The 115495-nt window shown below is 37.0% G+C and overlaps 2 protein-coding genes across 4 annotated transcripts; both read right to left on the bottom strand.

The window, feature by feature from the left end:
* Positions 1 to 10716: 10716 nt before the first annotated feature.
* Positions 10717 to 44877, bottom strand: CUNH16orf87 (chromosome unknown C16orf87 homolog). 3 transcript variants are annotated; one of them, XM_019456045.2, is made up of 4 exons: positions 44712 to 44877; positions 35556 to 35652; positions 18399 to 18581; positions 10717 to 11746 (listed from the first exon to the last, which is right to left on the bottom strand). In XM_019456045.2, the coding sequence occupies exons 1-4, from the start codon at positions 44775 to 44777 to the stop codon at positions 11628 to 11630; spliced, it is 465 nt and encodes a 154-aa protein (XP_019311590.1). In that variant the 5' UTR covers positions 44778 to 44877; the 3' UTR covers positions 10717 to 11627. The 3 variants fall into 3 exon arrangements, with proteins under 3 accessions (XP_019311590.1, XP_053762043.1, XP_053762041.1); XM_053906066.1 differs by lacking the exon at positions 10717 to 11746 and adding an exon at positions 12318 to 13014; XM_053906068.1 differs by lacking the exon at positions 18399 to 18581.
* Positions 44781 to 106721, bottom strand: LOC109270631 (uncharacterized). The gene is made up of 6 exons (XM_019455285.2): positions 106604 to 106721; positions 101461 to 101572; positions 100353 to 100359; positions 99461 to 100046; positions 52879 to 53234; positions 44781 to 45240 (listed from the first exon to the last, which is right to left on the bottom strand). The coding sequence occupies exons 1-6, from the start codon at positions 106719 to 106721 to the stop codon at positions 44875 to 44877; spliced, it is 1545 nt and encodes a 514-aa protein (XP_019310830.2). The 3' UTR covers positions 44781 to 44874.
* Positions 106722 to 115495: the final 8774 nt, after the last annotated feature.

A 115495-nucleotide genomic window follows, 5' to 3' on the forward strand; every position in this document is an offset into this window, starting at 1 on the left:
AAAATAAAACAATGGAATTAAAATAGAATTTGAAAAAATTTACACAAAAGTAAAAAGTATCGTAAAAAAAATTAAAGAAAAATATGTGTAATAAAAATTGAAAATGAAAAGAATTTTTTCTCTTTCTGTATTCATGAAAAAGAAAAGAAATGAAAAAGAGATAAAAAGAAAAAAGTAAAAAGAGGAAAGAAAATTGAATAGATGGACCTGCTAACAGACTGAAGTACAACTGAAATTACTTCATTTTCCCCTAGAAGTCAGACTATGAAGCGCTTTATAGTCCATAAACTGAGCAGGCGGAGAGACTTGTGTTCCTGAAGATCGAGGTTGGCCCAGTTGGGCAGGGCTTAGTGTAGCAGCTCCCTTCTCTACTAGATGGCGCTGCTAGCCTACTGGGATGGATTGTTGTGGCGCTTGTAGGCACATATGTGCATGCATAGAAGCAGTGAAAATGGTGTCACCCAGCTACCCAGTCTCTAGTATTGAACTCTGTTCTCCCTGATCAGCAATTGCACACCCGTCCTTTGTCTTCAGCTTTCGTCCAGTCCCCGATTTTACACTGTCCATGACCAAGCCCCAAGTAGTACCTCTTTCCTGCATTTTGTCTCAGATGCAGCTGTTTTCCCCAGCCCCTTGCTTCTGAGGGACTGCAGCTTTGACCCATTCTGCCCCTCTGTGGAGGGTCTCACTGAGCAATGGACAAATGCCGGTTGCACCCAGGAAAGTTCACAGTACCATGCTGCTGCCAATGCCCAGAGACTGCAGCTGGGTCCCAGCCCACCCCAGAAAAAGCTGCAAGATAGTGTAGCAGCAGCATTTCAGGGATTATGGAAAATCACAACACATATCTGGCACCAGGATTCACCGTTAACGACCTTGTTCCAGCACCAGCGAATGTGGCCCTTCTCGGGTCTGCTGGGCCTAGGGTGCCTCACAGCCTGTACCAAATGTCCTTCCAACAGTGGAACCACTTCACCCTGTGTGGCCCAAGAACCTCCCGGACTGCACTCTGCTCCTGGGGATTCGCCCTTCCCACCAGAGCACCACCAGGTATCAAGCTTCAGAGTTGCAGACTGTGCTCCCTGTTTACAGTCTTGATGCATTTTAAACCTTCTCCTTTCTCCTTTCTCCCTTCTCCTTTTTTAGTTCAGTCCCTGCGACTGTTTCCAATTTTCCACTTTCTCTCCAGCTGTTTTTGGGGAGGGGTGCTTTTCTGTCTCCATCCTCTCTCCACACACAAAAGCACCTCCCTGCTGTCCGTGGCTTCTCTCTCCCCAAGTTCACCTCTCCACGTCGCATACCTGCTGAATTCTGTGGTTCAGGTTATGCAGATTGTTGTGTTAATCCTCAGATCAGTTTTCTAGGTGTGCAGGATGGTTTAGTGTTGGTCTGGCTGTATTTCATGGACACGAGACACACAAAGAACTTCCATGCTGTTCCGCCATCTTGGCTCCCTCCCTCAGACAAAATAAACTTTAAGCCAAAAACAGTAACAAGAGACAAAGATAGTCATTATATAATAAGGGAGTAAATTCATCAAGAATACATAACATCCATAAATATATATGCACCAAACATCAAAGAACCTAAATATATTAAGCAAATACTATCAGATCTGAAGGAGCAACAGACAAAAAGTACAATAATAGTAGGGGACTTCCATACCTCACTTTCAACAATGGATAGATCATCCAACAGAAAACCAACAAGGAAACATTAAACTTGAACCATCCTATAGACCAAAGGGACCTAACAAACAGATGCAGAACATCCAACAGCAGAATACACATTATTCTCAAAATCACACTGAACACTCTCTAAGATAGATCACATAATAGGCACAAATAGGTCTTATCAAATTTAAGAAGATTAAAATCAGTCCAAGTATCTTTTCCAACCACAACAGTATAAAAGTAGAAATTAGTTAACAGGAAGAAAGCTGGAAATTCACAAATATGTAGAGATTAAACATGCTCCTGAACAACCAATGAGTCAAAGGAGAAGTCAAAAGATCAAACAAAACTAAGCTGGTTTTTGAAAACAAACAAAATACAGAAACCTTTAGCTAGACTTACGAAGAGAGAGAAAGGACTCAAATAAAATTAGAAATTAAAGAGGAGACATTACAATTGATTTCACAGAAGTACAAAAGACCAGAATAGACTACAATGAACAATTACACACTTACAAATTGGGCAACCTGGAAGAAATGGATAAATGTCTAGAAATATTCAATTTACCAAGGCTAAATATGAAGAAATAGAAAATCTGAGCAGTCCAGTTACTAGAAAGATTACTGAGTCAGTAAAAAACTCCAAAGAAAATTCCAGAACCATATGGCTTTACTGCTGAATTCTACCAAACATCTAAAGAATACCAACCCTTCCCAAACTCTTCCAAAAAGATGAAGAGGGAACATTTCCAAAGTCATTTTACAAGGCCAGCATTACCAAAACCATAGAACACTACAAGAAAATTATAGGCCAATCTCGTGGCCATGAGATCAAGCTCTACATTGGGCTCCGCATTAAGCATGGAGCCTGCTTGGGATTCTTTCTCTCCCTTTCTTTCTGCCCCTTCCCCACTTGCACTCTCTCTCAAAATAAATAAATATTGGGGTGCCTGGGTGGCTCAGTCGGTTAGGCGTCTGACTTCGGCTCAGGTCGTGATCTCGCGGTCCGTGGGTTCGAGCCCTGCGTCGGGCTCTGGGCTGACAGCTCAGGGCCTGGAGCCTGTTTCGGATTCTGTGTCTCCCTCTTTCTCTGACCCTCCCCTGTTCATGCTCTATGTCTCAAAAATAAATAAACGTTAAAAAAAATTTTTTTTTAAAAAGAAAAAATAAGGGGCGACTGGGTGGCTCAGTCGGTTGAGCGTCCGACTTCGGCTCAGGTCACGATCTCGCGGTCCGTGAGTTCGAGCCCCGTGTCAGGCTCTGTGCTGACCGCTCAGAGCCTGGAGCCTGTTTCACATTCTGTGTCTCCCTCTCTCTCTGACCCTCCCCCGTTCATGGACTGTCTCTCTCTGTCTCAAATATAAATAAACGTTAAAAAAAAAAAAAAATTTTTTTAAAGAAAAAATAAATAAATATTAAAAAACATTAACTGAAAATGGATCAACAAACTAAATAGAAGAGCTAAAACCAAAAAGCACCTGGAAGAAAACATAGGGGTAAATCTTTATGACCTTGGATTTGGCAATGGATTTATAAATAAAACATTATAGCATAAGCAACAACAAAAAGTAGGTAACCTAAGCATCAAGATTAAAAACTTTTGGACAAAGACCACACGATTACACTTACATGTGGACTCTAAAACCAAACAAATGAACAAATAAAACACTCTTTAATACAGAGAACTGGTTGTTGCCAGAGGAGAGGTGAGTGAATGGAAGGGCGGAACAGATAAAGGGGAGAGATTAAGAGGTAAAAACCTACAGTTATAAAATAAATAAGTCATGGAGATAAAAAGCACAGCATAGGGAATTTAGTTAACAAATAATACCATTATAACATTATGGTAAGAGATGGTGACTACACTTACTGTGGTGAGCACTGAGTAATGTATAGAACTGTCAAATCAATGTTGTATATCTGAAAGATGACATTGTATCTTAATTATATTTCAATAAAAATTAAACAGGCGTTTCATGAAAAAAAATTAAAACATGTCCATCAAGGACACTATTAAGAAAGTAAAAATACAAAAAAAAGTAAAAAGATAATCTATACGATGAGAGGAAATATTTACCAATCACCTATCTGATACAGGTTTAATATGCAGAAGATATAAAGAACTCCTACAACAAAAAGACAACCCAGTTTGAAATGTGCAAAGGAGTTGAATGGACATTTTCCCAAAGATATGAAAATGGTTAATATGCACATGAAGATCTTCAGCATCATCAGTGGTTAGGCAGATGCAAATAAAAACTACAATGAGATACCACTACTAGGATAGCTATACCATAATAATAAAAAAACAAAAAAACAAGTGTTGGCAAGGATGTAGAGAAATTGCTGAATTATGTACATTGCTGGTGAGAATGTAAACTGGTGCAGACAGTTACCACTATGGAAAATAGTTCCTCAAAAAGCTAAATATAAAATTACCATATGATCCAACAATTCCACCCCTAGGTTTATAACCAAAGGAACTGAAAGAGGGACTCCAACATAAACTTGTATGTCAGTGGAACCAAAGGATCTATCAACAAATGAATGGATAAATGAAAATGTAGTATACACATAAAATGGAGTATTATTCATCCATAAAAAGTAATGAAGTTTTGATATAGGATACAACATGGATGTCTTGAAAAAATCGTGCCAAGTGAAATAAGCTGGAGAAAAGAAGGACAAATATTATATGATTCCACTCATATGAAATATCTAGAATAAGCAAATTTGGAGAAAGTAGATTAAAGCTTACCATGGGCTAGGGAAAGGGGGAATGGTAAGCTATTGCCTAATAGTTACAGAGCTTTTATTTGGGGTGACGAAAGTTTTACAATGATTGCCACTGTGGATGTAGTGCCCCTAAATTGTACACTTAAAAATGGTTAAAATAGGGGTGCCTGTGTGGCTCAGTTGGTTAAGCATCTGACTCTTGACTTCAGTTCGTGTCATGATCTCACGGTTGTGAGATCGAGCTCCATGTTGGGCTCTGCAGTTAACATGCAGAACCTGCTTGATATTCTCTTTCTCTCTCTCCCTCTCTGCCCCTCCCCTGCTCTCACTCCCTCTCAAAAATAAACTTAAAAAAGTAGTTAAAATGGAAATTTTGTTATGCCTGTTTTACCACAATTTCTTATCATAACATACCAAAGGTGTACTTTGGGTGAATTGTATGGTATGCGAATTTTATCTCAAAATATATTTTAAAATTATCAGGACCTTTGCATCCCTGTGGAAAGTGTTTTTATTTCCCAGCTTGAAGACCACTGCCATAGCACATACTGTCATCAAAGAGAACACTCGGATTAGAGATGCAGCATCATATAGCTACTATTTTGCAAAGCATATTGGAGGGCAACAATTCTGGCCATTACTCAAAGATTACAACTTATGAGTATGCTAAGATATAAAATAACACTCTAGAATGTAAATCATGAGTTGTTATATAATAGAGACTGTAGACTGGACCAGAATAAGTCTTTTTACCACAGTCAAAAATTACTATTTTCTTAAAGAAAAATTGGAAAGTGGTTCCTGAATCTATTATACTTTAGCTACATTTATCCACACATATGTAGTATTTCTTATTTATGGAAGGAGTCCAGTTAACTCAACATTATCTTCATAAAGTTCCAAAGTAAAGAACTCTATGAGACATAGGAAGAACTCTAAGACATATTGTAGGTAGTGACATATGATCTTGTTTGTTGTTGTTAAGAGAGAGAGCATGTACACAAGCAGGGGAGGAGAGAGAAAATCCCATGCTGGGCGTGGAGCCTGACATGGGACTTGATCTCATGACTAAGATCATAACCTGAGCTAAAACCAAGAGTCAAACACTTAATCGACTGAGCCACCCAGGTGCACCTGATCTTATTTGAACTGAAACAAAACAAAACAAAAAACAACAACTGTGAGGCTCCAATTCTAAGGCAAATAAGAGTAAGGATACACCTGCCTCTCCCACTGAATATAACTTTAAATCCTGGAAAGAATGCATGGAGCATATCCTGAAGACTCTGAAATATAAATACTAGTAGCAGACAAATTAGGAAAGCAGACCCAAATTCTAAATTCCACAGAACTGGCAAAGACTTTATAATCCTCTAGTTACTGCCTAGCTTGGAGCCAAAGGCAGTCTGAATGTGAACTTCCATGGAAGTATGCACCAAATGCACACAAAAGAAGCCAACAGAAGCCCTCTCCTTCTAATCTCAAGAGTGGGAAACTCCTAAAGGTCAGAGAGGGTGGGTCATGTCTTTTTTTTTTCCTCCCCCTTGTTTTCTCCCTTTTTCATCACTCCAGGTCCCAGATGATATACCACAGCAACCACACCTGGTAAGGCACTTAAATCTCAGAGCATTCAGAGTAAATGGATCCCTTCTCTTGCACCATGAGTTATGATCCCAAGTGTGGGTAAATCCCCATTGCTTTTCTTCCCTGCCTTGTTACCTTTTCACCACAGATGCAGTCCCCGGAAGTGTACAGCAGAAGGAAGAAACTAAAGCCTCAGCTTTTTAGATGAAAGACTGAGAAGGGAGGTTCTAATGAGCCAGAAAGTGTCAAGACTGTAAAAAATAGGAAAATGAAGAGTGTGATCCCAGAGTTGTGATTTATTGGGCTTACCTCTGAGCTGTGTATGCAATGGATCTGACCCTAAATAACACAGCACAAGTTTTGAGAAGGGAGTTACACAGTAGAACTAGGTCTGACTTGCCAGAGTAGTACACATGCAGAACTGATCTAAATAGTACTGCAATCACTTAGAAACTGAACGGATACTGGAACCAGAGGTTCCATCAAAATGTGCAGCCTGAACCACTTGGCTGACTACTGTTCTTAGTTACCCAGAGATTCATATACAATATTTGAAATATCAAAGATAAAGTCCAATATCACTTACAACACAAAGAACTAAGAAAACTTCAACTCAAAAATCAACAGAAACCAATTATGACAGGACACAAATTTTAGCATAACCAGAGAAAAGATGTTAAGGCAGCTATTATAATCATACACTAAAGGCAATCATTTTTTTTTCTTTTGGGAAGAGAGTGCACGCACCAGTGCGTAGAGGGAATCCTAAGCAGGCTCCACAACGCGGGGCTCAATCTCATTACCCTGAAATCACAAACTGAGCCAAAATCAAGAGTCAGTCACTCAACTGACTGAGCCACCCAGGCGCCCCAAAGTGAACATTTTTGAAACAAATGAAAAGATAGAAAGTTTCAGAAAGGGAATATAAAATCTAAAGAAAAGTCAAATGGCAATTATAGAAATAAAAAATTACAAAAATAAAAATAAATTCACTGGATGAACTAAGCAGACTGGAGATAAAAGGGGAGTCAGTAAACTTGACTATCCAAAACTATCCAATTGGAAACTATCCGATCCAAACAGAGCAGTAAAAAATGAAAAAAATAAATGAAGGGAGCCCTTGGGATCTGTGAGACAATACCAAAAAGTCTAAAATCTTTGGAGTCTCAGTCAGAGTTTGAGAAAGGAGGTAGAACAGCAAAAATATCTGAATAGCTAAGAATTTTATGTATTTGATGAAAGATATGTACTTACACATTCAAGAAGCTCACAAAACCTCACACAGAAAATAAAAAGCCAGAAAAAGCCATACCCAGACATATCATAATCAAACTGATAAAAAGGACAAAAAGTGCTGAAAGCAGCCAAAAAATAATAATGCTTTAAAAGGATGAAAAATTATTTGAATGGCTGCATATTTCTTGTAAGTCATGGAGGCCAGAAGGAAGTGAGGGAGTTTTTAATGTGCTCTAAGAACTGTCAGCCTAGGGCACCTGGGTGGCTCAGTTGGTTAAACGTCCAACTATGATTCAGGTCATGATCTCACGGTTCATGAGTTTAAGCCCCGTGTTGGGCTCTGTGTTGACAGCTCAGAGCCTGGAGCCTGCTTTGGATTCTGTGTCTCCCTCTCTCTCTGCTCCTCCTGCACTCATGCCCTCTCTCCCTCTCTCTCTCAAAAATAAAAATAAACTTAATGGGGCGCCTGGGTGGCTCAGTCGGTTGAGCGTCCGACTTCAGCTCAGGTCATGATCTCACAGCTGGTGAGTTTGAGCCCCGCGTCAGGCTCCGTGCTGACAGCTCAGAGCGTGGAGCCTGCTTCAGATTCTGTGCCTCCCTCTCTTTCTCTGCCCCAACCCACTTGCATTTTGTCTCTCTCTCTCTCTCTCAAAAATAAGTAAACATTAAAAAAAAATAAAAATAAAAAAATAAAAGTAAACTAAAAAAAAGGAGTGATAATAAAGAAATAATGAAAATCAATGTGACCCACTATATTAACATTCTGAAGGGAAAAATAAGTTTTCTAAAGGAAAAATCATCAGTTTACATGGAAAAAACCATCTGACAAAATTCAACAAATGTTCAAAATAAGAACTCTCAGCCAATAAGAAAGGAATTTCCTCAATTTAATAAGGGGCATTCTACAGCACAAAACCTATGGCAAACACCATACTTAATGGTGTAAGACTGAGTATGTTTTCCCCAGGACTGGAATCAAGGCAAGTATCTTCCTCTCTCACCATTCTTTTTCAATATTGTACTGAGGTCCTTGCCAGTGTAATAAGGCAAAGAAATAAAAAGCACACTGAAAAAACATTAAGGGGGAGGGGAATGACACTCTTAATGGTAAGAGGATAAAAGATTCCTTAATAATACAAAGGAAAATGTCTGTGATAAAAAGAATTATTCCAGTCTAGCACAGAGTCTATTATGTACCTCATACTTTTCGTTCCAGAGAGTTTGCTTTGTAGGTTATGATACTCATTATTATTATAGTTGTGACCCTTGAGCAATGAACACTAATAAACTAAGTGGATTAAAACAGCACAAAAGAGGGGCGCCTGGGTGGCTCAGTACGTTAACTGTCTGACTCTTGATTTCAGTTCAGGTTGTGATCTACACTGACAGAGTGGAGTCTGCTTGGAATTCACTCTCCCTCTTTAATTTAAACATTAATGTTTAAATAAAACATTAAAAAAACCCAGCACATAAGAACGACTAGAAAAAGTAAAATATATATGTGTACATGCATATATAGATACATATACCCAAATATAAAAACAAGGCTTAGAAAAACAGGAATCAAAGATGAAAAAAAAGGAAACCCAACTACATTTGCACAAAAAATTTAAAAATTCTATCCACAGCTTATTTTTGTATGCAGAATCAAACAAATTTGATTAATATTTTCATGTGAAGTACATGAGAGCTTAATTTCTCCAAATTTAAAGGATAAACATATGCATGTTGAATGTAAAAATTATCAAAAAAAGGTAAAAAGTTTTGCAGTTAGAATTAGAGAATCAAATGCAATTACCATAGTTTAGAAAGTCGAACACTTTTCAATTTGAATTCTTATCTCAGAAAAAACACGTACATATTACTTTTAGCAAACACCACAAATGTCATGACATACTGAGCATTATTTTCTAAAGTACTTTTGAAGTTTCAAAAAGTATGTATTTATTCTGGCTAAACTTTTAAGTCATTTATAATTTTATATTTTATGTCATCATGATGTAAATTGTCTCAAGCTGTTTGATCATTTCCAGTGATTGCTACAGAAGAAATAATTTGCAGGATTTCCTTAAATAACTTACATTAAGTACAACCGAAGGCTTCTCTGCCCATAAAAATGTAAGAAGTGTTGTTAAAAAAAAAAATTAAATCTCAAAAATTTAAGTGTCCCCCCCCCCCACCCCGCAATGAAAACACTCTGGAATACAATGGGATTGGGTGGGGGAGGTAAACATACAAATTTGTATAGTTTAACCTAACAACTCCCAAATACCTTGTATTTAATTTTGTTCACATTTAAGAATGAACATATCTTCAATGGACCTAATCTAATTATGGAATCATTTTAGGGCATTCTGAATAATCATATCACTTACAGATATTAGAGCAGAATAAATTTTGGATTATATAATTAAATTACTACAATTATGTTCTTAGGATATCTGCTGATAATAAAGGCTTCTTAAACACCAATAACAAGTAATACATTCTGAGGCCATTACAACATTTTTAGACAAATTCAGCTTTATAATGAGATTATAAACATATCAGAGAATACAATTTTTAGAGAAATTTTTTAAATAGGTTACATCACAAATAGGAGAAGCTTAATTTGTCCCTCTGCCAAAGAACTTTTTAAATAAGACAATGATTTAACCTTATGAGCATCTGAAATAAATTATCTCTTTACATGGCAAGTTCCAGCCTAGTCACCAGTCTCCACCCTTATTGTATACATGACTATTTTAACATGACTTTCCTCTAAGGTCTCCAGCTTTAAATGGATAGATTCTGACATCAATAATTCTTTAAAGAGATGCCTACTCCTAAGCTTTTCTCCCTTTTTCTGAGGACATATATATACTCACAAGCATTTTAGATATTATTTTTTTTGTCAAATTAAAAATAGTTTTCTTATATTTCAAAGATAAAATCACATTAGCATGCTTGGGAATAAACTTTATTACTAGAGCTTTAAAATGCATACAAGATAATTGTAGTAGTACCTGCAGGTAAATAGGGGGATTGAGGGTAAAGGAATTCTTAGAAAATTCTTAGAATAATTCTGCATCCTACCTAGAGTACCTCTTAAGCTCCCTCTGCTGGCTACCATTTAAATGAAATAGGAAAAAATGTGAATCTTTTTTTCTTTTGGGAGGTGATGGGAGATGCAGGATGAAGCTGCCAATGCTACTATTGAAACTGAAAGGGAAATTCTCTTAAAGTTAAATCTGGCTGATGACTACCTTCACTAATAGGGCTTCTGGACTTCCAAACAGATTTGGCCACTGGGGTGGGAGAGGGAGGTACCTGAAATAAGGGAAGTTACGGTCAAATTTGAATGTTAAATTGATATGCAAAAAATGCAAAAGCATCTAGTATAAAATAAATCAGCTATAAACAGTTATCATTTATGACTAGAAAAACTAAGAATTTAAATATAGTTCACAACTTCATAGAGCACAAACTTATACCACACTATTAATCTATTAGTTTCAATATTAAGGTTTATTTTTTTTCCAGAGTGAGGTTAAGTAACAATTTAAATAATTATCAGGATGTATAAATGAACATCCATTCAGATAAAACATTACTGCTTAAAAGTGGCTAAGAAATATTTTGTATGTAATAAATATATCTTATGTTTAGGTTAACAGGCACCATCTTGAGAGCAGAAAAGGTTTTTTTTAAACCAATAAATAAATTACATTCAAGAAAACAAGTTGTTTATATCTGAAGTATGATATATCCTTAAATGTTTTTCTTCATATAGCACCCAAACTTCCCAAATGTCTAGAAAGTATCTCCCAAAATATAACTCATACCTTAAGTCATAAAAATAAAGGCCAAGAAAAAAATCAAGACAAAATTTACAGTTTATATTCTTAATTCCCCATTCAATAAAATATCAATTGCCAATTTATTAAAAGTAAATGAACTGTATATATGCAATCTGTTACTGCTGAAAATCTGAAATATATATTTTTAAAAGTCACTCTTTTTCCAAGTACTTAAAATATTGCATCTCTGGTGGCAAACCTGAAAACTAACAAGCATTTTATTTCCCTAGTTTTCATTCTTCCACTCCCACCCCCTACCCCTTTACCCTTTAACAGCCATCCATTGTTTTTGTTTTTGTTTGTTTTTGTTTTTGGTAAATATACTTACTTATATCCCAAACACAAAACACTGACAATACTCCTTGGTAAACAAGGAAATCCCAGAACAGTCCAAGCCTACAGCTTTGCTCCCAAAGTGTGGCACAGGCTAAATGACAGGGGAAAAAAAACAATCAATGGCCCTTATTGATGCAGTCAGAATGCTCCTGAGAGTCCACAACTGTTTGAGAATTTGCTGATGTAATCCTGAAGAAAGTTTCAACACATTGTGCAGACAAATATCAGAGAATAAGTCTTTGATTGATAATTTTTCTATTTATTTCTGCCAAGGCGACTGAAAACACGAAAGCCTTTTCATCAGAGAGGTTAGCATAGATGTCAATTTCCTTTTCCTGTTTCTCTGTTAAAAGAAAAAGAGAAAGCTTAATATAAAGGCAGTAAATTCAGTCATTAAAAAAATACTTAAAGCTTTCAAGTATTTCTTTAGATGATAATAAACACTGTATATTAAGTGTTATATAGTATCATGCTACTAAACTGAAAATTTTTAGAAATTACACAAAGGAGTTACTGAAATGCCATGAACTAAATGGAAACTGTATATATTTCTATACACACTGTTCATGTATCTACATCATTTCTGTAAAAATCCCAAGTATTTCTTTCTCTTCACTAGGATGAGTGCTCACTGTCCCAATCAAAATAAATTTCCTCATCCTAAAGATGTTCCCTTCTGAACACCAACAGTACCTTGATGAATATATTAACTTCTTCAACAAATAAGAATAACCTACATTTAATTCTAATTTCACCCTCCTGATTACAAATGTAACCCAAGTTCATGGTAGAAAGTTGAAATAAAAACAACCTATATATTATCTCCTGAGCCAGCTAAAATCACAATAAATATCTTTGTACACATTCTGCCAAATTCTTTTTTTGGGGTCTTCTAAGATTCTATTTTTGTCTGGTTTTTTTTTGTTTACTTGTTTTATTTTGGCTTTTTTAAGCAAAGTTAAACACATACATAAGTTTAGATTCAAATCACTTTTATAAAACTTATCACAAAAAACAGAAGTCCTCCTCCCCACATGTACATTTTTCACTCTCCAAATGCAACTATTTTTTTTCTCAGTTGTTTCTTTTTGTTTTTGCCTCTCTAAGCAACATTTTTATATGATGCTACTTCGTGGTTTTAGGCATTATTAATTGACCTTCCACCAGAGAAAGTTAGAATTCAGTTGTATCACAATTTTGATGAGACCAATATTCAATGTTTATATTATTCTAACTATGTAAATGATTTCACTTTTACTGCACATTGTTTTTTTTTTTTCCCCTGAAGAGATTCTCTTTTTCCATCTGGTTAATTTTCATTACTAATTGAACCCAAACTCTCTCCAAGTTGTATAGATCTTTCAGGATGTTTACACATATTAGGCATTATATCAATTTTATCTTCTTGAAGAAGTCTCTCCAAGTCTTCTGCTCCAATCTGAAATGGTTGCTTTCTGGACCTGCTACACAATTAATTATCATTGAGATCTCTCTTCAACATCATGCTGGATATAACCATCTTTCTCTCGAGTTGGACTCTGTGTCCTGGATGCCAGGACATTTTCTTGGTTTACTTCTTCCTTTGGATGTCATGTATCTTGCAGTAGCTTCCTGAGAAAGGGGAGTACAGGTAGCAAAAATTTTGAGACTCTGAATGTTAGAAATTGGCTTTAGACTACCTTCATGCTAATCCATAGTGTGGGCAACTAAAAAGTCATAGATTCCCTCTTAGTATGTCTTCTAATGGTGTCACTATTTTTTTTAAAAAAGCCAGTACCTTTTTGTACAGTTATTTAAAAAATTATTGCTAAATATGCATACAATGAAATACACAGATCTTAAGTGTACAATTGGATGAGTTCTAACAAAATATACACCTACATAACCCACACCCTCAATCATTAATATACAGGAAATTCCTCATGTTCCTTTCCAGTCACTGCTTCCCCCACCTCATCAGCAACTACTGTTCCATCGCCAGAGATTCATTTGCCTGTTCTTGAACTTATATATGGCATTATACAGCATGAACTGTTTTGTGTCTAGCTTCTCTCATTCAACACATTTTTAAAATTCACTGATGCTGTTCATATGTAAGTAGTTTGTTCCTTGCTGGGTAGTATTGCATTATATTAATTCCAAATGCTATCTTGATTTCCTCTTTTTCCCTTGAGCACTTGAAGGGGTTTTCCTTTAACAAAAGAGATAGGATTTATGATAGTACGTTTCAGCATGATCTCTACTTTTAACCATTCACTGGTCTGGGAATTTGGTGGGCCATTTCAATGTGGAAACTCAATGTCCTTCAGGTGGAAAAATTTCTTGAATTATTTCATCGATGACTTCCTTCTCCCCCATCTTCTATGTTCTTTTTTGGAACATCAGTTATTTATTGATGCTGACCTCAAACTGGTCCTCTAAATTTATCATTCCCATTCTATATTTTCATCTCTTTTTCTACTGCTCTAGGTTCTAGTACAATTCTTTAATTCTGCCAATAAACCTGTTAAAGTTTTTCATCTGCAAATCTTTATATGCATATTGTTTGAGATTTAAAGTTCATTTTCTAGGTACTTTTTGACACGTGCTTTTTCTATTTAAATATCATCTTGTTCTTGTTTCATGACTACAATATCTCCTCTTGCCACGAACATTAATGATAGTTTTAATTTTTTCTCATTCATGCAAAAACTTGTTTTACTCAAGCTATTGTTTTTTCCTGTTGATATGGTCTTAGCCTTCCATATAGATGCTTTCAGAGAACACATGCGCACACAAGCTGGGGAGAAGCAGAGAGAGGGGGAGAGAAAGAATTCCAAGCAGGCTCCCTGTTGTCAGCACAGAGCCCATCGCAGGACTCAATCTCACAAACCATGAAATCATGACCTGAGCCAACATCAAGAGTCAGACGTTTAACCAACTGAGCTATCCAGGTGCCCCAACCTGGGTAATTCTTGATAATTTGCTCATATTTATGAGTGGGATCCAAAAAGCTGATTAGCTCATATACATTGTGGAGCCTGACTCTGATCACTAATTTAGGGTGATCTGAATAGGCCATTTCTTTGTGAAATCCCTAATGAAACTATCTTTATTTTAGGCTTTTTCTCTTGGGTTTTTCACATTTCCTAGAGAAGATACTACTAATTTCTTTCTTACCTGGGAGATAAAAGCCTGAGTATAGAACTCAGTATTATTTATCATCTCCAATTCTCACATAGTCTTCCTGATCTTAATACAGTACCCCTGCCCTCAATGACACCTGGTGTTCCCTAAATCAGAGACTCTGTTTTGTCTGACCTTTTTCAAAGGATAAATTTGGAAGGAGGGGAAAATGATGTAAACAGCCCTACCAGGCCATTAAAAAACAGACTTCCAAGCAATCTCGTTTTTAACCTCACCTTCACCTCTACACTTCCAGACCTAACTGATGTACAAATTCCTGACCTTAAGGCAGTTGTGTAATAAAAATCAGTTTCTTTCTTAGTTTTCCCCAAAGGAGCTTACAATTTAGGTTTCATGGGTCTACTAAAGCAGTGATCACTTTCCAGAATTCTACTGCTTTTCCCATTCCTTGTCCTTGTGGTATTTGGTCCTTTAAAAAAAAAAAGTCCCTTTACTATAATATTACTAGGAGTTGAAGATGGTGGAGAGCAAGGTGTGGTTATTCAATCTACCAACTTTAACTTGAACTCTACATTAATCTCTTATGTTCATTAATAAGATATTCAGAATTGCCCATTATATTTTAATAAAAATGTCACTCAACATTACTAATATTCAAAATAATCCTACTCCCCTCATACAAAATAAAAACTTATCTTAAACCGACCAAAAAATTTTAATGGTTTGTTTTTATGATTGTATAAAAATAGGTTGTTATCTAGATGTCTAACAAGCTTCCCTTTCCCACTCTCTTCTTCCTATTCTTTTTTGAAATACAGAAAACACAGTCAATTAAAAATGTGTTTTTAGACATACTGTCAGGTTTTCCTTATTAAAGGTAAAGCTTGCTTCTTTTTAAGCACCCAATGAGCAAGGAATCAATAAAAATGGAATTAAATAGCTACTTAATACTAAGAAGCATATGACAGAAGTCTATTTTAAAATACACAGATATTTCAAAAGTTCATATTTCTCATCCCTATTATATTTAGGGAACATGGTCTGCCTCAAGGGTTGGTAAAATACAGTCCAAGGTCAAATCTGGCCTGCCACCTGTTTTTATAAAGTCTTAGTGGAACAGAGCCATGCCCGTTCATTTACATATTGTCTATGGCTGCTTTCCAGCTACAATGACAGGGCAGAGTAGCTGCAACAGAAGACCGTATGGCCCACAACGTCTAAAATATTTATTATCTGGCTCTTTACAGAAAAAGTTTGCTGACCTCCTCCCCCCTCAGACTCCTGGACTACATTAAAAGATTCTACTCCTCCCCCGTCGCCCTCCTGGCCTATATTAAGATTCCAGTTTATTCTACAAAAACTGCTTTGAGCATCTTCCTGTTTGTATTAAAAATAAATCAAAAGCATATCTTACTCTAGAAATAGCTCAAGATTTTTCTACCATAAGCTGAAAATACCTGAAAAAAGAATTTATAGCTAAGTAAATTCTTTTCTCAAGTTAACATGAAATAAAAATTCAGACCTGTACATACAGAGTCCTAGCACAACTATCAATAGACTTCATTTCTCCAACTAAAAGACCATCATTATCTGTTTTCTCATCTCCTCTCACCACCAGAAGCATTCCTTTTCCATTCTTTGGGTTATATTCCCTTTACTTCAACTGAAAAGTATGTTCTGTTTTCTGGGTCAAGCAGTATTTCCCTCTTTTTTTTTCCCTCCTGTTGCCTTTTCTTTACCTAGTTTCCCTTCTGAAACAGGTTTTAGCACAGATTTTCTGACCACCCCATTAAAAAATATATTCAAGGGCGCCTGGGTGGCTCAGTCAGTTAAGCGTCCAACTTCAGCTCAGGTCATGATCTTGCAGTTTGTGTTTGAGCCCTGTGTCAGGCTCTGTGCTGACAGCTTGGAGCCTGGAGCTTGCTTTGGATTCTGTGTCTCCTCCTCTCTCTGCCCCTCCCCTGCTCATGCTCATGCTCTGTCTCTCAATAATAAATAAACGTTAAAAAAAAAATTTGTTTTTAAACACAAAAACCCCAAAAAACCACATTCATGTTTAGAAAATAACTCAAAGTCTCCGGAAGAGCAGCATAAGAGAAGGAAAGAAAATGGGAGTAAAATTACCCATGGAATTAAGGAGTATTTAAGTATACTTCAAAGAATACAAATATGATATAAACCTTATCCTTTTAGCTATACAGTGCTAAGAAACCATATATAATTTATTTTTACAGTAAATTTATTTTCCCTAACAGTAGTAACTTTATTCAAATAAAAGCATACAGAGGGCCACTTGGGTGGCTCAGTCAGTTAAGTGTCTGATCTCAGCTCAGGTCATGATTTCATGGTTGGGCAGTGCAGGGCCTGCTTGGGATTCTGTCTCTTCTTCTCTCTGCCCCTCCCCCACTCATGCAAAGGAGCGCATGCCCACACGCTGTCTCTCAAAATAAACTTAAATAAAAAAGCATACAAAGCAGGGAGAAATGGTAAACAGGTAAAAAAAAAAAAAAAAAAAGCTCAGATGTCTAAAATAAAACAAATTTGTGCTTATGCTTGAATACCTAAAAACGAATGCCTGAAAAAGCAAAGTATAACTCACCAGCAAGAAATTATTAATGCATTTCACTGAATATGAAATTATTTTGATACAGGTTTTTTAAGTAATTAAAAAGAGCAACTATCCCTTTTTCCATTAATTACAGGTTTGACAGTCTCAATTTCAAAAGATATTCATGGCCACATGGGGGTTCATCATCTAGTCTAGTCTCTCTACTCTTGTGTCATCTTTGAAATTTCCATGGTAAAAAGTTTTTTAGAAGATGTATAAAAAGAGAAGATGAAGTTTTAGTTAATCATAAAAACAAGTTACTGGTAGACATACTACTTATCAGAAGGAGAAGACATGTAAGGAGAAATATAAATACATTTTGGACCAAGAAGAATTTACCTAACTATCCAAAAGCTGCCTCAAAGCAGGGAGGACACAATGAACAATTTAAAAATTCATACTAAAGAATACTTTCAATAGAAAAATTTTAAAACTTGTAGTATAACAGTTTGAAGTCTAATGGAACTCAGATTTATCTTTAAAAACAAATAAGTAAAAAACACCCATTTTAATAGGCTTCTCTGGGTGTCATATGAAAATTATTATCTCTGAACTCTTACTATCATCAGTTTTTAAAAATTTTTTTAATGTTTATTTATTTTTCAAAGAGAGAGAAAGAGAGCATGAGCAAGGGAGGGGCAGAGAGAGACAGACACAGAATTTGAAGCAGGCTCCAGGCTCTGTCAGTACAGACCCTGACACGGGGCTCAAACTCACCAACTGTGAGATCATGACCTGAGCCAAAGTTGGACCTTTAACTGACTAAGCCACCCAGGTGCCCCTCTGCTATCATCAGTTTATAGCAAGGTGAATTTTACCTAATTTAAGCCTTTAGATTTTGAAAACTAAACTCTGATTTTTTTTTTTTTAAACAAGCATCTATCCTGGAGGAAATATTTTCAAACTAAAATATGAGTTGTGGGGCACCTGGATGGCTCAGTTGGTTAAATATCCTACCCTTGATTTGGGTTCAGGTTATGATCTCACAGTTCATGAGATCAAGCACTGCATCGGGCTCTGTGCTGTCAGTACATGGGCTGCTTGGGATTCTTGCTCCCCCTCTCTCTCTGCCCCTTCCCGCTCAGGCTCTCTCTTTCTCAAAATAAATAAACTTCTAAAAATTTTAAAAATAAAATATGAGTTGTGATTTTAAGTCTAGGAGCTCAATGCCTACCAAACACTTTCTTTACTACTATCTAATTAAGGCTCTAGAAAAATTTTAATATTTGAAAAAAAAAAAACTGCTTGGATTTATTCATACCTCTTTCTTCCTCATGTTTTTTGGCAGATGCAGTTTTAGGTCTTCCTCTTCCTCGTCTGATATGATCTGAATGGCTGTTACTTCGAGACCTCTTTCTGTTTTCTAAATCCTTATTTACTGTAGAATTTATCTTCTCTCGCCTAACTCTCTCTGTTCGCCTCCTCTTGGCCTCATGCTTGTTTTCTGTATGGATGAATAAAAGTGATATATTTTAGGGCTTAGCAAGAACTGTTTGCCCAAGTTCTCATTGTCTTCTTTTTCTTTCTAAATAGCACTAAAGTTTGCTGTCTGGCATAATTTATAAAACTACAACTGTTACATCTATGCTCCTGACACCCACATAGGAAAAAAGAAATTCAAATTGAGATCCACATTAACTCATGAGGTAGGAGGAATTTTAATAGAAGACCAGTTTCTTTATTTGGCACAGTTAATTTCAGTCCCTACATATTCACACAGTTCCACAGAGATCTTTCTGCCTTTTTCCTTCTCTCTGCTTCCAAACTAAAAATGGTCAAGTATTACAAAAGGAAAAACAAAACAAAACATTTCGTTTTGCCCCCTACTCAAATTATAGATTGAAATATGTCAAATACACAGAAGCAAAACTGACCTTAACCATAATATATTAATTAAGGTTACCAACAAAAAGCAAACAGAAGGCATCCACAGAAAAATATAAAAACACTAGGGAATAAGTAGTTTTCATTTTAGCCACAGATGAGGTCATTTCTGACATTCTCAGAGCATGTGGATCCCTAAATGGAATAGCAATAGGGGAACTTTACTCAATATGATGATTTAAATAATGCAAGAAGCGATCCTTCTCACTCCAAACAATTCAAAACGTTGGAGAAGACAAATTTTAAAAAACAAAAATGTGCTTTAATACATCTGAACTCAAAAGCAACAAAGAGAAGGGGCACCTGGGTGGCTCAGTCGATTAAACATCTGACTTCAGCTCAGGTCATGATCTCATGGCTTGTGAATTGCAGCCCGGTGTCTGTCTCTGTCTCTCTGCCCCTCCCAACTCGTGCTCTGTCTCTCTGTCTCTCTCAAAAATAAACATTAAAAAAAAAAAAAAAAGCAACAAAGAGAATTCCCCAAATGGCTAAACCACAATGGTGAAGGGCCAAAATAAATAAAATTCATATCCCAAGAAGTAAAGAGAATAATTTAAAAGACTGTAATATAATTATGCTTAATAGGCTAGTGTAAAATTAAAAAAATAGTAATGATTATTTCCAAATGCCATATCTTTAGAAAATTAATTCTAATCTCAGACATATCAGATGATGCAAGAACATTTAATTATTCCAGACTTCAAGTTATCAAAGACAACCAGGCTTGTTAAAGGATTCAAGGGCAACTGGAAAAGGCCTGACCACTGCAGGACAACTTGAGCATCAATAAAAATAGTAACTGTAAAGCTGAAACATCAAATATACTGAAAACTACAAGCACATGACATTAAATACAAAAACAAAAGCAAAAACTACTTGACCAGGATAGGAAGATGCTAATGAACCAACTGAGTATTTTGAAAACTTAAAGAGACAGAATTCAAACTGTACCATTTACTGGATAACAAAACAACAGATAAAGAGAAGTTTCTCATTTAAGGATTATTGTGGATAAAAAATGAAGAAAGAATGATAAAATCAAAGTATAGCTGTTTTCAACCAGAAATGAACTAAAGGATGTAAGTACTAAACATAAATAGCTGCTAACATCAGAAAAACAGAGACAAGCAGGCTTTAATGAACCTCCTGACAGAATATCATCTTGTCAAGAAAATCAAGCCTTTGAATCCAAATTACAATTTACAGGAAAAACAAGTCACTGGAGGAATGTGTGATCCTATATTCCTACACCATAAAGACCCAAACAGCACATCCAAATGTAAAAATGACAGTATCTTTAACATATAATTTGCAAGGAAAAACAAAAAAAAGAAAACAACGGATAAAAGAGAGCTAAAAAAGATATTGTCCATATGTAACATGGAATTTGGTTTTTAAAACTTTTTTTTTTAAGTTTTTAAGACCATTTATGAGACACCTGAAAATTTCAACACCAGTTGGGTATTTAATATTAAGGAATTGTTAATTTTAATTGTGCTTATGTTTTTAAAGATCTGTCTTTTAGAAACATATAATGAAATATTTACAACTGAAATTACATGATATTTGCTTAAAAATAATATGCAAGGGAAGGAGTAAATGTGGGTGTTAATGGGGACAGGTTGGCCATTTTCTCCTCTGTGTGTGCTTAGAAAACTTCTAAAAAAATCAAGGAAATAGTGATAGGTAAAGCTTCTGGTATGCCTTTTGAAGTTCAACAATGAATTTAGGTTTGTTCTTCCACCTACCCACTCATCTCTGCTAACTTCTAAATTATTAGCCAAACTTCTCAAAAAAAGAGATATCTGTACTTTCTGTCTTCAGTTTCTCAACCTCCCATTCCCTCATCAATCCATTCCAATACAGTTCCCCAATCAATGAAACTGATCATCCAGAAGGACAAACATCTGTTAACAAATCTAACAGTTTCTCTTTAATCATCTTAATACCATTCGTTATCAAATCTAACAGCATCTTTCTTTAATCATCTTAATACCATCCCTAAAAAATTCAACAAAGATAGGGGTGCCTGGGTGGCTCAGTCGGTTACGCATCTGACTTCAGCTCAGGTCATGATCTTGGTTTGTGAGTTCGAGACCCATATGGGGCTGGTCTGCTGTCAGCATAGAGCCCACTTCAGATCCTCTGTCCCCCTCTCCCTGCAGTTCCTTCATGCACACACACATACTCTCTCTCCCCAAAATAAATAAACATTAAAAAGGAGGAGGAGGAGGAGAAGTAACACACTCTCTCTCCCCAAAATAAATAAACATTAAAAAGGAGGAGGAGGAGGAGGAACATACTCTCTCTCCCAAAAATAAATAAACATTAAAAAGGAGGAGGGGGAGGAGGGAGGAGAAGAAAGAAAAAAGAAGAAAGAAGAAGAAGAGGCACCTGGGTGGCTTAGTCAGTTAAGCACCCAACTTTGGCTCATGAGTTTGAGCCCCACATCAGGCTCTGCACTGATAGCACAGGGCCTGCTTGAGATTCTGTCTCCCTCTCTCTCTCTGCCCCTCTCCCGCTCTCTCAAAATAAACTTAAAAAAAAAAAAAAAAGAAAGAAAATTCAACAAAGATGACTATACTTTTCCTTAAATTATTCTTCACTTGATTTTCAGGCTTCTGTCTTTTCCTCCACCAGGTTCTCACCTTTAATATTAAAGCCCTGGGACTCTGACCTGAGCTCTCTTCTCTTACTTACACTCTAGATAATCCATAGACCCAAACGGTTCCAAAATTTATACTTTCAACTGATATCTTTCCAAAGCTCCAACTGCCTACCTGACAGCTTCACTCTAATATCTTACAAGCATTTCAAATGTATCAAAAAAATAACTTGATTTTCCCTCCTCCAAAGCTTCCTTATATTAATAGATAGTACCACCCAGGTGCAAAAGCCAAATAATTTGTAGTTATCTGTGACTCATCTTGTTTCCTATCATCACAAAAGTCCACAGGTATTCTCTGCAAAATATATCTACAATTACTTTATCTCTTTGCCTCTATGGTCAACATCCAAACCTAATATATTTTGTAGCTGCCAAAATTATCTTTAAAATATTCAAACCATATAGCTGCCCTTCTAAAATCTTTCATTAGCTTTTCATTGTATTAAAAAATAAAGTTAAATTTCCTTATGAGAGACTACAAGTGCCTATAAGACCTGACATTTGCCTCTCTCCAATCTTCTCATAGTGCTAGACACTTTGTTCACTACACTCCAGACATGCCTCCCTTTAATTAAAACAAGTTCCTTCCTCCCCTTAAGTCTCTGCATTTGCTAATCCTTCTGCCTAAAGCTCTTCCCAAAACTTTTAATGAAGCCACTTATTTACTTCAAATTGTCAATTTATAAATAAGACTCTGTGTCTCACAGTCCATATTACTTTTTATAATCCACTACTACTATAATCTGTTATTTATTTATATGCTCAATCCCCCATTGGAATATAAACTCTATGAAAGCTGGGAGGCCTTTGTCTCATTCACAGATCGAGAACATTACTTACACAGATTAAGTAGTGCTAAATAAATAAAATCAGACTGAGCACAAGCATCTACCACCCCCCCCTTTGTGGAAAATCCCACTGAAATGAGAATAAACATGGGTAAAAGGGAAAGGGAAAAAGGAAAATCTGTAGTGCTGGAAACAAGGAAAGGATGCTATCAATCACCTGAAATTACAGAGTTTCAGCCAACTGGCGAGCTCACAGATTCTGATTAAGAAACCAGAATAGAAGAAACTATAATCTAAACTAGAAACAAAAGATGGCTCCTGTAGAAGGCAGAGGTGTTCTTCCCAAAAATACTCCCAGGACAGATCAAAAAGTACAGTAAGGGAGAGCAAGCCATGAGTAATCATCGGAATACCTACAGGACTATTGCAGAACAGTTGGGCCTAAGAACTGACATAAGGAACCTCCAAAACATAGAAGAAAGAAACAAATGGCAACTCCTCATAGAAATGAAATACTGGGGCGCCTGGGCGACTCAGTTGGTTAAGCAACAGACTTGATTTCAGCTCAGGACACGATCTCATAGTTGTAAATTCAAGCCCTGAATTGGGTTTTGCGCTAAGAGCTTGGGACCTACTTAGTATTGTGTCCCCCTCTCTCTCTGCCCCTCCCCCACTTGCTCTCTATTTCTCTCTCAAAATAAATAAAAATTTAAAAAATGAAGTACTATAAGGGATTTTGCATTCTCTCCCAGAATGAAGCTTTCCTTATTTTGGCAATCATGGAATTCAACAGGATCACTCAGCTCGTATAATTTACATCCAAAAGCCTGCCAATAAGCTCCTCCCAACGGTACACTAAAGAGATCTGTGGTCAAAACAGACCTTTAAAACAGTGTGTACGATAGTCATGCTAATTATCTACACTGATAAATCAAATCCTACACTGATAAATCAAATCCTTCATTTATAAATATCAACAGGCAATTAAGGATTACCAGCAATTTAAGGAAAATGAAAAGTGTAATAGAGGAAGAACAAAATAAAATAGGAGGAAGAAAGGTAGTTCAAAAAACAAGACAAGGGGTGTCTGGGTGGCTCAGTCAGTTAAGCGTCCAACTTCGGCTCAGGTCGTGATCTCACAGTCGGTGAGTTCAAGCCCCGCGTCGGGCTCTGTGCTGACAGCTCAGAGCCTTGAGCCTGTTTCAGATTCTGTGTCTCCCTCTTTCTCGGCCCCTCCCACGCTCACGCTCTCTCTCCTTCAAAAATAAATAAACATTTAAAAAAAAAACACAAAAAACAAGACAAAACCATCTTTAAAACATTCTAATGCATAACTTTAGAGAGACCTGATTGGACTTTATATCATTAAGAATAAGATTCTTTTACAGAAATAGAAAGCTCAATCCTAAAATTCATATGGACTCTCAAGCGATCCAAAATAGCTAAAAGAATCTTGAAAAACGATGTCAGAGGTCTCATATTTTCTGATTTCAAAACTCACTAATAAGCTACAGTAATCAAAAAAGTGTGGTACTGCAGTATGACAGATATACAGACCAACAGAATAAAATAGAGAGCCCAGAAATAAATCCTTGAATATATGGTCAAATGATTTTCAATAACAGTGCCAAGACGATTCAAGGAGAAAAAGATAAGTCATACTGGGACAACTGGATATCCACATGCAAATAAATGTAATTGGACCCTTATTTTATACCATATACAAAAATTAACTCAAAATGGAATGAAGACCTAAATATAACAGCTAGAACTATAAAATGCTTAGAACAAAAAGGGAAAAGCTTCTTAACACTGGACTTGGCAATGATTTTTTGGATATGACCTCAAAAGTAGTATAGGCAACAAAGAAAAAACAGACAACTTGGATTTCATTAAAATTTAAAACTTTTGTACATCAAAGGACACTATCAACAGAGAAAAAAGGCAACTTATGGAATAGGAGGAAATATTTGTAAATGTGTATCAGATGAAGGATTAATATCCAGAATAAAAAGAACTTATACAACTCAATAACAATCCAATTCAAAAATGAGCAAAGAACTTGAATAGACATTTGTCCAAAGATGACCGGCAAATGAAAAGATGTTCAACATCACTAATCATTAGAGAAACGCAAATCAAAACCACAAGTTATCACTTCATACTGATTACAATGGCTATTATCAAAAGCATATAAAATACGCATTGGTGGGGCGCCTGGGTGGCTCAGTCGGTTAAGCGTCTGACTTCAGCTCAGGTCATGATCTCGCGGTTCATGAGTTCAAGCCCCGTGTCGGGCTCTGTGCTGACAGCTCAGAGCCTGGAGCCTGTTTCAGATTCTGTGTCTCCCTCTCTCTCTCTGATCCTCCCCCGTTCATGCTCTGTCTCTGTCTCAAAAATAAATAAACGTTAAAAAAAAAAAAATTTAAAAAAAATACGCATTGGTGAGGATGTGGAGGAATTGGAAACTTCAGGCACTGCTGCTGGTAACATAAAATAGTGCAGCTGCGGTGGAAAATGATATGGCATTACCATATACACAAAAATACCCTATGACCCAGCAATTCCACTTCTGGGCATATATACAAAAGAAAACAGGGAATCAAACAGATATCTGAACAACAATGTTCACAGCAGCATTATTGACAATAGCCAAGAGGTGGAAGCAACTCAAGTGTCCATCAAGGCATGAATAAACAAAATGTAGTACATACACACAATGAAGTATTATTTAAAAAGGAAATTCTGACACATGCTACAACATGGATGATATTTAAAGACATTAATGCTAAGTGAAAAAGCCAGACACAAAAAGGCAAATACCGTGTGATTCCAAATAGGAAATAACTACACTAGTCAAATTCACAGGTACAAGATATATATATCTTTGCCTGAGGCAGTGGGGAAGGGGAACGGAGAGTTACTGTTTAATGGGTATGGCCTTTCAGTTTGGGAAGATAAAAAGAGTCCTGGAGATTAATAGTGGTGATGGTTAGGTATACAATATGAATGTACTTAATGCTTAAAATGATTAAAATACTAATTTTATGTTATGTGTAATTCACCACAATGAATAATATGAAAAAAATAAGATTCAATGAAAAAGAAATCAGAAAACAAGATGAACTATTCAAAATTAAAATGCAAAAGAGAAACTAAATAATGGACATGTCTGACTGAAGACAGAATTATAGATCTAGAAAGGGAAATCCATGAAATTTCCTGGAACACCAAAAAACAAGAAAGACAATAGGTGAAAAGTAAGTGAAGAGAAATGAAGATCGAATAAATCTAATATTCACCCATGACATAATTATTAATTATCTACCCAATATTCATTCTCCCCCTCTTCATTAAGAACAGAATGTTCTATTCAAGACAGCAATGGGCCCAGCTAAAATATACACATTCTAAGACTCTCCTGCAGATTAAGTGGACATAGAATTTTGTTCTGGCCATTAACAAGCATGTGGAATTGGGTGAGGTTGCCAAAAGATTTTTTTTAAGGGGGTAAGCATAGCTGGCATGTCCCTTTGTCCCTCTGCCCTTCCCTTTTCTTCCTACTTGGAATGCTTATAGGATGCGTGGAGGTACAATAGCTATCTTGTTAACAATGAAGATGAAAGCCATGTCAGGACAGAAGAAAGAGAAGAGCCCACGTCCTTGATGATATCATTGAATCATTAGTCCCATAGTGCCAACTTCACCTTTCTTTACTACATAGTGGAAAAAACCCTATTTGTCCAGTCCAGTGTTAGTCTCTGTGGATGGTAATCCTGATGTATCATACAGTAAGTATGCAGTAAGTATGCCAGGAGGAAGAGAAAAACGAATGGAGAAAAAGAAATACTGGGTAAAAACTGCCCTAAACTGAAGATTTGAGCCCTCATATGGAAAGGACTGAGGAAGAATGAGAATGACATTTAAATGTGAGTACAAAGGAAAGGCCTTCCACACAATGGAAAACAGGAAATGTACCACCACATATCTTTTATAAAAAAAATTTTTTACAGGCCTAAAACAATTTTCTGGAAAATTTATTTCAGAAATAAAAGCACATGAGTTAAAAAAAAAAAAATGGTACATAAGAAAAAGTGGAATTATCCTAAGAGTACAAAGGAAACAAGTCTCAGTATGACAGCTATGCAGCAGACCTAAAATCAGCCACTCTTAATTAGACGAAGTCAGAAGATTCTATAAGAGCCCTAAAAATAAATACTGCATCATTATACAAACTATATGATTAAGAACCTAAATGTATAGGTACAGATATATAAAGCTATGCATTCTTCCATCAAAAGGCAAAACAAAAACTTAAAGCCATGTCTCATATATGAATGTATAGCAATTTTAAGTGATTAGCATATAAGAAACAATGTTTTCTGAAATAACAAAACCAAACCTTCATTGTCAAGTAATTCAGAGTTGAGGATCACTTACTACTGAATTAATATTCAATCACTGGGTTTATAAAAGGTACTGGCAATCAATTGGCAATAATCATTTCACTTTTTTTCTTAACTAAAAGTGAATGTTATTTATAGACTTCTTGGCTTATTTATCAGCCTCTATTAACTTATCCTAGAGAATAATTTGAAAAGTTTAATTTTTTTAATCCGTTTTTTCCTTCTCAATTAAAACTGAGGAGGTTGTTATTTATCTGCCTAAGCTTAACCTGAAGAAATATACAGTTTATTTATTTATTAATGTTTATTTTTGAAGGAGAAAGAAAGAGAGTAAGTGGGGGAGGGGAAGAGAGAGGGGGGGAGATACAGAATCTGAAGCAGGCTCCAGCCTCTGAGCTGTCAGCAGTCTGTCAACAGTCTGCCGCTTGACCAACTGAGCCACCCAGACTCCTATCTTTATAGTTTTTAAAATTAAAATTTTAGAAGGAAAAAGGCACATCCATAATTATTAAATGCAAAATGGCACCCCTGATATGACAAAACACCCAGAATAACCATCAGAAAAAACAAATTTAAACATCTGGATAAAGCAGAGTTTGTTCTCACCAAAAATTGTTTCTATCAAAATTTTTGGTGACTGATCAAATATTTGAACAATATTTGGTGCTCAAGGTTTGGTCTATAGTACAGATACTCTCAATTTTAGGATATATAGTTTTTCTCATTTAATCTTTTTATTTTTTTAGGATTTTTTTTTTTTAGGTAATCTCTACACCCAATGTGGGGCTCAAATTTACCCAAAACAAGAGTCCTAATGCTCCACCGACTGAGCCAGACAGAGACCCCTTCTTTAACTTTTTTTTTTTTTAATATATGAAATTTATTGTCAAATTGGTTTCCATACAACACCCAGTGCTCATCCCAAAAGGTGCCCTCCTCAATACCCATCACCCACCCTCCCCTCCCTCCCACCCCCCATCAACCCTCAGTTTGTTCTCAGTTTTTAACAGTCTCTTTTGCTTTGGCTCTCTCCCACTCTAACCTCTTTTTTTTTTTTTTTCCTTCCCCTCCCCCATGGGTTTCTGTTAAGTTTCTCAGGATCCACATAAGAGTGAAACCATAGGTATCTGTCTTTCTCTGTATGGCTTATTTCACTTAGCATCACACTCTCCAGTTCCATCCACGTTGCTAGAAAAGGCCATATTTCATTCTTTCTCATTGCCACGTAGTATTCCATTGTGTATATACACCACAATTTCTTTATCCATTCATCAGTTGATGGACATTTAGGCTCTTTCCATAATTTGGCTATTGTTGAGAGTGCTGCTATAAACATTGGGGTACAAGTGCCCCTATGCATCATTAAAAATAGACCTACTCTTTAACCTTTTTTTAAAGAAATTGCTTCAAATCAATAGTTTAAGACTTAATCATAAAACTATTTTTTTTTTCTCTTTTAATTCATTTATTTTTAAATTTACATCCAAGTTAGTTAGCATATAATGCAACAATGATTTCAGGAGTAGATTCCAGTGATTCAACCCCTATGTGTAACACCCAGTGCTCATCCCAACAAGTGTCTTCCTTAATGCCCCTTACCCATTCAGCCCATTCTCCCTCCCACAACCCCTCCAGCAACCCTCTGTTTGTTCTCTAAGAGTCGCTTATGTTTTGTTCCCCTCCCTGTTTTTATATTATTTTTGCTTCCCTTCCCTTATGTTCATCTGTTTGTATCTTAAATTCCTTATATGGGTGAAGTCATACGACATTTATCTTTTTCTGACTACTTTTGCTTAGCATAATACCCTCTAGTTCCATCCACGTAGCTGCAAATGGCAAGATTTCACCGTTTTTGATTGCTAAGTAATACTCCATTGTATATATATACCACATCTTCTTTATCCATTCATCTGTCAATGGACATTTGGGCTCTTTCCAAACTGGCTATTGTCAATAGCTATAAACATTGGGGTGCATGTGCTCCTTCGAGACAGCACACCTGTATCCTTTGGACAAATACCTAGTAGTGCAATTGCTGGGTCATAGGGTATCTCTATTTTTAATTTTTTGAGGAACCTCCATACTGTTTTCCAAAGTGGCTATACCAGTTTGTATTCCCACCAGCAGTGCAAAAGAGATCCTCCTTCTCTGCATCCTCTCCAATATCTATTTTTTAAACTCTTAGGCAACCATTCAATTTAGAAATGAAATCCTACATTAACAAGACAGTTAATTTTTTTAATTTTTTTAATGTTTTTATTTATTTTTGAGACAGAGAGAGACAGGACATGAGCAGGGGAGGGGCAGAGAAAGAGGGAGACACAGAATCTGAAGCAGGCTCCAGGCTCTGAACTGTCAGCACAGAGCCCGACGTGGAGCTCAAACTCACAGACCGTGAGATCATGACCTGAGCCGAAGTCAGACGCTTAACCAAATGAGCCACCCAGGTGTCCCAAGACAGTTAATTTTTAAAAACCTATCTCCATTTACTACTGCCCCCCTAAAAAGAATACAAGGAATAACACAGACCTAACTCATTTGGAAAGTTATCAAAGAATAATTAATTGTCTTTTGGTTCTATGCACTCATACAAAACACTGAGCATTTCTTTTTTTTTAAAATTTTTTAATGTTTGTTTATTTTTGAGAGAGACAGAGTGTGAGCAGTGTGAGCAGGGGAGGGGCAGGGAGAGGAGGAGACACAGAATCTGAAACAGGCTCCAGGCTCTGAGCTGTCATCACAGACCCAACACAGGGCTTTAACTCACAAAACTATGAGATTATGACCTGAGCTGAAGTCAGAAGCTTAACCAACTGACCCACCCAGGTACTCCATCTTAATACAGATTTATTTATAACACTCATCTTTTACCCTTATCAAAATTAAAAAACTTGTAAAAATCCTTTAATTTCCATAATAAATTTTATTTAAATGTATTTTCAACTTAGATAAAGTTCTATGTAGGTAATGTCCTACCTCCCTATTTCTACTGTGCTATGAAGATACACAGATAATTAGTATATTTGAAAAAATTTGAGTTTTAAGCAATTTAAGCTTAGACAAATCTATTTGACTTAGCAGCTAATTTTCCTCCTACATGTCAGAAACTTACAACAGAAATTTCGGGACACCTGAGTAGCTTGGTTAAACATCCAACTTTGGCTTAGGTCATGATCTCACGGTCTGTGAGTTCGAGCCCCACATCAGGCTCTGTGCTGACAGCTCAGAGCCTGGAGCCTGCTTCAGATTCTGTCTCTCCCTCTACCTCTCCCCTCCCCTGCTCATGCTTTGTCTCTCTCTCTCTCTCAAAATAAACATTTAAAAAATTAAAAAAAAAATTCAACCCACTGAAATTTAAGATTATCTTCTACAGCTTTGATTTCATTTTTAAAATAACTGCAATCTGAACTTTACAGATGGCTCTCTTTCCTGTTTTAAATGTTTGTATAAGTAAAAGTCTTCCTTGATTCCTCCCTTCTTATTTAGTGATCTACCCATGTAGAAATCATTTTGTGGGGTCTTAAAATTAAAAACAAATGGAAAATAGAACTACCACATGATACAGCAATTCTACTTCTGGGTATTTATCCAAAGAAAATACTAACTTGAAAAGATACATGCACCCCATGTTCATTGCAGCATTATTTACAACAGCCAAGATTTGGAAACAATCTAAAGTGTCCACTGATGGATGAATGGATAAAGATTATGTGGAGTATTATTCAGTCGTAAAACAGAATTGACAGAATAAAATCTTGCCATTTTTGGCAACATGGATGGCGATATGCTAAGTGATATGTTAGACAAAGGAAGATATATACCATATAATCCCATATAATCCCACTTATATGTGAAATCTTAAAAAACAAACCTAAACTCATAAATAACAGAGAACAGATTGGTGGTTGCCAGAGGTGAGACTTGGCAGGTTTGCGGGGATGGGGTGGGGTGGGGGGTGATCTGGGTTGAAGAGGGTCCTACAAGCTTCCAGTAACACTATACAATATACAAAGTACAAGTTTCTAACAACAATATAAATAAGTCATGACAAGTAACATACAACATGGTGACTATAGTTAATAATACTCTATTGCATATTTGGAAGTTACTAAGAGTAAATATTTAAAGTTCTCATTACAAGAAAAAAAAACTTCTGTAAAAAAAAAGTTCATGCAAGTATCGTTTTGTACTTTTTTTTTAAGTATTAAAGTTTATTTATTTTGAGAGACACACACACACACACACACACACACACACACACACACACACACACACACGGCACGAGTGGGGGAGGGGCAGAAGGGAGGGAGAAAGGGAGGGAGAGCGAAAGGGAGAGAGAGAGAGGAAATCCCAAGCAGTGCCTGACACAGGGCTCAAACCCACCAACTGTGAGATGATGACCTGAGCCAAAGTCGTGAGCTGGATGTTTAACTTACAGAGCCACTCAGGCACGCCCTGTACTTTTTTTCTTAAATTAACTTTTAGAGATTTTTCCATGTCAATACATAACAATTTGCACCATTCTCTCTAATTAGCATATACTATTGTTCCCTAAAAGACGTACCCTACTTAATCACTCCCCATTGATAATATCTGGCTTCACTTTTCCTATTATAAACACTGTTGCCTGAAAATCCTAGTTAAGTATTTCATTGTGTATTATAAACAACTATCTCCAGGTTACATACCTATTGATAAAGAAGTCTAGATTCTAGGTTATGTGCATTTAAATCTTTTAACAACTACTGTCAGACTGTTCTGCAAAAAGGCTGTGGTGTTTTATAACCTCACCACTAGTATGAAAGTACTCATTCCACCATATTCATAAAAGTACTTGGAAATCCTTTACATTTTTGTCAGAATATGGGTAAAAAGAATGGTATTTTATTTCAACTGCATTTCCCTAATTATTAGTGAAATTCATTATCCTTCCAGATATATATTATATTGTCCATTTTCATTTTTTATTTTATAAATTCTTATTAAAACTGAAATGTTTTGGATCCCATTGACCAATGTTCATCAAGTACTTGGTAACTGTAGACATTTTAAAAATTATACTCTTCTCAATCTCCCACATACTACAAACTAACCAAGGTAAATCTTACTTTTAAGAAATTTAATTGTAAAAATGAACATTTACTGAGTACCTATAACATACTAAACTTTGTTTACATTAGCCATTTTTATATGCACTTCATCTGCACTTCAATCCTCTACAGTTGATACTATAAATCTACCTTACATGCAAGTAAGTAGCAGCCACTCAGGGGTTAATTAACTTGTTAGAGAGTGACAAAATTGGAATCTGAATCTGAAGCCAAGGTTTCCAACTCCCATGTTTGTACTATACCAAACTGTTTTCTAGGCTTTGAATATTCTTAACCTTTCTCCTTAAAACCTTTTCCTCCTTTGGTTTCTATGGCACAGTCTACTTCTGATGTTCCTCCATATTTTTAACTATTTTTTGTTTCTTTTGCTGGTTCCTCTTCCTCCTCCAGGGAATTTCTAGGCTTTATTGTCTCATCTTTACTTCAAGGTCACAAGGCCACTTTTTATTAAACAACAGAACCTCAGGAAATTCCAAATGTAAAATAATAATGAACTGCCTCTTATTTATCACCATGACTTAAGTACCACCACTCTCTTTTGTTTGTTCCCCTACAGCTGACATGTACATGTACATCTTCTCAGTTGACCTGAACTCCCTAACAACCTCCACCATTTATGACTGGAGTTTGCCAGAGTTCAGTCTCTGAACTCCTTCCTTTTCCTACCCTATAGACCCTAGGGCACAATCTCCTCCATTTCCATGATGACAACTACCATTCACTAATGGCTCAAAAGATTTATCTCCAGGGTCACCAGGATGGCTCAGTCCAACGACTTCGCCTCAAGTCTTGATCTCACAGCGGGTGAGTTCCAGCCCCAAGTTGGGAGCTATGCTGTCAGCAGGCCTGGAGCCTGCTTCAGATTCTCTGTCTTCCACTCTCTCTGCCCCTCCCGTGCTCATGCTCTGCCTCTGTCTGTCAAAAATAAACAAATATTAAAAAAAAAAACAAAAACAAGATTTATCTCCAGGGGCACCTGAGTGGCTCAGTCCATTAAGCATCCAACTCTTGATTTCAGCTCAGGTCAGGATCTCACACTGTGAGATGGAGCCCTGCATAGGGCTCAGGATGGGCTTGGAGCCTGCTTGGGATTCCCGCTCTCTCCCTCTACCCCTCCCCTGCTCAGGAGTGCACGTGCACTCATGCGTGCACTCTCTCTCAAAATTAGTAAATAAGCATAAAAAAAGAGATTTATCTCCAGTTGCGGCTATTCCCTAAGCTTCAAACTCTATGTCCAATGGGGAAAAAAATAACCCACAAGGATATTTCACAACCACATCCAAAACTAAATTCTTCATCTTTCCCTCAAAACTTGTCTTCCTTTTTATATTCCTTTTCTAACCAGTAATTCAAGTCATTGGGAGTCACTGTAAAAGTCTTCCCTCTGGTTCAAGTGATTCCAATTCCTTAATTGCAGCATCTGTCCCTTCTCTCTATCCTTGCTGGGTTTCTTCTTTATCTCATTTCTCACCTGAGCCATTGGTATACAGAAGGAGCTCAAAAATATTTGTTGAATAAAAAAAATTAACACATTTGTCCCGCTAAGGGGCACAAACTATGTCTTACTCATTTTGGAGACCCAGAACTGAGTTGACACACCACCCAGAAATCTACTGAATGAATCATTCCAGGATTTCCATACCTGAACCAAACTCTTTAGAGAATATGACCCAGGAGAACCCATTTTTAACAAGCTCTCTGGATGACTCTTGTATAACTAATCCAGCAAAGCCTTTATTCTCATAATGAATGGGAACAAACTTAAACAGAGGCAGAAATGGAATTAAATAATTTTCTTGACTCCTAGAATAAGCAGACCTCTCACAGACATAAATGTAAATAATTCTTGAATCATCTGCTACTATAACCTAACCACTCTCTTAGTATTTTCACTCAGTTAACATACTGCAATAGCCCACTTCTGTCTTGTACACCTTTCTCTAGACAACAGCCAAAATGGTTATTTCTGAAAGGCAAATCAGATCATGCTACCTTTACCTCACTCCATCCCACATCCGAGGAATAGTTTCTCCTCACATTTTAAGAACAAAATCCAAAACTTCTTACTCTGGTTTACAAAACTGTATGCAATCTGGCCCCTGCCTATCCCTCTGGCCTCATCTCCCACATTCCCCTGCTCTTACTGTCTACACTGCAACCACACTGGCCTTTTTGTTCCTAAAATACACCAAAATTTTTTCAGCCCTAAAATTTTTGCATTTGCTATTTCATCTGTCAAGAATGTTCTTGATCTTATCAGGGCTAGCCCCTTGTTCCAATTCAGCCTCAGTTTAAATGTCCCTTCTCAGAGAGGCCTTCTCCAGTCACTCAATCAAAAGTAGCCTTCTAGTCACATACTAGGACAGCAATCTATTTTAATTTCCTACAAGGCATTTATCACAAGCCAGTAACTGCCCTTTTTATTTGTTCATTGTCTATCTCATGCCCACAAGAATGTAAGCTCCATGACAGCAGTGAACCTCCCTTGACAGATTTCATTCATTACTTTACGCCCAAGGCTTAGAACAATGCCTAGCATACAGCAGTCACTCAAAATTTATTTGTAATCAATTTACTTTTATTTGGAGATCATCACTCTTCTAATATCACGCAAGGATAAACAACAAAATTTCATCTTTTAATAAATATACTCACTGAATAAATCCAATTTGTCTACATTAATGGGAAAGTAAAACTCCAACAAAATTATTTTTTAGATATTCTAAATGAGAGAATTATAAAAAATAACCAATATGTCTAAAACTTATATTCACATCAAAATCAAGTTATATTTTTCCAGTTACTAGTTAAAAAAAAAAAAAAAACTTGAAAGTTGTTATAAATTTTACCAGCACTGAGGGGGTAAAACCAAATGTCCATCAACCAGTGAATAAACAACATACTGTCACATAGCCATACAAAAATTACTAGTGAGTAGTAAAAAGCAATTGATTCTTATTGATAAACACAACAATATGGCTGAATCTTAAATTATGCTCAGTGAAAGCCAGGCAAAAAAAGAGTACATACTGTATGATTCTATTTATATAAAGTTCTAAGAATAGTGACAGAAAACACATCAGTGGTTTTGTGGGGGTGAAGGTAGCAAGAAGAGAGTAACAAAGGGGAACTAGAAAACTTTTGGAAAGATGGACATTTTCATTACCTTGATTTTGATGACAGGTGTAATGATATGACACAACCTATCAGACTGTACACTTTAAATATGTGCTATTTATTGAATATCAATTATACCTTAATTAAACTATTTAATTTGTAAAAATCAGATCAGATCACTCCCTTCTTTAAAACTCTTCTATGTCGAGACACATCCTCCAATAATAAACAGATTCATCAGCATTATAAGGGAGTTAACATTTAAATGGAATGAAGGGCAAACTAATGTCATAAACTGATTTCCAACAGCTAATAAGAACCAAAGGCATACTTTAATAGGTTTTAATTTTTAACTTCAACAGAGATGTAAATACTAAATTCACAAAAATTAGTTTTAAATTTCTACATCAAAAAGCTAAATATGTGGTAAACTTTCACAATTACCTGTAGAAGGTGGTGATTTTTCTGGGTGTTTTGCATTTAAAAGTTTTCTGCTAATAAATATGTAACCACAGGGACACGATTTACATGCAACAGGAACCTGTACAAAAATAAGAAAAAGTGTATTATTACTATTCTTCTATTGAACTTCTCAGTGTTTATGTAGTCTCCTGAACTGAATGATAAATTATTGAAGTAGGGATCATAGATTTATTTAAACCCCACCCCCTTACAACAAATTGACACTGGTATTATGTCCTATACATCGTTACATTCTCCTAATGCTTTAAAATACCATGAATATAGAAAATGCATGATAAACATGTGCTGATGAGAGTGACCCATAGAACACCATAACAGAATCAGAGCAAGGGAAAAAAATGTGGGATAAGAGGTAGTATTTTCTAAAATATATGTTTGAGCCAATATCCCTGATGAATATGGATGCAAAAATTCTCAATAAGATACTAGCAAATCGAATTCAACAGCATATAAAAAGAATTATTCACCATGATCAAGTGGGATTCATTCCTGGGATGCAGGGCTGGTTCAACATTCGCAAATCAATCCACGTGATACATCACATTGATAAAAGAAAATATAAGAACCATATGATCCTGTCAATCGATGCAGAAAAGCCATTTGACAAAATTCAGCAACCTTTCTTAATAAAAACCCTCGAGAAAGTCGGGATAGAAGGAACATACTTAAACATCATAAAAGCCATTTATGAAAAGCCCACAGCTAACATCGTCCTCAATGGAGAAAAACTGAGAGCTTTTTCCCTGAGATCAGGAACACGACAGGGATGTCCACTCTCACCGCTGTTGTTTAACATAGTGTTGGAAGTTCTAGCATCAGCAATCAGACAACAAAAGGAAATCAAAGGCATCAAAATTGGCAAAGATGAAGCTTTCACTTTTTGCAGATGACATGATATTACACATGGAAAATCCGACAGACTCCACCAGAAGTCTGTTAGAACTGATACATGAATTTAGCAAAGTTGCAGGATACAAAATCAATGTACAGAAATCAGTTGCATTCTTATACACTAACAATGAAGCAACAGAAAGACAAATAAAGAAACTGATGCCATTCACAATTGCACCAAGAAGCATAAAATACCTAGGAATAAACCTAACCAAAGATGTAAAAGATCTGTATGCTGAAAACTATAGAAAGCTTATGAAGGTAATTGAAGAAGGTATAAAGAAATGGAAAAACATTCCGTGCTCATGGATTGGAAGAATAAATATTGTCAAAATGTCAGTACTACCCAAAGCTATCTACACATTCAATGCAATCCCAATCAAAATTGCACCAGCATTCTTCTCGAAACTAGAACAAGCAATCCTAAAATTCATATGGAACCACAAAAGGCCCCGAATAGCCAAAGTAATTTTGAAGAAGAAGACCAAAGCAGGAGGCATCACAATCCCAGACTTTAGCCTCTACTACAAAGCTGTCATCATCAAGACAGCATAGTATTGGCACAAAAACAGACACATAGACCAATGGAATAGAATAGAAACCCCAGAACTAGACCCACAAATGTATGGCCAACTCATCTTTGACAAAGCAGGAAAGAACATCCAATGGAAAAAAGACAGTCTCTTTAACAAATGGTGCTGGGAGAACTGGACACCAACATGCAGAAGATTGAAACTAGATCACTTTCTCACACCATTCACAAAAATAAACTCAAAATGGATAAAGGACCTGAATGTGAGACTGGAAACCATCAAAACCCTAGAGGAGAAAGCAGGAAAAGACCTCTCTGACCTCAGTCGTAGCAATTTCTTACTTGACACATCCCCAAAGGCAAGGGAATTAAAAGCAAAAATGAACTACTGGGACCTTATGAAGATAAAAAGCTTCTGCACAGCAAAGGAAACCACCAACAAAACTAAAAGGCAACCAACAGAATGGGAAAAGATATTTGCAAATGACATATCGGACAAAGGGCTAGTATCCAAAATCTATAAAGAGCTCACCAAACTCCACACCCAAAAAACAAATAACCCAGTGAAGAAATGGGCAGAAAACATGAATAGACACTTCTCAAAAGAAGACATCCAGATGGCCAACAGGCACATGAAAAGATGCTCAACGTCATTCCTCATCAGGGAAATACAAATCAAAACCACACTCAGATATCACCTCACGCCAATCAGAGTGGCCAAAATGAACAAATCAGGAGACTATAGATGCTGGCGAGGATGTGGAGAAACGGGAACCCTCTTGCACTGTTGGTGGGAATGCAAATTGGTGCAGCCACTCTGGAAAACAGTGCGGAGGTTCCTCAAAAAATTAAAAATAGACCTACCCTATGACCCAGCAATAGCACTGCTAGGAATTTACCCAAGGGATACAGGAGTACTGATGCATAGGGGCACTTGTACCCCAATGTTTATAGCAGCACTCTCAACAATAGCCAAATTATGGAAAGAGCCTAAATGTCCATCAACTGATGAATGGATAAAAAATTGTGGTTTATATACACAATGGAGTACTACGTGGCAATGGGAAAGAATGAAATATGGCCCTTTGTAGCAACATGGATGGAACTGCAGAGTGTTATGCTAAGTGAAATAAGCCATACAGAGAAAGACAGATACCATATGGTTTCACTCTTATGTGGATCCTGAGAAACTTAACAGAAACCCATGGGGGAGGGGAAGGAAAAAAAAAAAAAGAGGTTAGAGTGGAAGAGAGCCAAAGCATAAGAGACTCTTAAAAACTGAGAACTGAGGGTTGATGGGGGGTGGGAGGGAGGGGGGGGGTGGGTGATGGGTATTGAGGAGGGCACCTTTTGGGATGAGCACTGCGTGTTGTATGGAAACCAATTTGACAATAAACTTCATATATTGAAAAAAAAATAAAAAATAATAAATAATAAAATAAAATACATGTTTGAAAGCAGTTTATTAGAACCAGTTAGAAAAGAGAACATGGTTAGAAAGTAATTAAAGAAATCCCAGCATAAGAATGAGGGCCCGACTGGAATACGCTAATTTGATAAGACATAGGCATCTTTATTACATAGGCATGTTTATTACAGCATTATTTACAATAGCCAAGATATCCAACCCAAGTGTCCATACACAGATAAATGGATGAAGAAGTTGTGACACACACACACATACACACAGGAGTATTACTCAGACATAAAAAGAATGAGATTTTGCCAGTTGTGACAACATGGATGGACCTTGAAAATATTATGCTGGGGCGCTTGTGTGGCTCAGTCGAGAAAGTGTCCAACTCTTGATTTTGGCTCAGGTCATGATCTCACAGTTCATGGGTTTGAGCCCCATGTCGGGCTCTGCACTGACAGCACAGAGCCTGGTTGGGATTCTTTCTCTCTTCTCTCTCTGTTCCTCTCTCTCTCTCTCTCTCTCTCAAAAATAAACAAACATTAAAAAAAAAGAAAATATTATGCTAAGTGAAATAAGTCAGAGAAACACAAATATCATATGATTTCACTTATATGTGGAATCCAAAAAACAAATCAACAAACAAACAAAAGCAGAAACAGACACATAAATACAGAGAACAAATTGATGGCCCCTTTGGGGTGGGGCATAGGTAGGGGTATGGGCAAAATGGGTAAAGGAGAATGGGATGTTTAGGCTTCCAATTATAGAACAAAGTAAAGTCACTGGGTTGAAAGGCACACCACAAGGAATACAGTCAATGGTACTGGAATAGACTCCTAGGGTGACAGACGGTAGCTACATTTATGGTGAACACATCTTAACCTATACTATCAAAATATTATAGGGGCGCCTGGGTGGCGCAGTCGGTTGGGCGTCCGACTTCAGCCAGGTCACGATCTCGCGGTCCGTGAGTTCAAGCCCCGCGTCGGGCTCTGGGCTGATGGCTCAGAGCCTGGAGCCTGTTTCCGATTCTGTGTCTCCCTCTCTCTCTGCCCCTCCCCCGTTCATGCTCTGTCTCTCTCTGTCCCAAAAATAAATAAAAAACGTTGAAAAAAAAAAAAATTAAAAAAAAAAAATTAAAAAAAAAATATTATAATGTACACCTGAAACTAATGTAACGCTGCCAAATATACTTCTGTTAAAACCATTTTTTTAAAGGGAAAGTACTGAAAATGACTCGGGTTCTAAAATGAGAGGGTAAGATGCCAATTGCCACTGACAAAAAAGAGTAGTTCACAACAATCACTTTGAAGGGCAAAAGTATAGCACAAACAAAAGAGAATGTAGGAGTCAAGATCTAGGATCTTTTTTCTTTTAATATTTTTATTTGAGAGAGAGAGAGAGAGAGAGCGAGAGAAAGAGCACGCTCAAGCCCGAGCGGGAGGGGCAGAAAGAGAGGGAGACACAGAATCCGAAGCAGGCTCCAGGCTCTGCTCTGTCAGCACAGAGCCCAACACGGGGCCTGAACCCATGAGCCCTGAGATCATGACCTGAGCCAAAGTCAAATGCTTTACCGACTGAGCCATCCAGGCGCCCCCAACCTTCTGTTTCCAAATGTGTAAATTACTTACAAGCGGCTTTCTCCATGTCAAGTCTATAATGATTTTTCAAAAGCCAAATATTATTAAAAATCATTTTTAAAAGTTTGATTTTGCATAGTCATTTCACTAATACTAGCCTTAATGATCCCTGAAATCAAGACATGTTCACCAAAAACCAGAAAGTAATCTCAATAAAAAGTACTCAGAATAATTATGGTCAGAAAATTGTAATTTACTTTTCAAGATAAATTCCATTTGCCCATTGTTTTGCCTGTGTGAAAGCTTAGCTACAATTATAAAGCTTTTTATCCATATATATGAAAAATGCTTCATGGTCTAAAATATAAATACTTGATCTGATTAAGCTAAATTAATATTTTGATAGAATTTTTTTTACATGAAAATACTAAACAAAGGATCTCTAGTTTGCAATTTCAGAAAAATCACAATGAATCCTATAAAAATAATCGAACTCCAGATAGCTCAAACAGCATGCTTTATCAAGAATATGATGAGATTCTTTCAAACCAGGACAGAAAATGTAATGTTACATTTTTTACTACTGTAAAATGTACCCAAAATAGATGTTTGTCATTTTAAAATTTCACATCTTCACAGAAATCAAACTCAAAGGTACTGACTCATTTCCTTTACACTTACACTATTAAGGTAATTCACTGTACTGTAAACTATTTTAAATTAGTGCTATCCAAAAAACACAGAAACATGATTTTCTTGTTCAAAAGGTCTTTTGCTACTCAGCAAGCATATTCTTCCAGTCACTAAAACCGAACAAATATAAATTTAGGTCTCTGTCTTATACACAAGAATAATATATCAACCCATATCCAGAATTAACAGAGGGCTGCACTTAAGTGAGACATGTACATTTGCCTTTGGGATAAAGAATGTACAAACACCAATCGATAGGTGGATTTTCATCCCTTAGTAAATGTTTTAGGACTAGAAACATTCATGCGCCTGAGCTAAGTTACCCTAAAGTCCCTTTTAAATGGAAAGTTGTCCTTCCCCTAATCCCAACTCTGATAAAAACACAACCAACCACCACCAAAACCCAGATCCTAGAAAAAGAATATTAAATAGGGTGGACTTCAGTAATATTGCTCTTTTATAGTACAATTTGGATTTTAAACAAAAAAATCCTAAATTTCCTTCAAATTTCAGTTGTAATGACAAAGATGATACTAACAAAAGTTCTAATGCTATACTCTCAGGATTTTAAAATAAAAAAAATAATAAAAAACCTAAAGTTTGTTTACTGATGACTTATTGTGTATCAATTTATCCCTTGTAAAGTGCATTCAGATTGTTTACAAGTAAAAAAGGTAAAAATAGGGGCCCTGGGTGGCTCAGTCAGTTAAGTGTCTGACTTTGGCTCAGGTCATGATCTTGCAGTTAACGAGTTCAAGCCCCACATCGGGTAAAAAAACAAGTGCAAAAACAAGACCCTGGTTCTATATTGTTTCATTGATTTTCAAAAGTTCAAAATAACCACACTACAGAGAACTCATTTACATTTCCTTGCTAACAGAACCAAAGTGACCTACAGTGGACACGTTTGCAACATAACACATAACATTTCCTATAAATGGAAAAAAAACTGCTTTATTAAAAAAATTTAAGGCAAAAACAGACACATATACAAAAGATACCAGACAACTAATAAGAATCTTGAATATTCCTATATACAAGATGGTTCAATAGTTTGAGCTACTTGATGTGAAACCTCTCGAAAATGAAAAGTATTGTGGTTTAGATGTTTCAGAACTGTATTTTCAATACAGGATATAAAGGGTATGTTACAAAGCAACTGAAAATCTATGTCTTTCTTGATCTCTGTACCTGTTTTTAAACTTTTACACACACGGAAACAGAACATACGGGCTCTGTGCTGACAGCACAGAGCCCGCTTGGGATTTTCTCTCTCCTTCTTGCTCTATGCCCCTCCCACACACGCATACATGAACTCTCTCTCAAAATAAATAAATACTTTTTTAAAAAATGGCTTTCTAGGGGCGCCTGGGTGGCTTGGTCGGTTGGGCGTCCGACTTCGGCTCAGGTCATGAACTCACGGCCCGTGAGTTGGAGCCCCGCGTCAGGCTCTGTGCTGACAGCTCAGAGCCTGGAGCCTGTTTCAGATTCCGTGTCTCCCTCTCTCCCTGCCCCTCCCCTGTTCATGCTCTGTCTCTCTCTGTCTCAAAAATAAACGTTGAAAAAAAAAAATTTTTTTTTTTTAAAAAATGGCTTTCTAGATTATAATTTTTTTCTCATTTGTAACCATTGGAAGATTGTATTCTCCAATAATTAGAAATTTAAAATTAATCTTTTGTTGCCTTCAATCCAGTTGCTTTTAGTAAAAGATAAATCATTTTTAAGAATCACCAAAAGGTTTTTTTTAATGTTTATTTATTTTTGAGAGAGCACAGGTGCAGGGGAGGGGCAGAGAGAAAGAGAGAAAGAATCCCAAGCAGGTGCCTCACTGTCAGTGCAGAGCCCAAGGCTCGAATGGAACTCACAAACCATGAAATCATGACCTGAGCCAAAATCAAGAGTGGCACCTTTAACTCACTGAGCCATCCAGGAGCCCCAAAAATCACCAAAAATTTTAATTAGTCCTCATGTATATTATATTCTCTTAAATATTTAGAATAAAAAACAAAACCAACATTTTAAATTATATAGTAGCTTGCTGTGGACTGAATCGTGTCCCTCCCAAAATTCATAAATTGAAATGCTAACCCCTAATCTGAAGGTATTTGGAGATTAGATAATCAGGTTTAAAGTCCCGAGAGTGGGGCCCTCATGATGGCATTAGTGCCCTTATAAAAAAAGAACAGAACCAGAAAGCTCACTCTCTGCGAGGATCTGGGACTCCCAACCTCTAGAACTGTGAAAAAATAAATTACTACTGTTTGAGCCACCTTATCTATGGTATTTTGTAATGGCAGCTGGGGGGGGGGGGGAGTTTTGTGTGTGACAAAATTAATGTATGTTTACAAATAAAATGCTCATCACATTTTGCTGAACAATTAAGGGGACTCCTAACAAGTTTATTATCCTTTCCTTTTTCTTTAACCAGGATATTAAAAACAGGTTATTTTTCCCAAAAGATTCCATTATGCCAAGTAAAACAAGGTCAAGACTTGCAATAACTTGTGCCCTACAAAAACTGGAATGCATAAAGCATACCATGTAAACCTTATACTGCAGTTCATTAGAACAAATGGAAATGATTTAAATATTGATATTATCTAGCAAAGAGACTTAAATCACAAAATCCAATTTTGTCAGATTTAACAAATTTTAATGGTAAGAATAGAAGTTTAACTTTACTTCAAAAAACATGGCTAAATTGTTTTTATACTGCATACCCAATAAACTCAAAAGATCAATAAACTAATTCTCCTTACACAATCTTCCTTCCTTAAATTTCTATCACTGCTCATAAAATATACTGAAACATGTAATGTTTTCTTTTACTAGATTAGATCAACATACGAGATTGCTCTTAAAGAATGCACTAACATCAGCATGTTATTTTTTTAAAAAGCTCTCCAGCTATTTACTGGAGCCATACTACTCCTGTTTTAAAGAAAAATATTTTTTTTTTTAAAGAAAAGGGGGGGAGAAAGGTAGTCATTTTGAAAAAACTGCCTCAGTAGAAAAGAAAAAAATCACACCCAGATCTGCACACTGGCATGTAATAAGGGCCTTCAGATGGTTTTATTGAGAGTTTTAACTCAATAGATTGTAAGACTTAGAGGAACGTCCATTATTCTAGTAAACAATGAGGCATGCATAAAACTAACAAACAGTAAAATGCGATTTTAAAAATTACAGCTGTCACTATTAATTCTGTGCAGAAAGAAGTCATTTAAAATTCATAAAACTACATACAAATTTTTTAAAAGATCTGGAAGCAGAAACGCCAAATTTTTAACAGCGGATACGAGGGCGGGTGGGGGAAGTGAGGAGCGCCCAGAAGACAAGGGCTTCAATGGGGGCGTTATTCAATAATGTTTCACAAAAAACAATGTAAAGATTCACTTTTATTTCCCTCAAAACTATAAGGAATATATATTTAGAAGAAAAAAATTGTCCAAATTCGCCTAAACTTGAAACCATTGCATTGCGGCCCCTTTTGTCACATTAAGCCTCCGCCTAGCTCGCGGCAGAACAGTTTTGGGGGTTCACTGTATACATCTTATGTGAACAAAGCAACCCTGCGTGGCAGGAGCCGCTTTCGGAGCCAGAACCCAGGAGCCTGGAGCCGGGCACATCGGGCATTCTCGTCGGGCAGAAAGGGAGCTGAAGGGGCCGTGCTCGTCCACTTGGGCCGCTGCCCCCACACTCCCGCCGCTGTCAACCGGAGCCGGCCAGGCGACTCGGGGAGGGTCCGGACAGGCTCCAGACAAACCCACGCCTCCCTCCCGCGCACACAGTCGCCTGGCTGACGCTGCCAGGTGGGCACCGGCCGGACTGCGACCCTGAGCGCCTCCCTGGCACCCCCTCGGCTCAGCCCGGCCCGTTCCGGGCTTCCACTGTAGCCCCCGAGCCCAAGCGGCCCGTCCACTCGGCCTCCCGAACCCGGCGAGGCGGCCTCTCCACAGCCAACGGCCGCCCGCCCGCGCACTCGCCCCGTCCTCTGCGCCCACCTGTTGGTCGCACTCGGGGCACGATTTGGTGGCCATCTTCACTTTCTTGGCTCGAGTTGCAGACATGCTCCTCTCCGGGTGCGGAGGCAGTGGCAGCAGCGGCGGCGACGGCGGCGGCGGCGGCGGCGGCAGCGGCAGCAGCTCGGGCTCCTCCCCTAGTACCTCATCGGCCCTGCCTCCGCCAGGCGGGTCCCTGCTGGCCAGACCAAGGGTTGGGCGGGTGCGCGCGCGCGTGCGCGAATTCGCACGGAGCCTGCGTGCCGGGGGAGGGAGGGCGGTGGCGTGCACCAGCAGCGGCCGCAGGCCTCTGGCGTCGACTCCGCGGGCCCGCGAGACTCGCTCCCACACTCACGGCGCCGGTGTTCGAGCGTGTCCAGATTCTCACGAGAAGAGACGGTCTCGAAGGTCCGCAATGACCAACGCCTTCTCCTGGCCCTGCGGAATGCGTGGGGGCGTGGCTTGGGCGTGGCTCAGCAGTAACGGGCGTCGGGATCGGCCAACGAATGCACAGATAAGGCGGGTCGTGGTGCTGGACACCCCCTCCCCCCGGGAGGAAGAAGATCGTGAGTGAAAGTGGTGGAAGAGAAAGCGCGCTTAGCGCAAGTCGCGGCATTTAATACACTTCAGTGAACGTTAGCCACTCTAATTATTGAGGAATTGTAATAGACACCTGCTGAGTCTGCTGTATGTCAAGCCTAGAATCGGCGCTAAGAGATACAAAATTCAACGTTAACTCAAATATTGAAAGCTAATTCTGCCAGCCAGACAAATGTGAATACTAGGAAGTGCCTGCCCTCAAAAAATATGCAGACTACTGTGGTACATGGCCTAATATTAGAATACAGCAGAACTGGGCGGTTGATAGGAAGAGTAAATCGGTTGACTATTTAGAACTTCATACCAAAATTTTAAATCCACATAGCCATTGACCTAGCCCCATAATCTAGCAATTCACCCCTAATAGTGGAAAAGATATTTTCCACCTGTACTCAAATCCATTTGTGCAAAGATATTGCACTTTGCGTCTCTGCTTGTCAGAGAAAATCAGAAACAGTCCAGGTGTAGGACAACAAATTGCTTGGGCAAATTAAGGCATGCACGCAACAGAATATCGCTGCAGTTCTTTAAAGAATGAGATAGATCTGTATGAAGTGATATAATGGTCTCCAAAATACAGTGTTGGAGCACCTTAAGCATCCAACTTCGGCTTAGGTCATGATCTCAAGGTTCATGAGTTCAAGCTCTGCGTAGGGCTCTGTGCTGACAGCTCAGGGCCTGAAGTCTGCTTCGAATTCTTTGTCTCCATCTCTCTGCCCCTCTCCTGCTTGTGCTTTCTCAAAAATAAATATTAAGAAAAAATTTTAAAACAAGTGTTAATTGGAAAAACAAGGTACAGAACACCTTATAAAAATAATATGAAAATGTATTTATACTTGAATATGTATTGAGAAACTGGAGAAAAGGAAATGGACAGCAGGAATAGGAAGACTTATTTTTCATTCCCTATCATTCATATATCCATTCAATTCATATTATTTGAAATTTCTACTAGATCAACCTGGTATGGCCTTTTCCCCCATAAAGGGAAAAGAATTTGTAACAACTACTGAGCTACTTAAGAGGTCACCTGCCCCACTGTTGAGGGAGTTAGAAGTCCTAGAAAGCTTTCTAGAAAAGTCATCTCCACAGCTGAATCCCTAAGGATGTCAAGTGGAGGTCTCAGGCAGATGGGGCAGAGAAAGTAAGCAATTTGGTGTGGGAATACCAAGTGCAGGGCAAAGTGCTGGGGAGGTGTGCTATATCCAGTTATGCAGGGTCTTCGCTACCATGGGAAGAAGTTCAGGATTCATCCTGAGGACAATGGGGCAATAAGGGTTTTAAGTTGGAGTAACACGATTCGATTTGAATTTGAGAATGATTGGTCCAGCAAAATTTAAGTTATCAGACCTGAGACAGGAGAAAAGAAAGGTCACTAAAGGAGAGGAGAGGGACTAAAAAAATATGAAGGCCATAATGTTAGCAAAACTTGAGAAGCCATTTTGCTGTGGCAGAGAGTTATCAGAAGTATTTCCAGGATAGGTCTGAAGTATCTATTGCAAAGGACTGGAGGACTAGAAGGAGCCATGGAAGATAGTGCTGCAGTTTTCCAAGAATGGGGTGGGACACGAATCAGAAACCTAGGCCCTGCAATCCAAGCCCTGAGGAGTTTTCTGAAAGTTTCATTTCCTTTTCCTGGAAATTTCCTCAAAAGCTCACTTGGCTGGGGTAGGTGTTAATGAAGAGGTCTTTTAATGTCTTTAACTCTATGGGGTTTCCAAAATGGTTAATGTGGCAGACACTGACAGTTGGCTGACACAAACTCCATCTAGGTCCCTGCTTCTCTCTAGATGCCTTCTAGCTAAAAGTGGTCATGTGGAGTTATCTGGTCAGTAAGATACAAACCAGTCTGCTGAGTGGCGTTATCTGGCCAAAAAGATATAAACCAAAGTCTGCTGAGGTGGGATTTTCTGGAAAGGTTCTGAGTTCCTGATAAAAATGAACAGATTCGGGGCGCCTGGGTGGCTCAGTCGGCTGAGCGTCCAACTTTGGCTCAGGTCATGATCTCACCACTTGTGGGTTCCAGCCCCGCGTCAGGCTCTGTGCTGACGGCTCGGAGCTTGGAGCCTGCTTCTGATTCTGTCTCCCTCTCTCTGCCCCTCTCCTGCTTCTGCTCTATTTCTTGCAAAAATAAATAAAGGTTAATTTTTTTTTTTTAAATGAACAGATTCATATTAAAAAAAAACTCTTTGTCCTTTGCCCTTCATACTTTTTCTTACTGTCTGGGGCATGAACAAGAGACCCTGAAGGTACAAAAAGCCATCTTAGGATGAGACAATGAGGTGTCATATTAGTTACCTATTGTTACATAACAAAGTACCCCAAAACTTGGTGGCTCAGAACAACAAACATTACCTCGGTTTCTCTGGGTTAGGAATCCAGGTGTGGTTCTGCAATCCCATCTGAATGCTCAACCAAAAGGAGATCTATTTCTACACTCACTCTTTTGATTGTTGGCAGACTGTCCCTTATCACATCATCTCTTCACAACATGGCAATTGTGAGCTGCCTCACAATATAGCAATTTGGCTTTCCCTAGAATGAGTAATCCCAAAAAGTATGAGAGAATGATCATGACAGAAGCCACACTCTTTTTATAACTTAATCTCAAAAATGGCATCTCATTGCTTCTGCTGTATTCTAGTCACTAAGCTAGTCACAAAACCCAGCCCACACTCAATGGGCTGACTACCTCAGAAGCCATCCATAGAACTATAATCAAAGTCCACTCAGGATGAACAAAGTGCATGGGTCCCCGATAGCACTGTTAAGTGCCTACTCCAGTCATAGCCTGCCTCCCTATTTTCCTTATAATGTGAAAGGGGGAAAGTAGCTCAAAATAAGATACAGCTCCACACCCACCAGAATAGATAAAAAGAGTGACATCAAATGTTAGTGAGAATGGAGGGTATAAAATAGTGTAATCACTTTGGGAAAAGGTCTAGGAAAACTAGATATATACATATGCCTATGACCCAGTATTTCCAATCTTAGATATTTATCCAAAAGATACAAAAGATATGTCCACAAAAAGACTTGTGCAAGAATATTCATAACAGCTTTATTCAAAATAGGCTCAAACTGAAAAAAAAAAACCCACAAATGTCCATCAAACAGGTAAATAGATAAATTGTTATATTTGTTTCATGGAATACTAATCAGCTTTTCAAAGGAATGAAACATTGATACACACAAAATGGGTTAATTTCAAAAACATTATGCTTAGTAAAAGAAGCCTTACACAAAAGAGCACATCCTGCACAATTCTACTTCTGTGTAATTCTAGAACAGGCAGAACTATTCCATGGTAGAAAAAAAATCAGAGCAGTTGTTTTGCCTCTTGGGGTCTTGTAAGAGTGGGGATAAAATGAAAAGGGGTATGAGAGAACTTTCTGGGATGATAGTAATAGTCTGTATCTTCGACAGGGATTTGTATTACACAAGTGTTTGCATTTGTCAAAACATACTGAAGAGTACAATTAAGATTTGGGCATTTTATCAAATTTAAATTTATGAGAACAAGAACTTTAAACAAATATTTAACTCTAGGTAATGATATGTATGCTAAAGTATTAAGGGTGAAATGTGCTAATGCCTGCAACTTTACATTGAAATGCATAAAAAAAAGGATAGCTATGTGGGTAGGTAAAGTGATAAAGTATAATCATAAAGTAAAGTAATGTCAATTTAGGTGGCTGGCATACAGGTGTTCACTGTAAAATTCAGGTATTTTGTTTTTATGTTTGAAAATGTTCATAAGTTACAGGAAACAAAACCTACGTATTTAAGCCACTGTTCATTAGGTTTTCAATTATGTCTTATCCACATATTCCTTACTTACACTGATACCAAAACAAGGATTTTCTATAAAGTGAATGACACTGGCCCTAACACTTATTCATTTAATAAACATTTACTAGGTACCTACCATGTGCTGGACCTTGTGCTCTTGATGGGGGTATAATCTTGTGAGGAAAAAAGTCCCTGCTGTTGTGAATCTTATAATCAACAGAGAAGATGACAAACATATACTATCACACCAATAAACATGTAACTACTGTGATCACAGTTACGAAGGAACCATACTGGGGCTCTAAAGCCATTGACAAGGGGACCTGACCTGTAGTGGGGTGGGGTAATCAGGTAAGACATCCTGGGGGAAATGTGCATGACAGGTAGAGTTAATAAGGTGAAGAACAGTAGCAGCATGGACAAATTAGCTGAGATAAAAGGAAGTGAAAGGAAGCTCTGTGGCCAAAGCACCAACAGAAAGAAGAGAGAGTCCAACCTACTGACAGGTCCTGGAACAGTCTACTTTGCACTGGCTTTTGATCCTATCTCTAACTTTACCCAAGATCTTTTATGCATGCTATTAAAGTAACTGTAGGTGCTCTAGTCTCACAATAAGCAATCAGACCAGGCAGGAGCTTCTTTAATAACGGTTACTACGTACTTAATAAACCAAAATGGCTATTCAGAGCCACTTTGTTTTTTTGTTTTAAGTAAACTCTACCCCCAACACAGGGCTCTAACTCATGACCCTAAGATCAAGAGTCACGTAAGTGACTCAAAGCCACTTCATATTTCCTTTTGTAATAAGGACCCAAGCCAGGGAATGGCAGGGAGGTGAGATGTAGCAGCTTCCATCTCACTCCTTTGACACTCAAACCAAAGTTTCTACCAAGGAACCTCTTAAAGCTTTTTTTTCTTTTTTTTTTTCCCTAGGAAAGGAGAATAAGATGGGATGCTTGGCAGGACTTTATGTGTATAAAATTTCTCATTTTTCTTGAAAATCTAATATAGCTTCCAGTTATAAATTTAAAGCTGTAGTTCCAGGGCACGTAGGTGGCTCAGTCAGTTGAGTGTTCAACTCTTGATTTTGGCTCAGGTCATGATCGTACAGTTTGTGAGATGGAGCCTCGTGTTGGACTCTGCACTGTTAGCTGCTTGGGATTCTCTCTCTCCCTCTCTCTCTGCCTTTCCCCCACTTGTGGTCTCACACATCTCTCTCAAAATAATCTTAAAAAAAAAAAAAAGTTGTAGTTGCTACTTACTACAGAAAAGCCACAGGCTCAAAGTGACTGAAGAAGTCATCCCTCTTCTACAGCTGGGTACCTCTGGACAGTCCAAGCCAGGCACCGGCCTCAGTGAGCACTGAACTCACCCCAACTGGCTACCGTGGACACAGAGGGGCCTCCAGAGGTATCCCACACACCTTACTTTGTTTCTTCTGCTTTTACTTTTCATAGTATTAAATACTACTTATTGGGCATCTACTCCATGCCTGTGCTTTACATTGTCCCTCTTGATCCCCAACCCCTGCAAGGTGGTATCATGAACTTCATTTTACAGTTTAGTAAGGCTCAGGGGAGAGTATCAGTCAGGAATCTTTCTTCTGCCAAAATAGCCCAGCTCTCCAAAACGGTTTAAGCAAAAAGGGTACTTGCCATCTCACATAACCAAAATATACTAATAGTAGTAAAGACACAACTCAATCCAGGACCCATTTCTGCCTCTCAAGTCTACACCCCTTCTTGGAGGTGATGATTGCTAGGATAACTGAACATTCTATAACTGCTCCTTTCCATGTCTCATCACATTTCACTGCTTCTTTTTGGGTTGCCTACCCATCCCCAAACCACTCATTTGGGCTGAACAAGGATATCCACCAACTGTTTTAGACAAAAGTCTAGGATCCAACTCTGAAGTCTGACAAGGGGTCTGAGAATTGAGGAAAGGATGAATGGCCATAAAGCAACTACTACTCAGACTAAGTAACTATACAACACCACTTTCTTTCACATTGGGCAACCCTCTGTGACCATTTGACCTCACCCTTGTACTTGCTGCCTTTCATATAAAGTCCTTCCCATACTTCTGGTTTTAGCCTGGTTACCTTATCAGTCTGAGCTAAATCTCAGGCTTCATTCTCTCTTGAGAGTAAGCAAGAGTCCACAAAAACACTCAATAGATTCCTTGACAATCCAAGGATGGGGCAGTAAAATAAGTAGGTGACTCCAGACCAGGGCATCCAGCCAGGGGAGTAAATTAGAACTGAAAGGCACTCTGCTCACAAAGCCTCTGTCATAGCGCAGGACTGTTACCCAAAGAAAGGGACATCTTTATTTTTAATTTATAGTAATGCATCCCATGGTCTTTAATCTTTTAGCTCACAGTCAATTCTACTTTAGGTAATTTCCATTCCATCTTTCCCTCCAATTGTCTCCCTTCTTCCCTCTTTCTGTCTCTCTCTTCAAGTAAGATCCATTCCAGGATGTCCTTCTCTCACCTCTTAGCTTTTAGGATTCCCTAACTCTCCTTCATAGGATAGACACAGCAAGTTGTCAGGAGGGAGAAAGGCAGGAAGAGGACCATCAGTTATCTTTATGCCAACTTAATCCCTGGAAGCCACAAGGAGTAACTGCAATCTAGCTATAAAATCATAAAGAGCCCATTAATTATGGTCTCTGACAGGCCACTTACACTTTTTTAAAAATAAAGAGTAAGAATGGAAAACATATGAAAGGGATTGGTTGTGTGACAGTAAGTACTACCACTCAAAAGCACCACTGTGCCATGTCTATTGTGTTCATGGCTTTTGGTGTTAGAAACATGCTTTCATTTCTTTATTCAAAAAATATTTTCTCAGAGCCTGAAAGTTTCTGTTGAGGCTGTTCATCTCTCTAAAACCTTCTTTATACCCAGATATTTGCATGGCTGACTCCTAAGCATCTTTCAAACATATATACACTCTGGGTTGCTCTACATTCCTCCAATGAAGAAGCCCAAAACTCAGGGGTAGCTTGTAGTTTTCCAGTACATTAGGTACCTTTCAGTCTTCATGTTCTGCCAGGGTCTGGGAAGATATTAGGTTGAACCATATGAAACTGCCTTTATATAAAAATGAAAATGTTATATTTTTCAGAAAAAGAAAAGTTTCATTCAATCAAAATATGTGCTGCTAGCAATAACTGCTTTCCCAAAATGATAAATTTTTCCAAATACTAAATTACATATTAATAAAGTTCAGCATTGTTAACACTTATTCAAATCCTTCAATTACTGTTCTCTATTGGAGAATGTTCTGTTTCTTAGACTTCCAAATGATGAAAAAGGTGGTAATCTGTTGAAAGTGATGGATGTGGCAAAAGTTCTTGGCCCAATTCAGTTATTCCCTATGGTGGTCTGCAATTTCAGTAGTCAAATGTTGTCATGGAAAAGTATAGGTCCATGTCTGTTAACCAATGCAGAGTGCTTTTAAATCTATTTTTATACATAATTTCAACTTCTTGACAATAAGATGCTACTGTTAGTTTTGCCTGGGCTAAAAGTAATAAATATTCTCTCTGCAGATCACCATCATTACTAGAACCTTCATTTTGGTTGCAGTGATAGTTTTAACGCGTTTGGGAACTTCATCAACATCCAACCATTGTCCAGACCACTTTCATTTTTTGTCAAAGCTTATGATCCTCTCCAGAATAGGTCTCTGCTCTTTCAAATCCTAAGGTATGAGCACATCTCTAATCATCTCCATATATGATCATCCATCAGTTGGTGTGGTACCTACCCATTTGTCCAACTTTTTCACCTTTCCTATTGCAGCCAGATGTCGAGAAATTGTTGTAGCAGAAACTCCTAAGTCTGCTGCAAGGCCTCGAATTGCCATTTTGGGGTTAGCTTCCACCATGGCTCTCAATTGATCTTCATTTAAAACAGATTTGGGTCTCCCTCGAGGCTCATTTTTCAGACTCAGATCCCCAGAACGAAATTTTTCAAACCACCACCGGATAGTCCTTTCACTAACAGAGCCTTCTCCAAAGACAGAATTGATGTTTCTACTTGCTGTGGCTGCACTATGTCCTAGTTTAAATTCATATAAAAACAGTATTCGCAAATCTTTCAAAGATATGGTACAGTCCACTTCTGTGGAAGAAATAAACAATAAAAACTCAGCCATCAAAGAAAACTGAATACCATAATATCATTACGAATACTAAACAACACACCTGAAAACAGACCTGATATCAACTTTACCAATCAAATATCAGAAATTTCATCTGGAGAACACACGTTTTTTATCACTGTGTTCTGCTGCCATCAGTTTATATCAGGCAGATGACTTTACAGTAGGAACAAAATTTCCAGTAATTTTATAAGCATTACCATAAAAGAAATGATTTTGAACTAAAATATAAGTTGTGCTTTTAAATCTAGGAACTCAATGCCACACAATTTTTTCTCTACTATCAAATTAAGATTTCAGATAAGTTTAATGCTTAGAAAAAAAATCTCCCATAATGGGTTGATAAATACCTGTTTCTTATGTTTTCTGACAGAGTATTTTTAGGTGTTCCTCTTCCCTGTTTCACATGATCTGAATGCTACTTCACACATTCTTTACACATTCTAAATCCTTATTTACTACGGAATTTTTCTTCTTTCACCTCTCTGTTTCACTTTCTTTGGCTTCATACTTAATTTTGGTGTAAATGAATATAAATAGTATTTTAGGTATATGAAAGAACTGTTTGCCTAAGTTCACATTTCCCCTGGCAGTCATGTATTTAAATGGCACTAGGGTCCACTGTACAGTGTACTTTTTAAAACTATAACCATAACATACATGTGACCTAAACCTACCAAAGGGTTACAGAGAGAGAGAAAGGTTCAGCAGAATTCAAATCTGGGAATATCTTGCGGTAAGAAGGGGGAAGTTTTCCTTTTCAGCAGCTTTAATTCCAGCCCTTTGTAAGTACATATTCCTCCAATACTAACTTTTCTGCCTTTTTCCTCCCCTACGCTTCCAAGATGGCAAAGTGGAAATGGAAAAGGTTTCTATTCCTTTCTACCCTCACTTAAGTTCTAAACTATTTCAAATAAGTCAATAATCTATTACAAAAGCAGAAAAAAATTCTGACCTCAACCATAAAATAGTTACCAAAAAACAAAAAAGCACCCCATATATTTAACTACATGATAAATATTAGGAAAGTGAGTAACTTTATTTAGTCCCTAATACACTGAAAGCAATTACCCTATTGTTCATAAATGGAACAGGAATAGGGGAGAAAGGTTTTCCATCAATATAGTAGATTTAATAAATGCAAGAAGCATAACATCCCACTTCAGACATACTAATTGAGATATAACCAAAAAACAAAACTTGTTTTAATACAGAGCTAAATCCAAAAGCAATAGAGAATTTCCCAAATGCAAAAAAGTGGGAAACATTAAAAGAGCACAGTGGGGAAGGGACACATGAATAGAATTCATACTCTTCATCTCAGAACTATATACAAATAATGGAACAATCTAAAACAGACATTTTAAGATGTTAGAATATGACATTTTGAAACATGCCTTTAATGTTCAAAGAGAAAACAAAGAAATAGATTTCATTCAGCAAGAACAGGCCATTGTGAAAGAAAAAACTCCCACATTATATTTAGTTGTCATATCTTGTTTCTTCCAATCTCTGACAATGCTACAGTCTTCCCTTATTTTTCGTGATCATGACTCTTAAAGACTACTGATTGGTTTACTCTGTCAAATATATCTCATTTGGGTTTGGCTGATGACTGGACTAAGGTTATACATTTTGGCAAGAGTACACAGAAATGATGAATCCTTCCCAGTGCATCACATCATGGGTTTCATGATATCAATATGTTTTATTATTGTGATGTTCACCTTGATCATTTATTAAGCGATTTATTAAGATAAATTTTAGCAGGTTTCATTCTGATAAATTTACTATCTTTCCCTTTGTGATTAATGAAGATATACTTTGGGGGACATTCTTTGAATCTATATGAGTTTTACTTCTCAAATTTTCACTCACTAATTTTACAATCAGTTGGTGGATCTTGTCTACAATAATTATTACTGTGTTTAGCTAATATTTCTTTTCTATTTTCCTCATATCTTACATCTTTCCACAGTTTTAATTGGAATTTTACTATAAGCGAGAATTGTTCATTTTCCCCATTTTTTTTATCTGTATCAGTATGGACTCATGGATATTTACATTATTCTATGAATTATAATCCAGTGATTTCATTATTTCTTTTCCTCAAATTGCTCCAGCTTCGGCCATTAGAACTCTTTCCGGTTGACTCCCATGTTTTTTCAACAATATCCCCCTGCCTTTTTAAAAGCATTTTGTTATTACCTGGCACACATCAAGGTGTCCCAGGCACCTTTAGTATTTTCTCTCAGTCCTAGAATCAACAACTTCTCCAAGGAGCCCTGGTTCCTTTTATTTGAGGAAATAAAATATTTACTTAGAAATAAAAAACTGGATCCTAGGTTTATTCATTACTATTGGGGTGTCATACCTTTTAGTCACTCTCAGTGGACATTGGTAGGAAACATGCATAACAACCCACACATATATTGATATCTCAGATACCAAACCAAACCCAAACCAACAGAGTTCATTTTAGCCTTCTCTTTTCTTTATTTATGAGAACCCAGTTCTTGTTATTTAAAACATTTACCTATTTGTTCAGTTTGAGTACACACATAAGGCAGTTTCAGAATTGCTGATCTATGGCCCTGTAAGAAATACATTTACTGACTAGATTACAGCATTAATGTGCAGTTCTTTTTAACATTACGGTATCCGGTGAAGATGTTATTTTCGAAAAAAACTTGGAATAAAGCTGTTTTCTTCCTCCATCCCCTTTAATGTCACTCCTTCCTCATTCCTGACACCTAGTTCCCATCACCCCACTTTTATGCACCCCTTTCCCACCTACCCCCTATAGGTTACCAATCACTTTAGTTTCCAGTTTATCCTCCCAGTACGGATTCTATACAAATGAGCAGATGTGTATGTACTGTCTTATTATCTCCTTCTTTCTTACACAAAAGAATAGTATACTATGGATACTCCTGTGCTTTACTTTTGTCACTTAACAGCATATTATCCTGGCAACACTTCGTATCAATTGATATAGATAATTCTCATTCTTTTTTTACAGCTCCATTATTCCACTGCATGGACATACCATAGTTTAATCACTTTGCTATGTATGGGCATTTAGACTGTTTCCAACATTTTGCAATTACATTACACTACTTTGATGCAGTGAGTATCTTGTATGTATGCATTTTTATATTGTTGGAGGTGTATCTTCATGGTAAAATCCCAGAAATGGTCAAAAAATTAACAAATACATATTTTTAGGTATTACCAAATTTCCCTTCCAAAGGATTGTAACAATTCACACTCTCAACAGCAATGTATAGGAGTATCCATATCTTCACAGCTTCACCAACGAAGTATACGGTCATATTTTAAAATTTTTGTCATTGATAGGTATTATTTTAATTTGCATTTCTATAATTATGAGTGAATTTGAACTTTTTTCATATACTTTAGGCCATTGCTATGTCTTACTTTTTTGAGTTGTCCCTTCATGTCTGATTCACATTTTTACAACAGGTTTTTGGAACTCTGTCCCAAACTCAAATTTTTTGTTTTGTTTTATTTCAAAACCTTAAATCTCACAACCACTGTTTATTACCAAGGTGAACTCTGATCTTCACAATGGGCTTATCAATAGGATTTCTGGTAGGAAGTATGGGTACCAGAGCCTCCAAACTTTTTGGATTTGCTGCAATGGGGATCCACTACCACCAGCAGGGTCCACTCATACTGGATGGGGATGTCTGTGAGCTCCTTCTTGGAAGCCTCATCCACATATTTCTAGTAATAAGTACACCAGGGCTTTGGAGCTGGTACTGGTGAACTGTGCAAACCTGGACCACGTAACTACCACTGTTCACGCAGACTCAGACATCCACCCCAGGAAATCATTCCTTGCCCAGAAGCACAACAGGTTCCAGCAGCTTGTACTGTAGTGTGCACTGATGGATCATCTCCAGGGACTGTCCATTCACCTGAATAAGGCCATTGCCCTGTTTGCAATGCACCAGGATGTGCACTGGCCACCTTCCTGTGTCCAAGGACCTGCATGGACTGTAGAGGGCCCTTGGACTACATAGCTACCAGTGGGGCAAGAGCTCCTCACTGCCTGGCACTGCAACCTGAAAAGCTTTTGTCCCTCAAATTTTAAAAGCTATTTAAATATAAAAAGTATTGTCCTTTTTATGGGTATATATTATGAATATTTTCCCCCAGTTTCTCTTTGAAAAACTTTTATTTACGGGATTTTTTTTTTGTTATGCAAGAATTTAACTTAGTGAAATTTATCAACCTTTTCTTTTAATGCTTCTGGATTTTAAGTCACAGTTAGCAAGCCTACATACCAACTATAGAGGAATTAACTTATGTTAATGGTAGATAACAATGGCTCTTTTAATAATAGTGCAGGGACAAGTGGGTAGCCATTTGGGAAATGCTAAAAGTGGATCATTCATTGTTCCATGAAAAAAAGTAGATCATTTCCAAAAAAAGTTTCCAAAAACTTTCCAAACTTCAGCAAAGTTGTCAGATACAAGAATAAAAATCAACTCTGTTTTTATACACCAGGGATGAATAACTTGAAGAGAAAACTAAAAAAGCAATTCCAATAAAATACTTAGGAATGAATCTAACCAAGGACTTAAGATTTTATGCTGAACACACTGCTGAAAGAAATCAAGCAAGATCTAAATAAATGAAAAGACAATCATACTCATAGATAGGAAGACTTAACATCATTAAGATGTCAGTATTACCCAAGCAATCTATAAATTCAATATAATCCCCATCAAAAGTCCAACAGCCTTTTTGGCAGAAATGGAAAAGCAGATCCTTATTTTTATACGGAATCACAAGGGGCCCTGAATAACCAAAATAATCTTGTAAAGGAATAAAGCTGGAGAACCCACACTTCCCAACTTTGAAACTAACTACAAAGCCACAATAATTAAAACAATATGGGCATAAGAACAAACATAAAGAACAATGGACTAGAAAGAAACCCTCACACATATGGTCAACTGATTTTCGACAAGGGTGTCAAGACCATTTAGTGGGAAAGGATGGTTTTTCAACAAATAGTACTGGGAAAACTGTATATCACATGCAAAAGAATGAAGTTGGACCCTAACCCAGACCTTATACAAAAATTAATTCAAAAATGGATCAAAGACCTAAATGTAAAAACTAAAATTACAAAAGTCTTTAAGAGAACATTGAGGAAAATCTTCATGGCACTGGATTTGACAACAGTTTAATGGATATGACAACAAAAGTAAAAACAGGTAAACTGGACTGCATCAAAATTTAAAATTTCTGGGAAAAAAAAACACAGTTAACAGTGAAAAGGCAACCCACAGAATAGAATATTTGCAAATCACGAATCTGATAAGGGGTAAATATCCAGAATATATAAAGAACTCCTACAACTCAACAACAAAATACAAATAGCCTGATTAAAAAAAAAAAAAATTTTTAATGTTTATTTTTTTGAGACACAGAGAGAGTCAGAGCACAAGCAGGGAAGGAGGAGCAAAGAGAGGGAGTCACAGAATCTGAAGCAGGCTCCAGGCTCTGAGCCGTCAGCACAGCTGACTCAACACGGGACTCAAACCCACGAACCACAAGACCGTGACCTGAGCCAAAGTCAGATGCTTAACCAACTGAGCCATCGAGGTGCCCCACAAATAGCCTGATTTTAAAATGAGCAAACAGCACTAGAATAAATGTTTCTCAAACAAAAATATATACAAGGTCAACAAGGATTTGAAAAGATGGCCAACATCATTAATCATTAGGGAAATGCAAATCAAAACCACAATGAGGTATCAACTCACACCCAAAAGGACAGCTACTAACGAGAGAAAATAATAAATGTTAGCAAAGATACAGAGAAACTGGAACACTTGGGCACAGCTGGTGGGAACAAAAAATGGTACAAGTCTCTATGGAAAACATTCATGTTGGTTTCTCAAAAAATTAAGAACAGAATTACCATATGATCCAATAATTCCATTTCTGGGAATATATCCAAAAGAACTGAATACAGAGTCTCAAAGAGGTATTTATATACCCACAATCACAGCATCATTATTCACAATGGCCAAAAGGTGGAAACAACCCAAGTGTCTATCAACCAATAAATGGATAAAGAAAATGTGGTAATTGCATACAATGGAATATTATTCAGCCTTAAAAAGAAAGGAAGTTCTGGGGTGCCTGGATGACTCAGTAGGTTGAGCGTCTGACTCTTGATTTTGGCTCAGGTCATGATCCTAAGGTCGTGGGATCGAGCCCCATGTCAGGATCCATGCTGAGTGTGGAGCCTGCTTAAGATTCTCTCTCTCCCTCTGCTCCTCCCCCCGCCCCAAACAACAGAAAAGAGAAAGGAGATTCTGATACATCCTACAACACAGATGAACCATGAACACATGATGCTAAGTGAAATAAACCAGTCACAAAAAGACAAATATTGTGTGATTCTACTTAACTGACATACCTAGAATAGTCATATTCTTAGAGATGGAAAGTAGAATAGAGGTTAGTGGGGACAGGGGCGAGGGAAGAATGGGAGTTGTTGTTTAAGGCTATAGAGTTTCAGTTTTAGAAGATGAAAAAGTTCTGGAGATCAACAGTAAAAGATGTGAAAGTACTTAATACTACTGAACTATATACTTAAAAATAGGATGGCAAATTTTATATTTTTTGTATGTTACCACAATTAACAATAAAAATAAAAAAAAATTAGGTAAGTTGGATCTCATTAAAATTAAGAATTTTGTGCATCAAAGGACACTATTAAAAAAGTGAAAAGACAACCTGCAGAATGGAAAAAAATACTTGCAAATCATACTTCTGACAAGGGATTAATACTGAAAATATATGAAGAGTTTCTATAACTTAACAAACAACCAAAACAACCTAATTAAAAATGGGTAAAGGAGTTGAATAGACATTTCTCCAAAGAAGAAATACAAATGGCCAATAAGAACCAGAAAAGATGCTTAACATTGCTAGTGTTTAGGGAAATGCATATCAAAACCCAGTAAGATAACAGTTCACACCTACTAGGATTAGGTTATTTAAAAAAAAATTGGAAAATGACAAATGCTGGTACGAATATAGAAAAACTGGAACCCTCATGCATTGCTTGTGGGAATGTAAAATAGTGCAACCACTGTGGAAAAGAGTTTTACGTTTCCTCAAAAGGTTAAACACAAAACTACTATATGACCCAGCAATTCCACTCCTAGGTATATATCCAAAAGAACTGAAATTAGAGATTCGAACACATATCTGTACACCAATGTTCATTACAACAACCCTACTGTCTATCAGATGAATGGATTAAAAAATGTAGTATGTACATAAAATGGTAATTATTCAGCCATAAAAAGTAATGAAATTTTCATATATGCTACAACATAGACAGGCCTTGCAAACATTATGCTTAGTAAAATAAGCCAAACACAGAAGGACAAATATTATATGATTCCACTTATATATGAGATACCTGGAAAAAGCACATTTACAGAGACACAAAGGAGAGACTGCCAGGGATTTGGGGGAGGTGTGGTGGTGGAGTGGGGAGGAAGAGATTGTTTAATGGGTACAGGGTTTATGTTGGGGATGATAAAAAAGTTTTAAGTATAAATAGCAATGATGACTACACAGAAATGTGAATGTTTTTAATTCCACTTAACTGTACACTTAAATGGTTAAAATGATAAATATTGTATGTATTTTACCACAATAAAAATGAGAAGAAGAAAAGGTCTATCTTTACCCTAGTAATTTTAAATACTACCTTTCTCATATACTAACTTTCCATATGAATTTGGGTCTAATTCTGCACTTTTTATTCTTTTCCACTGGTTTATTTGTCCCTGCCAATGCTACAATGTTTTAATTAATAAGGCTATTCAACCCTTATAGTTTTTTTTTTAAAGTTTCTCTTTTTAAGTGTTTTCCTGGCTAAAAGTAATATTGAAGAAGAAAACCAAAGCAGGAGGCATCACAATCCCAGACTTTAGCCTCTACTACAAAGCTATAATCATCCAGACAGTATACTATTGGCACAAAAACAGACACACAGACCAATAGAATAGAATAGAGAACCCAGAACTGGACCCACAAATGTATGGCCAACTAATCTTTGACAAAGCAGGAAAGAGTATCCAGTGGAAAAAAAGACTGTCTCTTCAACAAATGGTGCTGGGAGAACTGGACAGCAACATGCCGAAGAATGAAACTAGACTACTTTCTTAACACGATACACAAAAATAAACTCAAAATGGATGAAGAAACTGAATGTGACACAGGAAACCATCAAAACCCTAGAAGAGAAAGCAGGCAACAACCTTTGACCTCAGCCACAGCAATTTCTTACTCAACACATCTCCAAAGGCAAGGGAATTAAAAGCAAAAATGAACTATTGGGACCTCATCAAGATAAAAAGTTTCTGCACTGCAAAGAAAACAATCAATAAAACTAAAAGGCAACCAACAGAATGAGAAAAGATATTTGTAAATGGCATATTGGATAAAGTGCTAGAATTCAAAATCTATAAAGAACTCACCAAACTCCACACCCAAAAAACAAATAATCCAGTGAAGAAATGGTCAGAAGACATAAATAGACACTTTTCCAAAGAAAACATCCAGATGGTCAACAGACACATGAAACAATGCTCCACGCCACTCATCACCAGGGAAATACAAATCAAAGCCACATTGAGATACCATCTCACACCGGTCAGAATGGCTAAAATGAACAAATAAGGAGACTATAGATGCTGGCGTGGATGTGGAGAAACAGGAACCCTCTGGCACTATTGGTGGGAATGTAAACTGGTGCAGCCACTCTGGAAAACAGTGTGGAAGTTCCTCAAAAAAATTAAAGATACAATTACCCTATGACCCAGCAATAGCACTGCTAGGAATTTACCCAAGGGATACAGGAGTGCTGATGCATAGGGGCACACATACCCCAATGTTTATGGCAGCACTTTCAATAATAGCTAAATTATGGAAAGAGTCTAAATGTCCATCAACTGATGAATGAATAAAGATGTGGTTTATAAATACAATGGATTACTACTTGGCAATGAGAAAGAATGAAATCCTGCCATTTGCAGCAACATGGATGGAACACTGGTGGGTATTATGCTATATGAAATAAGTCTGTCAGAGAAAGACACATACCATATGTTTTCACTCATACATGGATCTTGAGAAACTTAACAGAAGACCATGGGGGAAGGGGGGGGGGGTTACAAACAGAGGGAGGGAGAAAAACCATAAGACACTCTTAAATACAGAGAACAAACTGAGGGTTGATGGGGGGTGAGGGAGAGGGGAAAGTGGGTGATGGGTATTGAGGAGGGCACTTGTTGGGATGAGCACGGGGTGTTGTATGGAAGCCAATTTGACGATAATTTATATTTTTAAAAATCTAAAAAAAAAAGTGTTTTCCTGGCTATTTCTAAAATCAGTTTTATTGAGATATAATTCACATCCCATACAATTTTCCTATTTAAAATGTACAATTTGGTGATTTCTGTTACACTCACAGGGTTTTGAATCCAATTTTAGGACACTTTTCCTCTTCCAAAAGAAGCTCTGTACTAATTAACAACTGTTCCCCATTCTCCCTCTAACCCTTTCCCAGCCCTAAACCATTATTCTATTTATATATCTGTTAATATTAGTCTGTTTATATATCTGCTTATGTGAACATTTCTTATAATTGGAATCATAAAGTATGTGATCTTTTGTAACTGACTTCTCTCACATAGCACATTTTCAAATCATTCATGTTGTAGCATATATCAATACTTCCTTTCTTTTTATGTCAAATAATACTCTATTATATGGATATATCACATTTGTTGATTATCAGTTGATGGACATCAGGACTGTTTCCACTTTTTAGCTATTGTGAATAATGCTGCTAATAACATTCACAAAGGTTTTGTGTCCACTTCTGTTTTCAGTCTCTTGGGTTTATACCTAAGAATGGAATTGCTGGATCATATTATAATTGTGTATTTAACCATTTGAGGAACTGACAGATTGTTTTCAAAGTGACTGCACCATTTTACATTCCTAATAGCAATATATGAGTGTTTCAACTTTTCCACTTCCTCACCAATACTTGTTATTTTCTGTCTTTATTATTGCATCTTAGTGGTGTCAAGTGATATCTCATGATTTTGATTTGCATTTCTCTAATGACTAACAAAAATATTTTGGTATAGTTGTTGGTCATTTGTATATCTCCTTTGGACCAATTCTATTCAAATCTTTTGTCCATTTTTTAAATTGGATTATTTCTTTTTATTATTGAGGAATAAGAATTCTTTATACATTCAAGATATAAGTTCCTTATAAGATATGTGATTTGCAAATAGTTTTTTCCATCCTGTGAGTTGTCTTTCTACTTTCTTGATATCATCTGCAGCAAAAAAAAGTTTTGAATTTTGATATCATCCTATGTATGTATGTATGTATGTATGTATGTATGTATGTCATTTGAGCTCTGGGTGTCATATTTAAGAAAACACTGCCTAACCCAAAGTCACTGAGATGTACTGCTATGCTTTTAGTTTCATTAGCTCTTATATTTAGGTTTATGATCTATTCTGAATTAATTTTTATGTGTGGCATAAGACAGGTCCCCAACTTCATTCTTTTGCGTACTCAGCATGGTATTCCAATACTATTTATTGAAAAGACTATTATTTCCCATTTAATTTCTTTAGGACCTTTACTAAAATCAATTGATGATTTTCCTGGCTATTTTTGCATGTTTGTTTTTCCATATGAACCTTAAAATCAGCTTGTCTGACTCCATAAAACAACTTAATAGGATTTTTATTAACATTGCACTGATTTTATAAATTAACCAGGAAGGATTAACATTTTTATGATGTTGAATCATCGTATTCAACAACAAAGGACATTTTACCATTTGTTTAAATCTGCTTTAGTGTCTTTTAGGAGTGTTTTCAATTTTCCTTGTATAGATTTTATACCTTTCTTATTAAATTTATTCTAAACATTTAATCCTCCATGTTGCTATTGTAAATGGGCTTTCCTCTAACATTATGTTCAGTTTAAGCTATCTGTATATATGAAAGTTGATTTTTATATGTTAATTTTAAATCCTGATCCTTCACTGAATTCTTTTATTGTAGGAGTTAGTTTATTATTGATTCTCTGGAGCACAGCTATACTATGATCTGCAAAGAGATATTGTTCTACTTGTTCTTTACCCGTTTTTATGCCTCTTACTGATTTCTCTTAATTTAATTCCCTTGGCTAATTTACCTCTAACAAAATGCCGAACAGTAGTGAAGATAGTGTGGATGCTTGTTCTTGACATTAATGGAGATGCCTGTAGTGTTTCCCCTTTTTAAATAAGATATAGTTTTAATGCTAAGATGTATACTTCATCAAGTTAAAAAAGTAGTATTCGAGGGGCGCCTAGGTGGCTTAGTTGGTTAAACATCTGACTTCAGCTCAGGGCATGGTCTTGCAGTTCATGGGTTCAAGCCCCTCATCGGGCTCTGTACTGACAGCTCAGAGCCTGGAGCCTGCTTCAGATTCTGTGTCCCTGTCTCTCTCTGCCCCTCCCCCACTCATGCTCTGTCACTCTCTCCTCTCAAAAATAAATAAACATTAAAAAAAATTTTTTTTAAGTAGTCTTCAATTCCTATTTTCTTGAGTGTCTCTATCATGAATGGGTACTTATTTTTGCCAAAGGTTTTCTTAGTATCTACTGAGATAACTGTATTATTTTTTCTTTATACTTAATAACATGGTATATAACACTAATAGGTTCCCTCATATTGAACCAATCCTGCATTCCTGGAATAAATCCTGCCTTTGTTTTCCCTCTGTCTAGAATTTGCTTTCCCTGGTTTTCCTTCATCTATTCAGACCTTATAAAATATCTCCTCCTCAGAGATGCATTCCCTGGAACATTTCATCAAAAGCAGCCTTCCAATTAACCTCTAGGACAGTACCCTATTTTAATTTCTTACTCAGCACTTATTACTGATATTTTCCCCATATATCCCATATGTATATACCTCTACATATACCTTCAACCATTATGACAACACTGAACCTGTCTTGGTAGTAGATTTCTTACTGTATGCCCAAAATATATAGTACCTGGCATACGTTAGGCACTCAATAATTGTTGATAATAAATGTATTGCCATTTTGGGTTGACTATTATTACAAATGTGATTTTATCAAGCAAAAAATAAGAGTAACAAAAACCTATCTCTCACTACACTTATGGCATAAATCCAGATTTCTAACTTTAAAGAGAAAGTTACAAACTCAAATAAAATTGAAGTCAGCAGCTCTTTAGCTAGTCTAAATCCGTGAACTGAAAAAAATAACTGGTACTAAAAAATTCTAATACTAAAATCAAAGTTTCCTTTCTTTCAGTTAATATTTTCTAATTAAAATTTCTCATTAAAATTTGTTACAAAATTTATCAGTAAAGGAGTTAACATTTAAATTGGTTGAACAAACCAATGTAAACAACTTGCTGTATCTAATAAAAACCAAAATGTACTTCAACAGATTTTAGTATTATAACTTCAGCAAAAAAAAAAAAAAAAAAAAAAAATTAACTCACAAAAATTAATTTTAACTTTATATAAAAGAAACCACAAAAGACAGAAAGGTGGTAAACTCTCTCAATTACCTGTAAAAGGTGATGATTTCTCTGAGTGTTTTACTTTTAGAAGTTTCCTATTAATAAATATATAACCACAGGGACAAGATTTACATGCAACAGGAACCTGGAAGGGGGAAGAAAAAGGAAAAAAATATATTACTATTTTACTTATCAAGTGTTTATGTGGTCTCTTTAACTAAACAATAAATTACTCAAAGGTAGAAATCTCATTTTTATTTAAACTCCACCTCCTCATAAAAATTACTCAAGATAGGAAATCCTACCCATCCCATTCTCCTAGTCCTTTACTGTTCCATGCATATGGTGAATGTTTAATAACACTAATATAAGTGGCCACAGGAAGAATGTAAAGAAAAAAAAATAAAATAAAACTATTTCCTAAAATGTCTCAGAATATTTACAACATGGATTAGATTAGAAGAAAACAACTGGTTAGGAAACTATTACATTAATTCCAGTATGAGAGGCTGTTGGCCTGTTCTACAATGCTGGCAGGGGAATGTATTTCAAAAAAACAAAGACATTTTAAAGGGAGGAAAGAGGGGCACCTGGGTGGCTCAGTCTTGGTTTCAGCTCAGGTCATGATCTTACAGTTTGTGAGTTCAAGCCCAGCATTGGGCTCTGGACTGACAGCAGAGAGCCTGCTTGGGATTTCTCTTTCTCTCTCTCTCTCTCTCTCTCTCTACCCCACCCCTGCTTGTACTCTCTCTATCTCTCTCAAAAAAAATTTTTTTTTGTCTTTTATTTTTTGGTCCATTGGTTATTTCAGGGTATGTTGTTTAATTTCTATAAATTTATGAGTTTGCTAGTTTTTCTTTCTGTTGTTGATTTCTAACTTCACCCTGTTGTGGAAAAATACTCTGAATGATATGTCTTTAAAAAATGAACTTTGATTCTTACCTTATGCCATATAAAAATAATATTTCAAAATGAAACTTCTAGAAAATACTAAAAAAAAAAATCTGCCTTCAAGAGTTTGAACATGAGAGAGGAAGAGGGCCAGTACCAATTACTGGAAAAGGACCATTTACAATAGCCAGTTTAAGGGAAAGAAGGTGGAAGACTACAAAAAAGATGCCAAACATAGGTTCTCCTAGTCTCTGGTTGAGGAAAAACCTTGAACAAATCTCATAAGCCCTGCGGGTTTTCTGTTTTCTTTTCTAAAGTCTTTACTACCAGAAGTAAGTCATGATCTTTACATATCTTTATTTAATTTTTTAAAAATTATTTTTAACATTTATTTATTTTTAAGAGACAGAGAGAGACAGAGCATGAGCAGCGGAGGGGGAGACGGACACACAGAATCCGAAGCAGGCTCCAGGCTCTGAGCTGTTTGTTAGCACAGAGCCCGACGTGGGGCTTGAACTCACAAACTGCGAGACCATGACCTGAGCCGAAGTTGGACGCTCAGCCGACTGAGCCACCCAGGCACCCCTATTTATTTAATTTTTTAGAGAGAGAGAGCAGGCAGGCACACATGAGGGGGTGAGGGGAAGAGGAAGAGAGAATGGTTTTTTTCTTTAATTTTTTTAATGTTTATTTTTGAGAGAGAGAGAGACAGCACAAACGGTAGGTGCAGAGAGAGACACACACACAGAATCCGACGCAGTTTCCAGACTCTGAGCTGTCAGCACAAAGCCCAAAGTAGACCTCGAACTCAAGGACCACCAGATCATGACCTGAGCCAAAGTCGGGTGCTCAACTGACTGAGCCACCCAGGCACCCCCACATATTTCTAAGTGAAAAAATGATTATGTCATTTAACAGCTTTATTAAGTTATAAGAAACATGCAATAAACTATACATATTTTAAATGCACAATTAGACAAGTTTTAACAATTATATATGCCCATGAAACCATCACCACAATCAAGACAGTGAATATATCCATCATCCCCAAGTTTCATGTGCCTTTGTAATCTACCCTCCTGCCTCTCCTTAGCACCTTCAATATTCCCAAGCAACTACTGATCACCATTCTACCACTACAGATCAATTTGAATTTTCTAGAGTCTTATATAAATGGAATCATAAGTACATGCTTTTTTTGTTTAGCTTCTTTCACTCAGCATAATTATTTTGAGATTTTTCCATGCTGTTGCATGTAACAAGTTCATATCTTTTATTGCTGAATATTATTCCATAAAGACATACCACAGTTTATCTACCTACCTTGCTGATGTACATTTTGACTGTTTTCAGTTTTTTAGTTATTACAAATAAAGCTGCTATGAACTTTCACGCAAAGTCTTTGTATATACATACACATTTTTTTCTCTTGAATAAATAGCTGTAAGTGGAATGGCTGGATCATAAGGTAGATTTAACTTTTTGAGAAAACTACCAAACTATTTCCCAAAGTGGTTGGACCATTTTACATTCCCAACAGCAGTGTATAAGAGGTCTAGTTCCTCCTCATCAATAGTTGGTATGCTCAGTGTTTTAACTTTAGTCATTCCAGTAGGGTTTCCTTGTGATAATATGCATATCCCTAATGCTACTGAGCATTTCTCCATGAGCTTACTTGCTATCTACTATACATCTACTCTGGTGAAGTTTCTATTCAAATTTTTGCCTATTTTTTAATTGGGTTGTTTGTTTCTTAATATTAACCTTTGAGAAACCTTTACATATTCTGGATATAAGTCTTCTATTACATACATGCTTTGCAAAGGTTTTTATCTGTTTGTGTCTCCTTTCTCTGAACAGAGATTTTCAAAGAACTAAAGTTTTAATTTTGATTAAGCCCAGTTTATCTTTTTTTCTTTTATGGGTCATGCTTTTGGTGTTGTAATTAACAAACAATTGCCTAACTTAAGTTCACAGTTTTTATAGTATTTTCTAGAAGTTCAATAGTTTAAAATTTTTCACGTAGGTCTACGTGACCTTGAAATATTATTTGTATATGGCACAAGGTAAGGATTAAAGTTCATTTTTTAAGACAGATATTCAACCACAACAGGATGAAGTTAGAAATCAACAACAGAAAGGAAAACTAGCAAATTCATAAACTTGTGGAAATTAAACAACATATTCTGAAATAATCAATGGATAAAAAAAGAAATGATAAGGAAAATGAGAAAACACAGAGATGAATGAAAACAAAAATACAACCTACCAAAACTCATGGGACACAGTGAAGGCAATGCTAAGGAGGAAAGTTATAGCTGTAGTTATAGCTGTTATGTTAAGAAAGAAGATCTCAAATCAACAACCTAACTTTACCACTTAAAGAACTAGAAAGAAAAGAGCAAACAAAACCCAAAGCCAGCATAAAAGAGGATATAATATAGATTAGAAATAAATAAAATAGAGAATAGAGAAACAATAAAGAAAATCAATGAAACAAAAGTTGGTTTCTTTGAAAAGATGAACAAAATTGACAAGCCTTTCACTAGAGACAAAAAAGAGAAGACTTAATTACAGACATACCTCATTTTATTACACTTTGTTTTACTGTACTTCACAGATACTCTTTTTTACATATTGAAGGTTTATGGCAACCCTGCAAGTCTACCAGCACCATTTTCCAATAGCATTGGCTCACTTTGTATCTTTGTCACATTGTGGTAATTCTTGAAATATTTCAAACTTTTTCATTATTATCTTTGTTATGGCAATCTGAGATCAGTGATCTTTGATGTTACTATTTGAATTGTTCTGGGATGCCCTGAAACCACACCCATGTAAGACAGCAAATTTAATTGATAAATGTGTGTGTTCTGAATGTTCCACCAAATAGCCATTCTCCCTTCTATCTCCCTCTCCTCAGGCCTCCCTATACCCTAAGACACAACAATATTGAAATCAGGTCAGTTAATAACCCTATAACGGCCTTTAAGTATTCAAGTCAAAGGAAAAGTCACATATCTCGCTTTAAATCCAAAGCTAGAAATGATTAAGCTTAGTGAGAAAGCCATGTCAAAAGCCAACACAAGCCAAAAGCTAGGCCTCTTGCACCAAACAGCCAAATTCAAAATGCATTAAAAAAAATTCTTGAGGGAAATGGTACTACTCCAGTGAACACATGAATGATAAGAAAGTGAAACAGCCCTATAGCTCATATGCAGAAAGTTTTAGTGGTGTGGATAGAAGATCAAACCAACCACAACATTCCCTTAAGCCAAAGGCTAATTCAGAGCAAGGCCCTAACTTTCTTCAATTCTATGAATGCTGAGAGAGGAAAGGAAGTTGCAGAAGTCTGAAGCTAGTAGAGGTTGGTTCATGAGGTTTAAGGAAAGAAGCCAGGTCCATAACATAACAGTACAAAGTGAAGCAGCAAGTGCTGATGGAGAAGCAGCAGTGGGTTGGTTATCTGGAAGATCTAGCTAAGATAATTAATGAAGGTGGCTACACTAAATAACAGGTTTTCAGTGTAGATGAAACAGCCTTATATTGGAACAAGATGCCATCTAGGACTTTCATAGCCTCAAAAGACAGGCTGGGTTCCTTGTAGGCTAATGCATCTAGTGACTGTAAGTTGAAGACAATGCTCATTTACCATTTCAAAGATCCTAGGGCCCTTAAGAATTATACTAAATCTGCCTATGCTCTATAAATGGAAAAACCAAGCCTAGAGAGCACACCTGTTTACCACATGGTTTACTGAATAGTTTAAGCCCACAGAAAAGATTCCGTTCAAAATATCACTGTTCATTGACAATGCACCTGATCATCCGAGAGCTCTGATGGAGATGTACAGTGACACTAATGTTTTCATGCCTGCTAACACAACATACATGCTGCAGCCCATGGATCAAGGAGCTATTTTGACTTTCAAGTCTTCTTATTCAAGAAATACATTTTGTAAGGCTCTAGCTCCCATAGACAGTGATTCCCCTGATGGATCTAGGAAAAATGAATTGAAAACCTTATGGAAAAAATTCACCATTCTGGATGCTATCTCAAGAACATTCATGATTCAGGAGTGTCTGGGCAGCTCGGTAATGTCCGACTTTGGTTCAGGTCATAATCTCACTGTTAGTGTCAGGCTCTGTGCTAACAGTTTGGACACTAGGGACATCTGGGTGGCTCAGTTGGTTAAGTGTGCAACTCTTGGTTTCAGCTCAGGTCATAATCTCACGGTTCGTGAGGTTGAGCCCCATGTCGGGCTCCACTCTGGCAGCATGGAAACTTCCTGAGATTCTCTCTCCCTCTTCTTCTGCCCCTCCCCTGCTTGCTCCCTCTCTCAAAATAAATTAATTAAAAAAAGGACTGACTCCAATTTTGAAAGAAGTTTTACTATGGGTAAATGCTATTCACAGCATTGCATGCTACAGAGAAACTGTGAAAGGAAGAACTTCATTGTTGTCTTATTTTAAGAAACTGCCACAGTTACCTGAACCTCCAGCAATCACTACCCTGATTAATCAACAGCTATCAACATCAAGGCAAAACCTTCCACCAGCAAAAAGATCACAACTCACTGAAAGCTCAGATGATGGTTAGCATTTTTGAGCAATGAAGTACTTCTTTTTATTAAAGAGAGAGAGAGTGTGCAAGTAAGGGAGAAGGGCAGAAGAAGAGAGAATTTTAAGCAGGCTCCATGCTCTGAGCAGAACCCGACATGCAGGGCTTAATCCCATGACCCTGGGATCATGACTTGAGCCAAAATCAAGGCTCAGATGCTCAACCAACTGAGCCACCCAGGTGCCCTAAATGAAGTATTTTTTAATTAAGGTATATACATTGTATTGTTAGACAAATGCTACTGCACACTTAATAGACTACAGTATAATATAAACATAACTTTTATATGCCTTGGGAAACCTAAAAATTCATCTGGCTTGCTTTATTGTAACATTCACTTTATTGCAGTGGTCTGGGAACTGAACCCATAATATCTCCAAAGCATGCTTATACTAAATCAGAAACAAAAGTGGCCGGGGGGGGGGGGGGGGGTGGTTACTGCTGATTCTATAGAAATAAAAAGAATTATAAGACAGTACTATGAACAGTATGCTAATGAACTGGATAACATAGATGAAATAAACCAATTCCTAGAAACACAAAACCTAGCAAGACTAAATCATGAAAAAATGGAATATTTAACAGACCTACTAGTAAGGAAACTGAATCAGTAATCAAAAATCTCTAAACAAAGAAAAGTCCTGGACCTGATGGCTTCCTGGCAAATTCTACCAAACATTTAAAGAAGAACTAACACCAGTCCTCAAACTTTTCCAAAACTTGCTGTAACATGAACCATTAGGGACGTTTAAGTGAAGTAAGCCATTTACACAAGATACACACAGTATGACTCCATTTACAGGAGGGACCTATAGCAGTCAAATTAATAGAGACAGAAAATAGATGGGTAGGGGCACCTGGATGGCTTGGTCAGTTAAGCATCCAACTTTGGCTCAGGTCATGATCTCAGTCTGTGAGTTCGAGCTCCACGTCGGGCTCTGTGCTGACAGCTCAGAGCCTGGAGCTGCTTCGGGTTCCAGGTCTCCCTCTCTCTCTGCCCCTCCCCTGGTCACACTCTGTCTCAGTCTCTGTCTCTCTCTCTCAAAAATAAATATTTTTTAAAAATTTTTAAAAAGAAAATAGATGGGTAGTTTCCAGGGGCTGGGTGGAGGGGCCAATGGAAGTTATTGTTTAATGGGTATAGAGTTTCAGCTTTCAAGATGAAAACTATTCTGGAGATGGACAGTGGTGATTGGTGCACAATAATATGAATGAACTTAATACCACTGAACTGTACACTTAAAGATAGCTAAGATGATAAATTTTACATCATATATCTTACCACAATAAAAAACAATTGGGAAAAAGTTTGTTTTTGGGGGGGATTTTTTACATGTGCATATCTAATTATTCTACCATCGCCTGTTGGAAAAAAAATCCTTTTTCTACTACTGTGGTCACCCTGCAGAGGCACATGGATCTCATATCCAAAATTTGGTTCAGATGTTGGCACTGATGATGCTACCCATGTACCAGGAGGGTATGAAAAGGCTTTGGTAATGAGGGTTTGGGGGAGAACAGGGAAAGATCCCAAGCAGGTCCAAAAGACTTGAGAAGTAAGGAAAGGAGGTTAGTTCCACTTTTACCGCAGTTAGGGGGAAGGATTGCTCTCCTACAGGAGAGCAACTGTGGTTGACATGGTTTGAATGCTCTGTTGGCATGAAAGGAGGGAGTATCCAGGCTTTCTTATCAACTTGCCAAAATGTGGCCAGCAGGAGAAAGAAATGTTGGGGTTTCAAAGCCATCTGCAATCAAACTTGATCAAAAAATGGGAGTCAGGCATTTTATTAAAATTTACTCCTGACATTTACCTGATGGTTGAAATCAGCTGTTTTACTTAACTGAACATGAACTTGTTTAAGCAAACCATTATGGCAATATGTAAGGTCTCTTGTATAGGCTGAGACGAGTAAAGGAGGTGAGGATTTTGCTGAATGCATTGTGTATTTTGAGAAGTAAAAAGAGTGCCTTGGTCACTACCAATAATGTCTAGAACTACAACTGGGATAAGGAATGCCTTAGTGAGGCCTTGTACTGTGGCTTTAGTATGTGCAGAGAAATGTTTGATTTATATTTTGGGTGTCTGTGATGTAAGAAATTCCCAAAATTCTTTACCCCAAAGGGCCAACCTTGGGTAAGGAGTTGTTGCTGCCATTGGCAAGACCAGACGGCCAGACCATTGGCAATAAAAATATAGAGTTGACTGCTGGACAGAGCATCTAGTGCTAAGATAATTGCCTGAAATTTGGCCACTTGTGCTGACCCTTGAGTCCTGCCTTTTTAATTTGTTTATTAATTTTTAATGTTTATTTATTTTTGAGAAAGAGAGACAGACCATGAGTGGGAGAGGGGCAGAGAGAAAGGGAGACACAGAATCTGAAACAGGCTCCAGGCTCTGAGCTGTCAGCACAGAGCCTGACATGGGGCTCGAACTCACAAACAGTGAGATCATGACCTGAGCCGAAGTCAGTGCTTAACCAACTGAGCCACCCAGGTGCCCCTTAATTTTTTTTTTAAGTTTATTTATTTACTTTGAGAGAGACAGAGATAGCGTGAGCAAGGGAGGGGCAGAGAGAGAGGGAGAGAGAGAGAATCCCAAGCAGGCTCTGAGCTGTCAGCTGTGAAGCCTGACATGGGGCTCAAACCCATGAACTGAGATCATAACCTGAGTGGAAACCAAGAGTCAGATGCATAATCATCTGAGCCACCAAGGTGCCCCAAGTCCTGTCTTTGGTCAGCAACATCCCGCTTAAGAAATGGACAGCAGCAGCTTTCCCATGGGCTCCAACAACTGTGATGTCATAGAAAACTGTACAAACTCCCTTTGCTGCACACTCAGTTGATCCCAAGGAGTTCCTTAAGTATCTAAGGGGTCCAGTAAAGGGGTGATGCCCTCCAGCACTGTGGCATCTGACAAAAGACTGAGAAAAAGGGAGACCAACCGTCCTACAGGTGGAATATGCCAGAGGGCTCAAGTTTGGCTATATGGTGGTTCTATTTTGGTCTTCACAAGGAGACTTTGAGGCTATATTGAGCTTACAGGTTGCTACCTCCATGACCTAAGGCATAGTGGGCAGCTGAGAAAAGACGGTAATGGGCTCAGAGCCTCTATTTTCCAGGAAAACTAGTATGTAGCCAACAATTACTGATAATGGTGTATACCATGGGGCCAAGAAGGGCAGTTTCTTGCATCAGAAGCTTACAGACAACTTATGGCCATAATGGACGGTCTAGAGATTCCAGGAGACATAGGAGGAGGTTGCTAACACTTCTACAGTAAAGAGGTCTTTGGGGCACTATGGGAGTGTCTGTTACATTGCAATTTCAACAAATTCTAAAACACTTTGTTGTAGAGTCTCCATTCAAGGTATCTATAAGTAACACAATAAATGGGCTTAAGAATAATTTGTAAATGAGGAATACATTGGCTTCAGAATCCAAAAGAGCCCCAAAGATATTACGCTTGTTTGAATATTGCTGAGAGGGTCAATAGTTATTCCTTGATAGTATCAGCAATAGAGCTGTTCTCAGCAAACCAAATAATTTTTCAGGTATTTAACCAAGATAACAAAGACTTCTATTATGTGTAGGGTAATGGCCCATGCCCTTTCTCTGGAATCCTTTGTAAGTATCTGTATGTCCTGAATAAGTGTGTCAAATCAATCTCCTTGGAGGAGGATATCATCACTGGGATGTCATACCTGTGCTTCTAGAGAAATGTGGTGCTTTAACATCTTGCCTGTAAAGACTGTGTGCAATGGCAAGGTTGTTGACATATCCATAGGAAGCTAGGTAAAGGTGTATTATGTTTATTTGAAGGTGAAGGCAAACCATGGTTGAGAGATTCTTGAAATAGGCACTGACCAGAACAGGTTAGCCAAATCTATGCAAAATACTTATGAGACATTGATTGGATGCAATCAGTAATTTCAATAATATTGATCATAGAGGCCTTAATGGGTAGAGCCACAAAATTAAGGTTGTGGTAATCCACAAAATTAAAAATCAGGTAAAATTGGGCAATGAGGTAGAGAAGCAGTGAAGATAAACGCTGTTCTTTAAACAAGTCTTGTGTACCTTCAATCCATCAAGTCCCTGTTTTAATTTATATTGGGCCAATATTAACTATTTTAATGGGGGTCATAGAGCCCCATTTGGTAAAGCTAATTATAAGTGCCACAGACTAATTTTATAATTTTTGAATGTTTATTTATTTTTGAGAGAGAGCAAGTATGAGCAGGTGAGAGGCAGAGAGAGAGAGGGCTCTGTGCTGACAACAGAGACCCCAATGCAGTGCTCGAACTCACAAACTGCAAGATCATGACCTGAGCCAAAGTTGGACGCTTAACTGACTGAGCCACCCAGACACTCCAACAGACTAATTTTAATGTATTACTTGATGGGTCTGAGCATCCGTGCCCACTCTGAAATATTTTATGGCAATATACATTATGGCTATAGGGAATTTAGGCAGCAATAGTTTTGACAGTTAAGATGAGACATAACTATTTATTCTCTATATTTTGTAACTCCTTTAAAACTATAGGGATACTTTGTTTAAATTTAGTAGGATCCCAGGTATAACTGTAATTTGAGCCCCAGTATCAACTTAGGCTAAAAAGGTTTACCACTCATACCCTTCAGCAGATGTTAAAGTTAACCCAGAACCTATGCTGTACAGACACACAAAACAATCAACCCTTTCATCTTTTCATTGCACAAAATCTAATAGCAAATTTTGAACTTCTAATTGGGTTAAACTGTGGACATGTTTCAACCTTTTGTTTCTTAGGTCTCTCTGGACTTTTGGCTGTCTCCTCAACTGAGTCTGTGGTGCTACTCCTGAAGTATTTTTCCCTGTGCCACAGCCAGAAATTCTCTTAGGGCAGTACGTCAGGGCAATTATATGGCTCATCTAATTTGTTTCTCAATTCTGTGAGTCACTATCCTTCATTACCTGATGTCCAATGTCCTGAAATCCATTATTTCAAACGTTTCATCTGTTTTTTATGGATGTTACAATTAGGAGAAAAAATCTGGTCTCTGTTACTCCATCTTGGCAAAAAAATAGAAGTCTTTCATCATATCATTTTTTGGCTTTTTTGCTTTTTTGTTTACTTTTTAAGGAAATTATAAGATCAGATGCAATTACAAGAAATACTATCAAGAAACCCTTATCCACTTGCCTAGTTTCCTCCAATAGTAACACTTTGCAAAACTATTATCTATATGTATACATAATATACATGTGTAAATATGTATACGTACATATGCATATATAGATATTATATGTTGATATCATATATATATAATATATACATATATTGATATCACAAACAGGATATCAATTTGATACAATCCACTGTGGTTTTATTCAAACATTTTATATTTCAATATTTAAACCCCTGCAAAAAAGAAAAACTTTTATTTTTTTATTATTTTTTAAATATAATTTGTCAAATTGGCTTCCATACAACACCCAGTGGTCATCCCAACAAGTGCCCTCCTCAATGCCCATCACCCATTTTCCCCTCTCCTCCACCCCCCATCAACCCTCAGTTTGTTCTCTGTATTTAAAAGTCTCTTATGGTTTTCCTCCCTCCCTCTCTATAACTTTTTTTTTTTAAAACAACTTTTAAAGATATTGCTCACATGATGAGCACTCGGTGTTGAATGTAAGTGATGAATCACTGAATTCTACTCCTGAAACCAATATTGCACTATACGTTAACCAACTAGAATTTAAATAAAAATGTGAAAAGAAAAAAAAAATATTGCTCGCAAATAGTTTCACTAATGACAATCCTTTAATCAAGAATTATTCACCAAAAACCAGAAAAGATTTTCAACAAAACAGCACAAACAAGAATAAATACAATCAGGGGAGCCTGGGTGGCTCAGTCGGTTAAGTAGCTGACTCTGGCTCAGGTCACGATCTCACCGCTCATGAGTTGGAGCCCTGCATCGGGCTCTGTGCTGACAACTCAGAGTCTGGAGCCTGCTTCGGATTCTGTGTCTCCCTCTCTCTCTACCCCTCTTCTGCTCACATTCTGTCTCTCTCTCAAAAATAAACATTAAAAAAAATTTTTTAAAAAGAAGTACATTCAGAAAACTATAATTCAATATGTAAAAATGTCCATTCTCGAGGCACCTGGGTGGCTCAGTCAGTTGAGGGCAGGACTTCGGCTCAGGTCATGATCTCATGATTCATAGGTTCGAGCCCCACACTGGGTTTTGCGCTAACAGCGCAGAGTCTGCTTCAAATTCTGTCTCTCTCTCTATCCCTCCCCCGCTCATGCTTGCACACTCTCTCTCAAAAATAAATAAACATTTTTTAAAAATGTCTATTCTGTTTTTCTTGAATAAAGCTTACTAGTAGTGCTTTATACTCATGTATTTTCAAGATGTCTCATACACTAGAACATATACATTTTGTCCAATTAAATTATTTAAAATTAATTAAGCTGTCTAATTGCTGTAGCTAGATCTTCCAGTACTTTCTCGTATAAAAGTGGCGAGAGTGGACATTCTTGTCTTGCTCCTGACCTTAAGGGAAAAGCTCTCAGTTTTTCCCCATTGAGTATGATGTTCACTGAGGGTTTTTCACATAAGGCTTTTGTTATGTTGAAGTATGTTTCCTCTAGACCTACTTTGTAGGTTTTTATCATGAATGGATGTTGTACTTTGTCAAATGCTTTTTCTGCATCTATTGAAATAATTATTTGGTTTTTATCCTGTCTCTTATGGATGTAATGTATCACACTGATTGACTTACAAATATTGAACCACCCTTGCATCCCAGGAATAAATCCTACTTGATCATGGTGAATGATTTCTTTAATGTATTGTTGGATTAGGTTCACTAATATTTTGTTGAGGACGTTTATATCTGTTCATCAGAGATATCAACCTGTAGTTCTCTTTTCTTGTAGTATCTTTGTCAGATTTTTATATCAGGAACCACAGAATGAATTTGGGAGTTTTCCTTTCTCTTCTATATTTTGGAATAGTTTGAGAAGAATAGGTATTAACTCTTCTTTAAATGCTTGGTAGAATTCACCTGTCAAGGTGAAGAAGGTCTTGGACTTTTGTTTCTTGGGAGTTTTTTGATTACTAATTCTATTTCATTACTGGTAACAAGTCTATTCAAATTTTCTATTTCTTCCTGATTCCATTTTGGGGAATTATGTTTTTAGAAATTTATCCATTTCTTCTAGGTTATCCAATTAGTTGCCATATAACTTTTCATAATATACATATCCAAAATATATACCCAAAATATATAAAGAACTCATAAAATTTAACACTCCAAAAATGAAAAATCCAATTAAAAATGGGCAGACAACATGAATACACATTTTTCCAAAGACATACAGATGGCCAACAGACACATCTGAAAAGATGTTCAACATCAAGGAAATACAGATCAAAGCTGCAATGAAATACCACTTCACAACCTGTCAGAATGGCTAAAATCAACAACACAAGAAACAACAGGTGTTGGTGAGAATGTGGAGAAAGGGGAATCTTCCTGCACTGTTGGTGGGAATGGAAATTAGTACAGTCAACTCTGGAAAACAGTATGGAGGTTCCTCAAAAAGTTAAAAATAGAACTTCCCTACAATCCAGTAATTGCACTGCTAGGTATTTAACCAAACAATACAAAAATATTTACTCAAAGGGATACATGCATCCCACTGTTTATAGCAGCATTATCTACAATAGCCAAAGTATGGAGACAGTCCCAGTGTCCATCAACTGATAAACGGATCAAGTACTGGAGTGTTGTGTGTGTGTTACAGAATATTTTTCTGCCATAAAAAAGAAAGAAATTTTGGCATTTGCAATGATGTGGACAGAACTAGAGAGTATAAAATGCTAAGCAAAATGAGCAATCAGAAAAAGACAAGTACCATATAATTTCACTCGTGTGGAATTTAAGAAACAAAACAAAGGAAAAAAAGAAAGAGAGAGAGACAAACCAAGAAACAGACTCTTAACTATAGAGAACAAACTGATGGTTGCCAAGGGGGAGGTGAGTGAGGAGATGGGTGAAATAGGTGATGGATACTAAAGAGTACACTTATTGTGATGAGCACTATGTATAGAATTATCGAGTCACTATATTATACACCTGAAACTAATATATGTATATGCTAACTATACTGGAATTAAAATAAAAACTTCATAAAAAATCAATTACAAAAATAAAGTGCATAAGTAAAAAAAGAAAAAAAAACTAACCTAACGAATTCTGGTAGAGATCTTTCTCTTCAGCAAAAATACTGAGAAAGCAGATCTCCAGCTTCTATTAAAGAGAAAGAACTTTAGTAACTGATTTATAAGATACAACTGTACTCTTGATATATCCAAATCCTTTTTTTTTTCACTTTTAAAGTTCATTTATTTATTTTGAGAGAGAGAGCATGAGCGAGAGGAGGGCCAGAGAAAGAGGGAGAGAGAGAGAATCCTGAGCAGGCTTCGCACTAACAGCACAGAGCCCAACACAGGGCTTGAACTCACAAACTGGGAAATCATGACCTGAGCTGAAACAAAGAGTCAGATGCTTAACCAACTGAGCCACCCAAGCGCCACCCCCAAGTCCTTATTTTACAAGTTCAAAGATATTAATTCATTTACTTAAAATAGATTACCAAGAATATCATATATGCCCACATTCAGAACTAGCAAAGACTATTCTAGTTAAATGAGACACAAATTCGCATTCAATTAGTAGCTTGATTTCCATTACTTAATGAAAATGTTTATTGTGACATTTTTGCAACTGAACTAATTATCACCTCTCAAGACTGATTCAGATGTCTCTGAAATACAGTCCTCCACAGAGAATGTTATAAAGAAACTGAAATTTTATAGCTTTTTCTTGTTTGTAGCATTCCTATAAATAATGATTCTAAATTTTCTTAAGTATAATATATTCAAATAGAAATATGCCTTCAAACTAAGGATTTTATCCTTCAAAAGTGAAGGAGAAATACTTTCCACAGGCAAACAAAACTTAAGGCAATTTGTTGCCAGTAGACTTGTCCTGCATGAAATGTTAAATGAAGTTCTTTAGAGAAAAGGAAAATAATAGGATCAGAAACTTGGATGTACTATACATAAAGAAAACAAGAGCATCATAGAGGTATAAATGAGATGCATAGAAGTATACATCATAGAACTATAAATATAAGTATGAAACTTATATTTCCTAATCTAACAGTCTCTTCAGAATAACAATTATAACAATATATACAATTGCATATGCTTATATTTATTCTGTATATGTATATGTGTGGGTATGATTATATGTATATGTAGACATAGACACATATGATACATATGTATAAATATATACATATATACTCATGAACCATAGATAGCAATAATACAAAGGTTAGGAGAATCACTGTTATTTTGTTATAAGGCAATCACACTACTCATGAAACAGCAGAGTATTATTTGAAAGTGGACTTGGATTAGTTGTAAATGCTGATTTCAAACTATGAGGCAACCAATCAAAAAGCATAAGTGATATGCTTAAAGAGAGAAATGAAATTTTATATAATGTCCAATAAAAACCACACACACAAAAAGTGTAAGGCAAAAACAGAAACAAAGAATAAAAGCAATAAAAGCAGAAAACAATAACAAATAATGTATATATTAACCAAACTCTAACAATAATCACTTTGAACATCAATGGTCTCAATCTACCAATTAACAGACAAACTGGAGTGGATCAAAAACCAAAACCCACTGTCTACCAAGTAGACAAACCAAAATACCAAAATACACTGTCTACAAGAAACCCCTTCTAAACATAAAAATACATAGATTTACAAGTAAATGGATAGAGAAAAATTAATCACACTAACAAAAGAAAAGCAGGAGTAGCTATATTAATTTCAGATAGAGCAGACTTCAGAGCAAGTAAAGTTATCAGGGATAAAGAAGAGCATTACATAATGATAAAGTAAACTTTCCAACAAGACGTAACAATCCATAATGTGTTATGTGCCTAACAACAGAGCATCAATCTACATAGGCAAAAACTGACAAATCCACATTACAGTTGAAGATTTCACTACCCCTCCAACAAAAATGGGATTTTTTGCCTTCCCACAGGCAGAAAATTAGGAAGGACACACAGTTGACTCAATAATGCCTTCAATCAACTGGATATAATGGACATCTGTCTTAGTCCACTTGAGCTGCTATAACAAAATATCACACACTGGGTACCTTAAAAATGACAGAAATGTATTCCTCACATGCTTGGAGGCTAGGAAGTCTAAGATCAAGGTAACAGCATGGTCACATTTTTATGAGAACCCACTCCCTAGCTCATAGCAGACTCCTCAGTATGTCTTCATATAGCAGAAGGTCTGGGGAGTTCTATGGGATCTCCTTTATGAGAACATGAATTCCATTCATGAGGGCTCCACTCTCACAACCTATTCATCTCCCAGAGGCCCCACCTACTAATATCTTTGGGTATCAGGGTATTGGTATCAAGATTTCATCACCTTTGGAGGTTAGGATTTCAACATATGAATTCAGGACAACACAAACATTCAGACCATAACAGCTGTACAACAACAGAAGAATACTTCATACAACAACAGAAGAATACTTTTCTTCCAAAGTTCACATAGAACAATCACCAAGATATATCACATTCTGGGCCATAAAACACACTTTAACAAGTTTAAGTGAATAGAAAGCATACAATGTCTGTCAGACTACAATGGAATTAGATTAGAAATCAATAACGGAATGGTAACTAGAAAATCACAAAATACATGGGGATTAAACCACACAACTTGAAATAACATATAGGTCAAAAAAGAAATCTCAAGAGAAATTTTAAATATTTTGAACTAAATGAAAATAAAAACATCAAAATTTGTGTGATGCAGCAAAATCAGTGCTTACAGGGAAACTTACAGCATTAAATGCATATATTAGAAAAGACATCTGAAATCAATAAGCTTCTCCAGAGGAAAATAGTAAAAAAAGAAAAAGTTAAGCAAGCAAAAAAAGACAAACATCAGAGCAGGAATCAGTGAAACTGAAACAGGAAACCAACAGAAAATATCAATAAAACCAGAGCTGGTTCTTTGAAAAAGACATTAAGTCTGTAACCAGGCTAACTAAGAAAAAGGGAGGACACAAATGACTAAAGTCAGAAATGAAAGAGGGAACATCACTATGGATGGACATTACCATGGATGTTACAAGGATAATAAAGGAATACCTATGTATAGCTCTACGCCCACAAATTTGATAACCTAGGTGAAATGGCAATTTCAAAGAAATGAAACTCCTTGAAAGACACAATCTGTCAAAACTCACACACAAAAAAATAGACAATCTGAACAGGCCTATATCTACTAAAAAAAAACTGAATCAATAAATAATAACCTTCAAAAACAGCACCAAGCACAAAGAGGTTCACTGGTAAAGTCTACCAAACATTTAAGAAAGAAATTATACTAATTCTCTGTAATCTCTTTCAGAAGATAGAAGCAGAGAAATTACATCCTAAGTCATTCTATGAGGCCAGCATCACTCTAATATCAAAACCAGACAAAGACTGAAAACTACGGACAAGAAAACTACAAACCAATATATCTCATGAACACAGATGTAAAAACTCTCAACAAAGTATTAACTAATCAAATCCAACAATGTATTAAAAAAAAAACTATATACCACAACCAAGTGGGATTTATCTGAGGTATACAAAGCTAGTTCAACACTTAAGAATTAATTAATGTAATTTACCACATCAACAACCTAAAGAAAAATCACATGATCATATCAGTAGATGAAGAAAAAGCAATTGAGCAAACCCAACTCCCATTCATGATAAAAACTTTCCATAAGCTAGGAATACAAGGGAATCCTCCACTTAATAAACACTATCTACCAAACAAAAAACAAACAAAAAATGCTACAGGTAACTAGAAGCTCTCCCAATAAGGTCAGGAACAAGGCAAGAATGTCCCGTCTCACCACTCCTTTTCAACATCAAATTGGAAGTCCTAGTAATGCAATAAGACAAGAAAAGAAAATAAAAGGTATACTGATTCAGAAGGAAAAAATAAAAATAAAACTCTGTTTTCAAATGACATGTCTACGTAGAAATACAAAAGAATTGACCACAAATCTCTTCAGTGAAATAAGCTACTATTACAAGGTTATAGCATACAAGGATAATATTAAAAAGTCCATCACTTTTCCACATACCAACAATGAACTGGAATTTAATATTAAAAACATAATACCTTTACATTAGCATGCCAAAAAAATGAAAGACTTCAGTCTACATACTACAAAGTATTCATACTACAAAGTATGTATGTACAAAGTCCATATGAGGAAACTATGAGGAAAACTATGAAACTCTAATAAAAAAAAAATCAAAGAACTAAATATATAGATATTCCATGTTCATGGATAAGAAAACTCAATGTGTCAAGATACCATTTTTTCCCTAAAGATTGAATACAATCCCAACCAAATTCCCAGCAAGTTATTTTGTGAATATTGATAAACTGATTCTAAACTTTATATAGAGGCAAAAGACCCAGAATAACCAACACAATGTTAAGAACAAGGTTGAAGGACTGACACTACCCAACTTCAAGACTGACTATAAAGATACAGTAATTACAACAGTGTAGTATTGGTGAAAGAACAGACAAATAAATCAATGAAACAGAATAGAGAGGTCAAAAATAGACACACATAAATTAGTCAAGTGATCCTTGACCAAAAAGAAAGCAAAAGCAATACAATGGAGCAAAGATAATCTTTTCAACAAATGGTGCCAGAACTAGACATCCAGAGCAAAACAAACAAACAAAAACGACAAACCTAAAAATCTAAACACAGACTTTACATTCTTCACAAAATAAAAAATTAACTCAAAATGGATCACAGACCTAAATGTAAAACACAAAACTATAAAACTCCTAAAAGATAACATATGAGACAATCTAGATGACTTTCACTGGTGATGACTTTTTAGATATGACACGAAGGGCACCTGTGTGGCTCAGTTGTTCGGGCATCCAAGTCTTGATTTTGGCTCAGGTCATGATCTCACAGTTCTTCAGATCAAGCCCCGCACAGTCAACATGGAGCCTGCTTGGGATTCTCTCTTCCTCTTTCTCTGCCCCTTCCCCACTCATGCCCTTGTGCTCACCCTCTCTCTCCCTCTCTCCCTCCCCCCTCCTCTCTCTCTCTCTCTCTCTCAAAATAAATAAACATTAGATAAGACACCAAAGGCACAATCATGAAAGAACTGATAAGCTAGACATCATTAAAATTAAATTTTTCTGCTCTGCAAAAGACACTGTCAAGCAAATAAAAAGACCAGCCACAGACTGGGAGAAAATATTTGCAAGACACATATCTCATAAAGGAGTGCTACTTAAAGTATACATACAATTCTTAAAACTCAGCAATAAGGGGGGGAAAAAAAAAGACCAGGCTGATTTTAAAAATGGGCCAAAGACCTTAAAAGACACCTGACTAAAGCATATACAGATGGCATATAAGCATATGAAAAGATGCTCCACATCTTATGTTATCAGGGAAATGCTAACTAAAACAACCTAAACTCTGGACATCAAATGCTAACAGGAATGTAGAGCAATAGGAATTTTCATTCATTGCTAGTGGGAACGAAAAATGCTACAGCCACTATGGAAGACAGTTTGGCAGTTTCTTACAAAACTAAACATACTCTTACCATACTATCCAGCAATCATATTTCTTGGTATTTAACTCAAAGAATTAAAAACTTATATGCACACAAAACCTGCACACATTTACAGCAGCTTAATTATTCATAATTGCCAAAACTTGCAAGCAACCAAAATGTCCCTCATTAAGTGAATGGTTAAACTGTGGTACTTTCAGATAATGGAGTATTACTCTGCACTTAAAAGAAATGAGGTATCAACCCATGAAAAGACATGCAGAAACCTTCAGTGCATATTATTAAGTAAAAGAAACCAATCTGAAAAAGGCTATACACTGTATGAGTCCAACTATATGACATTCTGAAAAAGGCAAAACTACAGAGACAGTAAGAAGATCAGTGGTTGACAGGGGTTCAGGGATGGAGGAAAGAATACATGAAGCAAAAGGCAGTAAAAACATCCCATAAGATACTGTAATGGTGGATAATGTCATTATACATTTGTCCAAACCCAAAGAATGTCCAACACCAAAAAGTAAGCCATAATGTAAACTACAAACTTTGGGTGATAATGGTATGATAATAGAAGTTTATCAGTTGTAACAAATCTACCACTCTGATGGGAGATGTTGACAATGGAGAGGCTATGCATATGTGGGGGCAGAAGGCATATGGGGAATTCCTGTACCTTCCTCTCAATTTTGCTATGAACCTAAAACCACAGTGGTGGTATTTTTGCAATATGTACAAATATCAAATAATTATGTGATTTGATACATACACCTAAAACTAGTATCATGTTATTTGTCAATTATACCTCAATTTAAAAGTCTTTTCAAAAATCCTGTGAATCAATTACACACATACAGACAGACACACACTGTAGTACTGGCATAAGAACAAGAACAGACATATAGATTAACAGAACAGAAGTGACAATCCAGAAATAAACCCATATGTCTATGGTAGCTTGATTTTCGACAACAGTGTCAAGGCCATTCAATGAGGAAAAAATAGTCTTCAACAAATGGGAGTTTGAACAGCTGGATATCTGCAAACAAAAGAATGAAGCTAAACCCTTACCTCACACTCCATACAAAAATTAATTCAAAATGAATCTTGGAAGTAAACATAACTAAAATAATAAACCCCTCAGACGATAAAAGAAGTAAATCTTCATGACGATGGTTTCTTCATTATGGTTTGGTTTCTTCATTGGTGATGGTTTCTTCATTATGACACCAAAAGCACAAGCAACAAAAGAAAAAATAGGCATTCATCAAAATAAAAAATGTTTGTGCATCAAAGGACACTATAAGAAAGTAAAATACAACCCATAGTTTTTGCAAATATTTGTAAATCATATATCTGAAAAGCATCTATATCCAGAATATACAAACACTCTTACAACAACAAAAAGAAAAACCCAATTAACAAGCCAATTTAAAAATGGACAACAAACTTGAATAGATGTCTCTCTAAAAAGATACATAAATGGCCAACAAGCACATGGAAAGATGTTCAATGTCCTTATTTGTTATGAAAATGCAAATCAAAGCCAAAATGATATCCTATTTCACACACACTAGGATGACTATAATTTTTATTTTTACTTTTTACAGTGTTATACTAGTTCCAGATGTATAATACAGTGATTCAACATTCCTATACATTACTCAGTGTCCACCACAAGTGTACCCTTAATCCCCTTCACCTATTTCACCCATCTCCTCAACTACCTCCTCTCTGGCAACCATCACTTTGTTCTTTATAGTTGAAGAGTCTGTTTTTTTTCTCTTTTCTTTGTTGTTTCTTAAATCCCACATGAATGAAATCATACAATATTTGTCTTACTCTGACTTATTTCATTTAGCATTATACTCTCTAGCTCCATGTTGTTGCAAACAGCTAGATTTCATTCTTTTTTATGACAATAATATTCTGTGTGTATGTATGTATGTATGTACGTGTATACATCACTTCTTTATCTATTCATCTGCTGATAAGCACTTGAGCTGCTTCCAGATCTTGGCTATTGTAAATATAATAAATATAGAGGTGTATATAACTTTTCTAATTAGTGTTTTCATATTCTTTGAGTAAATATTTGGTAGTGCAATTGGTAGATCCTAGAGTAGTTCTATTTTTAACTTTGTGAGGAACCTCCATGTTGTTTTCCACAGTGGCTGCACCAATTTGCACTCCAACCAACAGTCAAGAGGGTTCCTTTTTCTCCATATCCTCGCCAACACTTGTTTCTTAAGTTTTTTTATTTTAGCCATTCTGACAGGTGTGAGGTGATATCTCACTGTAGTTTTGATTTGCATTTCTCTGATGATGAGAGACGCTGAGTATCTTTTTATGTGTATGATGGCCATCTGGATTTCCTCTTTGGGGAAATGTCTGTTAATGTCTTCTGCCCACTTTTTAATTGGATTATTTGTTTTTTGGGCGTTGAGTTGTATCAGTTCTTTATATATTTTGCATACTAACCCTATATCAGATATATCATTTGCAAATATCTTCTGCCATTCAGTAAGTTCTCTTGTAGTTTTGCTGACTGTTTCCTTTACTGTACATAAGTTTTTTATTTTAATGTAGTCCCAATAGTTTATTTTTGCTTTTGTTTCCCTTGACTCAGGAGACATATCTAGAAAAATGTTGCTATTATCAATGTTAGAGACATTACTGCCTGTACTCCCTTCTAGGGTTTTTATGGTTTCAGGAACTGCATTTATATCTTTAATCCATTATTAATTTCTGTTTATGGCATAAGAGAGTGGTCCAGTCTTCCCAACACCATATGCTGAAGAGATGGTCTCTCCCATTATACATTCTTGCCTCCTTCATCAAACATTAATTGATCATATATTTGTGGCTTTGTTTCTGGGCTCTCTATTCTTTGTAGTATATCTTGAAATCTGGTGTTGTGAAACCTCCAGTTTCATTCTTTTTCAAGACTACTTTGGCTATTGGGGTCTTTTGTGGTTCCAAACAAATTTTAGGATTATTTGTTCTAGTTCTGTGAAAAATGCTGTTGGTATTCTGATAGGGAATGATGGTGGTATTTTGATAGGGATTGCATTAAATCTGTAGATTGTTTTGGGTAGGGTAAACATTTTTATAATATTGGTTCCTCCAGTTCATGAGCATGGAATATCTTTCCATTTATTTGTGTCATCTACAATTTCTTTCATAAATTATTTTACAGTTCTCAGAGTACAAGTCTTTTACCTCCTTAAATTTATTCTAGGTATTTTGTTGTTTTGGGCCATTGTAAATGGGACTGTTTATTTTTTTGAAACACATGAGATTATTATAATAGATTCAAATACAGACATTATAAAAATTGAAGCTCCTCAGAAGAAATTATTAACAGTATGATATATATCATATACATATACATATTAACATAAACATGATAATATTATAGCAAATAAAACATAAAATACTATTGTTCCAGGTCTATTTTTTTTTTCAACTTTTTTTTTTTTTTTTTTTTGGGACAGAGAGAGACAGAGCATGAACGGGGGAGGGGCAGAGAGAGAGGGAGACACAGAATCGGAAACAGGCTCCAGGCTCCGAGCCATCAGCCCAGAGCCTGATGCGGGGCTCGAACTCACGGACCGCGAGATCGTGACCTGGCTGAAGTCGGACGCTTAACCAACTGCGCCACCCAGGCGCCCCATTCCAGGTCTATTTAAAAAAAAAACAAAAAAACTAATATTGACTTCACTGAGAGTTTCAAGAAAATATTGTTACAGAGAAATCAGACAGTAACCTGATTCAAGAGAATCATGATAAGATTACAAAACAGCCTTTACTATGGATTTAAAAAATCCTTTTGAGTCCAATGAAGCTGGGTTAGCAAAAACTGCATAAAAAATATCAATTAGTGCTAATGTGATCTCATAATGGTCCAGCTGTTTCACACAGGATGAAAACTCGCATTACTTTAGTAGTAATGCGTCTTAGAAAAAAAATAACCACTTCTGATTTCAAACATTTGTTACTGAAGTATATTTTTCTTAAATACTTTATTGTCAAGTTAGCTAACATACTGTGTAGAGTGTGCTTTTGGTTTCAGGGGTAGATTTCTATGATTCATCGCTTACATACAATACCCAGGGCTCATCCCAAAACATGCCCTCCTCAATGCCCATCCTCCCTTTTCCCCTCTCTCCCACCCTCCCACCAACCCTCAGTTTCTTCTCTGTATTTCAGGGTCTATTATGGTTTGCCTCCCTCTGCTTGAAACTATTTTTTCCCCTTCCCCCATGGTCTTGTTAAGCTTCTCGAGTTCCACATGAGTGAAAATATATGATATCTGTCTTTCTGTAACTGACTTATTTCACTTAGCATAATACCCTCCAGTTCTATCCACATTGTTGCAAATGGAAGAATTTCATTCTTTCTCATTGCCAAGAAGAATTCCATTGTATATATAAACCACATCTTCTTTATCCATTCATGGACTTTTGGGCTCTTCCCATGATTTGGCTATCGTTGAAAGCAATTTATAAACATTGGTGCACAAGTGCCCCTATGAATCAGCATTCCTGTATCCTTTGGATAAATTCCTAGCAGTGCTATTCCTGGGTCATAGGATAGTTCTACTTTTAATTATTTGAGGAACCTTCACACTGTTTTCTAGAGCAGCTGCACCAGTTTGCATTCCCACCAACAGTGCAGGAGGGTTCCCGATTCTGCACAACCTTGCCAACGTGTTGTTTCCTGAGTTGTTAATTTTAGCCACTCTGACTGGTATGAGGTGGTATCTCAGTGTGGCTTTGATCTGTATTTCCCTGATGATGAGTGATGTTGAGCATCGCTTCATGTTTCTGTTGGCTATCTGGATGTCTTCTTTGGAAAAGTGTCTGTTCCTGTCTTCTGCCCATTTCTTCACTGAATTGTTTTTCAGCTGTTGAGTTTGGTAAATTCTTTATAGATTTTGGATACTAACCGTTTATTCATTATGTCATTTGTAAATATCTTCTCCCATTCTGTCGACTGCCTTTTAGTTTTGTTGTTTCCTTTGCAGTGCAGGAGCTTTTTATCTTGATTAGGTCCCAAAAGTTCATTTTTACTTTTATTTCCCTTGCAAGAGAATTGCTCAAAACAAATATAAACAATATATCTGACCAAGAATTTAGAATAATAGTCATAAAATTAATAGCTGGGCTTGAAAAAAGCATAGAAGACAGCAGAGAATCTACTGCTGCAGAGATCAAGGATAAGAAATAGTCATGACGAATTAAGAAATGCTGCAAATGAGGTACAAAATGAACTAGATGCAGTGACATCAAGGATGGAGGAAGCAGAGGGGAGAATAAGTGAAACAAGATAAAATTATGGAAAATGATGAAGCTGAGAAAGAGATAAGAAAATACTAGACCATGAGGGAAGAATTAGAAAACTAAGTGATTCAATGAAACGTAGTAATATCAAGTATCATAGGAGTTCCAGAAGAAAAGAGAGACAGGCAGAAGGTTTACTTGAACAATTTATAGCAGAGAACTTCACTAATCTGGGCAAGGAGGCAGACATCCAAATCCAGGAGGCAGAGAGAACTTCCTTCAAATTTAACAAGAATAGGTCTTCTCCATGGCATATCATAGTGAAACAGGCAAAATACAAAGATAAAGAGAAAATTCTGAAAGCAGCTATGGACAAACAGGCCTTAACCTAAAAGGGTTGACACATAAGGGTAGTAGCAGACCTATCCACTGAAACTTGGCAGGCCAGAAGGGAGTGGCAGGAAATATTCAATGTGCTGAATAGAAACAATATGCAGCCAGGAATCCTTCATCCAGCAAAGCTGTCATTCAGAATAGAAGGAGAGAAAAAGGTTTTCCCAGACAAACAAAAACTGATGGAGTTCATGACCACTAACCCATCCCTGCAAGAGATCCTAAGGGGGACTCTGTGAGTGGAACGCTGCAAACACTACAAAGGACCAGAGACATCACCACAAGCATGAAACCTACAGATAACACAATGACACTAAATCCATATCTTTCAATAATAGCTCTGGATGTAAATGGACTAAATGCCCCAAACAAAAGACACAGAGTATCAGAATGGATAAAAAGCAAGATCTATCTGTATGCTGTCTACAAGAGACTCATCAAAAAAAATTTTTTTAAGTTTATTTATTTTGAGGACAGAAACATTGTGAGTGGGGAATGGGCAGAGAGAGAAGGAGACAAAGAATCCCAAGCAGGCTCTGCACCGTCAGCAAGGAGGAGCCAGACATGGGGCTAGAACACACAAAACGATGAGATCATGACCTGAGCCGAAACCAAGAGTCGGATGCTTAGCCAACCGAGCCACCCAGGCCCCCATACAAGAGACTCATTTTAGACCTGAGAACACCTTCAGATTGAAAGTGAGAGGATGGAGAACCATCTATCATGCTACAGGGAGTTAAAACAAAGCTGGAGTAGCCACACCTATATTAGACAAACTAGATTTTAACTAAAGGCTGTAACAAGAGATGAAGAAGGACAATATATCATAATTACATCAAGAAGAGCTAACAAATAAATGTTTATGCCCCCAACTTTTAAGCACCCAAATATGTAACTCAATTAATCACAAATAATCTTATTGGTAAAAATATGGTAATTGCAGAGGACTTTAATACTTCACTTATAGCAATGGACAGATCATCTAGGCAGAAAATCAATAAACAATGGACTTGAATGATACACCAGACCAGATAGACTTGACAGATATTTAGAACTTTTCATCCAAAAGTAGGAGAATACACATTCTTCTTGAGTGCACATGGAACATTCTCCAAGATAGATCACATACTGTGTCACAAAACAGCCCTCAATAAATACAAAAGAATTGAGATCATACCATGCATATTTCCAGATCACAATACTATGAAACTTGAAATCAACCACAAGAAAATATTTGGAAAGCCTCCAAATGCATGGAGATTAAAGAACATTCTACTGAAGAATGAGTAAGTCAACCTGTCAATTAAAGAAGAAATTTAAAAATATATGGAAGCAAATTAAAATCAAAACATGACAGTCCAAACCATCTGGGATGCAGCAAAGGCACTCCTAAGGGGAAAATACATTCCAATCCAGGCCTACTCAAGAAACAAGAAAAATCCCAAATAGAAAACCTAACTGCACACCTAAAGGAACAAGAAGCAGAACAGCAAAGAAACCCCAAAGCCAGCAGCAGAAGAGAAATAATAAAGATTAGAGCAGAAATAAATACAAATAAAAAAAACCACAATAGAACAGATCAATGAATCTAAAAGCTGGTTTTTTTAATTTTTTTTTTTAACGTTTATTTATTTTTGAGACAGAGAGAGAGACAGAGCATGAACGGGGGAGGAGCAGAGAGAGAGGGAGACACAGAATCGGAAGCAGGCTCCAGGCTCTGAGCCATCAGCCCAGAGCCCAACGCGGGGCTCGAACTCACGGACCGCGAGATCGCGAGATCGCGAGATCGTGACCTGAGCTGAAGTCGGACACTTAACCGACTGAGCAACCCAGGCACCCCTAAAAGCTGGTTTTTTGAAAGAATAAACAAAATTGATAAACCCCTAGCCAGACTTCTCAAAAAGAAAAAAGAACCCAAATAGATAAAATCACGAATGAAAGAGGAGAGATCACAACCAATACCACAGAAATACAAACAATTCTTAGAGACTACTATGAAAAATTATATACCAACAAACTGGACAACCGGGAAGAAATGGAAAAATTCCTAAATACCCACACACTACCAAAACTGAAACAGGAAGAAACAGAAAATTAGAACAGACCCATAACGAGTGAAGAAATGGAATTAGTTATCAAAAAATCTCCCAACATATAACAGTCCTGGGCCAGATGGCTTCCCGGAGCAATTCTACCAGACATTTAAAGCAGAGTTAATACCTATCCTTCTCAAGCTGTTCCAAAAAATAGAAATGGAAGGACAGCTTCTGGACTCATCCTATGAAGTCAGCATTACCTTGATTCCCAAACCAGACTGAGACCCCACTAAAAATGAGAATTAGAGGCCAATATCCATGATGAACATAAAGCAAAAATTCTCAACAAGATACTAGCAAATCGAATTCAACAGTATTTTAAAAGAATTATTCACCATGATCAAGTGGGATTTATTCCTGGGCTGCAGGGCTGGTTCAATATTCATAAATCAATCAATGTGACACCCCACATTAATAGAAGGGTAAGAACGATATGATCCTGTCAATAGATGCGGAAAAACCATTTGACAAAATACAGCATACTTTCTTAAAAACCCTCAAGAAAGTTGGGATAGAAGGAACATACCTTAACATCATAAAAGCCATATATGAAAAGCCCACAGCTAATATCCTCAATGGAGAAAAACTGAGAGCTTTCCCCCTGAGATCAGGAACACGACAGGGATGTCCACTCTTACTACTGTTGTTTAACACAGTATTGGAAGTACTAGCCTCAGTAATCCGACAACAAAATAAAATAAAAGGCATCCAAATTGGCAAGGAAGTCAAACTTTCAATTTTTGCAGAAGACATGATACTCTACAAAACCTGAAAGACTCCACCAAAAAGCTGCTAGAACTGATACATGAATTCAGCAAAGTCACAGGATACAATATCAATGTACAGAAATCGGTTCCATTTCTATACACCAATAAAGAAGCAACAGAAAGGGAAATCAAGAAACCAATCCCATTTACAACTGTACCAAAAACCATAAAATACCTAGGAATAAACCTAACTAAAGAGGTAAAAGATCTGTAGGCTGAAAACTATAGAAAACTTATCAAAGAAATTGAAGAAGACACAAAGAAACGGAAAAACATTCCATGCTCATGGATTGGAAGAACAAACATTATTAAAATGTCAATACTTCCCAAAGCAATCTACACATTCAATGCAATCCCAATCAAAATTGCACCAACATTCTTCTCAAAGCTAGAACAAACAGCCCTAAAATTTATATGGAACCACAAAAGACCCCAAATAGCTAAAGTAATGTTGAAAAAGAAAACCAAAGCTGGCATCACAATCCCAGACTTTAGCCTCTACTACAAAGCTGTAATCATCAAGACAGGATGGTATTGGCACAAAAACAGACACACAGACCAATGGAATAGAATGGAGAACCCAGAAATGGACCCCCAAAATGTGTGGCCAGCTAATCTTTGACAAAGCAGGAAGAAGTATCCAATGGAAAAAAAGACAATCTCTTTAGCAAATGGTGCTGGGAGAACTGGACCACTTTCTTACACCATACACAAAAGTAAACTCAAAATGGATGAAAGACCTAAATAAGACAGCAAACCATTAAAAACCTAGAGGAGAAAACAAGCAACAACCTCTTTGACCTCAGCCACAGCAACTTCTTACTCGACACATCTCCGAAGGCAAGGACAATAAAAGCAAAAATGAACCATTGGAACCTCATCGAGATAAAAAGCTTCTACACAGCAAAGGAAACAATCAACAAAACTAAAAGGCAACGAACAGAATGGGAGAAGATATTCACAAATGACATAATGAATAAAGGGTTAGTATCCAAAATCTATAAAGAACTTACCAGACTCAATACTCAGGACTGTTTTCTTAATTTCACTGTACGTTGCTTCATTTGTAGCATATAGGAATGCTTAATTTGTAGCGTATATTGATTTTGTATTCTAGTAGTTTTTTTGGTAGAGTCTTTAGCAGTTTCTATACATAGTATCATGTCAACTACAAATAGGAAAAGTTTTACTTTTTTCTTATCAATTTGGGTATCTTTTCCAGAACTATGTTGAATACAAGTGGGGAGAGTGGACATTCTTGTCTTGCTCCTGACCTTAGGGGAAAAGCTTTCAGTTTTTCCCCACTGAATATGATGTTGACTGTGGGTTTTTCATATATGGCCTTTATATGTTGAGGTATGTTCCCTCTAGACCTACTTTGTGGAGGATTTCTATCATGAATGCATGTTGTACTTTGTCGAATGCTTTTTCTGCATCTATTAGAATAATCATATGGTTTTTATCCTTTCTCTTATGGATGTATCACATTGATTGACTTATACATTGATTGAACCACACTTGCATCCTAGGAATAAATCCCACTTGATTATGGTGAATGATTTCTTTAATGTATTGATGGATTCGGTTCACTACTATTTTGTTGAGATACTGGCCTATACTTCTCTTTTTTCTGTAGCATCTTTGTCTGGTTTTGGTGTCGGGATAACGGTGGCCTCATAGACTCAATATGGAAGCTTTCCTTCCTCCTCTACTTTTTACAACAGTTTGAGAATAGGTATTAACTATTCTTTAAATGTTTGGTAGAAATTCCCCTGGGAAGCTATCTGGTCCTGGACTTTTGTTTGTTGGGAGACTTTTGATTACCGATTCCATTTCTTTGCTGGTTGCGGGTCTGTTCAAATTTTCTATTTCTTCCCATTTCTATTGTTGGCAGTTTATGTTTCTAGGAGTTTATCCATTTCTTCTAGATTGTTTAATTTGCTGGCATATAATTTTTCATAATGTTCTCTTATAATCCTTTGTATTTCTGTGGTGTTATTTCTCCTCTTTTATTTCTGATCTTGTTTATTTAAGTCCTCTTTTTTTCCAGAAAAAAAAGAAAAAAGTTTATCAATTTTGTTGATGTTTTCAAAGATACTGGTTTAATGATGTTCTACTGGTTTTTATTTGGCTCTATTTTCTTTTTTTCTGCTCTAATCTTTATTATTTCCTTCTACTGGTTTTGGGTTTTGTTTGTTCTTCTATTTCTAACTACTTCTTTAGATGTAAGGTTAGGTTGAGTTTTTTCTCGCTTTCTGAGACAGGCCTGTATTGCTACAAACTGCCCTCTCAGAAAAGCTTTTGCTGCATCCTAAAGATTTTGGACCATCGTGTTCTCATGTTCAAGTGTCTCCGTATATTTTTTAATTTCCTCTTTGATTTCTCATTTGACCCATTCATTGTTTAGTAGCACGTTATTTAACCTCCATGAATTTGTGTTCTTTCCAGGTTTTTTTCTTGTGAATGATTCTAGTTGTACAGTGTTGTGGTCAGAAAAGGTGCATAGTGGGGCCCTTGGGTGGCTGAGTTAAGCAACCAACTCTTGATTTTGGCTCAGATCACGAGCTCACAGTTTATGGGTTTGAACCCCATGCTGGGCTCTGCACTGTGTCAACACAGCCTGTTTGGAATTCTTCCTCTCTCCCTCTCTCTGCCTCTCCCTCCCTCTCTCACTTGTGCTCTCTCTCCAAATAAATTAAGTGAAAGAAAGAAAGAAAGAAAGAAAGAAAGAAAGAAAGAAAGAAAGAAAGAAAAGATACATGTGATATTTTTGAATTTGAGATCAGTTTTTTGGCCTAATAGGTGTTCTGTTCTGAAGAATATTCCACGTGTACTTTAAAAGAACATGTATCCAGGGCACCTGGCTCAGTTGGGCAAGCATCTGACTTTAGCTCAGGTCATGATCTCACAGTTCATGAGTTTGAGCCCCACATCAGGCTCTGTGTTGACAGCTTGGAACCTGGAGCCTGCTTCAGATTCTGTGTCTCTCTCTGCCCCTCCCCCTTTTGCACTCTGTCTCTCTAAAATAAACAAACATTAAAAATTTGAAAAAGAAAGAAACAAAGAAACAAAGAAACAAAGAAAAGAGTATGTGTCCTGCTGTTGTAGGATGGAATGTTCTGAATATATATGTTAAATCCATCTGGTCCAATGTGTCATTCAAAGCCACTGTTTCCTTCTGATTTTCTGTTTGGATGATCTATCCACTGATGTAAGTGGGGAATGAAGTCCCTTACTATTAGTGTATTACTATCAATTAGTTCTTTTATGTTATTAACTGCTTTTAAGTATTTGAGTGTTTCTATGTTGGGTGTATAAAAATTTACAACTGTTGTGTTTTCTTGTTGAATTGTTCCCTTTAAAATTATACAGTGTCATTCTTTGTAATAATTTTTTAAAAACAAAAATACCACTGTTGCTGAGGGTGTGGAAAAATTAGAACCCATGTACAGTGTTGGTAGGAATGTAAAATAGAGCAATGGCTATGGAAAACAGGTAAGCAGTTAAATAAGTTAAACACAGAATCACCACATAACCATGCAATTTCACTCCTGTGAATATAATAAAAGAAATAAAAACAGATATTAAAACAAAAACTTTTATGTGAATGTTCACAGAAGCCTATTCACAATAGCTATAAGGTAGAAACAACTGAAATGCCCGTCAATAATGAATAACAATATGTGATATATCCATACAATGGAATGTTATTTGGCCATAAAAAGAAACAAAGTACAGACATATGCTAGAATATAGACAAACTAAATGCCTAATTAACGGAATCAGATATCAAAGGGCATATATTATACAATTTCATCTATATAAGAAATATCAAGAAGAAGCAAATCCATAGATACAGAAAGCAAATTAGTGGTTGCTAGGGGCTGGAAGCAGGGTGGAATAGGGAGTGACTGCTTAATGGAAACAAGGTCTCACTTCAGAGTGATAAAAATGTTCTGGAATTAGATAATGGTGATGATTGCACAACACTGTAAATATATTAATACTACTAAAGTAGACCCTTTAACATAGTTTAAAGGGTGAATTTAATCTTTTTTACCACAATGAAAAAAATCAATTGTATTTCTATATGTGAATAATAGACATAAAACAAAAATTTTCAAACAATTCCACTCAAAATAGCACCCAAAAAGTTGAATTCATAAGGATAAATTCACAAAATATGTGCAAAACCTGTACAATGAAAACTACAACAAACTGCTGAGAGAAATTTTTAGAGGAGGCAGTAAATTTCTATTGCCAAGGCAATAGAGGGAGGTAAAAAGAGAGGTAACTATTTTGAAAAGATAGACACTTCATTTTGGCATAAAAGATGTCTTACCAATAGTTTTAATTGCAGTTTTAAATGAATTTCTACTTTTTCTAGTTAAGAATAGCCAAATTTTATAGAACAAGAGAAAAAAAAAACTTCATAGGATTATGACATGTTAGTAAAGTGCTCACAGAAGTCCTTCCTGAGGGAAAAAAAAAAAACTTTGGGTAAGTCTAGCACTCTTGATCCTGTCAGCCTAATCGAGTAGTGTTATTAGGCAATATTGCTATGGTAAAAATGGCCCCTTAATAAGGCATTTGGACTGGAAGGTACCTGATGAGAAGCTACTGTTTTAGGCCTCCCTAAGTACAATATAATCACACCATTCCCTGCAAAATCTTGGAAGCAAAGTTCTTACTCATGGGCTAAGAAACATGAAATTTCTAAGCCATGGTAAGTCTTGCAACCACTAGAAGGGTTTTGGGGGGTTTTGTGTTTTTTTTGTTTTTGTTTGTTTGTTTGCTTCCATATCTGAGCTGTCTGGAAAGGCAGAGATAGTCCTTAGTATGCTATGAGGATCCTCACGGACCACAATTCTGATGCTATTCTGATTGCACGGAGTTTTTATAACTGGGCCCAGGGGCCTGGGATAAGCCTGAGTGGCTACCTGCACTAGAGCACTGGTGGTCATAAAGCCATTGCATGACCTTGTGAACTTGGTTTATAAATCAGGTATTAAAAATTCAAGAAACCACATACAGGTAAGAATGGCAAATTCATTTTTAAAAAATTTAGACACATACTATTTTAAGAAACAGGGCTTTAACATAACTTGGTAGTTAATGGTGTTCTATTAAAAATTTAAAACAAATTAACAAATGATTATTTGGGTTATGAAAAGTATTAAAAGAACATTAAGATCACCAAATTACTGAAATCTAAACGGAAAATGTCATTATGGCTGCGGCTCTTTTTGTCACCATACACATCTGACAGGAACAAAGCAACTCTGCGTGGCAGGAGCGGCTTTCGGAGCCAGAACCCAGGAGCCTGGAGCCGGGCACATCGGGCATTCTCGTCGGGGCAGAAGGGGACTGAAAGGGCCGTGCTCGTCCACTTGGGCCGCTGTCCCCGCGCTCCCGCCGCTGTCACCCGGAGCCGGCCAGGCGACTCGGGGAGGGTCCGGACAGGGCGCCTCGTCGGCTCTAGACAAACCCACGCCTCTCTCCCGCGCACACAGTCGCCCGGCTGTCGCCGGCCGGACTGCGAGCCTGAGCGCCTCCCTGGCACCTCCTCGGTTCAGCCCGGCCCGTTCCGGGCTCCCACTGTAGTCCCCGAGCCCAAGGGCCGGCCCGCCCGCTCGGCCTCCCGGACCCGGCGAGGCGGCCTCTCCACAGCCAACGGTCGCCAGCAAAGGCCGCCCGCCCGCGCGCCCGCCCGCGCGCCCGCCCAAGCACCCGCCCGGCCGGCCCTCAGCGCCCACCTGTTGGTCGCACTCGGGGCACGATTTGGTGGCCATCTTCACTTTCTTGGCTCGAGTTGCAGACATGCTCCTCTCGGGGGCGGCGGCAGTGGCGGCGACGGCGACGGGAGCGACAACAGCGCCACAGCTCGGGCTCCTCCCCTCGTACCTCAGCGGCCCAGCCTCCGCCAGGCGGGTCCCCGCTGCCCAGGCCGAGGCTTGGGCAGGTGCGCGCGCGCGTGCGTGCGCGAACTCGCGCGGAGGCCGCGTGCCGAGGCAGCTGGGCACGGTGTGCGCCAGCGGCGGTCGCGGGCCTCTCGCGTAGACTCCGTGGGACCGCGGAATGCACTCCCAACCTCACAGCGCCAGCCTTCGAGCGCGTCCCGATTCTTAGGAGAGGAGACGGTCTGGAAGGTCTAGCGCCACAATGACCACGCCTTCTCCTGGTCCTGCGGAATGCGTGGGGGCGTGGTTTGGGCGGGACTCGGCAGTAACAGGCCTCGGGATCCACCAACGAATGCACAGATAAGGCGGGTCGTGGTGCTGGGCACGCCCTCTCCCCGGGGAGAAAGGAGAACTTGCGTGAAGGTGGTGGAAGAAAAAGCGCCTAGCATAGGTGAAGGCATTTAATAACTTCAAAAATGTCAGCAACTGTAATCATTGAGAGACTGTAATAGACATCTGATTAACAGTGTGGACCTAGCGTTCAAGATTGAAAATTCATTCATTTATTTAATAAATAATTGCCTAAGGCCCACTACCAGGCGAATTTGAATAAAATGCAGTATGCTGTCTAGGAGCACACTTTAGGTATTTACACCAGCGCTACTTCGTCCAAGATGAAGGACCCGTTTTTTCTTTCTTAATCCGTCAATCGCTGATACTTAACTAAATTAAGATAAGAATAAATTACACGTAACCTGAAATGGAAAAAATTATACAAAATACAAATTCATTTTTTAAATGTGAAATTCAACAGACAAAATTACATTTCAGCAAACAATCAGGACAAACAGAAAATAATTTTAAAAACTGTACACTTTGAGAAAATTTGCCAATCAGCATTTATTATAGTAAATGGCTATTACACTGTTTTTGTTCTACAGTTGTAACTAAAGCAAAGGTGTGAGTGAAATTTCTATTCTCTTAATAAATGCCTGTAAGCATACTCTGAATGAATGAATCCATTGTGTACGAATACTTAAAGCTTTTAATGTGACATATATTTTTTCTTGTGTGGTAATTTATCTAAAGTAGATTGGATTGATAAAGGCAGAGGAAATTTTATATCTAAACTATTTCTAATTTCTCATGGTAGGAAAACTGTCTCATGATGGTATGTTAATGGGAATGGAAGAACTGATTTTAAAGCAACTTCAGTAAATTCGTGGTTCATTCTTACCCTTTATCTAAAATTAACTGATGATTTTTTTTTTTTTTTTCAAAATTCGTATTCGGTCCTCTTAAGTGGCCAGTTCCAACAGTTTATCCCATATTGTAATTAAAATTTTAAATATCTTTCCATAAAAAGAAATGGATTCCAGATTCATGATTTTCCTATGTGGCAATCTTCTTTTGAAGGAAAGTATGGTTGAAACTGTTCTATCATATTTGTAAAATATTTAATTACAATTTTCATAGGTGTGCAATGTCAAATTCATTGTTTCTTTTATTGATGTTTTTAATATATAAAAATAATATGTAAAATCTCTGTTCCCCCAACTTTCTAACTTAAATTTTTGTTTTTCCATCCTAACTGCCTTATGTTGCATTCTTTCCTTCCATTAAAATATTAAGATCCAAATCTTGTCCACAAAATACTAGCAAACTAAACTCAGCACATGTTAAAAGATTTATAGATCAAAAAAAAAAAAAAACCCTTTTCTAATATGATAACATGTTTCAAAAAACAAAAAAGAGTTATGTCATGACCAAGTGAGATTATTTCCCAGAGTGCCCGGATGGTTCTACATACAAAAACCATTTAATGTAATAAACCACAGGAGTGATAGTTTTCTAACGTCTTCCCCTCAAAGAACCCTGATTTTGACAACGCCAGCAAATGAGAGTATCCTTTGTGATACTCCCCCTTTATGGGAGTCCAGGAGTCCAGTGGAGAAGTTCTAGCACATCCTGGGAGAAAGAAAAAACAAAAACAAAGATTGGATCCATTGAAGAAAGTAAAAGAAATAGGTTTACTTTATCTGTGTCCCCATTCCCCCAAGATAGCACAGCTCAATACTAAGAAGAACCCCTTGGCCTGCAATTTCTCCCATAGCAGAAAGTGAGAGCATGTGAGTGAGTACCCAGATTCCCCAGTGTGGGCAACACTGCCAAAGATGCCCATCTCTTTCTCACCCCATCTGGAATACTGAGGTAAGCTGCACAACTGAAGGTGAGGAGAGGCTGGGAGCAGAGCAGGCAGGACTTAGAGTGCACCGCTCTAAGAGACATAGAACATACTAACTGCTTTGTGGACTTCATTACAAGGGCCACCACAAATCACTAGAGGGATCTTGCCTGCAGACTCCCCCAAATGGCCCACAGGCATCCCTAATGCTCTCTATGCCTCACCCACATAATCCCCTGCACACACATCTTGTGGCCAGTTCCCCATGTGTGCCCCTGCGAATGGCAAGTGCAAGATTGGCAGAGAGCTCATGAACACGCACAGAAAATTGGTCCAACTCTGCAAGATTCTGAGAAAGCAAACAAACTTGAATATTCACCACTGCCCTAGGAAAAGTAACGCTGAAGCTGTCAGCACTAGGTCTAGTTTTGCAGAAAGAAGGCATATAATCTTAAGAATGCCACACACACACACACACACACACACACACACACACACATGGGACAAGAAGTGTGGAGCAGGCATACTTATAGGAATGGTCTGAGAAAATCTGAGAATCCCTAAACAGGCTGACAGAAATTATTTCTCTTTCAAAGACAGACAATAAAGACTGGAAGAAGTTACTACTTCAAATGCAAAGGCAGTAATCCAACACTTGAAGGAACATGAAAAATCAAGGGAAAATGAAACCAACAAAGGAGCAAAGGAACAAATTGATTTTTTACTAACCAACCCCAAAAGAAATGGAGATCTATGATTTGAATGATAAAAAATTCAAAATAGTTGCTTTAAGGAAGCTCAGCAGCCTACAAAGAAACAAAGAAAAACAATTCAATAAAATCAGGAAAACAACACATGAACAAAATAAGAAGTTTAACAGAGAGATAGAAATCACAAAACAGAACTAAACAGAAATTCTGGACCTGAAGACCACACCAAATAAAATGAAAATTGCAGTAGAGAACACCAACAACTGTCTTGATAAAGGGAAAGAATCTCAACTCGAAGACAAATCACATGAAATTATTTATTTAGAGGAGATCACCAACAACAAAAAGAATGAAAAAGACTGAAGAAAGACTACTACATGGATTATAAAATTGCATCAATTGAAACAATTTCTGTATTTTAGGAGTACTAGCAGGAAAAGAGAGGGAGAAAGGGACAGAAAGCTTATTTAAAGAAATAATGTTAGAGAGGGCACCTGGGTGGCTTAGTTGATTAAGCATCTGACTTCAGCTCGGGTCATGATCTCAAGGTTCGGGAGTTCAAGCCCCACACTGTTGTCAGTGCAGAGCCCGCTTTGGATCCTCTGCCCCCCTCTTTCTCTGCTCCCCCCTACTCTTACATACTGTATCTCTGTTTCAAAAATAAACATTAAAAAAATGTTTTTTAAAAAAAGAAAGAATGCCTGAGAACTTCCCATTTCTGGAAAGAGATGGGCATCCAAATTCATGAAGTTCATAGGTCCCCAAATATATTCAACCCAAAGATATCTTCTACAATACATTATAATAAAACAGTCTCAAAACAAAGAGGAAATATTAAAAGCAAAAAAAAAAAAAAATCCCACATACAAGGTAAACTCCATAAGGCTATCAGTGTCATCCTCAACACAAACACCACAGGCCAGGATAGAGTGAGATGAAAAATCAAAATGCTGAGAGGAAAAAAAAACTGCCAACCAAGAATACATTACCTGGCAAAGCTGTCATTCATAATTGAAGGAGAGATAAAGATTTTCCCTGAAAAAGTCTGAGGGAGTTAATCATCACTAGACTTGCCATAGCAAATGCTGAAAGGAATTCCTTAATCTGAAATGAAAGGATGCTATTAACATGAAAACATACGAAAGAATAAAACATACTGGTAAAGGTAAGAATATAGTAAGTACTCTCACACTATAGTGTGGTGTTGTATAAATCACTTAACTCTAATGCAAAGATTAAAGGACAAAGCATTAAATAACTATTGCTACAATAGTTTATTGATGGATACACAATATAAAAAAACAGATATTGTGGAATGCCTGGGTGACTCAGTCCCCCAGGCGTCTGACTCTTGGTTTTGGCTCAGGTCATGATCTCGCAGTTCATGGGTTTGGGCCCCATGTTGGGCTCTGCATTTACAATGCAGAGCCTGCTTGGGATTCAATCTCTCTCTCTCTCCCTCTCTCTCTCTCTCTCTCTCTCTCTCTCTTCCTCTCTTTCTGCCCCTCCCATGAACTCTCAAAAAAAAAAAAAAAAAAAAAGACGGACACTGTAACATCAGAGGCAAAATGGAGTAAAAGGGTAGTTTTTGTATGCAATCAGAGTTAAGTTGTTATCACCTTAGAATACACTGTAATAACTATAAGATGCTTTATGTAAGCCTCACGTGAATGTTATTCAACCATGAGAAAAAAGGAAATCCTGCTATTTGCAACTATATGTATGAACTTCGAAGACACAATGCTCAGTGAAATAAGCCAAACAGGTAAATACAAATACCATATGATCTCTAAACATGTGGAATCTAAAACAAAAACAAACAAACAAACAAAAAACATAAAAAGTTCTAAATCACAGAAACAGATAGTAGAATGGCAGGATCTGGGGAATAGGGAAAGTGGAAAGATGCTCATCAAAATGTACAAGCTTTCAGTTGTAAGATAAGTTTTATGGATCTAATGTACATACATCATGAATCATGGTGGCTATAGTTAATAATACTGTATTGTGTGCTTGAAACTTGCTAAGAGAGTAAATTTTTTTAAACAAGATTTTTTCTTTCTTTTTTTTGAGATTTTATTTTTAAGCAATCTCCATACCCAACATGAGGGCTCATACCCACAACCCCAAGATCAAGAGTCACATGCTCTACCAACTGAGCTAGTCGGGCACACCCCTAACAGAGTAAATCTTTTTTTTTTTTTTTTTTTAAGAGAGATTGAGACTGAGAGAGAGAGAGTGCACGTGAGAGAGCTCCACAGCCACACGGTCAGCATGGAGCCTGACATGGGATTCAATCTCAGATGGAAAGATTATGACCTGACCCAAAATCATGAGTCAGATGCTTAACCAACTGAGCCACCCAGGCGCCCCTAAGAGAGTAGTTTGTAAGCATTCTCTCTTCTAAAACAAAAGGTAACATAAACTATGTAATATGATGGATATGTTAATTACTCTGATTGTGGTAATCATTTCACAAAGTATACATATATCAAATCACCACATTATACATGGTATACATATACAATTTTAATTGTCATTTCTATCTCAATAAATCTGGAAAAATGGAATGTACCAGATTAATAGAAAGAAGGAGGAGAAAAACACATGCCAATTTGAGGCAGAAAAAGCATGTTAACAAAATCAACACCTTTTCATGATAAAAACACTCAACAAAAAACAGCAAGTGCCAGTGTGAATGGGAGAAATTGGAACCCTTATGCATTGCTGCTGTGAATATAAAATGGTGCAGCTGCCATGGAAAACAGTATTGAGCTTCCCTTAAAAACTTCAACATAGCGTTACCATTTGATGCAGCAATTTCATATTTAGGTATATACACAAAAGAATTTGAAGAACGGACTCAAACAGATATTTTTATACTAATTTTCATAGCACCATTCATTGCAATAACCAAAAGGTGGAAATAATCCAAATGTGCATTCAATGAAAGAATGGACAAAGAAAATATGGTATATACATACAATAGAATATTTCTTCAGTCATAAAAAGGAACGACATTTTGATATGTGCTATAGCATGGATAGATCCTGAATAAATAAAAGATCATGCTTAAATAAGCCAGACACAGGAGCACCTGGGTGGCTCAGTCAGTTAAGCGTCTGACTTTGGCTCAGGTCATGATCTCACAGTTTGTGAGTTTGAGCCCCATATCAGGGTCACTGCTGTCAGCACAAAGCCTGCTTTGATTCTCTGCCCCTCCCCCACTGATTCTCTCTCTCTCTCTCTCTCTCTCTCTCTCTCTCTCTCTCTCTTTATCTCTCAAAATAAATAAATAAACTAAAAAAGTAAGCCAAACACAAAAGCACAAATACTGTGTAACAACTCCATTTATATAAGATACCTAGATTACTCAAATTCATAAATACAGAAGGCAAAATGGTAGCTACTAGGGTCTCAGGGGAGGGTGGAGAGGAAATATTTTGGTAGATTTTTTCTAGTTTTATCGAAATGTAATTGACATGTAACGTCATATAAGTTTAAGGTATACAACATAGTGATTTGATATATGTATACATTGCAAAATAATTACCACAATAAGTTTAATATCTATTACCCCACATGTTTACAATTTTTTCTTGTGATGAGAACTTTTAAAATCTACTTTCTTGGGAACTTTCAAATATACAATACAGTGTTGTTAATTATAGTCAACAGGCTATACATTACCTCTCCAAAACTTATTTATCTTATAGCTTGAAGCTTATATCTTTCAATCTCCTTCACTCCTTCCCTCATTCCCACCCCCCACCACCACCCACCATTGGTAATTACCAGTTAATTCTCTGTTTCTGTAAGATTCCACATATAAGTAAGATCATACAGTATTTGTCCATATGACCTTCTGATCCTACTTGGGCTTTGACATCTTATACTGACTCATACCTCCTCCATTCCCATTGCATATGTGCTTCTCACCCTTCTCAGGCTCTAACACATCACACCAGCTGCTGCTGCTATCCCCATACACACAGTTACTCTCCTCACCCTGCCTAAACCCGAACCCTGTGCTGGCTGCTACCACTCCACTTTATGGATGCCCTCTCTAGCCAGGTAGATCTTCAACACTCCACATTGAGTTACCATGGTTGCCTTCTTTTTCCCACTTGAAACCCAATCGCCCATGGACCCTTCTATTACATTCTTCATTTTTCTCAGACTTCAACACCTTGTACCGGGCCTTCAGCACAAATGTCCCCATCCCCATTTGCAGACTCTGACATTCCACCCCTTGCTGCAGGGATGTCCTCCTACCTTTATTTGTGCAACCTCTCACTGTCTCACTCTTTTCCTCAACCCACACAGACTTAACTTGCTTAGACTCACCTGATGGTTTTGGACTGGATTGTTCAGGAAGAAAGGAAGAAAGGAAGAAAGGAGGGGGAAGGAAGGCAGGAAGGAATGAAGGATGGAAGGAAGAAGGGAAGGAAGGAAGGAAGAAAGGAAGGAAAGAAGGAAGAGTTACTTTCTGTTATAACTAACATTGATTTTTTTATTTATAGGATATATAGAGTATAATTTCTTTTTTTAAATAGACCATTTTTTGGAGCAATTTTAGGTTTACAAAAAAATTAAGCAGCAGGTACACAGATTTTCCACACATACTCTGTCCTCCCCATCCACAGAGCTTTCCCCATGGTCAAAATCTGTCAACAGAATAACCTATTTATTATAATAGACATCACTGTCACCCAAAGTTCGTAGTTCAGATTATGGTTCATTCTTGGTATTATACATTCTGTAGGTTTGAACAATGTGTAATGACATATCCACCATTATAGTATCACACAGAATAATTTCACTGCCCTAAAAATCATCTATGTTTCATTCATCCCACCTCCCCCTTAACCCTTAGCACCAACTGATCTTTTTACTGTCTCCTTAGTTTTGCCTTTTCCAGAAGGTCATATCGTTGGAATCATACAGTATGTACATTTCTCAGATTGACTTCTTTCACTGAATAATATGCATTAAAGTTTTCTCCATGTCTTTTTAGGGCTTGATAGCTCATTTCTTTTTAGCGCTGGATAATATTCCATCACCTAAACGTACCACATTTTATTTATCCATTCACCCATTGAAGAACATCTTGCTTGCTTCCAAGTTTTGGCAATTATGAATTCAGCTGTTATAGGCATCCAGGTACAGGTTTTGTATGGACGTAAGTTTCGAAGTCACTTGGGGAAATGCCAATGAGCTCAATTCCTGGATCATACACCAAGAGTATGTTTAGTTTTGTAAGAAACTGCCAAACTGCTTTCAAAAGTGGCTGTATAGTTTTGATTTCCACCAGCAATAAGTAAGAGTTCCTGTTGCTGCATTGGGTGTTATCAGTGTTATGGATTTTAGCTATTCTAACAGACGTGTAGTGGAATTTCATTGGTTTAATTTGAATTTCCCTAATGACATATGATGTGGAGCATTTTTGCATATTCTTGTTTGATCTATATATCTATATATCTATATATCATCTTTGGAGAGATGTTTGTTCAGGTCTAATGTTGAGCACGTTTTCATGCATGTGTTAGCCATTCATATATACTCTTTGGAAAAATATCTATTCTGGCCTTTGCCCAGTTTTAGTTGGATTATTTGGGGGGGGCTTGCTAATGAATTACATGAATGAATTCTTTATATATTTGGCTGTTAACCCATCATTGGATATGTGGTTAGCAAATATTTTTTTCCCATTCCTAGATTGCCTTTTCATTTTGTTAATTGTTTGTTTTGCTGTGTATAAACTTTTTAGTTTAATGTAGTCCTACTTATTTATTATTTTGTTGCTTTTGCTTTAGGAGTCATATCCAAAAAATCATTGTGAAGACCCATGTCAACAAGTTTTTCCCTATTTTTTAATATAGGAGATATATGGTTTCAGGTCTTACATTTAAGTCTTTAATCCATTTCAGGTTAATTTTTGTGAGTAGTGTGAGATAGGGGTCTTCTGCAAGTAAATATCCAATTTTCACAGCACCATTTGTTAAAGAGACTGTGTTTTCTCCATTGAGTATTTTTGGCTCCCTTGCCAAATATTAGTTGATTATAAATGCATGGAATTATTTCTGGGCTCTTCATTCTATTACATTGACTATGTGTCTATTTTTATGCCAGTACTATACTGTTTTGATACTATACATTTGTAATATAGTTTGAAATGAGGAAGTGTGGTGCTTCCAGCATTTCCCTTTTTTCCCAGGATTGGCTTGCCTATTCAGGGACTTTTGTGGTTCCTCATATGAAATCTTAATAAGGATTGCTTTGAATGTTTTGGGTAGTATGGACATTTTAACAATATTAATTCTTCCAATCCATGAACACCAAATATTTTTCCATTTACTTGTGCCTTCTTTAATTTCTTTTATCAACGTCTTTTTGTTTTGCCTCTTGGTTAAATTTATTCCTAAGTATTTTGTTTTTGATGTATTGTCAATGGGATTGTTTGCTTTTTTTCCTTTTCTGAAAATTCACTGATACTGTATTGAAACACCACTGATTTCTGCAACTATACTGAATTTGTTGATTAAATCTAAGTCTTTTGGTTGAGTCTCTAGGATTTTCTATATATAAAATCATCTCCAAATAGAGACAATTTTAGTTTTCCTTTCCATTTTTGGTAACTTTTATTTCTTTTTCTTGTCTGTCTGCTCTGGCTAGAACTTCCAATACTATGTTGAATAGAAGTGGTCTGAGTGGGCACCCTTGTCTTATTCCTGATCTTAGAAGAAAAGCTTTAACCTTTCACCATTGAGTATGATGGTAGCTATAGGCTTATCGTATATGGTCTTTGTCATGGTTAGGTAGGTTCCTTCTACACCTAATTTGTTGAGAGTTTTTTTTTTTTATCATGAATGGATATTGAATTTTTTCAAATGCTTTTTCTGTATCTACTGAGATGACCATATGATTTTTCAATCTCATACTTCTAATGCAATGTATCATATGTATTGATTTGTATATGTTGAACCATCCTTGCATTCCAAGTATGAATTCCACTAAATCATGGTATGTGACCCTTTACTGTATTGCTTAATTTGGTTTGCTAGTATGTTGAGAATTTTTGTAAGGATCAAGGATATTGGCTTGTAGTTGTCATCAAGCCTTATCTGGGTTTTTTTTTTTAATTTTTTAATGTTTATTTATTTTTGAGACAGAGAGTGACAGAGCATGAATGGAGGAGGGTCAGAGAGAGAGGGAGACACAGAATCCGAAGCAGGCTCCAGGCTCTGAGCTGTCAGCACAGAGCCCGACGCGGGGCTCGAACTCACGGATCGTGAGATCATGACCTGAGCCGAAGTCGTACACTTAACCGACTGAGCCACCCAGGCGCCCCAAGCCTTATCTGGTTTTGACATCAGAGTAATGTTTGATTCATAAGATAAGTTTGGAAGTTTTCCTTCCTCTTCAATTTTTTTGGAAGAGTTTGAGAAATATTGGTATTAATTCTTCTTTAAATGTTTAGTAGAACTCACTAGTTAAACCATTTGGTCCTGAGCTCTTCTTTGTCACAATGTTTTTGAAGTACTTACTCAATTTCCTTACTCATTGCTCAGATTTTCTGTTCTTTCTAATTCAGTTTTGGTAGATTGCATGTTTCTAGGAATTTATCCATTTCTTCTAAGTTGTCCAGTTTGTTGGCATTTAGTTGTTCATGTGTCTTATGATCCTTTGTATTTTTGTGGTATCAATTGTTATGTCTCTTCTTTTATTCATGATTCCATTGCTTTGTGTTCTCTTCTCTCTCTCTCTCTCTCTCTCTCTCTCTCTCTCTCTCTCTCAATCTCTCTCGGGCAGTCTAGCTAAAGGATTGTCAGTTTTGTTTACCTTTTCAAAGAACTAACTCAGTTTCATTGATCTTTTCTATTGTTTTTCCTTTATTTCATTTGTTTCTGCTCTTATCTTTGGTATCTCCTTCCTTCTGCTAACTGTGGGCTTAGTTTGTTCTTTTTCTAGTTCCTTACGTGTAGAATTAGGTTGTTTGATGTTTCTATTTTCTTGTTGTATGCTTATATATATAAACTTCCCTCTTAGAACTACTTTCACTGCATCCCATTAGTTTTGGTATATTGTGTTTCCATTTTATTTGTATCAAGATACTTTTTGATTTCTCTTTTAATTTCTGCTTTGATCCATTGTTTGTTTGGGAATATGTTGTTTAACTTCCATGTATTTGTGAATTTTCCAGTTTTCCTGATATCTAGTTCCACACCATTGTAGTCAGTGAAGAAACTTGGAATGTTTTCAATTTTCTTAAATTTGCTAAGACTTAGGGCGCCTGGATGACTCAGTCAGTTAAGCGTCCAACTCTTGATATCAGCTCAGGTCGTGATCTTATGGTGGTGGGATAGAGCCCTGCGTTAGGCTCCACACTGAGCATGGAAACTGCTTGGGATTCTCTCTCTCTGCCCATCCCCCACTCATGAGGACGCTCTCTCTCTTTCTCTTTCTCTCACAATAAATAAATAAACATTTTCAAAATCTGCTAAGACTTGTTTTGTGGCTCAACATTTGATTTATCCTGGAAAATACTCCATGTGTGCTTGAGAAGAATATGTATTCTGTTGTTGTGGTGGTGGTGGTTGTTTTTGTTGGATGGATGGGGTTTTAGATGTCTGGTAAATCCATTTGTCCTATAGTGTTGTTCAAATACACTGCTTCCTGCGGCGCCTCGGTGGCTCAGTCGGTTGAGCGTCCGACTTCACCCCAGGTCACGATCTCGCAGTCCATGAGTTCGAGCCCCATATCAGGCTCTGGGCTGATGGCTCAGAGCCTGGAGCCTTCCGATTCTGTGTCTCCTGCTCTCTCTGCCCCTCCCCTGTTCATGCTCTGTCTCAAAAATAAATAAATGTTAAAAAAAGTTTTTTTTAAATACACTGTTTCCTTATTGATTCTCTGTCTGGTTGACCTACCCATTGTTGAGAGTAGAGTATTAAAGTCCTTAACTATTGGGGCAACTGGCTGGCTCAGTCGGTGGAACGTGCAACACTTGATCTCAGGGTTGTGAGTTCAAGCCCCATGTTGGGTTCAGAGGTTACTTACAAATGAATTTTTTAAATAAAAATTAAAAAATTAAGTCCTCAACTGTTATTATATTGTTGTGTATTTCTCTTTTCAGTTCTGTTAGTATTTGCTTTATATTTTTAGATACTCTGATAATAGACACATAAAAAGTAGCAGTTTTATGTCTTCTTAGTGGATTGACCCTTTTATCATTATATAATGACTTTTGGTCTCTTTTGACCATTTTTTGCTTAAAGTCTATTTTTACTTGTATAAGAATAGCTCCCTTGCTTTCTTTTGTTTACCACTTGCTTGAATTATCTTTCTCTATCCCTTTAATCTTAGTCTATGTGCACCTTTAGAGCTAAAGTGGATGTCTTATAGGCAACATATCATTGAATCATGTTTATTTTTTTTTAACAATTCAGCCATTATGTCTTTTGATGGGATAACTTAATTCATTATTTTTAAAGTAATTATTGGTAGGTAAGTACTTACTATTGTCATTTTGTGGGTTTTGGTTTGTTTTGCAGTACCATTGTTCCTTGTTTTTTTCTTATTGAGGTATATAATTAATATATAACATTATATTAGTTTCAGATGTACAACATAATGATTTGATATTTGTGTACACTGCCAAATAATCACCACAAGTCTAGTATCTTCTTGTCACCATATAAAGTTACATAATATGCAATTCAATATTATTGGCTGTAGTTACCATACTGTACATTACATCCTCTTGATTTATTTTATAACTAGAAATTTATACGTCTGGACCACTTTTTCCCATTTTGCCCACCTCCCCACATCTCCTCCCCCCTGACAACCACATCTGTTCTCTGCATCTATGAATTTTGTTTGTTTTTTTTTTAAGTTTTTATTTTAAATTCCAGTTAGTTAACATACAGTGTAATAGTAGTTTCAGGTATACAATGTAGTGATTCAACACTTCCATTGAACACCCAGTGCTCATCGCAACAAGTACACTCCTTTATCCCCATCACCTGTTTAACCCATCTCCCCCACTATCTCCCTCTGGCAACCATTAGTTTGCTGTCTATAGTTAAGAGCCTATTTCACACCACATGGGTGGCTCAGTCAGTTGGGCATCTGACTCTTGATTTTAGCTCAGGTCATGGTCCTGGGATTGTAGGATTGAGCCCCATGTTCAGCTCTACACTGAGCGTGGAGCCTGCTTGAGATTCTCTCTCTGTCTCTGTCCCTTTCCCCTGCTTGCACATGCTCTCTAAAATAAATTTAATTTTTTTTTAATAGTCTATTTCTTGGTTTGTCTCTCTCTTTTCCCCCGTGCTCATTTGTTTTCTTTCTTAAATTCCACATATGAATGAAATCATATGGTATTTGTCTTTCTCTGACTTTTTTCCCTTAGCATTATACTCCCTAGCTCCATCCATGTCATTGCAAATGGCAAGATTTTATTTATTTATTTTTTAATATTTATTTACTTTTGAGACAGAGAGAGACAGAGCATGAAGCCGGGAGGGTCAGAGAGGGAGACACAGAATCCGAGACAGGCTCCAGGCTCCGAGCTGTCAGCACAGAGCCCGACGCGGGGCTCGAACTCACGGGCTGCGAGATCATGACCTGAGCCGAAGTCGGATGCTTAACTGACTGAGCCACCCAGCGCCCCAAGATTTTATTTTTTTGATGACTGAGCAATATTCCATATTACTCCATATTACATATACATATATATGTATATATACATACATATACCACATCTTCTTTATCCATTCATCAGTCAATGGACACTTAGGCTGTTTCCATAATTTAGCTATTATAGATAAAGCTGCTATAAACACCAGGGTGCATATATCCCTTTGAATAAGCGTTTTTGTATTCTTTGGGTAAATATCTAGTAGTGCAATTGCTAGATCATAAGATAGTTCTATTTTTAACTCTTTGAGGAAACTTCATTCTGTTTTCCAGAGTGGCTGCACCAGTTTGCATTCCCACCACCAGTGCAAAAGTGTTCCCCTTTCTTGCATTCTTGCCAACCCCTGTTGTTTTTTGTGTTGTTGATTTTAGCCATTCTGACAAATGTGAAGCAATATTCATTGCAGTTTTGATTTGTACTTCCCTGATGATGAGTGATGTTGAGCATCTTTTCAGGTGTCTGTTGTCCATCTGTGTGTCTTCTTTGGAAAAATCTACTTTTATAATTTGCCCATTTTTAATTGGATTATTCATTTTTGGGGTGTTAAGTTTGAGAAGTTCTTTGCATATTTTGGATATGAACTTTTTATGAGATATGTCATTTGCAAATATCTTCTCCCATCCTATAGTTTGCCTTTTAGCTTTGTTGATTGTTTCCTTCACTGTGCAGAAGTTTTTATTTTGATGAAATCCCAATAGTTTATTTTTGCTTTTGTTTCCCCTGCCTCAGTAGACATATCTAGAAAGAAGTTGTTATGGCCAATGTTAAAAACATTACTGCCTGTGTTTGTCTCTAGGATTTTTATGATTTCAGGTCTCGCATTTAGGTCTTTAATCCATCTTGAAATTGTTTTTGTGTATGGTGTAAGAAAGTGGCCCAGTTTCATTCTTTTGCATATTTCTGTCCAGTTTTCCTTAAATCATTTGTTAAAGAGACTTTTTCCCATTGGATATTCTTTTCTGTTTTGTTGAAAATTAGTTGGCCATATAATTGTGGGTTCGTTTCTGGGTTTTCTATTCCGTTCCATTGATCTATGTGTCTGTTTTTGTGACAGGACCTTACTGTTTTGTTCACTACTATAACTTGAAGTCTGGAATTGTGATGCTTCCAGCTTTGCTTTGCTTTTTCTAGGTTGCTTTGGCTATTCGAAGTCTTTTGTAATTCTATACAAATTTTAGGATTGTTTATTCTAGCTCCATGAAAATGCTGTTGGTATTTGATAGGAATTGCATTAAATGTATAGATTGCTTTGGGTAGTATAGGCATTTTAACAACATTTGTTCTCCCAACACTTGAGCATGGGATATTTTTCCATTTCTTGGCATCATCTTGAATTTCTTTCATGAATGTTTATAGTTTTCAGAATACAGGTCTTTTGCCTGTTTAGCTAGGTATTTATTCCTAGGTATCGAATTGGTTTGGGTACAATTATAAATGGGATTGATTCCTTAATTTCTCTTTCTGCTGCTTCATTATTGGTGTATAGAAATGTAACAGGTTTCTGTATGTTGATTTTGTATCTTGCACCTTTACTGAACTTGTATATCACTTCTAACAGTTCTTTGGGGTTTTCTATATAGAGTATCATGTCATCTGCAAATAGTTTTACTTCTTCCTTGCCAATATGGATGCCTTCTTTTCTCTTTACGTTGTCTGATTGTTGTGGCTATGACTTCCAGTACTATGTTGAATACAGTGGTGAGAGTGGACATCCTTATCTCATTTCTGACCATAGAAGAAAAGCTCTCAGTTTTTCCCCATTAAGGATGATATTCGCTGTGGGTTTTTCATATATGGTCTTTATTATGTTGAGGTATATTCCCTCTAAACCTACTCTGTTGATGGTTTCTATCATGAATGGATGTTACATTTTGTTATATACTTTTTCTGCATCTATTGAAATGATTATAATGTTCTTACCCTTTCATTTATTAATGTGTTGTATCACACTGATTGCCTTGTGAATATTGAATCACTGCTGCATCTCAAGAATAAATCCCACTTGATGGTGGTGATTGATTTTTTAAATGTATTATTGGGGGACATCTGAGTGGCTCAATCAGTTGAGCATCTGACTCTTGGTTTTGGCTTGGGTCATGATCTCACATTTCATGACTTCATGCCCCATATTGGGCTCTGTGCTGACAGTGCAAAACCTGCTTGGGATTCTCTCTCTCTCTCTCTCTCTCTCTCTCTCTCTCTCTTCTCCTCCATTGCTCATGTTCTCTCTCCCTCTCTCCCTCTCTCTCTCAAACTAAATAAACTTTAAAAATAAACAAGTTGTTGGAATCAGTATG

The sequence above is a fragment of the Panthera pardus genome, unplaced genomic scaffold (genome assembly GCF_024362965.1).
Source record: "Panthera pardus isolate Hobbes unplaced genomic scaffold, ASM2436296v1 HiC_scaffold_18, whole genome shotgun sequence".
NCBI classification, from domain to species: Eukaryota; Metazoa; Chordata; class Mammalia; order Carnivora; family Felidae; genus Panthera; species Panthera pardus.

Excerpts from the sequence above, each read along its gene's own strand:
- CUNH16orf87 (XM_019456045.2), bottom strand. The coding sequence starts at position 44,777 with ATGTCTGCAACTCGAGCCAAGAAAGTGAAGATGGCCACCAAATCGTGC. Across the intron at positions 35,653-44,711 it reads GCCCCGAGTGCGACCAACAG|GTTCCTGTTGCATGTAAATC; the intron begins GTGGGCGCAGAG and ends ATTTTTGTACAG. Across the intron at positions 11,747-18,398 it reads AAAACATGAGGAAGAAAGAG|AGAAACAGGAAAAGGAAATT; the intron begins GTATGAATAAAT and ends TTCTTTTAACAG.
- LOC109270631 (XM_019455285.2), bottom strand. The coding sequence starts at position 106,721 with ATGGGGACATTTGTGCTGAAGGCCCGGTACAAGGTGTTGAAGTCTGAG. Across the intron at positions 53,235-99,460 it reads GCCCCGAGTGCGACCAACAG|AAGTGGACTGTACCATATCT; the intron begins GTGGGCGCTGAG and ends TTTCTTCCACAG. Across the intron at positions 45,241-52,878 it reads TGAAAAAGTTGGACAAATGG|CACCACGACCCGCCTTATCT; the intron begins GTAGGTACCACA and ends GGGGGTGTCCAG.